The 144,179-nt window shown below is 41.7% G+C and overlaps 3 protein-coding genes and 1 non-coding gene across 5 annotated transcripts in view; 3 read left to right on the forward strand and 1 right to left on the reverse strand.

Annotated features, from left to right (window-relative positions):
* The first annotated feature begins 9,126 nt into the window (after nt 1-9,126).
* Nucleotides 9,127-68,756, forward strand: LOC124799511 (E3 SUMO-protein ligase ZBED1). Of its 2 annotated transcripts, none has more exons than XM_047262929.1 (6): nt 9,127-10,635; nt 46,686-46,817; nt 58,389-58,604; nt 58,688-58,845; nt 59,906-60,105; nt 67,197-68,756. In XM_047262929.1, the coding sequence occupies exons 1-6, from the start codon at nt 9,541-9,543 to the stop codon at nt 67,517-67,519; spliced, it is 2,124 nt and encodes a 707-aa protein (XP_047118885.1). In that variant the 5' UTR covers nt 9,127-9,540; the 3' UTR covers nt 67,520-68,756. The 2 variants fall into 2 exon arrangements, with proteins under 2 accessions (XP_047118885.1, XP_047118886.1); XM_047262930.1 differs by having other exon boundaries at nt 58,404-58,604.
* Trnat-ugu lies at nt 42,695-42,769 on the forward strand. Its single transcript has one exon. It is a non-coding gene; the product is annotated as a tRNA-Thr (tRNA).
* Nucleotides 68,757-96,331: 27,575 nt separating the features above from the next.
* Nucleotides 96,332-108,734, reverse strand: LOC124799624 (transmembrane protein 138). Its single transcript, XM_047262935.1, has 4 exons — nt 108,320-108,734; nt 108,169-108,241; nt 107,909-108,083; nt 96,332-96,529 (listed from the first exon to the last, which is right to left on the reverse strand). The coding sequence occupies exons 1-4, from the start codon at nt 108,445-108,447 to the stop codon at nt 96,429-96,431; spliced, it is 477 nt and encodes a 158-aa protein (XP_047118891.1). The 5' UTR covers nt 108,448-108,734; the 3' UTR covers nt 96,332-96,428.
* A 27,985-nt stretch (nt 108,735-136,719) lies between these two features.
* The window catches only part of LOC124799640 (60S ribosomal protein L24), a 13,477-nt gene continuing 6,017 nt past the window's right edge, over nt 136,720-144,179 (forward strand). Inside the window, exons 1-4 of the mRNA XM_047262936.1 lie at nt 136,720-136,800; nt 136,908-136,983; nt 137,802-137,887; nt 138,200-138,361. Coding sequence (XP_047118892.1) covers nt 136,796-136,800; nt 136,908-136,983; nt 137,802-137,887; nt 138,200-138,361 — 329 coding nt within the window. The 5' untranslated portion in view covers nt 136,720-136,795. The remainder of the gene's footprint in view (nt 136,801-136,907; nt 136,984-137,801; nt 137,888-138,199; nt 138,362-144,179) is intronic.

Consider the following 144,179-nt stretch of genomic DNA (forward strand, 5'->3'; position numbering starts at 1 on the left):
ACTTTCGTATTGTGCACTATTTAGACTTCATCAAACAAACATTTGATTTGTTTCTAAGGAAAACACAGACAAACATGTGATACAAATCGCTATCATCAATGGCAGCGCTCATTGCAGCGGAAAGAAATAATTAACACAGATAATGCTTACTGAGAGAGGAATTAGAGTTACAAATAATTAATCACTGATATTTATAATAGAAATGAACTCTATTTTCAAGTAATAATTAACAAATAATTACAATTTCTTAACAGACCTCAGTTTGATATGCATCCGCAACTTACAGAAGCCATCCAACAAAAGGTAAAAGCAAAGGAAGACAAACGCAGATCATAAAAGCACTTTACAATTATCATTGTCTTTGTATGATACACATTGAAATGTCCAATTGTATCATAGAATATTATATAAATAATTAATATTTATAAGTTTTCATTGTTTTTTCATATGTCGAATAGATAATGTTTATAACTGTTAGAGGCATAATTTCCTCTCATAGCCAAAAATTTATCACGTGGATGTTACAGGATCCTGACCAGATAGGATTGATGGAGGACATTGAAAAAGTGCAAAGAAGGGCAGCTCATTTCATGTTATCGCGCAATAGGGGTGAGAGTGCCACTGATATGATATGTGAGTTGGGGTGGCAGTCACTGAAACAAAGGCGGTTTTCTTTGCGGCGATATCTATTTACGAAATTTCATTCACCAACTTTCTCTTCCGAATGCGAAAATATTTTGTTGACACCCACCTACGTAGGAAGAAACGATCATCATAATAAAATAAGAGATATCAGAGCTCAAAAAGAAAGATGTAGATGTTCCTTTTTCCCATGCGCCATTCGAGAGTGGAATGCTAAGTGTGAATTGCAGAGTAACCATGTAAATGTAGATCATCTGCCTGGTCATACTCTGGATAAGACATCACACCACTACATATCCAAACTCTCATACCAATTAATGTCCACACAAACCATGCCCCAAAGCAATCCATATAAAAGGGGCAGCAGTAACATCCCAAGTATCTCAGAGACCAAAACACAGCTGCATAAACGTTAGATCACTTAGTCTATGGACTTATATCACCTGCTCTAGATACAAATAGTTAAAACTGTTGCTTTGCATCGACATGTAGTGCATAACATTACTTTTGCTTGTAAAATTATAATTAACTCAAAATGCGTGTTATGTGTAATAATAAAAAGGTTGCTTACTTTTGTTAAGCTTCTGCGGGTTGATTTTATAAACATCCTTGTTAGTAATAATAAGCAATGGAGTTTTAGGTAGATGTTAGTAGGGGTATTTTGTACCTCCCTACATTTCTCAAGTCATAAACAGCCCTCCTTATCCTAATACAACGCAATATCATAAACAACTATAACGCAATACAGTGTCAGAAACAGGGTGAGTGTCCTAAGACAGTCAAAGATTATATGACATCACAAAACTGCACAATTGTTGACCATATTTGTAGTTGGAAGGCTCTGGATTCAAATCCCGACCTGCATAAACTGCTTAAATTTCATCATAATTAAATGAAATTACACAGCACCTAAACTATGGAGTTCCAAGGCCTCAGGTTCAAGTCCTGGTATCTGTAACTTTCTTAAATTTCAGTGAATTTAAATACATATATTGTTTAAATTATTTCACATCCAACTAACTGTCCTACCATCTTTATAGTCAGATGTCTCTGTGTAATTTTGTTTAAATTATTACAACACTGACCCAACTCTATAGGCTGTAATGTTCAATCTAAAACACATTAAATTTTCATAGTTGCAGGGCAGATGTTGAGATCATATCCATCACCACAATTGAATGTGGATGATAAGATGTAAGCATGTGTTTAAAAAACTTTGATTTTGTTCATGAAATTTCAAGCACATATGACGCCCTTGATACACATCCAGTACAGGAGATAAGATTTTCCCCATTTCTTCATTATGTCTACTGAATTAACTTCAGTCAAAAGACACCTGTTTCCACAGATCAATACATGTGGTACAATGAGCAAAATTCCGTGCTATTACTTTGTGAACTGTCACACAATTTTTTGCAAACTGCACTTTCTTACTATGCATAAGCATGATAATCAATACCATCTCTGATTCAAATTACCATCACATTAATGATACAATAATGTTAGGAATAACATTCACCCAACAATTATTTGATCATTAAATATCAATGCAGCAAAACAGGAGTAGTAAATTAATAATGTTAATAAAATACCATTTAGCATTTAGTCTTTCAGTGCCACTTCACCACTACTGTAGGAACATGTGTGTATTGGAGTTCGCTAATGATATGTTTATTGCTGCCCTCACTGATGCTTTACAACAATCCAATTCTACATCACTCTGTCAGTATGGTGAAACAAGTTAGTATAACTTCCATCAAAAGGAGCGTATAGGGATGCTGCTGCCACTAATAATGATAACAGCAATAATTATAATAATGACAATAATAACAATAGTGATAGGAGCAGATAGAAAAAGAATGTATAAGTGTACAAAATAGATTTTCTGATACAGCGAGTTCCAAGAGGAGAAATTTAATGAGACTGAACAGTCTAAGAATACTGGGAAAGGAGGAAGATCTGGTTGGATAGAAGGATGTACAGGGGTAACAAGTGTGTAAAAGGACAATGGTAATCGTTATTGTTGCTTTAGCAGATATGTTATTAACAGTCTTTAGAAGCTGGAGATGTTGTTCAGTTCTCTAATATAAGACAAGATGTTATTCTAAAGTCAGGTTCCTGCTGCTAAGAAGGAATTCGAGATAGGGCTGAACAGTGGAGTGGAACAGAATGGATTTTTCTCTGATGGGAACGCATGTTTCCGTCAGGTTGTTCAGATAAGAGTGTTAAGGTCCAGGGGGGATATGATGGACAGTGTAGATTGATAAAACAGTAGAGAAGACAATCTGCACACAGCCATGATAGTTGTGCACTTGGTGAAATATCACCAAAGAGTCGAACTTCAAAGATATAATGAACACAGGCATTCATAACCAGTTCTAGGCGTCATGAGCTTTCCTGAGAAAGACTTTCCAGGATTACATCCGTGTAATCAATAAGTGGAAGTACAAGTATTTGTACAAGTTTCTTTTTGAGGTCAGTAGGGAAAGCTTCTTATATTTTTGTAGGGCATGGAGAGATAGTGATACCTTCTTGCTGACTGCTGAGTCTAACGTAGATTTTCATCTATTATTACTCCAAAACTCTTTGCTGATGAATAGAAGCTGATATTTGTCCAATTTATGGTCAAGGATGGTAGGGATTCCCGATATTTCGGGTTAACAAGCCTAGAATGACCCTTGTACCTCTTGGTATTGGACACATTGAGCTTTAATCCTATACATGGTATGCATTTTGATAGTGCACACAAGTCGGTTTTGAGATCCTCGATAACTGTCTACAGGTTTGTTGGTTTTGCACTTACAATAAGGAGGTGATCGGAATACATGTGGTACGACAAAATTGACGAAATATCTTTGATATCGAAGATATAGGATCTAATACCGAAGCCTAGGGGATGCCTGAAAACACCTGTCCCATTGTGACTTTCTCATGCCAGACATGACACACTCCTGGCGAGACATCTGGAATGAACGAAACCATTGCACTACACTTCGCAAGAAATATAGTGTCAAAGGTTTCGCTGAAGTCTTATTCATTAAGATATCATACAGCATTCAGCAGTTATTAATTATCATTGAGTACCTTGATAATATTCGTTTGCTGCACATGTCTAACTCCTATAAATTTTGAGATACATACAATATTAATTCCTACAACACATCTTAGTGTTGTAAATATTCTGAAATGCTTGTATTTGTGCTGTGATGAACTATCTGATTATTACAGAATTAAGAATGTTTGAATGTCTCCATATTCCAACAACTGGCTAACACCACCACTATACACTTTTCCTGCACTGTCCCTTTCACACTGCTGGCCACAAGCTCAGCCTGGCCGCCAGCTTCCATGGGAAAAACCGTCGATTACCTGGTTATGACTGCCTCTTAGCCAGCCGCGGTGGTCTAGCGGTTCTAGGCGCTCAGTCAGGAACCGCGCGACTGCTACGGTCGCAGGTTCGAATCCTGCCTCGGGCATGGATGTGTGTGATGTCCTTAGGTTAGTTAGGTTTAAGTAGTTCTAAGTTCTAGGGGACTGATGACCACAGATGTTAAGTCCCATAGTACTCAGAGTCATTGACTGCCTCTTTGTCACTGAGTGTGAGACCATCCTTTCCATTACTACCTGCACTGGTCTGACTCAGCTCAGCTAAGTCTTACCTTCAACATCTCATACTTTAAGGTGGCCAATTTCTCACACGATAAAAATTTAAGAACTCTGGTTCATTATGACACTTTTCCATCGAACTGTGGTACTTGACTTTCTGGGAGAACTTCTTGATAGCTGCTGTTATATCTTTGTTTTTATGAGACATTGATACTGACGATTTTTGCATGCATTATCAACCTCCTTAGCAAATCTTACATTCTTGGGCTTTTTTTCTTGCACATGTCAATAAACTCAAAAATTCTGTTTTAAGAGCTCCCTTATCATCTTATCATTACCATCTATAATCAGATCTCATTATAATTCACTATAAAACCAACAAGCCTACTATTGCGACCTACATAAAACACTGGGCATGATTTTGTGCTAGTGCCATGTGCAATTCCTGTAGCAGCATATTATTCAATGTTTGCATAACCTTTTGCTTTTTAGTATGCCCTGTATTGCTTCTTTCACATGGTTAGCGAAAACAGCCCTCTAATCAACAATCAGCATTTTAATTTTACTGTGGAACTCTCTTGCAAATGCCGGTTTCCATCAGATCACCGAAGTTAAGTGCTGTTGGGCTGAGCTAGAACTTGGATGGGTGACCATCCAGTCTGCTGAGCACTGTTGGCAAGTGGGGTGCACTCAGCCCTTGTGAGGCAAACTGAGGAGCTACTTGATTCAGAAATAGTGGCTCTGGTCTTGTAAACTGACATGCGGCTGGGAGAGCAGTGTGCTGACCACATGCCCCTCCATATCCACATCCAGTGGCACCTGTGGGATGAGGATGACACAGTGGCCGGTTGGTGCCATTGGGCCTTCCAAGGACTGTTCGGACGGAGTTTACTTTAGGGAATTTTCTCAGACCGAAAGAAAATTCGCTTGCAATCTCAATCAATACATATAATTGTGAATACTTCCATGCTCACTTTCAGATCAAATAAATCTTTGCAGACCTTTTTTACGTAGAAACACTGTTCCTTATAAAAAATCTAACAATTCCCAGTTCACTTTTGATTTTTTATTAACTGAACATCACTAACTTCGATTAACTTAATATGACTTATTTCTGAAACAGTCACTCGAGGTTCAGTTGCTTCAGTTATTTGTTTAATATTTGATACTGTTTCTGACAAAGCATCAGTTACTAAATTTTCACTTTCTTCATCATTCCTTCAGTAGTACTGAGTTTTCTGAGCGAATCTCATCTTTTATCTAATCAAGTTTTTTTCGGTTTTTTCAAGTTTGATAGCCTGCTTATCAATATTTCGATTTGTCTTGTTAGAAGTTTTAACTGACATTTCGAGTTTTTCTTCTTGATTTTTCATGGAATTTTCGACTGATTCCCAGAGTTCTCTGAGAAACCCCATCATCCTGATTTCATGGTCAGTAATATTTACCACTGTACTTTCAATAGAGAATTCACCATCACTATCAACCGGTACAGTGCCTAATAATAAAGTGCATTGACTTTCACTCAGTACACTCATTTCTAAACCATAATCATTTGAATGAATCTGATCTGTGTATTCTGTGACATCTGAAATATCTTTTATTGATAAGCTTTTCTCATGTAATTCTGTCAATTCGTTATGTGATTCTGACTAAAGTTCATCGTTGTTATCTCTCCCATGAGAACACTAACATATTTCCATGTTGCTTAATAATGTGACATTTCCTCTGTTGGCACTCATGGATCAAATCTTACTGATATTTATAATAAAAATATCTGTTGCGCATCTTCATATTTTCACGACGCAATGACTGTTCCATAAAATTTTGAGCGTGCAACCACGTAAATTTTACTTCTTCTTCTGATATTCTGACTGTATACCATCCAGCCATCTTCAGAGTGAGCCAAGTGAGTGAGGCTTCAGCACTTGCTCCATCGTTTTAAATCCACTGGCCATGCCACTGTGCATGCCACCACAGATGCACAAGGCGCCAGAGACTTTGATTGGTGGCAAAGAGGTACAGCATATGCGTAAAATTAGATCTATGGCTGCACTCTCGATATTGATACATCACTGCGAGCTGTGCCGTTGCGACGTCTTTGTGAGTTTGTTACAGAAAGTGCCCGATTCCATGATTTGCCCAAGCTCTAGTCGACATCTGTATTCATTAAATTTGTCGCCAATCGAATTTCGATTGCTTCTTTCACTACTGAGTCCCAGAAAGATGAAGTCAAGGCTAAAATTTCGATGTTATCGTACACCATAGAGTGTCCCATGTCAACAGAGTGCTCTGCCACTGCCGATTTGTTTTCTTGTAAGAGCTGGGTGTATCCACAGTGCTCTGTGCAAACAGATGTATGCACTGTAACTGTTCATTGCACATTTTTGATGTGGTTTTCACATCTTCGAAATATATTTAACTATGTTATGATGATTTGAAAATGGGCCTTGGCCTGAAACTAGTCATGGAGTGAGTAAAAAAATAAAATTTGCAACTTTGGACTCATTTTTTGTTGCTGACCCACAGCTATTTCAGCATACTGGAAGTCCGTAAACAACAATAACAACATGATTGTCCTGTCATGAAACTGTGACATCTCTCTGTCCATTGTCAAGGAATGCGAAATCTCCTTGCCCATCAGGTGGTGACTTTCGGTTTCTGTGACGGCTCCCTGTGGTGCAAAGGGTCGTCTGTCTGCCTGCCACAAAGTAAAGTAGAGTAAAGTAAAGTGCGATAGTTCTTATCAGTGATGTTACATACACAACCGCTCTCTGTTGTTGCCACCACTCAACTCTAGCAATGTAATATTTCTTAAGAATTGTCTACAGCCATCTCATATGTGACCATTCACCTTGGCCATCACCACCTGATTCTAACCAGCAATGACACCAAAGTTGCTGCCTCAAACTTATCAGCCAATACGGGACAAGGGAAATTTTCGCTACCTTATTAGGGTCTGCTTCATTCAGCCAATACTAAGCGAATCTGCTGTCTCCAGGTGGATTGTAACGCTGTAACTTCTCACCAGGATGCCTTCACCTTGTAAAAGGCCACCTAGCAGTAGGGTTTGCTACATATTGCATAATATGACTATTTGAGGGATACTCATTTGCCATAAATGTTTCAAAGCCAAACTTTGCATTTGTTTCTATAAAACATAGCTCCACTTTCCATGATAGTTAGTCGTTGTATGTCATGAGAGTGAACTTTTTTTATCTTTTCTTTGTTTTTCCTAGGTCAAGCCATTTTCATTAGCATTTTGTGAGTCTTCTGTTTTTGAAGTTGCTTATATACAATAGACACATCATAGGTTTTAGATCCACTAGCTACTGCTACCTGCTTGTAACATCTCTATTTCTTTGCTGATTTTGTCGTGTCATAAAGGTAGCCACGTGAGACTGTGGATCATAGAGCTAGAAATTGCTTTCTTGCTTTCTGAAACAGGAAGGTGGTAGTATCTATAGAAGACCTCTTCTAGCTTTCTGAAACAGGAAGGTAGTAGTCTCTATTTTTCTTGTTCAAGAATTATATATCTCTGGTGGCATCTTTTTTAAAGCCAATAATCCCATTTGGATTAAACAAGGACTTTGATTTTTTTAATGTAGTTGCTATCATATATGACATCTGTATTATCTTTATCGCCCTCAGTAATGGTAACTTCAGCCATTTCTAGTTTTTATGAAGGTTACTCAATATCTGAATACTGTTCCATTGGCATTTTTCTATTTTAAAAGCTGTATTAGTTTTGATTGATCTACCTTAGCTACTTTAGTAACTAATATTATTTCCCCAATAATTTCTTTGATTTTATTCATCTTAAGATCAAGTCAAAAATTGTATTGAAAGTCTTTAACATAGCTTGTTGCTTATTGGTCAATGCAATTTGAGTAAGACTAATTACTATATCATAGAGCATTTGTACTTTCTGAGTTTCTTTTCAACTGTTTTCCTGGATTCCCAATATATGTTAGATATATTTTTTCATGTTAAACTACATTCCTGTCACTACTGTGTATTCTGTAAAATCACTTAAGGACCATATTTACTTCCTCAATTCCAATGCCACTACAGTCATTTCGATAGAAAAGAAGCATCATATCATACCCCAAACTAACAAATCTACAGCAAATCACGTGTTTTTCGCTCATGATACTTAATGATTAGGCAAGAATAAGTTTATTAACTTACTGAGGAATAAGAAAAATCATTTGCAAAAATTTATCCCATATGAAACTCTAAGTAAAGGAAACTAGTAGTGGAAATTTTTTGAAAGAAACAAAATAAATTTACACACCTTCCGGAAACATGAACTAAAAAAATGTAGGAATAAGCTCTGCTTAACTATGCTGGTAAAAAAAGCAATGACCGTCTGCTTACCACGACAAAACGTACACAATTATATGACTACAGACCGGATTTACGAACATTTAGCGTTTTCTTGAATGATACGTAAAAAAAAGTGAAACTTTTAATAGGAGACTGACAACACACACTATTACACGTATTTACTGCATAGTCTTTACAGAACTAGCCGTTATTGCACGCCAAATAACTTATCTTTAAGTGAGCACAAAACTTGGGTGCCTCCCTGTTACGTCGCCCTTCCGTTCAGTTCCGTTGACGTCCAGTGTGACTCGACCTCTAAGCGAACTAATGATTCTAAGTGTTCTTTAGATGACCAAACGAAACAGTAACAATCATAATAATAATAACAGTCTAAACTGATGCAAAAAACTCTCTAAAAATTAGGTACGTACATTTTGGGCGTGTTTGTGGCGATAACGTCTTTTTATTTGCATATCTCTGACGCGAGTAGAGTCACATGTTCCGTTATGGAAATCTTTGCACAAACCTACGTACTACGTAGTCGATATTGATGGCGTCGGAACAGTGCGAGTATTTGCGACCAAAAACGAGGGATTGAACGTCGATATCTATTTGTCAAAAGTTGATTATATCGGAAATATCGCGGTAAATTTTGAGTGATAAACAATTTAAAGTTACAAAGTGTTTACACTTTTTGTAGTTTTTCTCGGTATCACTTCATGGTATTAACTTCAACGTATATGAAATGTGTGGCATCCATTTTGAAGTGAATTGTGCGTTTTAAGATTGCCTACACAAGCGTAGTGTAGTGTGTTGTGGAGCGACAATGTCAGTAAATTAAATACTTGGGTGTCGTTTTCTATGAAAATGATTGTGAATGTCATGCTTCGAAGTGTTAGGCGTGTGTTGTATGTAGTGTAAATATTTAAAATGGATTTCCTTTAAATATTATGAGGAAACCAAGACATGGATTCAAAAATACAAATGCAGATGATGTTAGCAAAAATGATGGAAGAAAAACACACATTTACGTATAAGAAGTTGGTTGTGCCGATGTCAATGAGGAGTATTTACTGGAAGTATTTCGGATTCCCTGCTACCGATGAGGGAGATATTTTGACAAAGGTAAAAATTGTCTGCATACTTTGCAAGACGCAAATAACATATAATCGAAACACCAGTAATTTAAGAATGCACTTGCAAAATAAACATGCCCACGAGTTGTTGGAGCTGGAGGCGTCAGCGCCGCCCCGTAGGCCAAGCATGGATCCCAAGGAAAAGCGCGCAATGAAAAAGCTAAAGTTGCCTGGACTTTCACCACATATTTACACAACGGCTGCGGACGGAACCGTGCAGATTGAGGGAGATATACAGTTTATAACGGATCCAAATATAACTCTTCAGAACATAGACGATGATTCGTCTAGTAACCAGAATGTTCGTGTTGTCCTGAAGGGTAATACGCAAGGAATGAGCAATCAAAATGTTGCCATTATTCTTCCAGAAGAAAACAATTCTAGTAGCCACATCCATAGTATGGTGGATGGTAAGACAGTGTCTGACGCAATAGCAGAATTTATCATTTTAGATTTACAGTTACCTGATGTTGTTGAAGGTCGTGGATTTCAGAGACTTATAGCAACGCTACGTTCACCATGTGAAATACCAAGTAAGACCAAGCTTGAAGAAGAAATAATACCCAAGATATATGATTCTTTCAAGGATTCTGCCATGTCAGCACTGTCAGGTATAAACAGCGAAATGTCAATGAGTATAGAGGAATGGAGCCTTGCAAGTGGAGAACTGTATATCACTGTGTCAGTTCATTACCAGCCGTCTGTTGAGCCAGTAATGGAAACAAAAGTGTTATGTTCAATACACTGTGCTGCTGATATGGACTCGAGTCAGTGGAGTATTACTTTTGATGCATTATTTCAAGAGTGGGACCTAAAGATAGATCATATTACTGCTGTTGTTATTGCCACAACAAGGGAAGAAATCCTTACAGCATTGTCGCATAAGGGCCTATCATTGGTGCCATGTCTTGTTCATAGTTTACAGGTAAGTTTATGAGTAATGAACTGTGCCATTCTTTGTCTAGCATCCACCCTGCAGAATACCTATAGGCCTATTTATTTATTTTATGTCAAATGTCATGATGTTTGAGCATTGTCACACTGAATGTGATTATTTTTCTACCTAACCTCCTTTTTCCTCTAACCAATCTTCAAGGTATCATTTCTTGTTTTGATTTATTAGGTGAATTCTAAAAATGGAAGAACATGTATGTATGTTTATGTTGTAGGAGAAGTGTTTTAATACTTTCCATTTGTTGTACCATAATGAACTTAAGAGGTTATATTCATTACGGTACAACAAATGGAAAGTTTGAAGGCATTTCTCCTACAACATTGCTTACCACAAGTCTTACTTGTGCTCTTTGTAGCTTTCAAATAAAGCAATTGGTTTAATCTCTCTCTCTCTCTCTCTCTCTCTCTCTCCTCTCTCTCCTCTCCCTCTCTCCCTCTCCCTCTCTCCCTCTCCCTCTCTCCCTCTCCCTCTCCCTCTCCCTCTCCCTCTCCCTCTCCCTCTCTCTCTCTCTCTCTCTCTCTCTCTCTCTCTCTCTCTCTCTCTCTCTCTCCCCCCCTCTCTCCCCCCTCCCCCCTCCCCCCTTCCCCCCCCCCACTGACTGTGTGTGTGTGTGTGTGTGTGTGTGTGTGTGTGTGTGTGTGTGTGTGTCGGGGGGAGGGGGGGTTTGTCAGTTATTTAATATTGTAAATATATGAGGGACTGGTGTAGCAGGGGATACAACCCGTCGGCTTTGGACAATGACGTCACAAGTCGCCAAACGAGAAGCGATTCTTCTTAGTGTTGTAGTTCCTTTCTGTAGCTGATAAGTGTTTTTTGGCTTTAAAAAAAAAATCTCACGAGATAGAATAAACAAATCCACTTTATTAAGCAATCAGTAAAAAAACGAAACTGAAACATAACAGCAAAAGCGAAAATGGTAAACTGCTCTCTGGCGACTTGTGACGTCATTGTCCAAAGCCGACGGGTTGTATCCCCTGCTACACTAGACCCATATATGAAATACAGTATCTGCGTGTGCAGTGTAAGAGGTGAATTCTGTATAAACTCTTAAGATAGATTGTTCGTATTTGACACCATCCTGTTCAGAATGTGTGTAGGTCATTCTCACAAATGACTTTCCAAGTGACAGACACTAGGGGTAGGTACACTGAAACTCTTACTGCTACATTTGAAAATGAATAGTAATGAATCTTTAAAACATTGTTATGGGCTAACTGTACTTCCTTTCTGGTGTAGATTCTGATTGTCACAAGCATCTGCAAAGGTCTCAAGAGATGAGAATTTTCTGCAGAAGAATGAAACAAATGGTAAACATTAAAATTGGGGGAGGATCATTGTGGGTGATTGCAGCTTAGTTTGTAGATCACATGATTGGTTTCACAGGTAGCATCTTCAGCCTATTACCCACAACCTACCCTCCTATAGAAAAGATACCAACCACTTACTCCACCAACTCTCCACATTTCCTGATCCTGTATCACATGGTGACTACAGCACTCTTCCTGGTCACCATGACTTCTTCTTTAAAGGCATCACCTACAAACAAATCTGGGGTATAACTATGGCACACACATGCCACCATCCTATGCCAACCTATTTATGGGCCATGTAGAGGAATCTGTCCTAACCACCCAGAATCCCAAACCCTCACCTCGTTCAGATTCATTGATGACATCTTTGCAATCTGGATTGAGGGTGAGGACACCCTATCCACATCCCTCCAGAACCCGAACATCATCTCCCCCATTTGTTTCACCTGGTTCTCCTCAACTCAACAAGCCACCATCCTCGACATGTAACTCCACCTCAAAGATGGCTACATCAGTACCTCCGTCCACATCAAACCTACCAACCACCAGCAAAAGCTCCCCGTCAACAACTGCTACCCATTCCATCCCAAAAAGATCCTAGCGACCCATGGGTGTTGCATCTGTAGTAATGAGCAGTCCTTCTTGAAATACACCAAGGATCTCGCTGCGGTCTTCAAAGACTGCACAAAGGAGCATTCCCCTTGTGACTCAGGACCACACAGGACTGGAGCAACTGAATCACATTCTCCGTCGGGTTTCGACTGTTCTCATCATGCATTTCATTGAGGAATGCCCTACCCGCTAACCTTCCCAGTCCCACAGTGATATTCTGCTGCCCACTGAACCTACACAATATCCTTGTCCATTCCTACACAACACCTTGCCTCATGGCTCATATCCCTGTAATAGACCTAAATGGAAGACCTGCCCCACACATCCTCCCACCATTGCCTACTCCAGTCCGGTTACAAACATCACCTACCCATCAAAAGCAGGACTTCCTGTGAAACCAGTCATGTGATCTATGAGCTATGCTGCAACCACTGTGCTTCATTCTATGTGGGCATGACAACCAACAAGCTGCCTGTCAGCATGAATGGCCACTGACAAACTATGCCCAAGAAACAGCTGGATCACCCACTAGCTAAGCACTCTGCCCAACACGACATTCTTCAGTTCAGTGAATGCTTCGCATCCTGTGCCATCGGGATGCTTCCCACCTACACAAGCATTACTGAATTCTGCAATACATCCTACGAACCCATAATCCTCCTGGCCTCAACCTTCATTGGTCATTGCCCTTTACACGCCTATCTTCTTCAGCACTAAACAGCCCTGTATTCAATTAATGAACCCACAGTCCTCCCTCCTTTACCACTGCCTCCCTCTACCCCCTCTCCGTTTAACCTCCAGACTGCACCTAGCTGCCTCACCCTCTCCTTACCTCGTTGCTGTATGCTCCCAGAAGCAGGACTTTACCGTACCCCATCCCTACTCTGCTATTCCTCCCCCTCCCCGCACCAGCCTCCTCCTCACCATCACCACCCAGTTGCTTCTCCCACAATGTGCTGCTGCTCGCAGTGTGGCGTTGGCAGTCAGAGAATGTTGTGTTTGTGTGTGTGGGGGGGGGGGGGGGGGGGGGGGGTGTACAGGACTGCACTGGTTTAAAACAGTGGCGCCTCATTAGGTTGACCCACAGTGTACAGTGCTGTTTTACAAATAATTTACTTAATAAAGTAAAAGGCTGCATGTACATACATATTCTGCAAGCCACTGACCAGTGCGTGGCAGAGAGTACCATGCATCGCTGCTAGTCATTTCCTTCTCTCACAACTTTGCTGCCCATATGCGAGATGTACATTGGTGGCAATAAAATCATTGTGCAGTTTGGCCAAATGCCGGTTCTCTAAATTTCTGCAGTAGTGCCTTGTGAAAGAGCATCTTCTTCCCTCCAGGGAAGCTGATTGAACCTACCAGCAATACATTTAGCAGCACACCTCTGAATGGCTTCGATTTCTTGTTTTAATCTAACCTGGTGGGGATCGCAAAAGCTTGAACAGAACTCAAGAATTGGTCATACTAGCTTTCTGTATGCCGTCTCCATTATGGATGAGCTACCCATTCCCAAAATTCTCCTGATAAAAATAAACATCAAGCATTTGCTGTCTATACTATCAACCTGTCCTGCTCATTCCGTTTCATGTTGTTTTGCAACGTTATGCCTAGATATTTAATCGCTGTGACTGGTCAAGCAGTACGCTACTAATGTTGTATTTGAACATTACTGGATTGTCTTTCCTACTCATCTGCATTGCCATCCATCACACCAACTAGAAATTCTGTCTGCAGGGTGACAATTATTGAACTATATGAAATAAATTCATCATAACTTCTGAACAGTTGGTGTTACGATGTTCAAACTGCACAATTGGCCACAGGGCCTGGTGGGAATTAGTTCACGCTGTATGGTTTGGTTTAGCGACGAAGCCCACTTTCATTTGGGTGAGTTCATCAATAAGCACAATTGAAGCATTTGGAGGACTGATAATCTGCATTTCGCAATTGGAAAGTGTCTTCACCCTCTGTGGGTGACTGTGTGGTGTGCAGTGTCCGGTCACGGAGTAATCAGTGCAATGTTCCGTGATGTCACAGTGAATACCCAATGGTCCGTGAAAGTTTTGGGAGATGATTTCATCCTCAGTATCCAAAATGAGCCTCTTTTCAACAAGATCTGGTTCACGCAAGATGGAGCTCGACCCCGTCGAAGCAGGAAAAAACTGTTTGATGTCCTGGAGGAGCATTCTGGGGACCGCATTTTGGCTCTGAGGTACCCAGAGGCCACTGGCATTGATTGGTTGCCACATTCTCTGGATGTGAACACAAGTGACTCCCTTTTATGGGGCTATATTGTACAGCAATAACCCCAAAACCATTGCTGAGCTGAAAACAGCCATTCTAGAGGTCATTGACAGCATCGATGTTCCAACCCTTCAGCAGGTCAAACAGAATTTTAATATTCGTCTGCACCACATCATCGCAAATGAGGGCAGGCATATTGAATACGTCATAATCTAAATCCATAGTGATATTTACATGTTGAATAAAGTCTATGCACACTGTAGTTTGTAACTAATCTATGTCCCCCCCCCCCCCCCCCATATGATTCAGTCATTGTCACCTTGTAAGTCATCTTGACTAGTCACTCAAAAATGACACCTTCCCATATACTACAGTGTCATAAGCAAACAGCTGTAAATTGTTGCTCACCATATCCATAAGGTCATTTATGAATATAGTGAATAAGAGCCGCCCTGTCACACTTTCTCACTTTCATGGGGCACTCCTGATGATACCAGTGTTTGTCACCTCACACACACACACACACACACACACACACACACGTAAATATTTTCTTTAACGATGTTGCAGCCATTTGACTGCAACAATTTTTATTATATTGTTATATTCGCTGTATTTCATACCAGTCTGATATATTTTGACATATAAATAAGCTAATGTACTTGAAAATGGCAAAGGCCGAACTGTGGATTTTATAATAATTAAATAAAAATTATTCAACATTAACTAGGTAAAGCAAATTGCACAAATGTTACGTGTAAAATATCGAATAAGGACGTTATCTCTATTTTTTGTGCAGGAGAACAACCACATAGTCTTCGGTATCTTCACTGCTACTGTTCTCATCATCTGATAAAGAAATTACAATATTATGAACGGATTCTTCTCTTACACTTTCTTCTATGTTTGACCTTGTAATCTCTTTCCACGCGTGGTTCACGACATTCTTCCAATTTTCTTGCGTTGTTCATGTGACAGCCTTATTTACCAGCCTTTCTGTGTCTCCCAAAGTAAAGGTTTTGTTTCGTTCCACAACATCTGCGTTTATTTGAGCCCAGATAAGTTCAATTGCGTTGTAATTGCAGTGGTACGGTGAAAGACGTATAACATTTTGGCCGTGGTTTTCTGCTACTGTATCAATAACATAATGCATTTTCTGTGGCTTGTGTCATTTCACTAATTCCAGAAGTTCCACTTTCCGCATATTGTGTTCGAAGTCTATTTTACTACCTTTCAACCAAGTGACTATTTCATCTCTCCTTGCAACAGCCGGTGGTGCCTTATTTAATTGTACAGAATGGTACGGCATATTGTGCATTACAAAAACACTACCAGAATTGACGTTTGGTAGCAAACCATCTCCTCGTGGTAGTCGACAGTTTTTTTTTTACTCAAACATCGTCATAGCCCAGACACAAAACCGTACATAGAGCCAGCATGAACTATAATTAGTCACCCTCCCTTACCAGTTCCGTCGCGCATGTCGTCTGTCCATGCAACGGAACATGCATGATGCACGTTGACCCATGTTTCGTCAATCCGTATTACCTTTTCCGGATTCATTACTAGCAACTCACGCAAAAAAAACGACATTTCCATGCTACAATGCCTCCACATTCCATTAATTCATTTTGTCCTGAAAACTTTTTCCAATGGAAGCCAATTTTTTTCAAAACAGTGGAGAGACTTGTTCTGCCTATGAACTAACCACTGTCCTACAGTGATGCCATCAACTTTTTAAGTGTCAGATACTACTTTCTCTTGTAGTACGCGTCTGTGTGTTGCCTGATAAAACGTTCGTCAAAGTTGTCCTTTTTGGTCACACGACACAATCTTTTCCTTGAGTATCCAGGTGTCACAATAACAGTTTCGCAGCCAAATTGGCAGCCTCCTTATCATTTGTGACTCTCTTCACTGTCGCTGTAGAGATGTTCAATGCTTCTGCCACTCTGTCAACCAGTTTACTCACTGATGTCAAAGGCCCACCATTGTCCCTTTCCCTATCAAAGTAAACATGCAATCTGCATATAAATTCACATGTCTGGGATTTCAGCATAGCTCCTTTCGCTAAAGCTCTCTTCTCTGCACTACAGGTAGCCATTTTCCACTTACGGCAAGAAACTCAAAGAAGTAACAGAATGCACACACATACACACAAACCTGAGCATAGCACATGACGCAACTAACTGAAAGCAGCGGTTGCCCAGCACAACCACAACGCTGGGGCGTTGCCACAGTAATGCAAACAAAAGTTCATGATCTGATTGGCCCTCGTGAATGCGCGAAACACGTGAGCCAAGGCCACATCAACTGTCAGAGCTCTTCCCTCGCCGTGTGGAGTATAGTACTTCAGAGATTTACTAACTTTAGCAATGATCGTCACTATTGCGGCATAGTGGTCACTAATTCCTATCTTTCCACAGACACTGTCAATAAGGTCAGGCCTATTTGTAGCTGTTGTTGTGGTCTTCAGTCCAGAGACTGGTTTGATTCAGTTCTTCATGCTACTCTATCCTGTGCAAGCTTCATCATCTCCCAGTACCTACTGCAACCTACATCCTTCTGAATCTGCATAGTGTATTCATCTCTTGGTCTCCCTCTATGATTTTTACCCTCCACACTGCCCTCCAATACTAAATTGGTGATCCAACCAATCCCTTCTTCTAGTCAAGTTGTGCCACAAATTTCTCTTCTCCCCAATTCTATTCAATACCTCCTCATTAGTTACGTGATGTACCCATATAATCTTCAGCATTCGTCTGTAGCACCACATTTCGAAAGCTTCTATTCTCTTCTTGTCCAAACTACTTATCGTCCATGTTTAACTTGTATACATGGCTACACTCCAAAAAAATACTTTCAGAAAAGACTTCCTGACACTTAAATCTATACTCAGTGTTAACAAATTTCTCTTCTTTAGAAATGCTTTCCTTGCCATTGCCAGTCTGCATTTTATATCCTCTCTACTTCGACCATCACCAGTTATTTTGCTCCCCACACAGCAAAACTCTTCTATTACTTTAAATGTCTCATTTCCTAATCTGATTCCCTCAGCATCACCCAACGTAATTCGACTACAGTCCATTATCCTCATTTTGATTTTGTTGTTGTTCATCTTATATCCTCCTTTAAAGACACTGTCCATTCCATTCAACTACTGTTCCAGGCCCTTTGCTGTCTCTGACAGAATTACAATATCATCGGCAAACTGCAAAGTTTTTATTTCTTCTCCATGGATTTAATTTTCTACTCCAAATTTTTCTTTTGTTTCCTTTACTGCTTGCTAAATATACTGATTGAATAACATCAGGTTGAATAACATAAGGTTACAGCCCTGTCTCACTCCCTTCCAAACTACTGCTTCCCTTTCATGCCCGTTGACTCGTATAACTACCATCTGTTTTCTGAGCAAATTGTAAACAGCCTTTTGTTTCCTGTATTTGACCCCTGCCACCTTCAGAATTTGAAAGAGCGTATTCCAGTCAGCATTGTCAAAAGCTTTCTGTAAGTCTACAAATGCTACAAACGTAGGTTTGCCTTTCCTTAATCTATCTTGTAAGATAAGTCAGAGGGTCATTATTGCCCCACGGGCTCCAACATTTCTACGGAATCCAAACTGATCTTCCCCGAGGTCAGCTTCTACCAGTTTTTCCATTCGCCCGTAAAGAATTCATGTTAGTATTTTGCAGCTGTGACTTATTAAACTGATAGTTCGGTAATTTTCACATCTGTCAACACCTGCTTTCTTGGGGATTGGAATTATTATTTTCTTCTTGGAAGTCTGAGGGTATTTCGCCTGTCCCATACATTTTGCTCACCAGATGGTAGAGTGTTGTCAGGACCGGCTCTACCAAGGCTGTCAGTAGTTATAATGGAATGTTGTCTACTCTCGGAGCTTTGTTTCGACTTAGGTCTTTCAGTGCTCTGCCAAACTCTTCACGTAGTATCATATCTCCAATTTCGTCTTCATCTACGTCCTCTTCCATTTCCATTATATTGCCCTCAAATACATCACCCTTGTATACACCCTCTATATACTCCTTCCACCTTTCTGCTTTCCCTTCTTTGCATAGAACTGGGTTACCATCTGAGCTCTTGATATTCATACAAGTGGTTCTGTTTTCTCCAAAGGTCTCCTTAATTTTCCTGTGGCAGTATCTATCTTACCACTAGTGAGATAAGCCTCTACATCCTTAAATTTGTCCTCTATCCATGCCTGCTTAGCCATTTTGCTCTTCCTGTTGATCTCATTTTTGAGACATTTGTATTCCTTTTTGACTGCTTCATTCACTGCATTTTTATATTTTCTTCTTTCATCAATTAAATTCAATATTTATTCTGTTACCCAAGGATTTCTACTAGCCCTTGTCTTTTTACCTACTTGATCCTCTGCTACCTTCACTACTTCATCCCTCAAAGCTACCCATTCTTCTTCTACTGTATTTCTTTCCCCCATTCTTGTCAATTGTTCCCTTATGCTCTCCCTGAAGCTCTGTACAACCTCTGGTTTAGTCAGCTTATGTAGGTCCCATGTTCTTAAATCCCCACCTTTTTGCAGTTTCTTCAGTTTTAATCTGCAGTTCATAACCAATAGATTGTGGTCAGAATCCACATCTGCCCCTGGAAATGTCTTACAATTAAAGCCTGGTTCCTAAATCTCTGTCTTAGCATTATATAATCTATCTGAAACCTGTTAGTATCTCCAGGCTTCTTCCATCTATACAACCTTCTTTTATGATTCTTGAACCAAGTGTTAGCTATGATTAAGTTATGCTCTGTGCAAAATTCTACCAGACGGCTTCCTCTTTCATTTCTTACCCCCAATCCATATTCACCTACTACGTTTCCTTCTCTACCTTTTCCTTCTGTCAAATTCCAGTCACCCATGACTATTAAATTGTCGTCTCCCTTCACTTCTGAATAATTTATTTTATCTCATCATACATTTCTTCAATTTCTTCGTCATCTGCAGAGCTAGTTGGCACATAAACTTGTATTACTGTAGTAGGCGTGGGCTTCGTGTCTATCTTGACCACAATAAGGTGTTCACTATGCTGTTTGTAGTTGCTTACCCGCACTCCTTCCCAACTAAGGAATCTGAATTCCACACTCCAATATGTAGTACATCAGTTTTCTTTCTCCTGAGAACAATGTCCTCCTGAGTAGTCCCCACCTGGAGATCCGAATGGGAGACTATTTTGCCTCTGGAATATTTTACCCAAGAGGACTTCATCATCATTTAAGCATACAGTAAAGCTGTATACCCTTGTGAAAAATTACGCCTGTAGTTTCCCCTTGCTTCCAGCCATGCACAGTACCAGCACAGCAAGGCCGTTTTGGTTAGTGTTACAAGGCCAGATCAGTCAGTCATCCAGACTGTTGACCCTGCAACTACTGAAAAGGGTGCTGCCCCTCTTCAGGAACTACTCATTTGTCTGGCCTCTCAGATACCCCTCAGTTGTGGTTGCACCTACGGTATGGCTATCTATATTGCTGAAGCATGTAAGCCTCACCTCCAACAACAAGGTCCATGGTATTATTGTCCATGGTTCATGGTTTGTAGCTTTGAGGTCTAAAATTCTTCCATTGCGCTTGCATTGCCCAACTATTTGTTAAAAGCACTTTTCTGAAAATTCTACCTAAAGCACTTCGCCGGACTGTCTTTCTGTACCACCTGCAGTGAATCTCTTGGCGTCTCAGTCTATATTCAGTAAATTTGCTAAGTCACCACCAGCTAATATAACGTGATATGGGTATTCCTGCACTACTGAATGCAGACTTTCCTTGATTGGCTGGTAAAAACATCTGTAATCACCTAGGCCTACTACTCGTGTCTAGATACTTCACACCAGACTCAGTTTCGACCTTGATAGTCACAATATTTTTGTCATCAGTAATGAACGTTCCTCTCTATTGTGTCTAATCTGCCGTTTCAATGTATGCTCCATGCCTCACTAAATGTTTTGGAGCGATCTACTTCAGGTTTCAGCCAGCTCTCGGTTCCGAGAGGCTAATGCTGCACATTTCATTCATTTCTATTTGGGAGTGTCATGAAATTCTGCTCCTTAAGGTAAGTTCCGGCCAGCCAGTATGTCTTGTAATACAGAAAGAAAAGTGCAACATTTAAAATTATATTATGCAGGCATCTAGTGTGGATGTATTATTGTTCATTCACTATGAGATGCCTACCAGTAGTGATTATTTCTGTGCCTGAGGCTAGACGTTTATGGCTCAGTTTTATTATAACCCTCTGAAGCAACTGGATGAAGCAGCTAGCACAACTGTCATGAATAAGTAAATTTGTTTTGGTTTCATCCATATCCCAGCGATCTGTGATAGTATTACTCTCCCATGCTACATATTCTCCAATTTACTCCCGTGAGAGCTTGGAGAAGGCTTCATAGCAATAACTCCATGTTCCAGCAGGAATTCAGAAGACAATGAAAAGTAGTGACATTCAGGAATCTGGCATTGCTTTACAAATAGTCCCATATATCTGACGTTCGAGAAACCGTGAGAGTATCTCAAATGTTTCTTTTATTTTTTCATAAATTCTGTCATGATGCCAGGAACATTTTTTTGGGGGAATGTTTGTACAATGTGGCAATTTATAACAGGACACAGCTTATTTTAGGAGTCATCTAAATCCAATCCTGTCTAGAAGCGATAATAATATTTTTTGGCTTCTGTGTCATTTACATACCAAAACAATTTCCTTCCAAATAATTCTGACAGTTCATTTCTTTTCTGTCGATGTTGAAGACAACCTTATACCAGAGGTGGTGAAAGATGGTGTAGGCACAGCAGTGACTATCCTTTATTAATTGCTTGGAATTTAATTGGATGTTTCTTTCTCAAATAATTTTTCGTAGCGGAAGTACCTATTAAACGATAAAAATATTGGGTTTAGGATAGATTAGATACTTACTATTAGTTGTGAGGTGATTTTTTATTACTGCATTTCACAAAAACATCTGTGCATCCCTAACCAGTTTACATAAATGATATATTCAGTAAATAGGCACATACTTGGCGATATTAATCATCATATCTAGGGACAAACATGTTGTGGATCAGTGTTACAAAGCAATTCAAATCAACAGAATAAATAACAATCTAAGTCTTTGGTACACAGCTGCTTTTCTTTCTTCTCTGCCACAAGAAATTTGAATTTTATACAACAAACAAATGGAAAACTTATTATTGTCACTGTTTATATCCACACGTTCTCTGATAACATTTTTTGTAATTTATCTTGCAATTAACAAATTGTTTTCAGTAGTTATCGCATATAACAAAAAGTGAATGTGATTACAATTCACAACCAATAGAATAGTCAGGTCAGTCAGTATATCATTCACTTGGTTCACTCATGAACTAAAATGTCTGTGTTTACCAAAACCTGCCTGATCATCCACGCTGACCTCCGAAGGCTTGCTCAGATGTATGTGGTATGGCGTGCTTTGGGATGATGTTCGGCCGAATATCTGGCCACCGGCTATCCATCTTACAGGATGGCCAGACATTCAGTGTCTGGTCAGAGTTATACATGTAACCTCTAGTTACAACACTCCTGAGATGAAAAATTTATTGGTGCTGGTGCAAAAAAAGTATGCTTATCAAATTTTTGCTGTGTTATCATTGGATGCAGGTATAGTTATAAGTTAGAGTTCTGTGCAATACCACTGGTTTAGGGCACTAAGCAAGAAATTTTCTCTGCATATATGTGCAAGTCAAATAATTAGATGAGTCAAAATGCCCTGACATCATGGAATACTGTTGTTTTCGGATCACCACAGGAGCAAGTGAAATGGTATATTGACTAACTTGAGTATTTTATTTGTTGCAAATTGTGATCACATTCACTTTTTGTTGTATGAGGTAACTACTGAAAATAAATTGCTAATTGCAAGATCACCACTGATCGAATCAAATATACCCAGAGTCATCATCATCGGATGTGAGTCTTGAGTTCTGCAGTACTGTACCATGAACTATTTGCAGTAACAAGGAGACAGAATAGCTGACCAGTAATTACTTTCAGGATCTGAAATCCCAATTACTGCCAACAGTAATTTTTTCCTCTAATGTTGTATGTGTGGAGATCATTATTCTTCTCGAATTGCAATGGCATACTTATGATGAATTTCATTAATATATGTATTGTGATGATGCAGTTAAAATACATAACTCCTTGGCAATGTACCTACATGACAACTGCCAATGAACACCACATTTTATTTTTTTCTGCTCGCTTTGCTTTTGTGTAATCGGTACTTCATTTCTAAGTGATGAGTTACCACTGAAAATTATTCCATGAGACATTATTGAGTGAAAATATGCTAAATATGTCAGGAGATTGGTTTGTTTGTTTCTGAGATCAGTAATTATACAAGGAGCAAAACTAGCTGAACTTGAGTGTTTGAGAAGCTCAGTAATATGCTTTTTTCCAGTTCAAGTTTTCATTGATATGAGCACTCAAAAATTTGGATCATTCTACTCACTGACTCTTGTTCATGTGCTACATAAATTGTTTGTATGACTTTTTGTACATAATTGAATAGCGTCCTTTTTTTCCAAAATTAATGGGGAATCCGTTTTCAGAAAACCACTCAATAATTCTTCAAAAAACACCATTAACAATATCTTCTGTTGCTTTCTGTTTAATAGGATTTATTATTATAACAGATCTGCTGCCCAATATTTTACAATTGGAATGAATGAGTAGACTCCCCCAGAGTAGTTTCTAGCTCAGCTTTAGTATAAGTTGGATTAAGATCTTTCATATTAATGTATTGTATTACACAACAATGACCAGTTGTATCCATGTTTACAGATTTGCTTAGAGTTTTCACTGTTGATGGCTGTGAAACAAATATTAAATAATGTGACCTCATCAAACCTCGAACTTAAGCTTTTATAAGGATGGTACTTTCTACCATAGTCATTTGTTTGAAACAACCACCACTATCTGTACTTTAGGTCTGATGTTTCCGAGACAACCATTTCACTTAACAATCTCTGTACCACTGGCATACTTCGAGATGCAGTGTGGGATATGAAATCTCCTGTTGCAGTGATGGTAATGACGTTGGTGGCATGTGTTGCACACCACCACCGTTCCCAATTTATTCAGAAGTTCAAACGTATTCCACTCAACATTGTCAAATAGTTTCTGTGATTCACAAATTACCTGAAGAGAAACAGTCTATCGTCTTTTTTCCCCAGTTGTCCCTTCTGTTATTACAGGTAAGATCAGATTTATATCTTTCCCTTTCGGAAACTGATTAATTTTTATGTAGTGCCCCTTTAGCTTTCCTTAACTCTCACCTGCACACTATTCCTGTCAGCAGTTCGCAGATGTGAAATGTGAGACAGATAATGTGATAGGTCACACATTTATCTATGTTTTCGCTTTATGTAGCAATGTAATGATAATTATTCTGTGGGAATCTGGTGACATAAGTCTTGCGTCATAAAATATATCAAATAAAAATTTTGAAAATTTACCAATGTTTTGAATATGAACTGATGGTAAGGTTATATAATTGTACCAAATTAACCAGTAACAGGCCTTCTCTTTATGGATACAGTTTTGCTGCCTTTACACGAGAAACTCTTTGCAGAGCAAATGTGTGAATATTTTTGCTGACATTGTCTTTTTATTGGAGAAGTGGATGCTTCAAGATTTTACTTTGGACAAATATTAAAGCTTTTCAGCCCCTCAGGGGGCTTAGCATTTAGTTGCTGGGTACGGGCTTGGCGACCCCGGGGTCCCTGAGCTGGGGACTGGGAAGCGCCACCAGCCCACAATACCGTAAGCTCTGAGCGTGCTTCAACGACCACCGTAAGGCGCGACGGTGGAACGTTGTACAGTACAGAGCCCGGGGATCTTGGCTTAACTGCCTGGGTCGTGAGGATGGTATAAACCTCTATAAAAAAAAACCTCAATCTCAAGGTGTGCTGCGCGCCGAGGAGACGCATGGCTGTTGAGGCAGAACAGTTGCTAGCGGGCGACCTCTGGGGAACCTGCCACCCCCCGGTTGTATTAGGCTTACCCAGGCAAGCGGGGCTCTGTCTGTTTGGACAGTCCTTCCCCTAGCTGCTCATAGGACCACCATGAAACAAAATATGAATAGTGCGCAAGCACGAGTCTCTAAAAAACGAAAGTTCAATGCTTTACAGTATGACCCCAAGTCGTTCCCCTCCCTGTCCACACCAGGGGAGGAACAGCGGTCTAAATTACCTGGTGAGACGTATTCTCCTCGATTTCTGGTTTGCAGCCGAACAGATGGGGACCCATTTCTGACCACAAAGCCTCAGTTTTTTGTGGGAAATTTAGAGGACAAGTTTGGAGAAGTTGAGGGCATGTCTAAAATGAGTTCTGGAGCAGTCACGGGCATTGCTAGCTTGTGACAAGCTCGGTGATGTTGCAGTCTCCATTACACCTCATAAGAGCCTCAATATGGTTCAGGGACTTATTTTTCATTGTGACCTGTTGTTGCAGTCTGACGACGAGCTCCGTGCAAATCTGGAACGCCGCGGTGTCCACTTTGTATGACGTGTCTTCAGGGGACCTAAAGATAGTAGGGTTGCCATCAGCGCCTTCATCTTGGCTTTCGAGGGAGACACCCTGCCCGAGAAGGTCAAGGTGATGATATATTGATGTGATGTTAAGCCTTATGTCCCTCCTCCCATGCGCTGCCTTAAGTGCTGGAGGTTTGGGCATATGTCATCGAGATGTGATGCCAACCCTACGTGTGGATGTGCCTCCCACCCCAACCTCCCGTGTTCACCGCCTCCTGTTTGTGTCAACTGCATACAGAAACAGTCACCTTGCTCGTCAGGCTGCGTGGTTTATCAAAAAGAATGGAAGATTATGGAGTATAAGACCTTGGACAGGCTCACTTACACAGAGGCTAAATGCAAGTATGACCGACTTGCTCCTGTGCGCATTTCATCGATGTTTGCTGCAGCAGCTTCGATGTCGCCATCCCTGGCGACGAGCCCCCAAGCTCAGCCGCTTTTTGTGGGCCCTCCAGCCCGACCGTCTATTCCTGCCCCCCAGATAGTTGGGGGAACACCCTCTTCCGTTGCTCCCCTGTTATCAACATCGGGAGTAACAACCCCTCCTTCTTTGGGGACTTCAGTCCCCACCTCTGAGCCAGAGAGTGCCCGACTCCTCCGGCTCCCCTCGCACGGAAGGGATCGCTTGGTGCCCTCCCTTCCATTGTTACTGCCCCTCCAGATGTCAGCCAGCGGCTGAAAAAGCCACCACCTGAGGGCCATAGGGCTTCCAGGTCTTCCTCGGTCCGTGAGACTGGGTCGGAAAAGTCCACCCAGCCTGATAACCTGAGGGACAAACAGGACCCTACCAAAAAGAAGAAAAAGCAAAAGGAGAAGGACATAGAGACCACTGCACCTGAAGATGATGTGGAGCATCTAGTTTCCCCTCAGGAGCTAGATGTTGTTCGACCCACAGCTCCTGTGGAAGTTGACCAGGCTACTTCGCAATCGGTGGCGGCGAGTGCTTCTAAGGCGTAACCTATCCCCCCCTCCCAGTTCTTTCAAGTCTTCACATTTGGATACCATTATCCTTCAATGGAATTGCCATGGTTTTTTACACCACCTTGCTGAGTTGAAACAGCTTTTGTGCTGCTTCCCTGCCACTTGTCTGGCTCTACAGGAAACCTGGTTTCCTGTTCAGCGAACCCCGTCCCTCTGTGGCTACCAGGGTTACTATAAGAACCACGTAGAATACGACAGGGTGTCTGGCGGTGCCTGTGTTTATGTTCTTGCCACTGTTCCTAGTGCCTCAGTGCCACTTCACAGGGCTCTCGAGGCTGTGGCTGTTAGAGTCTGGGCAGGAATGGAGCTTACCATCTGTTCTCTCTACCTTCCCCCGGATGAGGTTGACCCTCTTGCCAACCTAACTGCCTTGTTCACCCAGCCCCCCCCCCCCCCCACCATTCCTCCTTTTAGGGAACTTTAATGCCCACTACCCTTAATGAAGTGGGGCCCAGATCTTGGGCCAGGGTAGGAACATTGAGGCTCCCTTGGCACAGCAGGACATTTGCCTCCTTAACACTGGTGCTCCCACATATTTTAGCTTGACTCATGGCACATACTCGGCCATTGACCTCTTGCTTAGTGGCCCAGGTCTTCTTCCATACCCCAGTTGGAGGGTCCACGACGACCTCTGTGGTAGTGACCACTTTCCTATCCTGGTTTCTCTTCTTCAATCCCAACCCCCTGAGCAGCTGCCATGATGGTCTCTTCGTGGAGCTGATTGGGCAGCCTACACCTCAGCTACTATGGCCATTGCTCCGCTTCCTGGTGACATTGATTTGGCGGTGGAAGAGGTCACTATGGCCATTGTTTCTGCTGTCGAGGCAACTGTCTCCTGCTCTTCAAGTACCCTAAGGCGTAAGTCAGTCCCTTGGTGGACACCAGAGATTGCAGAAGCTATACGGGACTGCCAGCGAGCCCTGCAACGACACTGGTGTCATCCTTCCCTAGAGAATCTGGTTGCCTTTAAACAGCTGCGGGCCCAGGCTCGGCGGTTAATCCGGTGGAGCAAACAGGATTGCCGGGAACGATATGTTGCCACCATAGGTTCTCGCACCTCCCCATCTCAGGCGTGGTCTCAGGTTCGGCGCATTTTTGGCTTTCGCCCTCATGCGTCTGTCCCTTCCCTTTCTCTTCGGGGTACACTTTGTACTGACCCAATCGCCATTGCCGAACATCTGGCAGAGTACTTCGCTCATATTTCCGTGACATCAGGCTACAGCGCAGAATTCCGTGCCAATAAAGAGCAGGCTGAGCATACGCAGTTGTCGTTTCACACGATACAACGCCCCGTTTAGTGAATGAGAGTTCCAAAGTGCCCTTACAGCTTGCCCCGATACCTCTCCAGGTACAGACCGAATTCACAGCCAGTTTCTTCGCCATCTCTCAACGCACTGTCAAGATGAATTACTTGCCCTGTTTAACCACATCTGGACGGAGGGTGTTTTCCCAACTCGTTGGCAGGATAGCGTTACCGTCCCGGTGCTGAAACCTGGTGCAGATCCACTGGTGGTTGATAGCTATCGCCCTATCAGCCTTACCAACGTTATGTGCAAACTCCTGGAACGGATTGTGAGTTGGCGGCTCATGTGGATCCTCAAAGCTCAGGGCCTCCTAGCCCAGCGACAGATGGGGCTTCCGTCAGGGCCGCTCAGCGATCGACAATTTAGTCTCGCTAGAGTCGGCTATTCGTACAGCTTTTACTCAGCGAGAACATCTAGTTGCTGTTTTCTTTGATCTTCGGAAGGCGTATGATACCACCTGGTGCCATCATATCCTTGCTATGCTGCACGAATGTGGCTTACAGGAACCACTTCCGAGTTTTCTACGGAATTTTCTCTCCAATCGCTCCTTGGCACATATTTTAGCTCTGCTCATATTCAGGTGAGCGGTGTCCCGCAGGGCTCGGTTCTCAGTGTTCCCCTCTTTTTGATGGCGATTAATGGTCTTGCGGCTGCGGTGGGCTCATCGGTCTGTTCCTCTCTGTATGCCGATGACTTTTGTCTTTATTATAGTTCCCCAAGCATCTGTGTCGCTGAATGGCGGCTGCAGGGAGCTATCCATAAGGCACATTTTTGGGCATCCAACCATGGTTTTCAGTTCTCAGCCTCTAAGACCCGAGTGATGCATTTCTGTCGTCGTCGAACAGTCTACCTCTATCCAGAGCTCTACCTTGCCAATGAACTCCTTCGTATTGAGGAGACGCATCGCTTCTTTGGCATGCTGTTTGATGCTCAGCTCACTTGGACACCTCATCTTTGCGAGCTTAAACAATGGTGCTGGCGGCACCTCAACATCTTTCCCTGCCTCAGCCACACCGTTTGGGGGGCTGCACGAACAACCCTCCTACAGCTCTATAAGACCTAAGTCCAGTCCCGTCTCGACTACGGGAGCGTGGTGTTCGACTCAGCAGCACCTTCAGTGTTGCAGATCCTTGACCCGATTCTCCATTGTGGCGTCAGACTGGCGAGAGGTGCCTTCCGCACTAGTCCAGTGACTAGCCTTCTTGTAGAAGCTGGAATCCCTCCCCTACGATTCCGCCGACAACAGTTGCTTGTATCATACATCGCCCACATCCATGCCTCACCCGACCATCCAAACCACAGGCTCCTTTTTCCATCTTCTGCACTCCCCTCCCCACGATGGCGGCCTAGGTCGGGTCTCCGGATCGCGATCCGCGTTCGTTCCCTTCTCTCGTCACTCGAGTCCTTTCCCCTTCCTCCATCCTTCCGGCCCTCTCTTCTACCCCTCCTTGGTCCCTCCCTCGCTTGCGGCTTTGCTTGGATTTGTCCTGCGATTCCAAGTCCTCCATTCCACCTGCCAGTCTTCGTCAACAATTCCTGGTTCTTCTTGCCTCATTTCGCAATGCAGATGGTTCTGTGGTTGATGGACGCACTGGGTTTGCTTTCATCCATGGCGATTATGTTGAGCCGCATTCCCTGCCTTGTGGGAGCAGTGTTTTCACTGCGGAGCTGGTTACTCTTTATCGTGCACGCGCTCACCTTTCCTCCTGCCCTGGGGAGTCATTTGTCATATGCAGTGACTCCCTGAGTGAATTGCAAGCACTCGACCAGTGTTTTTCTTGGGACCCTTTGGTGCGCGGTATTCAAGATGCTGTTTTTGCTCTCGCCGAGTGTGGTCGTTCAGCAACGTTTGTGTGGACCCCGGGCCACATCGGCATTCCAGGAAATGAATGTGTCGATCGGTTGGCCAAGCAGGCCACCACTTCGCCACCCCGGGAGCTTGGTCTCGTGGAAAGAGACCTCCGGTCAGCCCTACATCGCAAGTCCGCGATGTCTGGAGCTCTGAATGGTCTGTCTTGAACACAGCCAAGTAAGCTCTGCATGGTCAAGTCATCCACGGCTGCATGGAACTCATCCTTGAGGGGCGCGCGTATGGACTCAGTTGTTCTCTGCCGTCTCCGAATTGGACATACACGGTTGACCCACAGCTATCTCTTTCGTCCTGAGAACCCCCCCAAGTATCGCTGTGATGCAGGACTGACAGTGGTCCATCTTCTGATGGACTGCCCCCTTTTAGCCCCCTTGCGGCAGTCGTTTAATTTACCAGCTGCACTTCCTTTAACTCTCGGTGACGATGCCTCTACGGCTGACTCAGTTTTACGTTTTATCCGTGCAGCTGGGTTTTATCACTCGCTCTAGTGTGGGCGCTCTTGCATGATTTCTCAGGCTACACCCACTCCAGCGACTTTTAATTGTGACATGGATACCAAAATAGTGTCTTGTATGGTAACAAGTTGTGTTGGTACCTCTATCAATGCTTTCCAGCTGGAGGTTCTTCGTTTGTAGTTGAGTGGTTGACCTTTTACCTGATCCATCAACCACTGTAGTCTGTTTTACTCTAGTCAACTATTTGCTCTGCTCCTTTAAGTGTCCTCTATTTTGTGTTACTTTAGTGTTCATTTTAGCTCTGTATCCCTTGGTGTTCCCTCCCTCTGGGTGCAGAGGTTACGCTTTTACTGTATATGCCTTTTACAAGAATGTCTGTTTGGAACTGGGGACTGATGACCTCAATGTTTAGCCCCCATCAAACCCCAAAACCAACCAACCAAAGCTTTTCAGTATTACAACAGACTTATTTGCCTTTTATTGTGGACACACAATATAGGTCTAAAATTCAAGTAATTGTAGGGCCATTCCTCGTGATAGAATGGGACAGTCACAACGTTTTTCTGTGTGATTTTAATTTTTATTGGAGACTAAATGTTTGTATATGTTGGAACTTGATGTACTGTAGTAAAAAAAAAGTATTATTTCTTTATTATAGAATAAAAAACAAAGAAGTACCTTACTTAATACAACCAAATTTATAAATAATCACATTTGTGGTGGAACAGGACTCATAAAAACAAATACTGTCATCCTTCTGAGTGTGAGGTGGAATTCCTGTGAAAGTAATTATTGTTAGTAGCATTTCTTTTTAGTGGTACATTAGGGATGCTGCTTGGGTATACAAGTCACATAAATGCAATAGCTCTAATGATTAATATAGGCCTATTAAAAATATACCAGGATTTGAACTTTAATAGTGGCAACTATTTATTTACCGAGTTTTACTGACCTTCAAAGTAGTCACCAGCATTTTGTATAACCCATTTCCTGCGATGTGGAAGTCGTAGGATATTCTTAGCAGTGCCAGTTGTGTTGACAGTTCGAGCAGTGCGGTCTATTTCCTGACAGATTTGTAGCAGTTCTGAAGCAAATGCCGTGAAGTGTTTCCTTCACTTTATAAATTAATTTGAACTCACAAGGGCTTAAGTCAGGGGAGTGCAGTAGGTGGTGTAGCACTTAGCAGCACCGTCAGTCAAACAAATCAGTAACATCTTGCACTTTACGTGCTTGAGCATTGTCCTGCAAAATGATGGTCAGGTCCTGCAGAAAGTGTCATCACTTCTGTCTCTAATCTGGTATTAGGTTGTGTTCCAAAAATGAACAACATAGATACAGAAATGATGACACTTTCTGCAGGACCTGACCATCATTTTGCAGGGCAATGCTCAAGCACTTACAGTGCAAGCTGTTACTGATTTGTTTGACTGATGGGGTTGCTAGGTGCTATACCACTTACTGCACTCCCCTGACTTAAGCCCTCATGAGTTCAACTCGATTTCTAAACTGAAGACGGGAAAAGGAGTGTTGGGAGTGATACATCTTGACCTTTGGGTGCCATACATCACCTTTTCAAGTCTGGGCAAAGATCAAATGAGTTTTTGGGTACCAGACCCCAACACGTGTTCCAGGTGTTAACATAAATGGCCCTACCGACACAAATGCTGTTGCAGAGCACTTTGCTGAGCACTATGCTTGAGCCTCTATGTCAGAGAACTACCCCTGACCCTTTTGCACCCTCAAACGGTAGTCCTATCATTCATGGCATTTGCTTCAGAACTGCTACAAATTCGTCGGGCAATAGACCACACTGCTCGAACTGTCAACAGATCAGGCACTGCTAAGCTCTTCCTACAAAAATGCTGATGACTACTTTGAAAGTCAGTAAAACTTTGAAACACATATCTACTTCCCCTCCCCTGCAGGTCCGGGGGATAGAATAGGCCCGAGGTATTCCTGCCTGTCGTAAGAGGCGACTCAGAGGAGTCTCACATGTTTCAGCCTTTGTGTGATGGTCCCCTGTAGGGTTTGGCCTCTAGTTTTCAAAATTTTCCCGAAGAGTGAGCCAATTGGGGAAGGGTGCCTTACATGGTGCATTGAATCCATCCTGCACTGAGATCTTTAGCCCACTTTCTCGTCATCGCATTGCAGTCCCGCACATTCTCCTTCTCTTGGGCGAGGACACCTTCCTGGGTACATTTTCCACCATGCCTATGCAGTGTCACTTTCCGTGCCGACGATGACCATGGACTTCTTTGTGCCTCATATCCAGCATGGTAGCAAGTCAGTTGTGATGGGGCCACCGTGTACCCGTTGGTTGTAGCCCCCTGACAACACAGGGATCATCCGCTGATGCCTGCGCCATTAACTCCCCACATACGCCAAGGAGTAGATGCCCATCACTCTAGGGCATTGGGACTCCCAGCAATGACCATCCTGCCAGATGGCCTTTGCTGTGGCTGGGTGGCGCACTAGGGGAGGGACCCTGGTCGGAGTGGGTGGCATCAGGGTGGATGACACGCCATGAAGCGTAGTACGTCATCTCTTGCTGGTGATCCGCTGCCAGCAGTCTCTTAAGCTGGCAAAGTCTAACTTCAATGCCGGAAATATGACCCCCAGTCGTTCCCCTCCCTGGCCACACCATGGGAGGAACTTCAGGCTAAAGATGGCAGTGAAGTTTATTCGCCCCAGTACCTCATATGTACAAGAGTTGATGGGGAATCTTTCATGTCCACGAAGCCTCAGTTTTTGGTGGAGCATTTGGAGGACAAGTTTGAGGAGTTGGAGGGCTTGTCCAAAATATGCCCTGGGTCAGTTCGGATAAAAACAGCATCCTCTCCCCAGTCACAGGAATTACTCTTTTGTGGCAAGTTGGGGAATGTTTCTGTTACCAACACACCCCATAAGAGCTTAAATATGGTCCAGGGTATTACATTCCACAGGGACCTCCTTTTGCAGTCTGATGACGAGCTGCGCACCAATTTAGAGCGGCGAGGTGTTCATTTAATCCAGCACGTCCATCGGGGTCCGAGGGATAACCAGGTCACCATCGGTGCCTTCATCTTGGCCTTCGAGGGTGACACATTGCCTGAGAAGGTCAAAGTGATAGTGTACCGCTGTGACGTCAAGCCAAATATCCCTCCCCCGATGCAGTACTGTAAGTGCTGGAAGTTTGGCCATATGTCTTCCTGTTGTACTTCTAGCCCCACCTGTCAAGATTGTGGATGCCCATCGCACCCCAATACTCCATGTGTCCCGCCACCTACCTGTGTCATCGGTGGAGAGCATCATTCACCTTGCTCGCCAGACTGCAGGATTTTACAGAAAAAGAGGAAAATTATGGAATATAAGACCCTGGACTGACTGACTTACACTGCGGCAAAGAGGAAATTTGAGTGCCTACATCCTGCCTACATGCTGCCGCTATGAGAACAGTTGTCACCCCATCAGTTCCTCAAATTCCTGTCACCTCTTAGAACCGGGAGACAACATCTGCCGCCTTCATGGTGGGGGATGGGGCGGGGGGGGGGGGGGGGGGGCATTTCCTTCCCTGTTGCTCCCACACCACCTACTTTGGGAGCAACCCCCCCCCCCCCCCCCCCCCCCCAACCATCGGGGATTTCAGTCCCCGCTTCTGAGCCAGAGAACTGTAAGGCTTCTTCAGCTTCTCTCGCTAGGAAGGGGTCCCTTGGGTCACTCCCTTCCCGGGTTCCTACTATTGAGAAAGATGGCACCTGCCAGTGGCTGAAGAGCCCAAAAGCAGCTGGTCATAGGGCTTCACACTCATACTCAGTCCCAGAGACTGATTCAGTGAAGTCCTCCCAGCCAGGGAAACCCAAGGAACAGCGAGAGAAATTGGAAAAGACCACCCCCAAGAACAAGAAACTTGCGGTGGCACCCACACCACCGCTACCTACAAGCTCTGTGTCTGAGGATGGGGGTGGAGAGTCCGGCGTCCGCTGAGGACCTGGATCTCGCCGGACCCTCAGACACAACGGATATAGACTGTTCGGAGGTGTAAACTGCATCATTGAATGTTCCATGCCTTCCCAGACTCACGATGATGTCATCTTCCAATGGAATTGCGCCGGTTTCTTCCACACCTGGCTGAGCTATAGCAACTGTTAAGCATTACACCTGCTTTCTGCATTGCCCTCCAGGAAAGCTGGTTCCCAGCAATGCAGACCTCTGCACTTGGCACATATTTGGCCATTGATCTCTCGGTTTTGCAGTCCTGGCCTTCTCCCATCTATCCACTGGAGAGCACATGGCGACCTGTGTGGTAATGACCACTTCCCAATCTTCCTGTCACTGCCCCGGGATCAGGTCCATGGAAGCCTGCCCAGATGGGCTTTAAACAAGGGGACTGGGAAACATTCACCTCTGATGTCACTGCTGACTCTCCCCCACATGGTAACATTGATGTGATTGTTGAGCAAGTGACCATCACAATCATTTCTGCAGCAGAAAACACGATCCCTTGCTCTTTAGGGTACCCTCGATGAAAGACAGTCCCTTGGTGGTCACCAGAAGTCGCTGAGGGCAATTAAAGAGAATTGCCAAGCTCCACAGTGGTATAAGCGGCACCCTTTCCTGGAGCACCTAACAGCCTTTAAATGGCTCGCCAGCTTATTGGAAGACGGAAAAAGGAGTGTTGGGAGAGATAAGTCTTGACCATTGGGTGCCACCTTTTCAAGTCTGGGCAAAAATCAAATGAGTTTTTGGTTACCAGACACCTAACAGATGTTCCTGGTGCTAACATAAATGGCGTGTTATCTACCGACACAAACACTATTGCAGAGCACTTTGCTGAGCACTATGCTCGAGCCTCTGTGTTGGAGAACTACCCTCCAGCCTCTCGCACCCTCAAACGGCAGATGGAAAGGAAAGTCCTCTCCTTCACTACATGCCACAGTGAATCCTATAACATGCCATTTACACAGTGGAAGCTCCTCATGCCCTTGCACATTGCCCTGACACAGCTCCTTGGCCGGATCGGATCCACAGTCAGATGATTAAACATCTCTCGTCTGACTACAAGCGACGTCTCCTTGCAATCTCAACCAGCGCTGGTGTGACAGTGTCTTTCCATTGCAATGGCGGGAGAGCACTATCGTTCCGGTGCTCAAACCTGGTAAAAACCTGCTTGATGTGGGTAGCTATTGGCCTATCAGCCTCACCAACATTGTTTGTAAGCTGTAGGAACGTATGGTGTGACGGCAGTTGGGTTGCATCCTGGAGTGACATGACCTACTGGCTCCGTGCCAGGACGGTTTCCACCTGGGTCGCTCTACCACGGATAATCTTGTGTCTGCCATTCGAACAGCCTTTTCCAGACGCCAACACCTTGTTGCCGCTTTTTTTTTTTTATCTACGCAAAGTGTATGACACCACCTGACGACATCATATCCTTGCCACATAATACAGGTGGGATCTCTGAAGCCCGCTCATGATTTTGATTCGGAATTTCCTGTTGCTCCATACTTTCCACGTGCAAGTTGGTTCCTCCCGTAGTAGTCCCCCCCTCCTCCCCCATATCCAGGAGAATGGGGATCCACAGGCCTCTGTATTGAGTGTATCACTATTTTTACTGGCCATTAACGGTTGTAGCAGCAACTCTAGGGCCGTCCATCTCACTATCTGTGTATGCAGACAACTTCTGCATTTTATACTGCTCCACCAGTTCTGGTGTTGCTGAGCGGCACTTGCAGGGAGCCATCTAGAAGGCGCAGTCATGGGCTCTAGCCCATGGCTTCCAGTTTTTGACTGCAAAGTCATGTGTTATGCCCTTCTGCTGGCGTCATACTGTTCATCCGGAACCAGAACTTTACGTTACTCATGATCCCCTCACTGCAGTGGAGGCATATCGATTCTTAGGACTGGTTTTCAGCACTCAATTGACTTGGCTTCCTCACCTTTGTCAGCTTAAGCGGAAGTGCTGGCAGCACCTCAGTGCCCTCCACTGCGTGAGCAACACCAACTGGGGTGCAGATCGCTCTACGCCGCTGCAGCTCTACAGAGCCCTTGTTCAATCCTGCCTTGACTATGGTAGTCTGATTTATGGTTTGGTGACGCCCTCAGTATTGCGTTTACTCGACCCAGTGCACCACTGTGGCGTTCGAGTAGCGATGGGAGCTTTTAGGACGAGTCTGGTGACCAATGTCCTGGTGGAGGCTGGAGTCCCTCAATTGCAGGTCAGGGATCCGCAACTGCTCTTCATGTATGTTGCACACGTTTGTAGTTCTCCCTGCGCATCTGAATTACCATCTCCTTTTCCTACCCACGGCGTTTTGTCTCCCGCATCGGCGGCCCAGGTCAGGGCTTGTAATTGCAGTTCGCGTCCGATCCCTTCTATCTGAACTGTAGTCCTTGTCTTTACCGCCTATACTCGAGGTCCATTCGCGTACAGCTCCATGATCTACACCTAGGCCGTGGCTTCTTTTGGACCTTTCACATGGCCCAAAGGACTCAGTTGACCCTGCGGCTCTCGGCTGTCACTTCCTCTCAATTCTTGACATGTACGAAACCATGAAGTGGTTTACACCAACAGCTCGATAGCTGATGGTCATATCGGCTTTGCGTATTTCCATGGAGGACATATGGAACAGAATTCCGTGCCCGATGGTTGCAGTGTTTTCACTGCCGAGCTGATGGCTGTATCTCGTGCTCTTGAGCACATCTGTTCATGCCCTGGAGAGTCGTTTCTTCTGTGTACTGACTCCTTGAACAGACTACAAGCTATCGACCAATGCTACCCTCATCATCCTTTGGTAGCGACCATTCAGGAGTCCATCTGTGCCCTCGAATGGACCGGTCATTCAGTGGTGTTTGGATGGCCCCCAGGACACGTCGGAATCCCAGGCAATGAACAGGCTGGCCAAACAGGCTACACGGAAACCACTTATGGAGATCAACATTCCAATAACTGACCTATTTTCATGTTTATGCCACCAGGTTTTTTGGATTTGGGAGACTGAATGGCATAGTCTCAGTACGCACAACAAACTGTGCGCCATTAAGGAGACTACGAATGTGTGGCAGTCCTCCATGCGGGCCTCTCCGCATTGGCCATGCTTGGGCGACCCACGGCTACAGCCTGCGCCGTGAAGACCCACCTCAGTGTCGATGCCAGCCTGCGCCGTGAAGACCCACCTCAGTGTCGATGCGGCGCCTGATTGAGAGTGGCCTATATTCTGGTGCACTGTCCCACTTTGACTGCCCCGTGACGAAATCTTTGGTTACTGGACTTGTTGCCACTAATTTTATCTGACAACACCTCATCGGCTGATGTAGTTTTACGTTTTATTTGTGAGGGTGGGTTTTATCATTTGATGTAAGTTTTAGCGCGTGTCCTTTGCCCCTCTGTGCCCTCCACCCTAGTGCTTTTAGGGTGAAGGTTTTAATGTGTTGTGGAGTGGCTGGCTTTTCCTTTCTATTCTCATGGTCAGCCAGCTGTGGTAATTTGTTTTGTTGTTTTAATCTCTTCTACCTGTTTCTTGCGTTTCTTTGTTTTTTTTGTGCCCTTTTGTCCATTTAAGTGTTTGGTGATTAAGATGATGTGACAAAGGTATAGAAATGAAAAAAAAATACATTTAAACCAATTAATTGAATAAAAATAATGATCGAAATAATATCGATAAAGATTTAAATATTAAAAAAAGAAGTTACTGCTCCTGACAAGGTTCAAACCCACAACCTCCTGCATGCAAAGCTGTAGTCCTATCCATTATACCGTGCAACCATACCGTATAATCCATATAATGCATCTTTTTAACAATATTGAGTATCATAAAATTCTGGTTTTTTTTCCGATTACTCACAAATGAGGGCCCACCAAGGTGAATGGCTGCAGCATGTGATACCTGGGATCTTAACCTACATCACCATATAGATTTTTCAAAAAGTTGATTCTACTGCTGATGAGCCCTTCTTGGAAGCGAAAAAAAATTTCAGTTTCCAATTTTGATGGCTGTATGTTCATTTTTGAGAATTGGATAGGCTTCTGCAATAGTTATGTACATATATCTCCTTGGACATTTGGTTTTCACATTATCATGCCCCCACAGGGTTCACCCCTCTTTGGTGGGTTCGTGCTTAGTTATCAAGGGTCCCCAGCCTTTGCAGCATCTTTTCCCTTCCATACTGCATGTCTATCCTGTTGCTATTTCTTTCCCCTCTCTTGGGGAACATGTCTGAGATTTTTTGTAAATGTGTTCTGCATTTTCAGTAGCCTGCCATCAGAACAGTCCCTCCACTGTTTTTTCGTTCTTTTTCTTTCTTCATTCCCCTTTTCTTATCCTTCCTCCGCTTTGGCATTTGAGGTTCATCTTTTTCTTCTTCTTCCATCTGCACTCCTGAAGATTGGCCCACATGTCTGATGAATAACAGTGACCGGGTAACATGTAATTCCCAGCCCTGCTCAGGGAGAGGTAATTGTCTTAGCTTTTACCTTCCCAAAATGCCATTGCCAGTTAGTCCTTCTGTCAGGTGTTTGAGAGGTGTGACTTGAGGTGTGAACAATCACCTAAGGCGGGTGAGCACGCCCCCCACCCCCACCCCTTCCCGCCTTTTGAGAGAGGGGCTCCCCAGTTGGAAGGCGCCCACTATCGGAGACACTGGCAATCATGGGGGATTTTCTCGCAATGGGCCAATTATGTTTTTCAAAGTCTACATCTACTAAATGTAAATTGAATGAGGCTAATGATTCAAAGACCCTCCCAGCTGCATCACAGTTCCTCGTGGTCTCACATACTGAAGACGGTCAGTCCTTTGCCACAGTAAATCCGTTTATTATTCAGAAAGATGTTGATGCAGCTGCCAGCCCTGTGAAATCTTGCTCTCGTTTATGCAGTGGCGCTTCTGATTTTTAAGCACAACAACTGCTTGCAGCTTCACTCCTTCATGGCTATCCTGTTCATGTCGAGGCCCATCAAATGCTGAATTCTTCGCATTGTTTTATTTACACTAGACTGTTCGATGGTCTGACCAAGGGAGAAATCCAAACTTACCTCTCTGATCAGGGTGTCATTGCAGTCCATCAATTGATGAAAAAGGTAGATGCATCTTTAGTGCCCAAACACACTCTTTTTCTCATGTTTGATAGAGTAGTGCTTCCATCAAGGTTCAAAGCAGTATGAAGTTATCACAGTCTGACCATACATTCTGAACCCAATGTGCTAATACCAGTCATCGTTACAACCACACTTAAATGTCCCGTCGACACACAGCCAAATGTGTAACCTGTGGTACGGATGCTCACGAGGGTGATTGTCCGCCTCCTTCTCCCTGCTGTATCAGTTGCAATGGTGTCTGTGCAGCCTCCTCCCAAGATTTTCCTTTGTATCTCGATGAGTAGGCCATCGAGGTGATCCGGGTGAAGGAAAAAGCGCCTTACCCTGTGGATCACAAGTTGTTGGCTAGTTGCAAATCCTGCCTCTTACCATCTGGTTCTTACAGTACTGTTCTCGCTTCATCTCACTCCACGAAGGACATGGCCATGCAGACGTGCTGCCTCAAATTCAGCACCCCAGTTCTAAAATCGCCCACTGTCATGGTAGCCTCCTCCTCCTCCTCCTCCTCCTCCTCCTCCTCCAGCTGTCCAGCAAGCCACCAAATTTTTGGTGTTACTATGAATGTCATCCCGTATGAGCAGCATGACTCCCCCATGAGATGGAATGCCGTCCTTGGGGAGAAAGTCAAAGTGGACCATAAAGGAATAATCCCACGAAGACTTTCTACATCCCTCCAGCCAGCAGACATCTGAATCGTCATCTGCCAACCGCAAAGACTCCAAGAAATCCAACAGGGGGAAACAGTCTCCTCCTTTGCCAACTCGGAGATCCTCTTCAATGGTGTTGCCGTGTGATACTCTCATACGGCCGACCTCCGTGTCATCGGTGCGCACCACCAGTCATTTTTCTGCTCTGAACTCGGGAGACTGATAGAGGGAGTATGTGCTGATGCCTCTGCAGATCTCATGGAGCAGGATCCTCTAGCCTCTGCACCCTGCGGCAGAGTGTCTTTGAAGGTTGGCAGTCAGCAGCCACTGAGGTGACACTTCTTCATTTAAATGATGACTAACTGAAACCCTCAGTTGCCGACAGGTGTTGTTGATATACCTCAATGTGGACAGCTGAAAATGTGTGCCCCGACTGGGACTCAAACCTAGGATCTCCTGCTTACATGGCAGACGCTCTATCCATCTGAGCCACCGAGGACACAGATGAATAGTGCGACTGTGGGGACTTATCCCTTGCACACTTCCTGTGAGACTCACATTCCCAACTGTCCACAATTCTACATATGTAATGTACATTATAGACATTTACCCATTCACTCGTTACTCGCGCACACTTTGGCGATTCCCGTAAGAGTTTGGGCAACCTGTGCGCATTCGCACAGACGAAGGTCAATGGCTGGGTACCCTTAAACTATATATATGAAGACAGTAACTGTTCTTGAAAGAACAGAATACTGTTGATGACCGTGCAGCTTTTCCCTGGAAAAGCAAATGCGCACAGGTTGCCCAAACTCTTACGGGAATCGCCAAAGCATGCGCGAGTAATGAGCGAATGGGCAAATGTCTATAATGTACATTACATATGTAGAATTGTGGACAGTTGGGAATGTGAGTCTCACAGGAAGTGTGCATCTACTAAATGTAAATTGAATGAGGCTAATGATTCAAAGACCCTCCCAGCTGCATCACAGTTCCTCGTGGTCTCACATACTGAAGACGGTCAGTCCTTTGCCACAGTAAATCCGTTTATTATTCAGAAAGATGTTGATGCAGCTGCCAGCCCTGTGAAATCTTGCTCTCGTTTATGCAGTGGCGCTTCTGATTTTTAAGCACAACAACTGCTTGCAGCTTCACTCCTTCATGGCTATCCTGTTCATGTCGAGGCCCATCAAATGCTGAATTCTTCGCATTGTTTTATTTACACTAGACTGTTCGATGGTCTGACCAAGGGAGAAATCCAAACTTACCTCTCTGATCAGGGTGTCATTGCAGTCCATCAATTGATGAAAAAGGTAGATGCATCTTTAGTGCCCAAACACACTCTTTTTCTCATGTTTGATAGAGTAGTGCTTCCATCAAGGTTCAAAGCAGTATGAAGTTATCACAGTCTGACCATACATTCTGAACCCAATGTGCTAATACCAGTCATCGTTACAACCACACTTAAATGTCCCGTCGACACACAGCCAAATGTGTAACCTGTGGTACGGATGCTCACGAGGGTGATTGTCCGCCTCCTTCTCCCTGCTGTATCAGTTGCAATGGTGTCTGTGCAGCCTCCTCCCAAGATTTTCCTTTGTATCTCGATGAGCAGGCCATCGAGGTGATCCGGGTGAAGGAAAAAGCGCCTTACCCTGTGGATCACAAGTTGTTGGCTAGTTGCAAATCCTGCCTCTTACCATCTGGTTCTTACAGTACTGTTCTCGCTTCATCTCACTCCACGAAGGACATGGCCATGCAGACGTGCTGCCTCAAATTCAGCACCCCAGTTCTAAAATCGCCCACTGTCATGGTAGCCTCCTCCTCCTCCTCCTCCTCCTCCTCCTCCTCCAGCTGTCCAGCAAGCCACCAAATTTTTGGTGTTACTATGAATGTCATCCCGTATGAGCAGCATGACTCCCCCATGAGATGGAATGCCGTCCTTGGGGAGAAAGTCAAAGTGGACCATAAAGGAATAATCCCACGAAGACTTTCTACATCCCTCCAGCCAGCAGACATCTGAATCGTCATCTGCCAACCGCAAAGACTCCAAGAAATCCAACAGGGGGAAACAGTCTCCTCCTTTGCCAACTCGGAGATCCTCTTCAATGGTGTTGCCGTGTGATACTCTCATACGGCCGACCTCCGTGTCATCGGTGCGCACCACCAGTCATTTTTCTGCTCTGAACTCGGGAGACTGATAGAGGGAGTATGTGCTGATGCCTCTGCAGATCTCATGGAGCAGGATCCTCTAGCCTCTGCACCCTGCGGCAGAGTGTCTTTGAAGGTTGGCAGTCAGCAGCCACTGAGGTGACACTTCTTCATTTAAATGATGACTAACTGAAACCCTCAGTTGCCGACAGGTGTTGTTGATATACCTCAATGTGGACAGCTGAAAATGTGTGCCCCGACCGGGACTCAAACCTAGGATCTCCTGCTTACATGGCAGACGCTCTATCCATCTGAGCCACCGAGGACACAGATGAATAGTGCGACTGTGGGGACTTATCCCTTGCACACTTCCTGTGAGACTCACATTCCCAACTGTCCACAATTCTACATATGTAATGTACATTATAGACATTTACCCATTCACTCGTTACTCGCGCACACTTTGGCGATTCCCGTAAGAGTTTGGGCAACCTGTGCGCATTCGCACAGACGAAGGTCAATGGCTGGGTACCCTTAAACTATATATATGAAGACAGTAACTGTTCTTGAAAGAACAGAATACTGTTGATGACCGTGCAGCTTTTCCCTGGAAAAGCAAATGCGCACAGGTTGCCCAAACTCTTACGGGAATCGCCAAAGCATGCGCGAGTAATGAGCGAATGGGCAAATGTCTATAACGTACATTACATATGTAGAATTGTGGACAGTTGGGAATGTGATTCTCACGGGAAGCGTGCAAGGGATAAGTCCCTGCAGTCGCACTATTCATCTGTGTCCTCGGTGGCTCAGATGGATAGAGCGTCTGCCATGTGAGCAGGAGATCCCGGGTTCGAGTCCCGGTCAGGGCACACATTTTCAGCTGTCCACATCGAGGTATATCAACAACACCTGTCAGCAGCTATGGGTTTCAGTTAGTCATCATTTATTCCAGGGAAAAGCAGCACGGTCATCAACAGTATTCTGTTCTTTTGAGAACAGTTACTGTCTTCATATACTCCTTCATTTTTTTCCTCCTCCTCCTCTCTCCTCGTCATGATTCTCCTTCAATGGGACGTTCGCGACCTTAGATCCAACAGGGAGGAATTATTGCTCCACTTGTTCTCTATCTCCAGGAAACAAAATTGTGTGCTCACGTCCGCTTTGACCTCTTGTATTTCTTTCTGGTCTGCTTTGACCTTCTCCTCAAGGATGGCATTCTATCTCATGGGAGAGTCATGCTGCCCATATGGGATGACATTCATAGTCACACCATCTCCCGACCACCCAGCTGCACGCTGTTGCAGTCTGCATTTTCCTTCCTCACTTCCCCGTTTCTCTTAGTACCATTTACATCACTCTGTCATTTGGTGTCACCAGGGAAGACTTCCTCCAGCTTATTGGGCAAGTCCCTTTTTGCTGCTCAGTGACTTTAATGGGCACCAGAGCATGTGGGGCTCTCCCAGAACCTATCGGAGGTGTCCCCTTTACTGACCATCTCAATCAACTCAACCTCATCTGCCTTAACACTGGAGCACATTCCTTGCAGACTCCATGAACACCTATTCCCATTTGGACTTCTCTTTCTGTACTGCCCCCACATATCCGTCATATCAAGTGTCTGTTCTCTCTGATACATACTCGAGCGACCATTTCCCATGTGCTGTCCATTTCCTGACTCCTACCCCACATATGTGCACACACAAATGGCATCTTTCTAAGGCTGACTGGCGGCTTTACTCTCCCTGGCAACCTTCAGCGAACAACACTTCTTGAGATGACTAGGTCGAATACCTTACCAACATTATTCTTACTGCCGCAGGACGTTCCATTCCTTGCACTTCATCTTAACCGCTCCATGTCCCGGTCCTTTAGTGCACTGAGGCATGCCATGACACAATTTGCACACGGGGACGTGCTCTCCGCATTTATAACTATCATCCTATGATGGTAAACTGCAATCGTTATAAACAGTTGCGTGCGCAGTGTCGTTGCATTCTTTGGGATAGCAAAAAAGCTAGCTGGATTTCATTTACTAGTTCTTTTAACAGTTCCACTATCTCTTCCATTGTGTGGGACAACCTCTAATGGCTCTCTGGAACCAAGGTCCATTCCCCAATTTCCAGCCTGACTGTAGCAGGTGATGTCATAGTGGACCCTGTTGCTATCTCCAACACCTTGGGCCACTATTACGCAGAGATTTCGAGCTCCAGCCATCACCCAAACTTCCTCCATCAGTAATGAGTGGAGGTGGCTCAAGCGATACCCTTTTCTTCTCAAAATGAGGGAGCTAGATCGTGCTCTCCCTTCATCCCAGTCCTCCGCACCAGGGCCGGACAGTGTTCACATTTAGATGTTGCAGCACCTTTCTCTTTTGAGCAAGCACTTTCTCCTTCATACATTCAATCACATCTGGGCATAGGGCACATTTCCCAGATGCTGGCTTGAAGCCAGTGTCATACCCATACCTAAGACTGGTAAAGACAAACACCTTCCTTATAGTTACTGCCCCATTTCTCTCACCAGCTGCATTTGCAAGGTGATGGAACGCGTGATTCGCACCCAGCTTGTATGGTGGCTCGAGTCTCGCAATTTATTAGCCACTTCACAGTGTGGATTTTGAGCACGCCGTTCTGCAGTTGACCATCTCGTCACTTTGTCAACCCATGTCATGAATGGTTTTCTGCGGAAATACCAGATTGTGACAGTGTTTTTTTGATTTGAAGAAAGCCTATGACATCTGCTGGAGGACTGGTATCCTCTGTAGTCTCTACATGTGGGGCTCCTGAGGCCACCTGCCCCATTTCCTTCAGGAATTTTTAAAAGATGAAGGTATGTGTGGGTTCTGCCCTGTTGGACACCTTTATCCAGGAAAGCGGTGTGCCTCAACGTTCTGTCCTGAGCATCGTCCTCTTTGCTATGGCTATTAACCCTATTATGGCCTGTCTCCTGCCAGCTCCCTTTTTATTAACGATTTTGCCATCTATTTCAGTTGTTCACAGACTTGTCTCCTTGAGCAGTGTCTTCAGCATTGTCACAATCATCTTTACTTATGAAGCATTGACAATGGCTTTTGCTTTCCCACAGACAAAACCATTTGTATGAATTTCTTCTCGAAAAGAAGAGCAACAAGCCCAAGATGTAAAGATTTATATCTAGGGCTTGTAGCTCTTATGTTCGTTGAAACTATGAAATTCCTGGGGCTCATGCTTTATAGGAAAGTTTCTAGGGCCTCCCACATGTCTTACCTGACTGCCTGCTGTGCCTGGTCCCTCAGTGTCCTCCGTGTCCTCAGTGGTACTTCCTGGGGAGCTGATTGTACCACCCTCCTCTATTTGTACTGGCCCTCGTCCATTTGAAACTAGACTATGGGTGTTTCATTTATGCGTCTGCATGTCCGTCCATCTTATGCCGTCTCAATGCAGTGCACCTCTGTGGCATCCATTTGGCCACTGGCACCCTTAACACTAGCCCATTTGAGAGTCTATCTGCAGAAGCTGCCAAACTATCACTGTCGTACCAACGTGAATTTCTACTCAGCAGGCTCGCACGTCGTTTGTCTGTCATGCTTGGCCACCCGTCCTGTGCCTCCTTACAGTATTGCCAACCAAATTTCATACAGTCTATAAAAGAGGAACATTTTCTCTATCAAAAGAATACAGTTTGTTAACTGTAAACAAAATTTCAAGTGTAACTTATTAGGGTTCACTTTTCATGGAATGGCCCTGTAGTCACATGTACAGGATTTATTATTAACTTGCTGCTATGTTATCAGAATATCCCTTTTACCCCAATTGTAAATGGTATACAAATATTCTCTCCCTACTCCCTTTCTTCCCTTGCAAAGACTCAGCACAATACTGGATGATCCCAAAAAGAAATGGAGCATGCAGCTGCAATTTGTGAAAAGGCACCATGGTTTCACAATGTGCTATAAAATTATAAAAAAGATTTCCTCTGAAACTCAAAAATAAACTCATACTAGTATTTTGAAATCTTGTTTGTCCATAGCTGCTTTTTGAATAAATTAAATCCAGCAAAAAGTGTGCATTACAATCAGAAAATGAAGAGGTATGTAAACCAGCCATAAAAAAAGGTTAAGAAAAATCAAAACACATAAATGGAGGAACTACTGTATGTATGTAATCTTTGCCAAAACTGTGGGATTCATTATAATTTGAGCCATTTCTTTCAGCAGCAAAAAATAAGGAAAGAGCTCTATATTTACTGTATCCCCCTTTCTGTCCCCTGTACTGTAATTTATTGGGTCTTGGGGCTTCATAGCTAATCGTATGGATACTAGCACAAATCAAGTACAAAATACGCAACACACACTACGGCTAATATTTTACCATCCATTGTGCATATGACTAGCAATTTCACTCTTCCTAACGCTTTCACACAACTCATTTCCTTTCTGTCTGTGCAAGTATATCGTAAATAGACCCACATTTCATTTGACATGTGTTTCTTACTTTATTTTGTTTTTGTGAAATGTTATGAAAAATGTTGTAGTAGCAGCTGTGTTGGATTTCAAAAGTTAGCTGTAGTAAATATAAAAAATAGTCAACGTGTTGTAAGGTCTAATGGGATGACTTGTTGCCAAGTGGAATCAAAAAACTGGAACAGATGTAGAAGAATATTTATATTGGTTTTAGAGTTATAATATCAGATTTCTATGTGTTACTGTTATTCGCATAAGTTGCCTTCGACTTACGAATATGGCGCTAGATACTATTGTGAAGCAAGAGCCTATTCTCTCCTCTCAGTATGATTTATTTCTTTCAGCTCTGTACAACTTCGTGTTTCGAGCAACCAGAAGTTGCAGCAGTCCTCAACAAATGTCGAGCTATTATTGCCTCGATTAATAGAAATGCTAATGCAGCCGCCACACTTAGGATACAAGAACAAATGATGCAGGTAATATATAACTAGCATGAACTGCGTGCCTGAATGTAATGGCATTTTAAACTAATGGACTTTGTTACTACATTGATATTGTTACCTATTTTTCCCTGTTCTACTCTCCCGACTTCAATTTTTTCCTAGAACAATACTATACGAAAAATAGTGTTAGTGATAAATATTGAAAATGGTTACCTAGACATGATGCCAAGTCAGTGAATAGTGGCACTGACCCTTTTTTGTCCCCCTCCCTTATGCACTTGTAGTTGTGAGCGGTTGTTTCATGAGATGGCTAAGTCCACACAGGATTCACAGCAGAAAAATAGGAATGTGTCACAACAAAGCACTGTTTGTAAACATTCTGTGCTGGAAAATGGGAGCACTTTGTAGTGAGCAACCTGTGGCTAACTTTCCCCCTCTTCAGAAATCTGAGATGAAAGTTTACAAATTTTTGCTGCAGGCTCATGGTGAATATGACTTTCCATACTTAACTTCATGTTATCAGTTGAAACTCTGCGGGAGAACCATCCTTCAAAATCAAAACAAAGCATTCCAGAAACTCTGACTACCAGAGTAATAAGATCATTATCAACATGATTGTCTCTATTGTAGAAAGACAGACCTATGGTGCTGGATACATATGAAAAGGCATCCAATGTCTACTGGGATGAATCATTAATTTTGGTTTATTGGCAACGCATACAGCAATGTTTAAGCCTGTTTTTAGAGATAATCACCTTCAGAATTGAGACACTTGTCATATGGGGATCCAACTTTTGCATTCCTGTGTCATAGAAGTGCACTGCCTGGAAGTGGAACCAGTGTGTGACAGTCATCTTCAGCATTGTGAAAATGCTGACTGGAGGAAAGAAATTTATTGGGGTATGAGAGAAGATGAAAACTTTTGGAACAAGATGAGGACTGTACAGTGGATGATCAAACATCTCCCAGCTGAACTACTTCTAAGCACTTGTTGCATGCAAAGCCATTTGTGGATGAGAAGTGATATGGATCAGCAGAACACCCGCACTGAGCATTCCATGTCACTTATTTTGAATGGCCTGTTGCAATTTCCACAGTGTTTCCCAGTAAATCGGAATTCACTGTTTCACCTCTTGGTAGATAGTTAATAAACAGAATGCCCTTCCTGTCATAGAACACCATGCACACTACTTTCCATGTCAGCACAGTCTGTTTGAACTTTTTCTTGACCAGACATCCATTGTGAAGCCAGTGTGTCGAGTGATGCTTGCCAATGTGTCTACTGATGCCTGATTTCTGGCATAAAGTGAATGACCTGTGTCTCGTTGTCTGTGATAATCCTGTGGGATAATTTGCTACCTTCATAGAACCACTCCTGAAATGTCCGTTCTTCTCCTAAGCGATTCATTTTCAGCTTTGGTGTCAGGGTTTTTCGGCACCCACTTGGCATACTTGAACAGCAGTTTGTAATCTTACCCTCCCACACATCACCATTAAAGTTCTCATTCTTTGCACAACTTTTGAGAATCACGAGAGGAGTAAGATTACAAAATCTTGATTATCTCGTTGTTGTTGTCAATGGCTCAAAGTCTTGTCTAGGAGTACTTTCTGGCAGCTGAAAATTTTGATTTCCTAGGTTCGTGGTGACAAAATAACTGTTGAAGAGTTGTCTGCTGCTATGGATATCTTTTTATTTTATCCAACAACGGAAAACTCCAGGGTGGAATGTAACAATATTCTGAGAAGGAAAGTTGCTACTTACCATATAGCGGAGATTTTCACACGTGAAGCTTTCAGCCAATGGCCTTTGTCAACAACAACAACAACACACACACACACACACACACACACACACACACACACACACACACACACACACACACACACTTGCCCGAGTTGTGTGGTGTTTTTTTTTTCTTTTTGTGTGTGTGTGTGTGTGTGTGTGTGTGTGTGTGTGTGTTTGACAAAGGCCATTGGCCCAACGCTATAAGTGTGAAAATCTTTTTGTTATGTCTATCTACGACTCAGCATCTCCGCTATATGGTGAGTAGCAATTTTCCTTCTCAAAATATTTTTATTTTATCCAATTATTCTAAATCACACTGACTTTACAATTTCCACATTCAAAAAAAAACATCAGTTACATTGTTGTTGACAAATTTAGCTGAATACATGCATTTCCATCACAGGCATGCCCACCACTCCTTACATTCTGCAGTACTCACAATTTCCAAAGAGTTTACAAACTTTCTCAACAGGAGAGTAATCTTTACCAAATTATATCATTATTTCATAAATAAATCCAGAAACAAATTTAATAATTAGCATTTGATTGTGCAATTAATAATGTGAATTTTAAGTACACCACAAGTTTTGTAATTTCAAATATTTGTAAAAGAAGAATAATTTTAATTGTTAGTACATATCAATTGTAACACATTAATTTTTTTTAAACACATTTTAGCGTGAAATATAATACATAGTATACAAAATCATATGAATTCTTTTAATGAAACAGCTGAGATAATTTTAACCTATGTGATATTCGAGATTATACATGGTCGGTTACCTCTTAAAAAAAAAAGTAATGTTAGAGGAGGATGATTTATTACAAGATGCTTAGTGACAGTTTATGCTACAAGGATCATGATATCAGAGGAAAATGACTGTCGAGATCATTTTCATGGAGTGACCTTTCTCAGTAATGTGCTGCCACACCAACTCTGATGAACAATGGTTGTCCATGGCCCAGCTTTGACAACCTTTGGAAAATTACCTACACCAGTGCCGTACCTTTTGGCTTGCTCCCAACTTTCAGCCCATACCTCTTCACAAGGGACAATGAATTTCGATGAGCACTATGTTTTGTGCATTAAGAAACTTTATCACACAATAAACCTTGCAGTCAATTGGAGAAAGAGTAAGACTTCCATTGTCAGCTACTAATCCAGCGTTCCTGACAACAGTAGAGGCTTGTCTGGCTGTCATATGATTGTTAGATCATAGCTCTGTGTACATTTCTGATTAAATATAGTGACATAATGTCTGGATGCCATTCATAACTGATACATTGGTAATTGGTGGCTATTGAGATTACCAGAAGCAAGTGCAACAGAGGTTTTCTTAAGAGCTTCGGTAATATGTAGTACAGTATAGTGGGGCTTACTATTAAATGAAACAGACTTCATTATTTTGACTCTGAAAGCAAACAAGCAATGGAACAACTCATAACTTCCTCCTTCTTGCCACCCCCCCCCCCACCCCCCCCCCCTAAACTTAATTGAGAAGCTATTGTGAAAAATATGGAAGCAATTCTTAGAATAATGTTGGTATGAGTGTATCCTGCACTGTTGCATACACATTGAGGCTTGTAAATATAACACAAACTGCTCTTTTTATAAGTGAAAAGTTCATTCTCTGACTTTATTAACAGTTCTTGCTTGTCATATTTCAATGATCACACATTATGGCATATGTTGTACTGGGTCACAAACCTGTTTCACCAATGCAACAGAACACAAAACACTCTGAACAAATTAACATCAAAACCTCCTGTCTGATTAAAATTGTGTGGCAGATCAGGATTCCAAACTGGGGCATGTGTCTTTCATGAGAAGGTGCTCTTCTGACAGATATCCAAGCAAAATTCAGAACCTGCCATCATAGCTTTACTTCCACCAACACTAAATCCACATAAATAAGCTGACCTGTCGACATTGTCTGACTAATAGTGGGTATAAATAGACAGTTTCGTGTTTTGTAACTTGCAGTGAGTGTCTTCAGAAACAGTAATTTAAAGTCCGTGACACCATTTAAGATTGTGTGTTAAAATTATGTGAAATGTATTTGCAGTTGTGAATACAACCAACCATCAGCTGTGTAAGGGAATGATGACAGTGAAAATTTTGTGTTGAACTGGGACTCAAAACACGCACAGAATTTTCATTGTCATCATTACCTTATACAGCTAACGACCGAGGTGGCGCAGCAGTTAGCACACTGGACACACATTCAGGAGGACAACAGTTCAAACAAGTGTCTGTAGGTTTTCTGTGATTTCCCTAAATTGCTTCAGGCAAATGCTGGGATGATTCCATTGAAAGGGCACAGTTGTTTTCCTTCCCCACTGTTCCCTATTCCAAGCTTATGCTCCAACTCTAATGACCCCATTGTCGATGGGACGTTAAACACTAATCTCCTCCTCCTCCTCCTCCTCCTCATCATCATCATCATCAGCAGCAGCAGCAGCAGGGGGGGGGGGGGGGGGGGGGGGGTAGCAAACAGCTGAGAAGAGAGTGAGATGGGAATAAGTAACAAACAGAATCCAAATTTTGTGCATGGGAAGTAGTTATCAAATGTATGGGTATTTGCTCTATGATGAGTGCAAAGGAAAAGCTGTACAGCAGCATTATTCACAAGTCTGTGAACAACTTTACAAAGAAGTATGTTAAAGATGAAAATAGGGCCCACTTAGAATGTTGCAGCAGTCGGTGGAGGCCTCATTTTGGGGCACAAATTAATAAAAATGCCATTCTGACAGAGTAATTTTGTTATGGGTTGAACTAATACACTATACTGCCAGAAAAATAAGGAATTCAGTACACATGGAAAGATGACATTGATTTTGATCCAATGACGGCTTATGTCTCCTGGCAGATGTACTGATAATGGTTTCAACATAACCTGCCAACAGATAGCATAGTAAAATAGCTACCAGAGTGAATCTATGTCTACCCTTTAATAGGGAATGTTCACTACATGAAGGCTCAGTGTGGTGCAAAGGTGTGAAGTAAACAGGCAACCATACCACAGAGACATACTCGTACTTGTCCTTCCAAGTGGCAGGATGGTCCTTTCGGAGAATTACCACACAAGTTGGATGTGCTGCATCATTTGTGCAATGATCCTGGTATCAGTGGCCATGTGAACATTTTCACACCCATAGAAAATGTTCTGGATGTCCATGCGGCACAGACACCCCCCAGGATCACCGTATTGTAAGGACAACAATGGACAGATTGTACAACTACCACAGCCCAGATAAGAAAGCATGGAAGTCCAGACATTTCAACACATACTGTTGCAAACCAGTTATTTGTAGTGGGACTACAAGCATGCACACCTCTAGCCTGTCTTCACTCACTGCACAGCATCAATATGCACGACTCAGCTGGTGCCATCAGAGGATCACTTGGAAGATGGAATGGCACACCATGGTCTTCAACTTGAAAGCAGATTCTGCCTGCATGCAGTTGACGGTCATTTGCACATACAATGTACACCTGGTGGGCACTGTCTAATAAGAGTGCATTGGTCCAAGACACGTTGGGCCCACCCCACGCCTAATAGTCTGAGATGTGATATGCTGCAACTCTCGTTCACCTTTGGTGTTTCTGGAGGGGAAGCTAACTAGTGCTCTGTATGTGCAGAATGTTGTTAGACCCGTTCTTTTTCCATTCTTGCAATAGGAAGGTGACATGTTGTTCCAACAGGATAATCCTCACCCATACGCTGCCCTTGGAACTCAATGTGTTCTGCAAGTTGTGCAGCATCTTCCCCAACACAACAATCTCCAGACTTGTCTCCAGTCAAGCACATGTAGGATATGATGGGACGAAAAGTGGTTTGTGCTACTCGTCAACCAACAGCTTTATAGGTCTGTGTGAACAGGTCAAACATGCATGGTATAACATATCCCAGGACAGTATTTGTCATCTGTATGATCAACTTTATGGCAGAGTCAGTGCCTGCATTGTCTCCTGTGGAGGCTACACCCCATACTAATATGGGTATTTTGGCATGGGTACCTGGTCCCTCAGAATTGCTTGTGCTAGTGATCTGTAAATGTAGTCATTTCATGCACTCCATACACACTGTTGCAACAATAAATCTTGAGTGAAATGGAAACGTCTAAAAGTGTGTACTTTTTTTCCCATCATTGTGGATGGAGGTACACGCAGTGGTTGGTACAAGGTGATGCTTTAGTAATTTCCATAACTGTAAGTTATTCCATACTTTTAGTGTTTTCCATACCATATAACTCCCCTTCTCCGCCCCAGCCTCCTGCTTACCCTCATCATCCACAGATAACTTCTCCCATTCAGTGCAGTTGCGGGGCGCAGTCTGGACTCAGCGGCCAGAGACAGTGGTCACAGGTGTGCTGAACTCTGCTTGTGTGAATGTTTGTGTGTTTTCTACTTTAGAAGAAGGCCTTTCGTCCAAAATCTCAAATGTATAGTGGTCTTTTTGCTGTGAAGTTTTTTCTTTTTTTCTTTTAATATAAACAGAGTAAGATCACATTTAAGTTGTTAATATTTAACATTCTTTAATCTTGTGACAGATTGCGATCATGATAGCACTGGTAAACACAGTGTTTCCAGCACTACGTAACAAGCTGCTCCTCTCCGCGCTCTTTCCAGCCAATGTCATGGAGTGTTAATGGGCTGAAGATGATATACCATGATTGAAACTAGTCACCTGATTAAAGCGATGCAAATTTCAATGGGCAATCTTTGATTGTTTTTATTTAAAAAACAGAACTTTTAATTTCGCTCACTGTTTCCAAAGAACAATGTTCGAAAAGATATTTTTTTTGTACCTGTCTTCGACTCAGCATCTCCTCTGTACGGTGAGCAGCAATCTATCCTTTTCAAAATAATGTCGTTATTGCATCCCGGATTTTCCATTTTTTGTTAAACTTTTCGGATTTTTCTGACCTCTTGTAAAGTGTTTACATAGAGAATGGGCAATTACTGTGTTCTCCAAGGTATGGTTGGCTACTCCGAAGAAAATCCATCAGGAAACAACACACAAAAGTTTGACACAAAGAAGTTACTGGAATCCAACGTAAAACAGGAATGGGAAAAGCAAACACATGGGAAGAATTCCATAGAAAGATCATACAAAAAGCAAAAGAACTAATACCACGGAGAAAGAACACTAACACCCTTGGTGGGACTCAGAGTGTGAAAAGGCACTGGAAATACATAAACAAGCTTTCCAGGACTACAGTAGCAAAAAATCCCCAGAAAGACTATGCTGTTTCCAAAAATTAAGAAAACAGGTTGCAAAACTTATTAGGCAAACGAAGCTAAAGTAGCTGAAGGAGTAACTGGATGATATAGAGGTAAACTTCTGCAACCACAACACAAGAGAATTCTGCAGGACCTTCTCAAGGAAGATCTGTGGGTACACACCTCAAAATTTGTGCTTCAGGAAACCAGATGCAAAACTAGCACTAACTAACCAAGAGAATTGTCAAGAACTGGCACGCTATTTCTCTACTCTCCTTAACTGCCCTGAACCTGTAACAAGATTTCCAGTACAGTACTGTACCTCCACCGAACCAGAATCACTCCCACCAACATGTGAAGAGATCAACAAACACGTACTTAAACTAAAACACAATAGGACATCTGGTGAAGATGGCATCGTTGGAGAAGTACTAAAGAATCTTGGACCAGGAGTTTACACAAATAATCTCTACCATCTGGCAAACAGAAAAACTTCCTGACAACAGGAAATGTGCACTTATCCATCCACTGCACAAGAAAGGAGATAGGATGAACCTGAACAACTGCAGAGGAATCTCCCTGCTACAAGTCACCTACAAAATTTTCTCAGCATGCTTACTCCAGAGAACACAATAACAGTTAGAATGCAAAATTGGTGAATACCAGGCGGGCTTTTGCCACAGTCGATCATGCACAGAACAATTCCTCAATCTGAAAACAATTTTAAAGTACAAGGCCATCAGGAATGCATCAATCATTTTACCCCTTCATAGATTTCAAGACAGCATTGATTCTGTTGACTGACAATCCTTGTTCAACTTGAACAGTTCTCGGGTATCCAACTGGGTAGCATCGTAATTTCTGCACAATATTTCGGCAATGTACATGCTGCCATCTTCAGGTGGTTTCTGATGAATGCTGTGCTGTTCCTCTCGGCAACCTATATATACTAGCCGTTACCCCCTCCACCGTTCCTCACCTGGTGTCTTTGGTGCGGCCGGCACGGCGGCTACTGGACATGGTGGGGGAAGCGGCGCCTGGGTCTGAACTGGGGTCTGCAGTCTCTCTGCTGCCACCATCGGGGCGGTCTTCGATCCCTGGGACCGCATCTTTGTCTCCATGCTGAGTGCAGGGTTCCAAGCCTGTCTAAGTTGAAAGCCACTGTCTTTATTAATTAGATCGTCCTGTAATCGGGTTTCAATGGCCTCTTTAGCAACGCAGTCCCAGAAGTAGTAGAATTGACAGAGTATTTTTGTTTTTTTTATAGCCCATAGTATGGCCAGTCTTTATACAATGGTCAGCCACGGCTGATTTAGTAGCCTGGCATAATTCGGTATGGTGCTTGTATTTGTGGCACCTCTCTTCTACAGTGTGGACTGTCTCCCCAATGTATGATTTTCTGCACTGACAGAGAATTTGATAAAGTCTGGTTTTTGAAGGCCTAGGTCATCTTTCACTGAACCCAGTAGAGTCAAGGTTTTTGCAGGGCATCGGAATACACATTTCACATTGTGTTTCCCCAGGATTCTACTCGTAGAATCCTGGGGAAACACAATGTGAAATGTGTATTCCAATCCACTGCAAAAACCTTTAGTTTACTGGGTTCAGTGAAAGATGACCTAGGCCTTCAAAAACCAGGCGTTTATCAAATTCCCTGTCAGTGCGGAAGCTCATACATTGGGGATACAGTCCGCACTGTAGAAGAGAGGTGCCGCAAACACAAGTGCCATACCGAATTACGCCAGGCCACTAAATCAGCCGTGGCTGACCATTGTATAAAGACTGGCCATACTATGGACTATGAAAAAAACAAAAATACTCTGTCAATCCTCCTACTTCTGGGACTTCATTACTATAGAGGCCATCAAAATCCGACTATAGGACGATCTAATTAATAAAGACAGCAGCCTTCAACTTAGGCTTGGAACCCTGCACTCAGCATGGAGAGAAAGATACGGTCCCAGAGATCGAGGACCACCCCAGACGGCGGCAGCAGGGAGACTGCAGATACCAGTGCAGACCCAGGCGCCGCTTCCCCCACCATGTCCAGTAGCCGCCGTGCCGGCCGCACCAAAGACACCAGGTGAGGAACGGTGGAGGGGTTAACGGCTAGTATATATAGGGCGCCGAGAGGAACAGCACAGCATTCATCAGAAACCACCTGAAGATGGAAGCATGTACGTCTGCCGAAATATTGTGGAGAAATTACAACGCTACCCGGTTGCATACCCAAGAACTGTTCAAATTGGAAATACGCTGGTAAAACTTCAGATCACAAATCCTTGTTCAACATCATAGAAAACAGGGACTCAACCTAATCAGACAGACATTAGCTGAAACGACATCAAAAGTTAAATTCGTGGGTGAAATCTCTGATCCCTTCATGATCAAAACCAGAGTGTGCGAGGGTGACGGATTATCCCACTATTATTCAACCTAGTCCTGGGCAAAGTAATGAGGGAATGGGAAAAAGAACTGAAAACTCAAGGACACTGGAAACCAACACACTGGGAAGATGCCGGGACAAAATAGAAATATCAAACCTAGCTTTCACAGACGATCTGGCCATACTATCAGACAACCGAGCAACAGCAATCAAATAAATAGAGGCGCTAAAAGAATGTGCAGAAAAAGTTGGGCTCCAAATCTCTTTCGAGAAGCCTGAATTTTTCTGCTCAAAATTAAGCATAACAAAATTAGACACAAAATATGGCAAAATAAACAGAGTTGCACACTTCAAGTATCTAGGATACTTGAACCTACAGGAGTTGAAAAGATTGCACAGAAGACTCGACTACAAAAACTTGAACGTACAGGAGGTGAAAAGATTGCACAGAAGACTCGACTACAAAAACTGAAGAGAGCATGTAGCAAGACACAGCACGTGTATAATAAAAACTGCATGTCCATTCACACAAAAGTCAGACACTACAACACAATAATCAAGCCTGAAATACTGTTTGCAAGTGAGACTCTAACACTTCATATGAAAAGTGACATGGAAAGCATACTGAAGGAAGAAAGGAAAATTGTGTGGAAATTCTTGGTCCAAAGCTGACAGAAGAGGGATACAGGTTACACCGTAGGAAAACTACAGAGATTATGTCAAACATATCAGCAGATGTCAGAGAAAGAAAGTTGAAGTTCTATGGGCACATCATTAGCCTATCACCAAAATACTCACCAAGAGAATTCTAACATACATACAAGAGGTAAAATAAACAATACCGTGAATCTCACAAGGCAAACTGGACCTAGAAGCAGCAAAAATCGACCCAATAGAAATTGAATACAGAAATGTATACAGGGACAAGATACACAAGTGGAATGTGAGGTCAGAGAATGCAGTCCCAAAGAAACAAGGGACAAAGTGGACTGAAGATAGAAAGAGATTCCATGGAGAAAATGAGAGAATCATGTAATAGCTATTGCCAGATGAGAGCAGAAGTCTGAATTTTGTCTTCATGTGTTCCTTCACAGAGGATAATTAATGAATTTTGTTACCATTCTGTTGCTGTATCACCATAAAGATGAATGACGTTAGTAGTAATGGTCTTGAAAAGTAGCTGAATTCAGTTAAATTCAACCAAACTACAGATACAGCTTGTAAATAGAATGATAAGATTCCTTAGGTGAAATTTTTTTCCAGTATTCATTGAAAGAGACTCATTACTCACATCTACTAAAAACAAAGGGGGGGGGGGGGGGTCAAGAACTAATCCACAGAACTGTTACATCACACCTCTCTTTATGTTATTTAATTATAAAACATATGCAAAATTTTAACGTTGCAACCTATCTGGTCCAGAATAACTTCCCTTGAATGTGATATGAATTCCAAAAACCTCACTCTCACAGAATCCAGCTCACTCATCACATGATATACCAAGTTCCATAGACTGTTTCTAGACTTTAGTAAAGTTATTGATTCAGGACCATACCAAAATACACTAAAAAAAATTAATATTCACTGTCTAACAAAGTTTGTAGCCAGGCTGAAAATTTGCTCACAGAGAGAATGTGGGTGAACCTACAGGGAATGCTTGCTTTTGTTTAACCTACATTCCTCTCAAGGGTACGGGATCCATATCATATTTGACTAATATGGGCCATCAGACACAAACAAATAAGGGTGATAGGCTTATTCGACGGGCAAGAGAGAATAACAGAAATGCTGAAAAATCTTCACTGGCGGATAATGTGAAAAATTATCTTTAGGAAACTATGGCAACTGGTTTTCAGGACATAAATTGTGAAAATTGTAGAGGTGTCTCTTTATAGATTGCTGTTCATTTGTTAAAGTATGGTAAGGATAATAACAGCTTGCACAAAGACAAGTAATCAGTCTTTCAAATTGCATTCTTGAATGAAACAAGTAGGAACCTGAATATGTGGTACAATAAAAGAAAGTCTCTACAAAAAACTTCATAGTGATTCACACCACATAAATGTAGATTAGAGAAGTCTATGTTTTAGCATGTGCGGGTAGTTCCTGAGGAGATGATAATTGAATTGTACATTGTTTACTGTGTGGCGTTATATGCATCCTAAGCTGTGCTGATTTCTGTTACTAATTACACATAAATGGCAGCATTCTGTGTTTCAGATTGAAGAGGGGGTGTTGGCAGCAGATTACCCAAAGGTATGGACGTCAACATATCTAATGTTGGAACAGATGTTAGTCCGAAGAAATATCCTGCCATCAGTCTTAGAGAATGTTGAAATTGCTGATAAAGAAGCTTTTATATTAAATGACCATGAATGGAAAATGTTAGAAGATCTAGTGATGATCTTGGAACCATTCAAGGTAATTGAAGCAAGTTTTCTGATTTGCTAAAACTAAAAACTCTTGTTTTGTTGGTTTCCTTTCATGGAAAAGCTTCATTTCAGGTTACAATTATGACGTTAAGTGAAGAGAAGATACCTCTCATATCACTTCTGAAGCCCCTCTTATGGCAGCTCAACAGTTCTCACCTTAAAGTTAAGGATACTGATACAGAATTTGCACAGAGCTTCAAAGCAACACTATCAGAAAGTCTTTCAGCCAGGTGAGTAGAAGCACTCTCACACACCTTACAGATACAATATCAGTTTCTTTAGTAATGGTAGGAATACTGATATACAATGATTGTTAGTTATTGAGTATGAGTAATTGTAGATAACTCTGCAGCATCCTTCAGACATTTCTTAGAGACAAATGTAAGTCAACACATATATCTTTAACTTATAGCTTTTTGATTAGAATCTGTAATGATTTATGTGTTTGCTTGAATATTAAGACATACTTGGAACACACACACATCCTGCTCTGTTGTTTTGCAGTTTCTCCAAGCTAATATTAACAGTGTCACTGATGTCCATTTGTAATCACTTCAGTTACAGCCCCCTGTTTTCCATTGATGTTTGAAACTTCTTGGTGAATGTTTTGTAAAAATTAATCAACTTTAAGGTTTAGTACTACCTGTCTTTCAACCAGGCAACTGGCTCACCCGTATCATGAAATCATACTGTGTCATGGGGCAGCATATCATTTTTCACATACTCAAGGCATTAAATGCCAGAATTAGTCTGAATCATTGGAGATGTATTGGGGTAGCTGCATTTGAATATCTGATATTTTCCCACAGTTTTAATTTTTGTCAGTAAATAATGATACTGCCATGTACAAGATGTTTGAAAAGTCCAAACCATTCTCTAAATATGATAGATGGTGCATTTCTCCTGGCTCAGTACACCAATATGCCCCAATTCTGTCATTCTGGTGTAGACTTGGGTCAGACTGTTGTAGCAGTCTTTGACATCTCTTTAATATGATATCAAATTATTATTATTGCAGCTTATTCTGATTTCACAGAATAGTGTCTTAATGTCAGAGGTGTAGTATAATCAATCTGTAAGTTTGATCCTCTCTTTTCATCCTTGTTCCTCCCATGCAGCCTAAATATCACATTATAATGATTCTGTTGTGGTATAAGTGTTTCTGTGTATAGCAGGGTAATTTCTTCAATGCTATGGACCCACGTAATCTCAAACATTATTTTTATTGCAAGGAAGGGGGGAAAATACTGATGATGATATGCCACATGTATAAATTTCTTTTTGTTATAGATACAGTGATCCTGCAGTTGATGTATTGCTTCAGACTGCCACCACCTTAGATCCACGTTTTAAGTTACTTCCGTATGCTACCGAAGAAGACAAGAGCATTATTTCAGGACCAATGAAACAAATGTTAATATCATATGTTGAAGAAGAACGTGGGTGTCCTAATGGAGAAGAATCTCCAAGCAAAAAAAGCAGGTTATCAGGTGTGTGTTTTAAATTAATAAATGTTCAGTGGTGTTTGTAAGCCCTAATGTGGAAACCAAATGCACCAGTCTTTCTCAAGATGAATAAGCAAGTATGTTTTCTTAGTCCAGTTCTTCAGTATGTTCATGCAACAGCTAAGAGACAAACCCCTGAGTTCAGATATATGTATTGAGTGTCCATGATTTCTGTAATTAATTCCTGTAGCAAAAAGAGGTAATTTCATATGTTTTCCTAGAGCAACCTGCCTTGAAACTGATAAAGTTTTCTTCAGTGATGTCATCTTCACAAATTTCAAATAACTGCACCAGTGCTTTCTTTATCAAGTCCTACACACATTTCAGGATAAAGCCATTATCAACAGTCAGATTTCCAAATGTGCAGAATTATCCATGTTTATACAGGGTGTTACAAAAAGGTACGGCCAAACTTTCAGGAAACACACAAAGAAAGAAAATATGTTATGTGGACATGTGTCCGGAAATGCTTACTTTCCATGTTAGAGTTCATTTTATTACTTCTCTTCAAATCACATTAATCATGGAATGGAAACACACAGCAACAGAACGTACCAGCGTGACTTCAAACACTTTGTTACAAGAAATGTTCAAAATGTCCTCCATTAGCCAGGATACATGCATCCACCCTCCATCGCATGGAATCCCTGATGCGCTGATGCAGCCCTGGAGAATGGCATATTGTATCACAGCCGTCCACAATTAGAGCACGAAGAGTCTCTACATTTGGTACCGGGGTTGCATAGACAAGAGCTTTCAAATGCCCCCATAAATGAAAGTCAAGAGGGTTGAGGTCAGGAGAGCATGGAGGCCATGGAATTGGTCCGCCTCTACCAATCCATCGGTCACCGAATCTGTTGTTGAGAAGCATACAAACACTTCGACTGAAATGTGCAGGAGCTCTATCGTGCATGAACCACATGTTGTGTCGTATTTGTAAAGGCACAGGTTCTAGTAGCACAGGTAGAGTATCCCTTATGAAATCATGATAATGTACTCCATTGAGCGTAGGTGGAGGAACATGGGGCCCAATCAAGACATCACCAACAATGCCTGCCTAAACGTACTGTAGAGCAATGAGTCGCATGTCAACACAAGCACCGAAGTCGACATTACCTTCCTTCAATTGGGCCAACTGGCGGTGAATCGAGGAAGTACAGTACATACTGACGAAACTAAAATGAGCTCTAACATGGAAATTAAGTGTTTCCGGACACATGTCCACATAACATCTTTTCTTTATTTGTGTGTGAGGAATGTTTCCTGAAAGTTTGGCCGTATCTTTTTGTAACACCCTGTATAGACACCCATGAAACGGGCATAACTATTTTACACAAAAACATCAGACTATATGCATTCTGTAAAAAAACGTATGCTTATTCAGTAATTAACACTTTATGGGAAATAAAATGAATTTTTTCATTCTGGCTGAGTGAGGTGGTGCAGTGGTGATACACTTGACTTTTATTCTGGAGGCTGACAGTTTGAGTCCCTGTCCAGCCATACCGATTTAGATTTTCCCATAGGTACCCTAAATCATTTAGTGCAAGTGTCAGGATGATTGCTTTGAAAAATAAATGGCCAATACCCTTTCACATCCTTCCCTCAGTCCAAGCCTGTGTTCCGTCTCAAATGACCTTATTGTCAACAAGACAATAAACTCTAATCTTTCTTGTTTTGTGTATTCTTAAGTGTACCATCCAGTTCTGTTCTGAGTCCCATAAGTGCAGAATTTTATTACAGGGTTTTACGTAACTTTCCCGTCTTTATTCCCCCATACTAAGTGAATAATTTTATTTAGGGTCATTAAGCAAAAGAATTAATTGAGAACCATTTGCACAAGTACTGTGCTAAGGTGTAATAACTGATATAATACAGAATTAACATCTGCTTTGTGTAGGCTACTGGAAAGTTTCCATTTCTATTCCATAGACAAATTTGTAAAAAAGGCGGGCCCTAGTTTTTAAATGTAGTTGCATGGGTATTACTAAAAATAAAATGGTAAGTAATGTTTACACTAATCAACTATACTTATCCTGTAAACTGAATCATTCCATACCATTTCAGTGAAAGAATCATTCAAGTGATCTATCAGACATGTAACTAAATAACTAATTACATATGTGCATACATCAGTATGTTCTATTCAGTAGCATTTCATATAACAGAGAGCAGGAATATCATGAAATTGTTCCAATCAGCTTAGAAGAACCTCAGGCAGCTTGAAAAGAGATGAAAGACGGAAAGGTAGCAGGAATTATTGAAATACAGTAGCCTGATCCTACAATGGAGACTGTTACACACATTAAATTAATACTGGCAAATGAGAAAGGCACCATATTCTTGAAAGACAGCAGAATCAATATCCTTGTTTAAGAAAAGGCTCCAGAGATTGTGAAAATACTTAAATTTCACAGATAAATTGCATGCAACAATAATATTAGGTGACTTAAAAAAATTTCTCTCACGCATGTGTGCCCCCCCCCCTCCCCCCTTTACACACACACACACACACACACACACACACACACACACACACACACACAGAGAGAGAGAGAGAAGAGAGAGAGAGAGAGAGAGAGAGAGAGAGAGTGTTAATGAAAATCAGTAGTCAGAAATCTTTATAAGGGCAAGAGGAACAAAGATTAAAGGAATTTTAACGAGGAAGGTTATCCAATATCACTTTTTTTTACCTCACAGAAATGACATAATGGCACACGGGGGCACTGTGAAGATAAGGGTAGCAGATTACCAGAAGGAAATATTTTAAGTAGTTTACACTGATGAGGCTTAGTTCTCCAAGAAATGGAAGATGACTTCCAAGGAAGACGGAATCACTTTATCATGTGTACAAGCATTATGATTATGTGATTTCAAGAAAAGAGTAAAGTAATTGCCTTTCTGTGGTAAGGATTCAATAAGAATTGAAGTCACTGTACATGGAGAGGTCTCCAGCGATGGGATTGATCTTTTGAAACCCCTGTTTGCTGGTGTAGGTTAGGGTCCTAGATATCAAACACCATAAAGTCATTCACCGTGGTGGCCCCTCGTTTATAAGTAATAAGTGTAAAAGAATTTCTCCTGATGGTCTAGTGTGTTGTTATTTACGCAGTCATTTGGAGTGGCGTGGTGTATCGTACAACGCTGATAAGCTGAAGGGGATGGGTTGAGATCCCATTGGATGCTTTTTAAATTTTTACCAAAATTATTTCCCTCGTTCTTTTTATTTGTTTAACTGGTTCAAATGTACATTTTTTTCTAACACTTTGCTACATCATTTTAATAATTGTATTACATTTCCCATTTCCTCTCATTTTGTCTTCCTATCATTCTTTTTTCATTTGGAATCTTTGTCGGTATGGTTTTAATTATTTTATTTATATATTGTAATATTTAATCATTTAGAAATACTGATGCATCAGTTAAACAACATAAGGTGAAATAATATACCAGAATTTGTATTGGTTATGCAATAATTCAAGACTTTATTTTTCATTGTGACTTGCACATTTCTTTTTGGGTAGTAATTGTCTTATAAACATTTAAAACATAAACTGTTCTTGCACCATGGACAACATCTTCATGTTTAGTAATTTGTGATTATCTTGAAGTAATTCAGATGTGATCTGGAGTTTTTTTATCATATTTTTCACCTGATGATAGAAATATACATCACTTGAATGATACAGAGGAATACATTATGGAGAAATAATTTTCACAGTGCAAATAACTTTTACAGAATTATTCACAAATATTAAGCATATAATGAGCTGTCCATCTGACTACTCTATGAATCTACAAGTAACAAAAAATTATCTTGTTCGGCGTCAGGATACATGCATCCACCCTCCATCGCATTATTTTCCTCTCCTCCACCTTCAAGTAGGTGATGATGACGTTATTCTAATGTTCAATTTCCGTGGCAACCCTCAGCCTGAATTTATTTCCGAAATCCTGCATACACCACATGTGGTAGCAATTCTCTGTAGAATGTCGAAGTATATTGTGCTGTCGCTTTTGAGCAAAAACTGTTTTGATCCCCGAAACCTAAGTGAGCGATGATACATTGATTTTGTAACTGCAACCCATCAAGTATTATGACATTGTTTGCACTAACGAATTTAGTCTCTTTTCTTTTATGGATTCTGTGTTTCATTTTAAAATTCTTTACACACTTCCCATTTGCAAAGAATGAAAAGTTTTCTGGTATGTACAGAACAGTGACAGCCATCGCAGAGACTTGCAGTGCACTCATTGTCACTTGGTCGTGAAACATCCGAGCAATCTTAAATTTTTTGCACATTTTAAATGCTGCACTTAACAAAGAACAAACACAAGAGGAAAATGAGAAACAAAAAAGGAACTGATTTGTTATAGGTAAAAGCAAAATGCGCAATGATTACGAATCCATTGGGATGGTCAAACATTTATCTAGATTTCCTTATACCTGCTCTGACAAAAATATTTATTATAGTCACAATACTATAGATGAAGATTTAACAAAAAAAAAAAAAAATTATAAATAAAATGGAATTCAAATGAAGTGATGATTAGAAACAGTAATTACAATAACATGGATGAAAGTATAAAATGAAAAAAATGGAAGAAATTAAATCAGTGTTAACACAGAAAAGGCAGGGATGCCAACAAATACTGGAATTCTTGAGAACTACAGTGTGCGTCGCATTTACTTTCTATTCACTACACCTAATTCCATCTTGTAAGAGCACTTCCTGAGGCTGGTTGTTGTTGTTGTTGTTGTTGTGGTCTTCAGTCCAGAGACTGGTTTGGTGCAGCTCTTCATGCTACCCTATCCTGTGCAAGCTTCTTCATCTTGAAGTACCTACTGCAATCTACATCCTTCTGAACCTGTTTTGTGTATTCATCTCTTGGCCTCCCTCTATGATTTTTACCCTCCATGCTGCCCCCCCCCCCCCCCCAGTACTAAATTGGTGATCCATTGATGCCTCAGAAGATGTACCAACCAATCCCTTCTTCTAGTCAAGTTGTGCCACAAATTTCTCTTCTCCCCAATTCTATTCAATACCTCCTCATTAGTTACGTGATCTACCCATCAAATCTTCAGCATTCTTCTGTAGCACCACATTTCGAATGCCTCTACTCTCTTCTTGTATAAAGTATTTATCATCCATGTTTCACTTCCATACGTGGCTATACTCCATATAAATACTTTCAGAAAGGACTTCCTGACACTTAAATCTATACTCTATGTTAACAAATTTCTCTTCTTCAGAAACGCTTTCCTTGCCATTGCCAGTCTACATTTTATACCCTTTCTACTTCTACCATCATCAGTCATTTTCCTCCCCAAATAGCAAAACTCATCTACTACTTTAAGTGTCTCATTTCCTAATCTAATTCTTTCAGCATCACCTGACTTCATTTCACTACATTCCATTATCCTTGCCTTGCTTTTGTTGATGTTCATTTTATATCCTCCTTTCAAGACACGTCCATTCTGTTCAACTACTCTTCCAGGTCCTTTGCTGCCTCTGACAGAATTACAATGTCATCGGCAAACCACAAAGTTTTTATTTCTTTTCCATGGATTTTAATTCTTACTCCAAATTTTTCTTTTGTTTCCTTTACTGCTTGCTCAATGTACAGAATGAATAACATCAGGGACAGGCTACAACCTTGTCTCACTCCCTTCCCAACCACTGCTTCCCTTTCATGCCCCTCAACTCTTATAACTGCCATCTGGTTTCTGTACAAATTGTAAACAGCCCTTTGTTTCCTGTATTTGACCCCTGCCACCTTCAGAATTTGAAAGAGAATATTCCAGTCAACATTGTCAGAAGCTTTCTCTAAGTCTACAAATGCTAGAAACATAGGTTTGCCTTTTCCTTAATCTATTTTCTAAGATAAGTCATATGGTTAGTATTGCTTCATGTGTTCCAACATTTCAACGGAATCCAAACTGGTCTTCCCCAAGGTCGGCTTCTACCAGTTTTTCCATTCGTCTGTAAAGAATTCGTGTTAGTATTTTGCAGCCGTGACTTATTAAACTGATAGTTCGGTAATTTTCACACCTGTCAACACCTGCTTTCTTTGGGATTGGAATTATTATATTCCTCTTGAAATCTGGGGGCATTTCGCCTGTCTCATATATCTTGCTTACCAGATGGTAGAGTTTTGTCAGGACTGTCTCTCCCAAGGCTGTCAGTAATTCTAATGGAATGTTGTCGACTCCCGGGGCCTTGTTATGACTCAGGTCTTTCAGTGCTCTGTCAAACTCTTCACGCAATATCATATCTCCCATTTCATCTTCATTTACATCCTCTTCCAATCGCCCTTGTATAGACCCTCTATATACTCCTTCCACCTCTCTGCTTACCCTCCTTTGCTTAGAACTGGGCTTTCATCTGAGCTCTTGATATTCATACAAGTGGTTCTCTTTTCTGAAAAGGTCTCTTATTTTCCTGTAGGCAGTATCTATCTTACCCCATTTATAAATGCTTCTACATTCTTACATTTGTCCCCTAGACATCCCTGCTTAGCCATTCTGCAAGGCCATTTACTAACCTATAATTGTATAAGATAGGATATAATTTCTGGCTGATAGTGAAAACATTACAGTAGTAAACCTGTATTACTTTGGCTTCATTTGGCCCATTATAGTGAGACTGTAAAATTAAATGATTGGTGGAAGCATTAAACATTCCAATATCGTGAACTCAACATATTACTCGATATGTTTTTGATGTATACCTTAGCAATACAGGCAGGCCCTAACTGCAGTATCATCATTTGGAATTTTTGGTTATTTAAACCGGTAGCTGCTGCTCTGTAAACAAACATGTCTTAACAATTTGTCTTTTCAGTGTCCATGTAGACTTTTACATTATTTTATAAACCCATAGCTGTATAGTATTATTAAAAAAAGGTCTATTTAAAGACTTATCACAGTTGTGAAAGTAAAATATGCTGACAGAAAAGATTGTATTAACAAATCATAATAGTTGTAGATGTTTGACAGTGTGTGTATGATTTTCGTAAGTACAGAACAGACATATTCCATTAGTAATGAAATTAATGTTTGCTAATTTGTTTAGGTATGGAGTTCCTATTGGGAGATCTTTGCACAGGTCAGTCTGGCATGCCAGCTGAGGAACGAGCAAATCTGGAATTAGTGCAATATCAGTCAGAAAGTGCAGCTGCCCTCGACCAGTGCCCACTAACGTGGTGGGCACGAGCTGCAGCAAAATGCCCAAACTTGGCACGCCTCGCTCGCAAATATAACTGTGTTCCTGCTTCATCAGTTCCACCTGGCCGAATTCCTGTGGAAAACCAAGTACTGTTTCACAAACGGAGGGCTAATCTGTCGCCAGAATTAGTTGATAAACTTCTTTTTCTCAATGGAAACCATGTGGTGTGAACAGTGGCTTCCAGTTTTTGAGTCTTTGCAGTGATTGCAAATCACTTTTATTAAAAGCTGTTCAGTTTGTGTATACTTCTGTAAAGCTGTTTAAAACAGTGCATGATGGAGTCACATATTGTGAAGACTTTTATGGTGCTGTGAACACCTTGATGCCTGTGTGTGTGTGTGTGTGTGTGTGTGTGTGTGTGTGTGTGTGTGTGTGTCCTATTTAGAACAGTAAGACATTCTGTGAAAGTCATTTACTGTTTGTTACCATTACAAGTCAACAACTGAACAGAATCCTTTTTGTGCTTAAGGTAAGAGACTGTGCAAAAACTAACTTATGTAACGTCTAGTGTTCATGTTTCATAAAATGCTGTGGGAAGGGTTAGAGTGGGTAATATTTGTACTTTGCAGTGTAAGAGTCTGTATAGAAATTTTACCTTTGCGTGGTGTTCTTTTTTTTCCAGTACTGCCTCTCTCTCTTCCCACTTTACAAAAATGTACCTGTCATGTTTTAAAACAAACTGTACTGTTAAATATGGTATGTGAAAATTTATATGTAATGACGTGAAATATAGTGTGACACTGTATTTTGTGGAGTTATGCTTTTTGAAACCCTGTTATCTGGGAAAAATTGTAACATATTGCAGATATTATGAAGATATTCTGCATATGCAGGGTAATTTATCTATGTTTCTCTCTGTCTCTTCTTCTCATTGAGTACAGTAGCTTGTCACACCATAACCCCGACAAAACCCATAGGTTCCAAAAGTACTATGTTATGTTAATGATAGAAAGACAATATCTATTCTGTCTTAGATACAAAGTTCTTGTAAACATGAAGTGTGTCATAATGTCAGCCTTTTGCTAGAATGAAGTAATTGTAAATGATACACTAGTTTTGAAATTTGCTGTTGCTAAAAAAACTACCTTGCAATTCAGCACTTATTTCCTAATGGCTGTCAATTTGTTTATTGATTATTTCTGTTTATTATTAGAAGTTCTACGAATTTCTCAAATGCTATATAAATTTTACATAGATAAGCAATTGTATTTTTATGTACAACCATTAAAAGAATAATGTTTGTTGGATGCCACTCACTGAAGCTGTATGATAAATATAATGTATATATGAAATTCTAATTTTATGTAACTTAAAACTTTTGTATACAGATGTACCAGGAATTACCAGTATTTTATAGATCTCTTCTACAAACAAGTCACTCTGAATAAATCAGTAGAAATATTCAAAGATTATTTTGAACTACAGTGTGTGTAAGTATTAGCCCCATACGTAATATACCAAAGTAAGTCCATGCAGTGAATGGTTTCAGTCTTGTACTGAAGGTGCTGCTCTTCATCAGACCAGTTTGCCTACACGTGAAAATGATCTATTCAAAACAGTATACCAGATACATTATGTGATCAAAAGTACCCGGACACTTGGCTGAAAATGACTTACAAGTTCGTGGCGCCCTCCATTGGTAATGCTGGAATTCTATATGGTGTTGGCCCACCCTTAGCCTTGATGACAGCTTCCACTCTCACTGGCATATGTTGAATCAGCTGCTGAGAGATTTCTTGGAGAATTGCAGCCCATTCTTCACGGAGTGCTGCACTGAGAAGAGGTATCAATGTCGGTCGGTGAGGACTGGCACGAAGTCGGCATTCCAAAATATCCCAAAGGTGTTCTATAGGATTCAGGTCAGGACTCTCTGCAGGCGAGTCCATTACAGAGATGTTATTGCCATGTAACCACTACACCACAGGCTCTGCATTAGGAACAGGTGTTCGATTGTGTTGAAAAATGCAATTGTCATCCACGAATTGCTCTTCAACAGTGGGAACCAAGGAGGTACTTAAAACATCAATGTAGGCCTGTGCTGTGATAGTGCCACGCAAAACAATGAGGAGTGCAAGCCCCCTCCATGAAAACCACGACACACCATAACACCACCGCCTCCAAACTTCAGAGAAGGAAGCAGGGACCAGAACTTGTGGCTGTTGCTGGCGGCTCCGTGTCATCCCCTCGTGTGGCGTATCCTGTGTGTCTCTGTAGCAGTGCTCAACTGCAAATGACACTGCTACAAAATCTGCAGTTATTTATACCAAGTAGCAGCCATTGTGGCACTCTTGGCCGTGTAATTGGAAACATGACCGAAATACCGATGTTGGAGACACCACCTGACCTGTGCCACATTTTACTGCTGCATTGGAAAGTTAATGCAAAGTGAGACCAGCCCGTCCCACAAGTTTCACATGCTTGCTGTCTTCATCCAAATGGCGAGACACTGTACTCACTGGCGGCTAATCCAGTGTTCTGTTGCACCTTCTGACAAAATTTACTCCTAATCTGTTAATGGTAGTACACTTCATTGATTTCAATAACTGCTGATGGTGAAATGGAGGGGAAACATGTAACACATCGCATTCCGTAAATCCTTTAATGAAGGTAAGCTTTAGGGATGTGGAAGAAGTCAAATTTGTACATTAGTATGCAGAATCAGTCTTTGCAGGCTACTTTTGTACAGTATACTACCAACAAATTATGACTGCTGCTAGCCTACTCACATTGTTAACTATGGAAATTACTTTTATCCTTTCTGTGAGTTTTCTGCACCATGTGGCATGTATCCCATGCAAGTTTTCGTTTCCTCGTATCCTGCCAGTGTCGTGCATCACTCAGGTCACTCCATCATTCTATTGTCGCCGTGTCATGGAAGTCTCCAGTGCCAAATTTTAGAAGGCCATGTTATTGTAGCACTTCATTTCATATTTTGTCTCTTCTTGTTAGTTCACAACTCCATTTCCTTTGCCTTTAATATCTTCTCGTTGACTCTGGAGACTTCCCACAGTTCAGCACCATACACAACAGTGGCTCACAACTATAATTTTGTACATCCTCCTTTTCATATTTTTTGTTGTCATTTTATTCCAGATAATGGAGTGTAACTGGTTAATTGCCAACTTTCCATTTCCTATTCTGTACTTTATTTTCTCATTGCTTCCACCTTTATGTAAAATGATCGTCCCTAAATATTTATGTCATCAACAACACGTTACTATAGGTCCGTCATTCATAATAAGAACCCTTCCTATACATCTCACAACAAAGTGTTCGGTCTTTGTAAAGTTAATGTTCATGCTCCACTACTCATCCTTACTTACTTTTAGATTGCTAATTGTAGGAGAGACCAATAAGGGTACTCTTTCATTTAAGTTTGAATACTTTGGGTTTTCCAAATTCTTGACTGATGTCTGCAAGGAACCTGCCACTATAGTGCCAAGGATATACAACTACATTCTGAACCCTAAGATATATATTTATGTAGTTTTTACCAACCACTATTACCATTTAGGGAGTAAATGTATTGGCATGGTGCAAGAATCCCAAGGTCGCTGAAGAGGTTCCTTGATGAAATTCAGTGAGTATAAATATGCAAAATACACTAACATTCCATCCAAAGGTCAAAGCAGTGAAGAGAGATTTCTAAGTGAAAGGCAAATGTGAGCTTTTTGGTTAACATGCTCACATTTGCTGATACCACGTCAGTTTACATCCACGTAGAAATTGAGGAATATCGCAGAATGAGTTACATTTTGTGGATGCCCATTGATCTTAATTTCTGCTACTGTAAGTCATTTTCTTTGTTTCAAATAGCGTAATATAAGGCTTTGTAAGATTTAGGGTTAAGTTGTTTACTGTAAACATGTTCCATTATCCTCCTGATTGTACCTTTTATTTTTGCATCACCAACCATCAGTTTTTGAAGAGTCCGGTCCATCACAGTCTTTGGTAATAAGAACAGGTGTAGGCCAAGTACCAAACCATGTTCCACTGTATTTGTTTCCCCACTCTGCACTTGTATTCTCATGATATTTGTCATTGTGGCCCTTTCTTATCTCTTGCTAAGATATGATTTCATATTTGCAAAGGAGATGCGTGTTAACTCCATAACATTTTACTTTTCGTATTAGAAGTTTGTTGTGGTTCACGCTGTTGAATGCAAACAGAATGGTTTTTCTAGTTTTGTTCTACCAGATGTGAGTTTGTGGGGTTGTCAGGGCTCTCTCTACAAAGCACCCTGGACTGATGGCAAACTGAGTAGTTGTGGGAAGGTTTTTGTCCAAAAAATGGCTCAAAATATTCTATTATAGGCTATTACCATCATTTTATTTAGGCTGTCTTGGCAAAATTGTTTGTTAAAGTAGTTGTACAAACAAACCATCTCAATACTGAAATCCAATCAGTTATGAAGTTTCGAAAGGTAAGTGGACATAGTGATGTTGAAAGTCACTTCCAGTAGTGTCAAACATACGGGTCAGTTGTAGTGAGCAAAGGAAACACAAGGTACAGGTCTTGAGCATTCAAGGAAGGTCATTCACATTGGCACACAACTGCATCTGCACAAATGACTAAAAGTATTGGGTTAGGAATTTTTTTATTGTTCCCCTTATGGCCACACACTGTTGTGCAGCGATTGGAGTCTCTTCTGTCTGAAAGCCAGGTTTATGTTTAAACATTTTGAGGAGAGTAAAATGAAATTTGCAAAATTGGCTAATATCTCATGAGGCGGAATGTGAAAAGTTCAAAATAGTCTTTGGAATGACAAATTGAAAAATAAATTATATCTGTAGATTTTTTTTTAACCATTAATTTTTATCCTACTGTCATAGTATTATTCCTGATGGGTCCTTAATTCTGAAATGCTCTTCATATTTTACCTAGAAGAAAGGTGAGCTAGTCCAGCAAGTTATGCAGTAGAATTTCTGTGAAGTTTGGCAGGTAGGAGAGAGATACTGGTGGAAGTAAAGCTGTGGAAATTGGTCACGAGTCATGCTTGGGTAGCTCAGTTAATAGAGCACTTACCTGCAAAAGTCCCAGGTTTTAGTCCTAGTCCAGCACTCAGTTTTAATCTGCCAGGAAGGTTTTTGCCATTTGTGTCAGAAGCATCAATACAAAGAAACACAAAAGATGAACAGAATACACAACACAAGTTACTTAAAGTGAACATGTCTGGGCATATGAACATGGAAGAGTACACCACTGATGGCCAAAGTGGGCACCTGCTTCCTTAGTGCAGGATATGGGACAGAGCTGTCAGCAGAGCAGGTGGCTCACGATTTGCACTTCTCTGTAGTCACAGTTGGTAGTGATGACTGGAAATCCCCCGTTTTGGAGATTACATCTTGATCTTCCAACTCCAGAGGGTAGGTAACTGAGAGTAGGCTTTGTCATCAATTTTTTTAGTGGCCATGAGGGAGATTTTCAGATAGTGGAGGCCAATTAGAATTGTTTACATCTTGTACTCTCTACGTTTCTATTCTTGCTTTGGATGCAACTGTTAGCAAGATTTTGCTGCTTTTCATCAAGCTTTTTCTGGACTGCAATTGCTGGACAGTTACTACATAAACATGTAACAAGTGCCTAGGCTTTGTTACCAGGTCTTTTATTCCACATTGGCAGCAGATTCATGAGTGATGTTGGGGAAAGTAATACTTGTCAGATGATTTACCTTGGTAAGCAGTGTATGTCACAGACATCTATAATAACATTATGTGTCAGAGACAGACTATGGCTCCAGCTGCCAGGGACTGGTCGTGTGTGTTGCATTTGCATGGGTGTGTGTCTGTTGTTTAATTTTGACAAAGGCCTTGTTGTGATTGGCAAGCTTTCAGAGCCATTGACTCCTTCTTCAGGCAGAAGAGTTGAGGGGAATGAAGAAGGGTGAAGGAGAAGGACTGGAGAGGTCTAGGAAAAGGATCAGGGACTGTGGTCATGTGTGTGTGAGTTGCATTTGTGTGGGTGTGTGTGTGTTGTTTAATTTTGACAAAGGCCTTGTTGGCCGAAAGCCAACTGTGTGACAGTCTTTTTGTTGTACCTTTCTGCGACTCGGCATCTCTGCTATATGGTGAGTAGCAACCGTCCTTTTCATCATATTATAACCTCATAGGTCTCATTCAGTCACTTGCTGAATTCATTGGCGAAGGCAGATGTGCTAGACACAGTGGACTCGCATTCGGGAGGACGACGGTTCAATCCTATCGTCCAGCCATCCTGATTTAGGTTTTCCGTGATTTCCCTGAATCGCTCCAGGCAAATGCCGGGATGGTTCATTCGAAAGGGCAAGGCCGACTTCCTTTCCTAATCCAATGAGACCGATGACCTCGCTGTCTGGTCTCCTCCCCCAAAATAACCCAACCCCAACTACCCCTTAACGGCTGAGAGAGCCAATCAGATGTGCTAAACAGGGTATGCATATTCTGCCACGGATTTACAGGCTGTAGGTTCATGGCTGAGAGCTGTACGTGCAATTGATTGTCTTCCTATAGATGTTATTCCTGGCTTCTAATTTGAGCCTTGTGTTAGGGAAGTTGTTTGTATGTCAAAGTGTGATATGGTGTACCATCTAACTAGGAACCCCATGAGTGAGGTCACAAGTTCAGTCTTTATTAAGATTCATTTGAAAGTGTTGTTTTAACAATTATGACAGTAAAAATATTAACTGCTAATGTCTCATCATGTGCATCAGGAGGGTGATAGAAAATTAGTGTCCGGTAGGTGCAGAGATCAACCTCTGGGATATATGTTATTTAACTGAATTGATAAACAATCTGCTCACCAAGTAGCAGCAGAACACACGCATAAAAGACAGTTGTGATTGGCAAGTCTCCCCTGACCCGCAGTTCTGGGTGACTTTCCCAAAATCTGCCCCTTTTTCCTAGACCTCTGCAGTCCTTTTCCTTCACCCTTCTTCCTTCCCCTTCAACCCTCCCGCCAGAAGTAGTAGCCTCTGGTTCCGAAAGCTTGCCAATCACAACAGTCTTTTATGTGTATGTTCTGCCGCCGCTGCATGAGCAGATTTTTTTATATATCCAATTAAATAATTTATATCTAAAAACAAAGATGATGTAACTTACCAAACGAAAGCATTGGTATGTTGATAGACACACAAAATTCAAGCTTTCGCAACCCATGTTTGCTTCATCAGGAAAGAGGGAAGGAGAGGGAAAGACGAAAGGATGTGGGTTTTAAGGGAGAGGGTAAGGAGTCACTCCAATCCCGGGAGCGGAAAGACTTACCTTAGGGGGAAAAAAGGACAGGTATACACTCGCGTGCGCACACACACATATCCATCTGCACATATACAGACCCCAATAATTGATTTTCTTCTAGAATTTATATGTTGAACATCCTAAAATGAGCATCATTGACCTTCAAGAAATGTTCAAAACAAAGCATTAACTTGCACCATGAACACCAAACGAAAACTGGCATGCCACAGTGATCTCAAAGGCTTGCACCATCAAGATTGAAGGTGAACTCCTTGAGACAATCAGCTAGGTATCCACTTTTGAAGAACACAGGTGTAAGGGGGAGAACTGATGGAATGTGATGGCATGCAACTGACTGTCATGGGGCTTATCATGAAACTGGCTATCCTTTAAGATGTAGCTGCAGGTAGTGCGATAATATGTGTTATAGGCACAGAAGAAAAGAAACATCAAGAGGCTGCATTTGTCTAGTGGTTCCAGGTGGTGTGAACTGAAGCATCAAACACTTTTCAGGAGGATAGTTTATTCTAAAGGAGTATGATTTTTATATGCAGACCTGGAGTTAAGAAAAATCAAGTTATTTTGACCAGCTATTGGCCAAAAGCAGTGCTCATACCATAGTTGTAGTTCTCTTACGCCCGTTTTCCCACTATTGCTTGCTGTGACAGAAATATGCCCTACTGCCCTTGCAAGGTCATGCACACAAGAAAGAAGCATAGGGGGCAGAGCACCTCAAACTTCTCTCAGTACAATAAATAACTTTGCAGCCTATTTACCATCCTGTTTGGCAGTTGGCATAATTGTATACAAATGCAAAAAGGCACCAGTGTTACTTGGTCTTGATACAACTCCCTTAGTGCCCCTAATTTCCAGGGTTCCTTTCATATGGATTTCCTCTTAAAATCCCGATTGGTCAGAGATGAAAACAAATTCCTTATTGAATGATGGGATAAGTGTTTATCTCATCTACAAATTTTAGGCTGATTCATCATCGTCAAGTTGACGCTTTGCTGTTCTTTTGTCTTCCGATTCAGTACACAGTTTTGAAGTTAGGCAACCATCCACTGCTTGCCTTGAAGTCACTGTAATCTATGTTGCACTCAATTTGATGTGTGTAACATAGTGGGTTACTATCATGCACATCCTGTAAACTGCATCAAGCAATCTTAAAATGTGGAGTCCACAGCTCTTGATCTAGTGGTTAGCATTACTGGCTCTGGATTGGGGGGTCCCAGGTTCGACTCCCGGCTGGGTCAGGGATTTTCTCTGCCCAGTAACTGGGTATTTGTGTTGTCATCATCATTCAGGAAAATGGCGAGACTAGACAGTGAGAAGATTGGGAATTTGTACGGCACCGATAAACGTGCCATTGAGCACCCCAAAACTCAAAATCATCTTCATGCAGAAACAGCAGAGTTTGTAACAAGTCCTGCCTTTAATATCTGATCATACTGCTGCAGACTTACTGGAAATCTGTACATAATTGTTTTTTAATTATGTTGTGGATGATCTTCCGTGCACCCTGTCGAATAAGGATGCTGGCTTGACACCTGTTTCTGTATTACTTTCACTTGTTAAGCACGTATCATCATTGTACTCCTCATGTAAATTGTCTGCATCTCGAGCGTATACAACACTACACATTTCACTAACTCATCTTTCAGAAGTGCAAATATTTCATCGGCCTCTTCTTTCTCACTCTGCAAAATTCCTTGGGTTCCTTTCTGATGAAATGTCAACTTTGGCAACTGCTGTTGTAGATATAATGTAATGTTTGCTTTGTTTATCATTGCCATTGCTCTGCTTTGTAGCGCCACCACTAGCACTGTTTCGAGCTACATGTTGACTAAACAGTTCAACTATGCTGCATAGCCTTATGCTGTGCACACCATTCGATATGTCCAGCCCCACCCCCGTTGCCATGTCAGCCAATATTGTGGTTGCATGGTAGATAACGCATGGGGCATCGAGTGCCATAAACATCATTTGCCTTTTGCGACCTTGCACTCAAGGGGTCCCTTGTAAGTGTACTCTTTGCTATGACAGATTGAGTTTACAACATGACTGCTGTAAGTGGCTGGTCATTAGAATAAATCTTAAAAAAAAGACCACTATGCTTCCTTGTGGTAACCTATTTTTCAGGCATCTCTCAAAAATCTACGTAAGAACCTTCTGTTGTTTAATAATTCTTCAACATGTTTGAGGAAACTGTAATCCTTGGTGTGCCCTTAGATCTTTCTTTTATCAGTATGCACTGAATGACAGTATCATAAGCAGCTGTTAGGTATGTGAAAGCTACACATGATGTATGTCTCTCCAACCCATTCTGTACATCACACTGACTGCTGCACAGGTAGTGTTGGGTGTTTCACCAGAAGACCAGTTTGCTGTGGCTGTTGGTGGGCACATGGTGTCAGGATCAAGGATCTGCTGTGGCCAGCAGTCAGCTTGTGGCTGTCAATGTGATGTACTATATTAGACTAAGAATTAGAGATGTACATTTGTTTCCTGGTCTAAAATATGCTTCACGAATTGACACTGGCTCTGTCCTGTGCTGCAAGCAGTGTAATTACATTCATTCAAATGGATTTATATAAAAGATGTTAATGTATGTTAGTTATTTATCTGGTTTCAGAATGGTGATATCACATGTTATTTTCTTCATATTTTTGGGATGTGACATGTTACAAGAAAGAATTATGAACTGATGTGCACCCTGTGCTTTGATAGATAAATTAGTATCCTCCAGAGTTGTGTTGAGCCAGGGTACTCAGTGTGTGCAAGAAGCAGCTGGGTCTTACTTCCCGAATTAAAGAAAGAGCTGCAAAGCATATGCTTTTACAAACAATGAGACACCTAAAAAAGATATATTTCAATATTTATTTCCTGACTGAATTCCTTGACATCGGCTGTATTACATATTGATCGTCTACCCAATAGTGTCGTATGAAAATTTGTGTCAGGCTGGGATTCAAACCCAGTCTGGCACAAATTTTCAAATGGCGCTATTGAGTAGAAGGTCTATGCCTTATACAGCTAATGTCAAGGAAATCAGTTAGCAAACAAATTTTGAAATATTACGTACAGCAATGGATCGTCAGCAGTGTCTGTTCTTTCAGATATGCATGTAAATATAAAAATTATGCAAGCAAAAAGTACAAGTTAACTGGACTATATTGTGGCTTTCCTGGAATCAAAGCGGTCAATAGTGCATTTTTGAAAATATCCAGTTATTGATTTTGAAACTAGCTTTTAAGTGGTCTGTGTCACATTTCTTTCTGAAAGTGCCTCTAATTTGAAAAGATCAGTTTAGAATTTATACAAGGTCTGTTCAAAAAATTCTGGAACTTATTCCACAAAATTTTTCTATGCTGACCTTTTACTTATTGTGCATGATCTCATTCGAAGTACTGTCCTCCACAATTGATACATCACTCCGAACGCTGTTTTCACTTCTGGCAGCAGTCTTGTTACATCTCTTGTCAGATCACAAGAAGCGCCATCTGCGAATTTTCTTTTATCTTGTCTATCATTGCAAATCATCCTTTCAAGAGGGTTTTCCACTTTGGAAATAAAAAAAAAAAAAAAAGGTCTGCAGGGGCCAGGTCACCAGTTGCAATTCTCTTAAGGAAACCTCATTCTCATTTGTGTGCTCTAAAAGCTCTTCAGAGATTAAAAGACATAGGTCTTTCTGGTCATGAGCCATGTGATGAACTTGGTGGCAACATGATGCATTCCAAGATGCTGTCACAGGATTTCACGACATGATCCAACTGAAATGTTACATTCTTCTGCAATCTCTCGGTCAGTCAGTCTTCAATTTCGTTGTTGTTCCTGACACAGCGTCATTGGTAGACATTGAAGGGCATCCTGAATGAAGGTCATCTTTGAACTTCTGTCTGGACATTTTTTAACCATGTGAACCATTCAAAACATCGAGTACGGCTTAAGCACTCACCACTGTCTTCCGCCGGGCATCTCCGGCTCCGTTTTTGTTAACAATTTTGTCATCTATTGCTGTTGTCCATGGACCTGTCTCACTGAGCAGCATCTTCAGCAATGTCTTGATCATCTTTATTCCTGGAACATCGACAATGGCTTTCGCTTTTCCGCTGACAAAACCATCTGTACGTATTTATGGTGGCGTAAATCTTTACATCTTGAGCCTGTTGCCCTTCCGTTCATTGAAACTACGAAATTCCTGGGGCTCATGCTCAATAGGAAACTCTCTTGGTCCTCACATGTGTCTTGCCTGGCAGCCCACTGTACTCAATGGTACTTGCTGGGGTGCTGATCGAACCTCCCTCCTCTGTTTGTACCAGTCTCTTGTCTGTTCGAAACTTGACTATGGGTGCTTTGTTTATGCATCTGCACGTCCATCCCTCTTACACTGTCTCAACACTATCCACCATCGTGGCATCCATTTGACCAAGGATGCCTTTTACACTAGCCCGGTTGAGAGTCCGTATGCTGAAACTGCTGAACTACCATTGTGATTTTCTCCTCAGCTGTATGCATGCTGTTTATCTGCCATTTGTGTCCACCTATCCTGTGCCTCCTTCTTCAATGATTCCTTTTATCGCCATTAAGGGGAATGTCCCTCTTCTCTGTTACCCCCTCGAGTCCGCTTTCAGCACTTGCTACGGCGGCTTAACTTCACACTACCTTCAATTTTCCTGGTGGGTGTGAACCCTTCACCACCTTGGCTTCGTGAAGTGGCACATATTAACCTTGGCCTTCATTAGCTTCATAAGGACACTACTCCAGCCTCGGTCTATCACTTTCAGTTTCACGACCTTCACATGGAACTTCACGATAGTACCTTTGTATATGCTGATGGCTCTTGGACTGACCGAGGGGTCGGGTGTGCCTTCGTCATTGGCACCCGTGTCTTTCGATATCAGGTTCCAGCAAACTGCTCAGTATTTACATCCGAGCTCTTCACCCTGTATCAGGCCACGGAGTACATCCAGCGACACTGCCTTTTCAATAGTGTCCTCTGCTCAGACTCACTCAGCGCCCTTCAAAGTCTGTGTGTGCTGTACACCGCCTATCCCTTACTACAGAAGGTCCAGGAAAACTGTTACTTGCTGACTCTTGGTGGAGCCAGTGTGATGCTTCCGTGGGTTTCTGGTCATGTTGGTCTGCCAGTAAACAAGGTCGCAGTCCTCATACCTCAGCCTGCGAGTTCGTATGTTCCCTTTGATGATCTCTGTGTTACCATCTGTCAGGAGGTGGTATCCCTTTGGCATCACCAATGGACCTCCCATCACGGGAATAAGCTCAGTATTATTAAGCCTCTCCCATGGGCTTGGACGAGCTCCGCTCGGCCTTCCCAATGGGAGGAGGTCATTTTAACTAGGCTGCATATTGCGCACTGCCTTTTTAGCCATTGTCATTTCCTAAGTGGTGCTATCCCATCACTCTGTACACATTGTGCCCAAGTTTTAACTGTCTGCCACTTCCTGATGGAATTCCTATTTTTTAACCGTTTATGTTTCTTCTTGAGTTTGTCATCTGAGTTACCAGCTGTTTTAGCAAATGACGCATGGGATGTTGACCGCATTTTACTTTTTATCCAACAAAGCAATCTGGCGAAGGCCATTTAATTTTTAGTATTGGACCTCTGTTTCAGTATGGTGTCTTTCTTAGCCCTTTTTCCATGCGCCTGATTTTAGCTGTTTTCTATTATGTCAACAGGGACTGACATATAGTCATCTTTTAACTCCTCTCTGTCTTCATGTTCTATAGTTTTGACTTGAGTGCTTATGACCCCAGTTATTTTTTGCGCCCTAAAGCAAAACAAAACCAAACCAACTGTAGGTTTCCTGCATCATTTGACATGTCTCTGTAAAGGTTTTCATGTGTCTCACACAAAATTTAGTGCAGATGGTTGCCCCTCTAACTCTGCCATCTCGAAATTTGCAAACTGTGTGATACAGTGTTCTACTCAATACAGCGCTGAACAGTAACTAACAGACATACGACAATGAAACTTCCGACAGTTATGCATCAAACACAGACGAGTGCAGGGATGCCAACCGCATTCCAGTCCAACACACCATTGGCACGAAATTATGAATGTTCCGGAATTTTTTTGAACTTACCTCATACAAGTTTGGGTTATTAATTTTTTCTTAAATGTTTTTCTCCATTTTTGCTATTTGTCACAATTGTATGCCAGCCATGTGGCTATCATCTTCAGCTACTTTCTACTTTACTTACACTTCACATATTTAATACAATTGGCCTCAGCACCCAGAGACAGATGAATGTGTTTGTGTGAATGTGTGTGTGTATGTGGTCTAATTCAGAATTAAGCCTTTCGGCCAAAAGCTTACTTGTTTCACAGTCTTTTTGTTGTACCTGTCTGTTACTCAACATCTCCACCATATGGTGAGCAGCAATCTAGCCTTTTCATAATATTTTCATTATTCTAGCCTGGATTATCCTTTGTTTGATATATTACATTAAGAGATTCTAGATGGTTGCCTAAAACAGTTTTCATAGCAGCAGTGGTCATAGGTATAACTTGTCGCCACAAGGCCTCCTACAGTAGGACAAACACAAAAATCACTGCCTCTGGCCAGTGAGATCATATGTATAGCGGTCTTTTGTTGTATCTGTCTGCATTGCAATGTGTCCTCTACATCTACATGATTACTCTGCTATTCACAATAAAGTGCCTGGCAGAGGGATTCAATTAACCACCTTCAAGCTGTCTCTCTGCCGTTCCATTCTCAAACAGCGCCTGGGAAAAACGAGCACTTAAATTTTTCTGTGCGAGCCCTGATTTCTCTTATTTTATTGTGATGATCATTTCTCCCTATGTAGGTGGGTGCCCTCAGAGTGTTTTCACAATCAGAGGAGAAAACTGGTGATTGAAATTTCATGAGAAGATCCCGTCGCAACTACAAACGCCTTTGTTTTAATGACTCAATTCACGTATCATGTCTGTGGCACTACCTCCCCTGCTTCGCTATAACACAAAATGAGCTGCCCTTCTTTGTACTTTTTCGATGTCGTCCGTCAGTCCCATCTGATGCGTATCCCAAACGCACAGCAATACTCCAGAATAGGGCAGACAAGCGTGGTGTAAGCAGTCTCTTTAGTAGATCTGTTGCACCCTCTAAGTGTTCTGCCAATGAATCACAGTCCTTGGTTTTGCTCTACCCACAACATTATCTATGTGATCGTTCCAATTTAGGGTATTTATAATTGTAATCCCTAAGTATTTAGTTGAATTTACAGCCTTCAGATTTGTGTAACTTATCGCATAATCGAAACTTAGCGGATTTCTTTTAGTACTCATGTGAATAACTTCACACTTTTCTTTATTCAGGGCCAACTGCCACTTTTCACACCATACAGATATCTTATCTAAATCATTTTGCAATTTGTTTTGGTCATCTGATGACTTTACAAGATGGTAAATGACAGCATCATCTGCACTCTATACAGTGAGCCACTGGGGTTTGGCATGCCATGCAAAACAGTCAGTGCTGAACCAAATTAGAATCCAACATGGCAGATGCATTTACTTCTTTTTTTATACAAATGGGGTAAGCAGCCATCCCACTTTACAACTGCAGAGCATCAAATACATCACAGAAGAATGACACACAAGATCATACACGATGATAGACCAGAAGTCTTTCTGCTGGCAACTCGAAAGTCAATAGATTGCATAAATATGCTGTACGTTTATCTAAAAGATTTTATATTGTAAACATTACACTCTATGTACTTTTTTTCAATGTATCAAAAAGCTGTATGATAAATAAATAAATATGCCTCTGGTTGATCTTTTTGGCAACACGTCCACGAGAATGACACCATCAGTATCCCAAAAGACTGTCATAATGACTTTGTTTGCAGAGGGAGCTGCCCTTTTGTGTCCAGTTCAAAGTGATACACAAAGGTTCTGTCACACGCAACAAACCATGACAGAATGGCTTCTGCATTGACCTCACACTGCTCCAACATTTCAAATGAAATGATTTTTCTTTGAATCGTGCAGTCTGTTATGAACTTTTGTGGGACCCACATTGAGCACACCTTTAAATACCCAAGTGCACCATTGCACACGCACTTGCAGGACTCACCAATTGCTGTAGAGTTGTGATACACAGGTCTGCATGATTCATCATGTCAGGAGCAGTGGCTGTGACAGGACATCCCAAACGTGACTGATCAGGGAGTTCAGTTTCTGCACTTCCTGACAATTTAACTGTATTTACTCATTGTACAACAGTACTATCAACTGCATCATTACCAGACATGGTCACAAACATTTAAGGTTGTTCACTATGGTTCCTTTTTCTGCAACCAAGAATTCAGCACATTGCCTGTACCAAGTGTCTTGCGTAGAAGCCATTTTCTTGATACACTACAGCCTTGTCATCTGTTGGAATTGCTCAGAATCTTCATCCATTGATGGCTGTAAAACAATTGGGGCATTATTTACTGAATGACCCTTGTAGTTTATAAACAGGCTGTTCAACATAATTTATGGTTCAAACTTTTCTCCAGCACACATGAAATTGTCATCAAATATTTCTTGGTGAGACTGATCACCAAATGTCAAGATGTCACCATAGCACTCCAAGCCACAAAACATTTAAACTTGGGCAAATTCTGGTCAGTGACACAACAGTGTGACTGGGCCCATTAGCACCATCCAGCCAATCCCAAGAAAATCCTGAAATTGTCAAAGCAATCCTTAAATAGAACTGAAATAATTCTTTAGAAATAAGTCACACTATTGTGAAATATAATGGATTTGATCAGAAACAAGACCTTCCTTGATATGAAGGGGCAGGAGAATAGAACATCTGAACAGCATTGTGGTCTTGATACACAACAAAAATGAATGTGCACATTGGAATCTCATTTGTCTACCATGAAGCTTACCTACCTTCCACAAATAACAACATACTTCCTCCAAACAAAGATTATTGTGTATTTGCTGTCTTCGTGCACACGCCATGTTTTGTTTCTGTGTCAGCAGAGCTATCTCTTGTTGCGTTTGTGTCTTGAAAATGACATAATGTTCACCATTAAACTATTGGCAGATGTTAAGGAAGTTACTCAGCCGCATTCCCATACGTTATTTCAAACAATGGAAAGTCCAGGTAGGAATATCAACAATGCACGAAAAGATGGACTGCTACTTGCCATAAAGAAGACACATCAAGTTGCAGACAGACACAATTAAAAGACACTCACATACAGCTTTTGGCCACAGCCTTCATCAGTAAAACACACACACACAGTATTGGTTTGTGTATTTTAGGGAGCATGTATAAGGTAGGTGTGTAGGGTATCAGAGGTGAGGAGGGACATGGATTCAGGGGAGATGCTCTGGGAAGGGCCTACGGCATTAAGCAGGGGTTGAAGTTTGTGTTGGACTTCTGGGATGGGATCGCTCTGGCAGAGTTTATAGGCAGAGGAGTTGGATAATTGGCAGAGGCCTTCTGCCAGGTAGTCACTGTGATTCTTAACAGCAGTGGTAGAAACTTTGTCTGTAGGTAGGATGATTATAGATCAGGATTTGTTTTGAGGTTGTGTACGGCTATTCTTTCTTCTATGGGTTCGTGTTCTGAGGAAGGGATCTGGGGAAGGAGGGTGAGGCTAAATTTGAGGTAAGGAATTCCTGGAAGCGTGACCAGCGGGTGGTAGTTTGGGGGGGGGGGGGGATCATGGTTGGATGGTGGTATGAACTGGAAGACGCAGGGTTCAGTGTTGGAGTTAGGGTGGTTTTAGTTGGAGGGATTGGTGGTAAAGAAGTGCTTCCATTGCAGGGATCAAGAGAAGGAGAGTAGTTCTTTAATAAGTCCAGTGTTGTTAAATTTCTTCATATTAGAGAGAGTCAAATGAACACCTGCCATAATGGGACTATGGAATGGTTCCATTCAAATGTAATCACCGCACATGTAAAGACATTTATCCCACTGGGAGATGAGATGATCAGTTCCTGTTTCACAGAATGTGGTTGGCCTCTGACTGCACCCACACTTGCACTTCCTCGTCCGACAGAAACTGACAGCCACACACATCTTTCTTTACATCGCCACCATTTTGAGCCCGAGGACAAACAGCAAAGCCAATAGTGGAAACACTCCACATCTCCCCCACTAAAGGAATCCAAAGCTGTTCGCACAAGTTCTAGTAAGGTCATGATGACTTACTTTGACATAAAGGGCCCTCAGCTCATTGAATTTCTTGAGCGTAGAACCATAATCAGCGTTCAGCAATATGAAGACACTTGCAGAAATTGTGCTGTAAAGCCAAATGCCAATGGATGCTGTCGAACGGAATCATCCTGTTGCACAACAATGCCCTTCCCCACACTGCCAATCAGAGGAAGGCTGTGCTATGCTTCAGCGATTTGGTTTAGGAAAACTGAAACATTCTCTGTACACTCTAGATCTTTCACTACGTGATCATCACATCTTTGGCGACCTGAGGAAAGATGTGAGTGGACGTCAGTTTCGATCAGATGAGGAAGTGCTAGAGTGGGTGCGGTTGTGGATCCATCAGTGGCCGACCGCATTCCAAGAAACAGGAATTACCAGTCTTGTCTCACAGTGGGGTGAATGTTTTAACGAATGTGCTGATTACTTTCAGATGGAATCACTGCATGGTCCCACTGTGGTGGATGTTTGGTTTTCATTTGACTGCCCCTTATGGTTTCCTTTGTTATAGCTATAGTTGTTTGTTCAACTTCTGTGACCGCCCTTTTAGTGATACTCATTACTCAACTACATCACCACAGTGTCTACAGCTTCAGTGTTTTTGTATCCAACTTATTTGTATGTTGATTCTCTTAAAGATCGATCTACTCTTCAACTTTACTATACTGTGATCTGAGTCTATACCTCCTCGTGAACGGGCCTTCAATTCCAGTACCTGATTTCAGAATATCTGGTCCACCACAATGTAATCCAGCTTGTATCTTTCTGTGTCACCTGGCCTTTTACAATTATAATTCCACCTCTCATGATTTTCAAGTAGTATATTTTATATTACCAACTGAATTTTACTGCAGAACTCAAGAAGTCTTTCTCCTCCCCTTCCTTCCCATACAAGATCATTCCATTCTCCCACGATTATTAGATTTTCATTTCGTTTTGCATATTCAATGACCTGTTTTATTCCCTCATATACTCACTTTGTCACATCATTACCTGCCTGTGATGTGAACATGTAAACCTGAACTATATAAGATGGCATACATTACTCCAGTCCACCACTCTGTGTTGTCTTTATTTCAATTCTCATGAAAATAATCCTATTGCTGAACTGTTCACAGTAATTCAATCTTTGTCCTGCCTTCTTATTCATAACACATCCTACTCCCATTTTACCATTTTCTGCTGTACTGATGTTACCTCATATACATCTGACCATATATTATCATCTTCTTTCCATTTCAATTCACTGACCCCTACTACATCTAGATTCAGTCTTTGCATTTCCCTTTTCAGATTCGCCAGTTTTCACACTATATTCAGACTTCTGACATTCCTCACACGAACTCACAGAATGCCACTCCTCATTGGTTTTCCAAATTTTTACCTCATGATCACCTCCCCCCAAGGCAGTCAACTTTTGAAGATCCAAATGAAAATGAGAGACAGTAATGTCGAATCTTTTACCAACAGAGAGATGACTGTGACACTGTTTAAATCACAGGCTATGTTTCCTGTGGTTTTGTATCTTATGTCATTAACCTGGTGGTTTCCTTTGCCTTCTGTATCCTATCATCATTGATCATTGCCAATTCTTCTGGATTTAAGGGCAGTTTCCCTCCCCAAGGGCAAGAGGGTGCCTTGAATCCTATCCTTTCCTCTGTTCTTTTTTTTTTAGTAGAATGAGTGAGTGTCCTTAAATTGGGGTCTTTGGCTGCCATACCTGATGATTTTTTATTCAAGATCCAAGCAATGGCTGTGACTGAACCATGGAACCAAGACTTTTGATATTGGTAGTCACAGATGCTAACCCTAGTACATGTGTGCCCTTCATTACTGGAATATTCAGTTCCATCTCAATTGTTTCAAAATATCATTCCAACCTTCATTTATTTTGATGCCTCCATAGTGGCGTTTAATTTATTTGTTGCTGTAGTTCATCTGATGGCTAAATGTAAAAGCTGGTAGTAGCAGGAATAATCAAAAAGTGTGATTGTACTTGATAACTACAAGAGAACTGAAATGTAACTGAATGTTAAAAAAGTAAATTTAAATGATCACCTCAACACATCTCTCTGGACTTCATAGGGTACCAAGAACAAGCAACATATTGTTGCTGTTCTTCTTCTTTTCAACTCTAAATGAGGAAGGTAAAAGGTTAATTATTTTATCCCCTCACTCTCTTTATACTGAAACCAGCAATGATGTGTGTAGTTAATACATACTGTATTTTATTGTACCAAATTCCTAACCACATACAGTGGAACTTCAATTTTATGTTCTCTGATTTTACGTTTTTCTAAGATTCTATGCCATACATTTATAGCCCCTGTGAGAAACCCATAAGATCAGTTCTAGAAATTCCCCGATTCTGCATTCTTACTCAATGTCTCGCTTGAGTTCATCCTGTTTTCTTCCTATTGACATTTGAGTGACTGAACGAGTTATAAGTGGCACGAAAGATGGACGGTTGACACCGTGGGTGGTGGTGGATTTAAGGGAATATTTTAGGCCGTTGCAGAGAGGGGAGACACGAGAGAGAAAATGCTGACATAATCCACAATCTATGTTGCCAACTCAACTTGCAACATTTAGCTTCACCGTGCAATTATAATACAACTATTACTAGGCTGTGGCAGCAATGGAAAAACAGGACAGTTGATGCAAAGTTTTCTGGATTGAATCAAAATGTGGCAAAGGGGCCCAGCAGCTGCCACCTTTTCTTGAGTCACTTATAATTGAGTCTGCTCCTTTTGATGTATTTTTGACATAATGTGCCCAGCAACATTATCAATCTACATCTACATCTACATGACTACTCTGCAATTCACATTTAAGTGCTTGGCAGAGGGTTCATCGAATCACAATCATACTATCTCTCTACCATTCCACTCCCGAACACCTAAACCTTTCTGTTCAAGCTCTGATTTCTCTTATTTTATTTTGATGATCATTCCTACCTATGTAGGTTGGGCTCAACAAAATATTTTCGCATTCGGAAGAGAAAGTTGTTGACTGAAATTTCGTGAATAGATCTTGCCGTGACAAAAAACGTCTTTGCTTTAATGACTTCCATCCCAACTCGTGTATCATATCTGCCCCAATCTCTCCCTTATTACGTGATAATACAAAACGAGCTGCCCTTTTTTGCACCCTTTCGATGTCCTCCATCAATCCCACCTGGTAAGGATCCCACACCGCGCAGCAAAATTCTAACAGAGGACGAACGAGTGTAGTGTAAGCTGTCTCTTTAGTGGACTTGTTGCATCTTCTAAGTGTCCTGCCAATGAAACGCAACCTTTGGCTCGCCTTCCCCACAATATTATCTATGTGGTCTTTCCAACTGAAGTTGTTCGTAATTTTAACACCCAGGTAGTTATTTGAATTGACAACCTTGAGAATTGTACTATTTATCGAGTAATCGAATTCCAACGGATTTCTTTTGGAACTCATGTGGATCACCTCACACTTTTCGTTATTTAGCATCAACTGCCACCTGTCACACCATACAGCAATCTTTTCTAAATCGCTTTGCAACTGATACTGGTCTTCGGATGACATTACTAAACGGTAAATTACAGCATCATCTGCGAACAACCTAAGAGAACTGCTCAGATTGTCACACAGGTCATTTATATAGATCAGTAACAGCAGAGGTCCCAGGACGCTTCCCTGTGGAACACCTGGTATCACTTCAGCTTTACTCGATGATTTGCCATCTATTACTACGAACTGCGACCTTCCTGACAGGAAATCACGAATCCAGTTGCATAACTGAGATGATACCCCATAGGCCCGCAGCTTGATTAGAAGTCACTTGTGAGGAACGGTGTCAAAAGCTTTCCGGAAATCTAGAAATACAGAATCAACTTGAGATCCCCTGTCGATAGTGGCCATTACTTCGTGCGAATAAAGAGATAGCTGCGTTGCACAAGAACGATGTTTTATGAAACCATGCTGATTATGTATCAATAGATCGTTCCCTTCGAGGTGATTTATAATGTTTGAATACAGTAAATGCTCCAAAACCCTACTGCAAACCGACGTCAATGATATAGGTCTGTAGTTCAATGGATTACTCCTACTACCCTTCTTAAAAACTGGTGCGACCTGCGCAATTTTCCAATCTGTAGGTACAGATCTATTGGTGAGCGAGCGGTTGTATATGATTGCTAAGTAAGGAGCTATTGTATCAGCGTAATCTGAAAGGAACCTAATCGGTATACAATCTGGACCTGAAGACTTGCCCGTATCAAGTGGTTTGAGTTGCTTCGCAACCCCTATGGTATCTACTTCTAAGAAACTCATGCTAGCAGCTGTTCGTGTTTCAAATTCTGGAATATTCCATTCATCTTCCTTGGTGAAGGAATTTCGGAAAACTGCGTTCAATAACTCCGCTTTAGTGGCATAGTCGTCGGTAACAGTACCATCGGCACTGCGCAGCGAAGGTATTGACTGCATCTTGCCGCTTGTGTACTTCACATATGACCAGAATCTCTTCAGATTTTCTACCAAATTTTGAGACAATGTTTCGTTGTGGAACCTATTAAAGGCATCTCGCATTGAAGTCTGTGCCAAATTTTGCGTGTCTGTAAATTTTAGCCAATCTTCGGGATTTCGCGTTCTTCTGAACTTCGAATGCTTTTTCCGTTTAAATTCAAACACTGAGTCTCGAAGGATATGCTAGATCAGAATCACGGAAATGTCAGCCATTTCCAGCTAATGAGCTCTTATTGGCTGGCGACTTGTGCCCAGAGCAGCCACCACACCACACTAACACAAATAAAGTGAAAAACATACTTTTGAAATTACCATATCTGAGCGCTGACAGTTTGTGTAATTTATAGTCTTTGGTATAATAATTTACATGAGCCGTTCTGCATGAGAAATATGTTTTTAACTATGCATGAGATTCCTGCCCCCCCTCCCCTCCCACACACACACACACACACACACACACACACACACACACACATTTCAAACTTTTACATCATATAATAGACCTATTAGGAAAAAATGTGGGTTTTGCCACTAGTGATACCGTAGGGCACGTAACTAAAAAGATTATTTTGCAAAAACAGACATAATGTCTTATGGGATAACAGCAATCAGTGATTTTATAAAGTTACTTTAAATCCGTCTTGATTGCAAATTTTTTTTTATTATTCATATGACCGGTTTCGGTTCATTCAGAACCATCTTCAGATCTGATATTTAAGTTACAGGAGTAACCCGTCCAATTCAGCAACTTTCACATGCTGAATGAACCGAAACCGGTCATATGAATAATAAAAAAAAATTTGCAATCAAGACGGATTTAAAGTAACTTTATAAAAAGATTATCACTTTTGCTGATGATGTACGAGGTAATTGAGCCATTTCCCAACTCACTACTGCCACAAATTACACCTTAAAACATACTGTTTTGAGGGCTCTTTCATTTTATGTTCACCTCAAAAATAGCAAAAATTTGTAGCCTACATACTGGAATAAACTGAAAACTGTGAAATATGGTGAAAACTATCGGATTACAACATCTCACATATTTGTAAAATCTTGGATATTTGTTTTCCACCTGCAGTTAGTAGCTGTATAGCATGGTGACATCATGCTAATGCACTAGCTTCTAGCATATAGAATGACAAAACAGCAAACTCACTTGGCGACTTGTTCCAAAATACAGCTGATGTGATCATTGTACTACAAATGGAGCAACTCCAGCTTCCACTTAGGTTTAATTTATATAGTTACACCTCGTACGTCCTTCATCATCATTAAGTTTACTTACAGTAATTCTGCTCAGAGCCTGTTGGCAGAATCTGGAATGTATTGTCTCTCTCCCAACTACAGCCAATGTAGGCTACCCCATTTGCTATGTGTGGCACCACAATTAACACGACATGTTCAGTGAACAGTTGTGCGATGGCTTGTTCATCTTTGTTGCAGTCCTCAATGGTATTTAATGTGTTTTGATGGCACATAGATTGTTTAAAATTTAATAGATTGCTGGGACAGAGAAACACTGAAATCACAGCAGGCTTAACCCTTCACTATGCAGATTTGCATATCTGCAAAGTGGAATTACATGAAATTTTCTCAGGTTCTTTGCTAGTTTAAAATTGAAGTCCCCTTTGCACAACTGCAATGCTGCCTATCCAAAACTGTGTGCAAGAATTTGCCACTAGTCTGCACCACTGTTGACTTACATTCGTCATGTGCACAGAAACTTCAGTTTGGCATGAAGTGCTGTCCTAAAGAGTCTGTACACATGGTGAAAACGAAAATAATGTATATATATTTGTGATTCATTAACAATGGTAAACATATCTTCATGTTCATGCATATTTCTAATAATTAACAAGTAAGTAATAAGTAATATTATTCTGTTTGCACATCTCCAAAGGTGTGTGATATGGTTGTAGTGTTGTTTCAACTCTTACATTATACACATTCCAATTACATGGTTTTTTGTTTCAGTTTCCTGTACACTTGTTGACAAACATCACTGGGATGGACTCCATTGTGTATTGGGATAATGAAAAAAGGATAATGAAGGAATTCGGTACTGTGGTACAATTCAACACAATAGAATACCTAACTTCAAGTTCACTGATGAAAAAGAACTCAAAAAGGAATCACGCAGTTATTCAGAGGAATTCACAATAAATTTTGAGTCAGTTGACATTTCTACTGTTTTGTACAAGGACAACAACGTCAGTTTCCTCTCGACTTTTCTTGGAGAACTTCCAAAATCAGAAGTGAGAAGATCTGATAGGAAGAAAAAGGAGCACGTAATGGTGCCTTGTCCAGCAGTTGTCTCCGTGTACAGTTCTCACATGGGGTATTTTGGTTTGCTTGACAGCAATATAGGAAGACACCACATCAAGATAAGATCAAAGAAATGGTATCTCTGTCTACTTTTTCACCTGCTTGATACAATGGTAATAAATTCATAGATACTGTACCGAAGAATGCTTCTTGAAACAGGATCAACAGACATGCCCATGAACCAAAAGAGGTTTAGCAATGAGTTAGCCCTAACTCTATGCCAGGTAGGCTGGGAGCCAAGAAAGTGTGGAAGACCAAGCAGCTTGGACCAAGTAGAGAACAAGAGAATAAAAGTCACGGGATCTTCACTACCACCAAAAGATGTATGATTGGATCCAGTAAACCACTGGCCAATTTGGAATGAGAAAATAACATCACGCAAAAATCCAGAGTGCAACGGCTACATATTTGTTTCATGTGAAAAATGTAAAGTAAATTTGTGCTTGAATAACACAAATAACTGTTTCACCTCATTTCACAAAAATGAAATTGCTTATACATATTTTATTAAAACACATTTAAATTTTTTCTCTATTGTTGTAATTTTGATAGTTTTATTTCAACATTTTATTTTATTAGAAAAATACAAAATAAATATTTGTTTGAATAAGAAAAATAACTGTTTCACCTCATTTCATGGATGCAAAGTCTCTTAGTTGCATGCACATATACTCTAACTCAAGATATCATTGCAGTTTTTTCACAATTTTAGTTAATTCTATTGTTTTTAAATGTTTCAGCTTTTTACTGTTGAGTTAACTTTATCACTTAGTTCGATTGTAAATGCGCTGCTTTGCATATCTGCAAAGTGTCAAAGAATAAAATTTATCACTTAAATCAACTACTTATGTGTGGCTTTGCATTTGTGCAAGGTGTCAAAAAATCAACTTTTCTCAAAAACTGTAAGTGGAAGATTTTTTAAAATATTTTTCCGATGTTCTGTAGCCCATCCTAAATGCATATCAAATTATTGTTACTGAGGAAAAAAAATTGTGTAACGAAGGGTTAACTTTGTTTCATATTCATTGGTAATAATTATTATGGCATGTGAAGGAAAACTTTTATGTATATATGTGCTTTCACTAAACCTACTGTGTTTACACTACAGCAGGTGACAAGTTCGAAGTGCAAACGGTGCTCATTGGTAATGCTGCAGAATGCTCCACTTCAACCACTCGACACAATGAACAAGAAAAAGTTGACAAGCAATACACTAGACATCACTGTGCTTGCATCACCATAGTATGCTGCACTGGCTACAGAAAGAAAACGCACACCCCCACATGTTAAGTTTCTGATGCCTTTCACATGCTCATCAATTCTTGATTTTTTTCTGGGTGAGCACAAGGGAAAGATCTCCCTAAAACATGTGTTTTGAAGTATAATTTGAGGCTGGAGCATGTCGGAAAACAGCTTGATTACCTTGTAGCAATATCAATTTTTTGATGAGTTCTTACTTGCTGTTACTCATACAGATCTGTAATTTTTTAAGGAACGATTAAATTCTTATCATAAAATTATTGAATAATGTTGTGTTGTACATTAAATTTCCATTACTTGCACAGATTTTATATAATTTATTGGAGAAGATTATGATTTTTAATCATATATAAGAGTTACACATGTTTCTGCTTGTATTTTGTGGCTTTTAATGTTTTCATTGCTTTTGCATTTTCCTCATTTTTGCGTTTTTTAAGTCAGGGCCACTTGAAAATGTAAAATAAGGGTCACACTGTATATGGAATTTGTTACTTTTTCTGTTACATGAAAACGTAATTCCATACAAAGACACCCTAATTTACTTTCTCAAAATATCAGAAGACTCTTTTCTCGACTGTTTAAAGTACCAGTACTGAATTTCTCATCAAATCTTCACAACTGTTTCAAGAGTGTTCATGTTTCACTCATCACTGGCTGGGCTTCCAACATCGATCACAGTTATAATTTTACTACTGTTGTAACTAGCAGTTTTGCTAACATACAATAAAATAATTCATCTTACATGCTAATTTTAAAGATATGCCTCTTTTCCTCATGAGCCAAATACATAATCTTCCAGAGTTGTCTCTTTCAGTGTCTTTGTCCCTCATGCCATGCAACTTCTTGGAATCCATGATAGTATAGCAAATAGCTAGTTTATTCCAAAGTACTTTCTTCAAAATGTGCATTACAATCCTCCTTTTGAAATAATTTGTGGAATACATAATGAGAGGCCAAACAGTCATTTTTTATGTTTGCATTAAAAGACATCAGAATCGCTGACCGCTACTTACCTTGAGGAAGCTAAAATTTAAGTCCTGATGACTCACAAGTAGAAAAAACTTTCCTAGCTTTTGGAACGTTTATGGCTGTTCATCAGGCAGGAAAATGGGATTGGTTGGAAGGGAGAAGTAGGCCTCTCACACCCTAGGTTGACAGGGATCAAGCTGTTGAAAATCAATAGAGGAAAGAAAGACAAAGTGGTGGTCTAGCAACTTGCTGCTCATGCTGTATCCTTGCTACATGGAGTTTCTACTATCTGTTCTGTCAAAGTTGACAGTAAAACTTCTTATGCCAGTCCTCCAATTCCAACCTCTGCTTTCTTACATCCCATTGGATTTTGCTCTTGCATTCCCTATCTTCCATGGCTCCTCCAATGATCCAGTCTTCTAGGCTCTTAGGGCACTTTCAGATTATTTTCCCCTTTTGCATATTGATCCTATAAAAGTTATACTTATTACTCATGAACGTATCTGTTGATAGGAGTGGCTGTTTGTCATTAAAACAACTGCTACTCCTTATATACACTCCTGGAAATGGAAAAAAGAACACATTGACACCAGTGTGTCAGACCCACCATACTTGCTCCGGACACTGCGAGAGGGCTGTACAAGCAATGATCACACGCACGGCACAGCGGACACACCAGGAACCGCGGTGTTGGCCGTCGAATGGCGCTAGCTGCGCAGCATTTGTGCACCGCCGCCGTCAGTGTCAGCCAGTTTGCCGTGGCATACGGAGCTCCATCGCAGTCTTTAACACTGGTAGCATGCCGCGACAGCGTGGACGTGAACCGTATGTGCAGTTGACGGACTTTGAGCGAGGGCGTATAGTGGGCATGCGGGAGGCCGGGTGGACGTACCGCCGAATTGCTCAACACGTGGGGCGTGAGGTCTCCACAATACATCGATGTTGTCGCCAGTGGTCGGCGGAAGGTGCACGTGCCCGTCGACCTGGGACCGGACCGCAGCGACGCACGGATGCACGCCAAGACCGTAGGATCCTACGCAGTGCCGTACGGGACCGCACCGCCACTTCCCAGCAAATTAGGGACACTGTTGCTCCTGGGGTATCGGCGAGGACCATTCGCAACCGTCTCCATGAAGCTGGGCTACGGTCCCGCACACCGTTAGGCCGTCTTCCGCTCACGCCCCAACATCGTGCAGCCCGCCTCCAGTGGTGTCGCGACAGGCATGAATGGAGGGACGAATGGAGACGTGTCGTCTTCAGCGATGAGAGTCGCTTCTGCCTTGGTGCCAATGATGGTCGTATGCGTGTTTGGCGCCGTGCAGGTGAGCGCCACAATCAGGACTGCATACGACCGAGGCACACAGGGCCAACACCCGGCATCATGGTGTGGGGAGCGATCTCCTACACTGGCCGTACACCACTGGTGATCGTCGAGGGGACACTGAATAGTGCACGGTACATCCAAACCGTCATCGAACCCATCGTTCTACCATTCCTAGACCGGCAAGGGAACTTGCTGTTCCAACAGGACAATGCACGTCCGCATGTATCCCGTGCCACCCAACGTGCTCTAGAAGGTGTAAGTCAACTACCCTGGCCAGCAAGATCTCCGGATCTGTCCCCCATTGAGCATGTTTGGGACTGGATGAAGCGTCGTCTCACGCGGTCTGCACGTCCAGCACGAACGCTGGTCCAACTGAGGCGCCAGGTGGAAATGGCATGGCAAGCCCTTCCACAGGACTACATCCAGCATCTCTACGATCATCTCCATGGGAGAATAGCAACCTGCATTGCTGCGAAAGGTAGATATACACTGTACTTGTGCCGACATTGTGCATGCTCTGTTGCCTGTGTCTATGTGCCTGTGGTTCTGTCAGTGTGATCATGTGATGTATCTGACCCCAGGAATGTGTCAATAAAGTTTCCCCTTCCTGGGACAATGAATTCACGGTGTTCTTATTTCAATTTCCAGGAGTGTATGTGGTTACTTTTTGAGATTATTTATTAGTCCTATACCCAGAGAAGATGTCCTAATAACTGGCATAATAGGAAGTACCCTCTACCATGCAACACTACTGATGAAGATGTTGGCAATTAAATTGCTTAAAGTCATCACCACTACCTTCAACCACATCATCTTCACTTCTCAGAGTAGGCTGCACAGCCAGTTCCAAGAACCATCTTGTCCTCGAACATCGAACACTTCACTGTCCAGCTGGCCCTTTGGCTTGTAGTTCATGATCATTCTATCTCTGCTGATGTAATTTTCTTCCTGTCTTTCTTCAAGAGTACTGGTGTACGACTTTCATACAGCATACTGTACTGCCACTGTTTTATAATGTTTAGTTTTCTTTCTGGCTTTATACTTCAGAGTTCTATGAATTTTTTAGGTAAATGTTGCATTTTTGTATGCCAATAATAGTGAAAGAAACTTGACAACTGCAACATAATGACAATTATTTGGTTGCTTAATGGAATGTGGGAGTATCTTCATATTAATCCAAAAAATACACTTTCTCAATTCACAGTAACATTCAAAATTTATTATCATTGAAGGCTTACAACAACTCCACTGAACATCTTATGTTAATAACTGTAACAAGCATCTTAAGAATTTCTCACTGTTTCTCATATAGTGAAACATCGAAATCTTCATAAAAACGTGGGTCACTTAATCGTAATACTGTTCTCTTGTAGAAGTAATAGTAAAATACAGCCACTGGAAAAAAAATTGAGGAATTATTTTTAAAAAGGTAAATATACATAAAATTATTATAACATTAATATATATATGGTCTAATTGAACAATCAGGATGAATAAGGTGAATGGGAAGGCGTATTTGTGGTAATGTATATACTAAAACAAACACACACACACACACACACACACACACACACACACACACACACAAAAGTGTGGGGTGAGTGTGTGTTTTAGTATACACACTACTAAAACTACAATGTACTCTATACTCGATATAATGCAAACAATAAAGTTAAACACATAAGCCTAGACAGTCAGCATAACAGATAAAACAGTTAGGTAGAGCACAGATTGAACAGGTAACAGAAACATAAACGAACAAATGAACACAAAATTGCAGGCCTTCAGAGATATACGTTTTTTTATGAATGAAAAATTCAGAATTGCTGAGAGAACGAAGATTAAGATTTAACATTCCACCATCAACAAGATCATACAAAACAGGGCATAAACTCCAATTGTACTCAGAAGACAGGAAAATTGGCTGTGCCTTTCTCACAGGAATCATCTCTGCATTTGTTTTAATCAGTTTAGGGAGCCACAGGATACCTAAAGCTAGATCGCCAGATAACTGAACCCCATTCATCTCAAATGAGAGCCGAGTGACTTAACCACTATGTCACCTCACTCAATGTGTGCAATGCACCAATTCAAATCTCTGAGTATCGGAACAGCACCAAAAATGGTGTGGAAATGTCTGTTTAACCGATGGACTCGCATTTTTCTTCGAAGATGTCAAGTTGTCTCGGAAAGCTTGATTACAAAGAACAGCATGAAACTACACACATTCTGACAACATGCACACAAGATACCTCCCTTTAAGAACTTCACCATCTTTTAAGAGGCTATCTTATCTTTTGAGCTGTTCTTTCAGTCCATAAAACTTAAACTATAAAGGTGACATTAACACAATTCTGTTTCATTGAAATAGTTGTGTAGCAGCAATTACTGCCTGCTAAAATAATTAAAACTTCCATTCCTCTGTTAATGGAAATTTCAAAATCACTGTGGGCAGTGCCTGGTAGCAGTATCTTGAACAATTATATTAAAATTCCTTACTAAAAGGCTACCAGTACAGACTCATTAACAACAACTTGGTGTAGATTTCCTTTAAATTTTTGTGCTGTTCTTTTATTTGCATGTAATTTAACATGCAGCAAGAGATTCTGAATAGCTTTCTGGGAGGAGTCAGTTACTCTGACATTTCTTTATCACTACAAAGTACCTCTCACAAAAATCACCTCAGCATACAATACCTGTGCAAAATATAACTACAGAATATTTCCTCATTGCAAAATAACTGTGACACATGCCTTCTCAACTAGTGGGCTACAGTTGAGATGGCTTAAGAAGATATCTGACAGCTCATAGCACTGTTCCCAGCTTTCAGCTGTGAAGCCCTAATGGCAAAAGAAGTAGCTGTCTTCACTCCTGTGACAACAGGGAGGCATAGCCATATAAACATTTACAAAATCACATTACGCTGGTTGAGTTAGGCCAACAAAGCTGCCACACCCAGCCCATTGTAACTGCCAGGGATCAACTCATGCAGATTCAACTATAGCTGCAAATCTTATGCATACATATTGGCTCCATTTCATGTAGTTTAATAGAATCCTAGGGAGGTCAACAACAGAACTACTCTTAGCTAAGTTTAAAATTATGCTAGAACATCTTTGTAGAGGAAAAAAGAAAAAAAAATCTAATAGCTGCTGATTTTAATATTGATTACACATGTGGCAGTAGCTATGCTTCAACATTCATGGATTTCGCAAATAAACTTGGTTCCAAATTGAATTTCTTTGAATCTACCAGAGACAATGGCCAGATCACTTTGCATTGTTCATTGAGCTGCCACAGACAGTAACTAACATTTCAAGTGTAAAAACACATATGAAAATGAACTTGGTCAAAGAAAACTTGCTGGTATTTAGTAATAAGCCAAAAGAGAAAAAAATGGCCTTTTGATCATTGTTTACTCAAGTGACGAAAACTTTGAAAAATTCCTATATAGTTTTCTTGGTGTCTTTGATGAAACATTTCCACATAGACTCTGCAGCAATAAAGTGACAAATGAATTTAAGTGGATTAACCTAAGGCATAAGAATTTCCAGTGTAAGGAAAAGGCAACTGCACAAAAAATTAAAATGTAATAAAGATTCTGATTTCACTGAATATGTTAGACTCTATAAAATCAAACAAAGGAAAATTCAGGATGGAATGTAACAATATTAGAGATATGTAAAAGAGATGTCAAGACAGCAAAATAACTGGCAAATAACAGGCTAATTTTAAACCATGAAAATAAGACAAAGGCTGAGTGTTCAGTCATTAAATCTTAGATTTAATTAGGTGTTAAAGCCTGTAATCAGGAAATTCCAAAAATTAACACTGAAGAAAAAAGAAAACACTATTTTAAGACCAACTCAAATACCAGGGTGCTTTAATGAATTCTTTACAAATGCAGCAAAGTCTGATGTAAATGTAACAGATTATCACAACAAAGTAAATCCCTTTGGTCTAAATGAAAACTCTGAACACCTTACAAAATTTTTAAAAGTTTCTATGAAGAATGTAGAAAATTCAATACTAGCATTAAAAAATAAAAACTCTGCTGGTTGGAATGGAACACCCATCAAAGTTATTAAAGCAGTACACAACAAAATTGCAAACCCACTAGCTCAAATAGTATCCGTTTTCTGAAGAGGGCTGTTGCCCAGAGGTACAGAAATATGCCAAAGTCAAACTACTCTTCAAAAAGGGATCAACAGTCATCATGGGAAATCATCATCCTATCTCAATTCTCCCACTCTATCTAAAATATTTGAAAAAGTTGCCGTTAGCCAAATCCAAACGTTCACTGCAAAATTTTCTACACTCCTGGAAATTGAAATAAGAACACCGTGAATTCATTGTCCCAGGAAGGGGAAACTTTATTGACACATTCCTGGGGTCAGATACATCACATGATCACACTGACAGAACCACAGGCACATAGACACAGGCAACAGAGCATGCACAATGTCGGCACTAGTACAGTGTACATCCACCTTTCGCAGCAATGCAGGCTGCTATTCTCCCATGGAGACGATCGTAGAGATGCTGGATGTAGTCCTGTGGAACGGCTTGCCATGCCATTTCCACCTGGCGCCTCAGTTGGACCAGCGTTCGTGCTGGACGTGCAGACCGCGTGAGACGACGCTTCATCCAGTCCCAAACATGCTCAATGGGGACAGATCCGGAGATCTTGCTGGCCAGGGTAGTTGACTTACACCTTCTAGAGCACGTTGGGTGGCACAGGATACATGCGGACGTGCATTGTCCTGTTGGAACAGCAAGTTCCCTTGCCGGTCTAGGAATGGTAGAACGATGGGTTCGATGACGGTTTGGATGTACCGTGCACTATTCAGTGTCCCCTCGACGATCACCAGTGGTCTACGGCCAGTGTAGGAGATCGCTCCCCACACCATGATGCCGGGTGTTGGCCCTGTGTGCCTCGGTCTATGCAGTCCTGATTGTGGCGCTCACCTGCACGGCGCCAAACACGCATACGACCATCATTGGCACCAAGGCAGAAGCGACTCTCATCGCTGAAGACGACACGTCTCCATTCGTCCCTCCATTCACGCCTGTCGCGACACCACTGGAGGCGGGCTGCACGATGTTGGGGCGTGAGCGGAAGACGGCCTAACGGTGTGCGGGACCGTAGCCCAGCTTCATGGAGACGGTTGCGAATGGTCCTCGCCGATACCCCAGGAGCAACAGTGTCCCTAATTTGCTGGGAAGTGGCGGTGCGGTCCCCTACGGCACTGCGTAGGATCCTACGGTCTTGGTGTGCATCCGTGCGTCGCTGCGGTCCGGTCCCAGGTCGACGGGCACGTGCACCTTCCGCCGACCACTGGCGACAACATCGATGTACTGTGGAGACCTCACGCCCCACGTGTTGAGCAATTCGGCGGTACGTCCACCCGGCCTCCCGCATGCCCACTATACGCCCTCGCTCAAAGTCCGTCAACTGCACATACGGTTCACGTCCACGCTGTCGCGGCATGCTACCAGTGTTAAAGACTGCGATGGAGCTCCGTATGCCACGGCAAACTGGCTGACACTGACGGCGGCGGTGCACAAATGCTGCGCAGCTAGCGCCATTCGACGGCCAACACCGCGGTTCCTGGTGTGTCCGCTGTGCCGTGCGTGTGATCATTGCTTGTACAGCCCTCTCGCAGTGTCCGGAGCAAGTATGGTGGGTCTGACACACCGGTGTCAATGTGTTCTTTTTTCCATTTCCAGAAGTGTATATTCTAAACATCAATTTAGTCTTCAACAAGGGAAAAAACACCATAGATGCAGTGAACAGTTTCATTGAGAAAATTAATACACCACTAGACAGGAGCAGTGAGGTCACAGGAATTTTCTGCAATCTCACATAGGCGTTTGAGTCTGTAAATCATGCATTGCTTATTTACAAACTTGAAAAGTATGGCATTAGGGGCAGTACCGTACAATGGTTTAAATCCTACTCATCAAACAGAAAGCAAAGAGTTAGAATCTCTTTAAATAGGACAAATTATAATTCTGAATGAAAAAAAATATCTCAGGGTGGTCAACAAGGCTCCATGCTAGACCCAATCCTATTTCTCTTCTACATAAATGACTTTGCATTAAATATCAGGTCCCCATCTGTTTGCAGATGACACTTCTGTCTGAGTTGAAAATCAAAATTCAGAAAAATTGCTAAAACTGTGTTCAGTACCCCAAGTACCTTAGAAACTTGGTCTCAGCTAAATGCATTGAATCTAAACATATCTAAGAATCACATGATGCAATTCAAAACCAAACAGTTGCAAACCAATGGTATGCTAATCTACATCATGAGATGAATGAACCACAATTCCACTACTGTTATTGTCAATATGATCTTGTACAATGTACTTCATATGATCAAAGGACGATAAAAATAAATCAACATACGCACCACGAAGATGTAGAGTTATTTTGTTACATGTTCCACAGATCATTTCTCGCGATGGATCATAATGATGTGGAATGAGTCATTTTGCATTCACATCACAAATTAATTTGTACATGTGGTTACATTCTGAACATTTTAAAGTTTTTTATTTTATTTTTTCAAAAACAAAGAAAAGATATATAGATGTGAGTTGGTAACTCCTACCCAACACATTTTACACATTACAGTAATAGAAATTATTCTATGGAATAGAAGGAGTTACCAAGGAGAACCTTTCTCACTTTGTATTGAAATTTTACTATGCAGGTTTTACATAACTTCTCCTTTTGAACTATGATGTACATAATTACAATTACAGGAGGAAAAATTACATTCATTACTCCACATTACAAAGAAAGGCAACACTTGGAGATGGAGAATGCTAAAATAAACATACTGTTTCACATTCACGGTAATCTGAAAGAGCAGGCCTGTGTCATAATACAAAATGCCATAGAACATCCGTCCTGAACTGCACTATCCACACACTGTGTCGGGAAATACTGCATTAGGCCATCAGTGCCCTCCATGCCTTGAATCACTTGAAACAGAGGCAAAATTGTGCCATGTTGGACCACACTACCCACCTTCAGTCAGCTACTATCCCATATATGCGTTGTTTAACTCCACTGAAGAGGTGCTGCTTTATATTCCACAGTGGGCAATAGTCTTTCATGAGTTACCTGAAGGTGTTCCAATTTCTGTTTCCATATTTTTTTGCATTCCATAACCATACAATGTACTCAACATAGTGTTTTCCATAATGGTATTAGTAAATGTGGTTTATTTGTCTGGTTTCATGACTGAAGAGTCTATCCACATTTGTTTCATTCTGGTGATGTTACATGTTCTGTGAGCAGTGATCTATCTGTATTCTTTCACCTTCCATACACAATCTTTGTCAAATATACCATCACATTTTTCAAAAGTGGAATTGAATTTAAAGTGTCATAATGAAGTAGGTACTAGAAATCATAATTATTAGCTTATAGCATTTGCATGGTAAATCCTTGCTTGCTGTTCTCCCAGTAAAAATTATCTAAATATGCTGACCAAAGCATTATTTACCATGCTTTTTCTTGGTTTTATTGTGGTCTTCAGTGCGACGACTGGTTTGATGCAGCTTGCTCTCCATGCAACTCCACCATGTGGAACCTCTTCATCTCCAAGTAACTACCACAACCTACATCTTTCTGAATCTGCTAACTGTTTTCATCTCTTGGTCTCCCTCTACGATTTTTACCTCCAACACTTCCCTCCAGAACTAAATAGGTGATCCCTTGATGTCTCACAATGTGTCCTGTCAACCGATCTCTTCTTCTAGTAAGGTTGTGTCACAAACTTCTTTTCTCCCCAATTCTATTCAGTACTCCTCATTAGTTATGTGATGTACCCATCTAATCTTCAGCATTCCTCCATAGCACCACATTTCAAAAGTTTCTATTCTCTTCTCTCTTAAGTGTTTATCGCCCGTGTTTCACTTTCATACATGGCATCACTCCAAACAAACACTTTCAGAAATGACTACCTGAGACTTAAATCTATTTTCAAAGTTAACAAATTTCTCTCCTTCAGAAATGCTTTTCTTGCCATTGCCAGTCTATATTTTATACCCTCTCTACTTCAACCATCACCAGTTATTTTGCTGCCCAAATAGCAAAACTCATCTACTACTTTAAATGCCTCATTCCCTAATCTAATTCCCTCAGCATCAGCTGATTTAATTCAACTACATTCCATTATTCTCGTTTTACTTTTGTTGATGACCATCTTACACCCTTCTCTCAAGACACTGTCCACTCCATTCAACTGCTCTTCCATGTCCTTTGCTGGCTCTGACAGGATTACAATGTGACTGGCAAACCTGGGTTTAATTCCTACTCCAAATTTTTCTTTTGTTTCTTTTACTACTTGACCAATATACAGATTGAATGACAATGAGGATGGGCTACAATACTGTCTCACCCCCTTCTCAATCACTGCTTCCCTTTCAACCCCCTTGACTCTTATAACTGCCATGTGGTTTCTGTATTTTCACACCTGTCAGCAACTGCTTTCTTTGTAATTGGATTTATATTCTTCTTGAAGTCTGAGGTTATTTCACCTGCTTCACACATCTTGCACATCAGATGGAAGAGTTTTGTCATGGCTGGTTTTCCCAAGGCTATCAGTAGTTCTAACAGAATGTTGTCTACTCCATGGGCCTTGTTTCGACTTAAGTCTTTCAGTGCTCTGTCCAACTCTTCACGCAGTATCATACCTCCCATCTCACCTTCATCTATGTCCTGTTCCATTTCCATAATGTTGCCCTCAAGTACATCTCCCTTGTATAGACCCTTCCGCCTTTCTGCTTTCCCTTCTTTGCTTAGGACTGGTTTTCCATCTGAACTCTTGGAATTTATACAGGTGGTTCTCTTTTCTGCAAAGGCCTCTTTAATTTTCCTGTAGGCGACATATATCTTCCCCCTACAGATATAAGCTTCTAAACCCTTATATCTGTTCTCTAGCCATTCCGGCTTAGCCATTTTGCAATTCCTGTCAATCTCACTCACTTTTTTTTATTTTTGTATTCCCTTTCACCTGCTTCATTTATTGTATTTTTATATTTTCTCCTTTCATCAATTACATTCAGTATCTCTTGTCTTACCCAAGGATTTCTGCTAGCCCTCCTCTTTACCTACTCAATCTTATGCTACCTTCATTCTTTTATCTCTCAAAGCTACACATTCTTCTTCTACTGAATTCCTTTCCCCTGTTCTTCTCAATTGTTCCCTCAAGCTCTCTACAGCCTCTGGTTCTTTCACTTTATCCAGGTATCATCTCCTTATATTCCTACCTTTTTGCAATTTCTTCAGTTTAAATTTACAGTTCATAACCAATAAATTGTGGCCAGAGTCCACATCTGCCCCTGGAAATGTCCTGAAATTTAAAATCTGGTTTCCAAATCTCTTTTTACCATTATATAATCGACCTGAAACCTTCTGGTGTCTCCAGGTCTCTTCCATGTATGCAACATTTTTTCACAATTCTCAGAGCAAAACATGCAAACTGAGTCCCTGGGAGAGTAAAGATACATGGTCTTTCCAGATTAAGACGTGATCAACAAACATATCTAAAAGTGTTCTATATTTTTCCCTTCCCAACTCATTTCTGCCCAGTACCAGTTCGAGTTTTTCTTGGTATTATGCTTTATTCACTAAATCTGTTTAACAAATCCTTTTACTTTTTATCTGACCATTGTGGCAATAAAAGCCATTACTACCACATTTATATATAAACCAACAAACAGTTCCAGAAAAAGAATAAGTATTTAATGAATGTGCACTGCATTCTTCTTTTAAAAACCTCAACCTTTATTCATGAGTGGTAATAGGCATTAAGTTGAAAATTACTGATCCGTCTCACTCCTCTCGGCATTTTCTAAAGTAATTGAGAAACTAATGAAACAACAAATCACCTGGTACTTAAGCAACCACATTCAATGAGTAATAAGCAGATGGCTTTCAAACAGGTAGGAGTACAGATACAGCAATAATGGATTAAACAGATTAAATAGAAATTTGGATAGGAACAATAGTGTTGTAGGAGTTAATTCATATCTTCCTAAAGCTTTTGATACAATTAGTAATGAAATTCTTTTAGATAGGCTGGAAGCAATGGGAGTAATAGGGACGAAAAACAAGAGATTTCAATAATATTTGCAAAATACATCACAGGTTATGGAAATCGCATCAGTCCATTCTAATCATAAAATTAGATTAGTATCTGATGCAAAGAAAGTCGAGATGGATGCACCACATGGCAGTGTATTAGGCCTCCTCTTGTTTGTTATGTATGTAAATGATAAAACCTCTCAGAAACTGCAGCCAAGATCATTTTTGCAAATGACATTAGTGTAATAGTGAGAAATGTCAAGGAATCTCTGCCCACAACTGATCGAGTCCTCAAGTCCTTGCATTCACAGTTCAATGCCAACAGGCTAACCCATAATGCGAAGAAAACAAATTATATTCAATTTGGAACTAAAAACGAAACTCCTCCCGAACAGGTCATGAAGGCCCAATGGTACTGACCAGCCACCATGTCATCCTCAGCTCATAGGCGTCACTGGATGCGGATATGGAGGGGCATGTGGTCAGCACACCGCTGTCCCTGCCGTATGTCACTTTCTGAGACCGGAGCCGCTACTTGTCGATCAAGTAGCTCTTCAGTTTGCCTCACAAGGGCTGAGTGCACCCCGATTGCCAACAGCGCTCGGCAGACTGGATCGTCACCCATCCAAGTACTAGCCCAGCCCGACAGCACTTAACTTCGGTGATCTGATGGGAACCAGTGTTACCACTGCAGCAAAGCCGTTGGCATTCAATTTGGAAAGAGGAACCAAAACCGAGATCTCGAACTGGTACTGGGCAGAAATGAGTTGGGAAGGGAAAAATATAGAACACTTTTAGATATGTTTGTTGATCACGTCTTAATCTGGAAAGACCATGTATCTTTACTCTCCCAGGGACTCAGTTTGCATGTTTTGCTCTGAGAACCATTTCTAAAGTTTTCTCCTCAGATAATGCTAGAAGGGCTTATTTTGGTTACTTCAATTCCCTTGTAGCTTATGGAATATTTTTTGGGGAGAAAATTAATAGATGATTGAATGAAATTTTTACATTAGATAAAAGGGCCATTCAAATGTTGTCACATAACTCTGCTAGGGCTCACTTGCAAGCTCCTATTTAAGAAGTTCTGTCTGCTTACAGCACCCTCATTGTACTTATACAAATGTGTGTTGATGACAAATAAGAATAACTCATACTCAAAGATATATGAGCCATGTCACCTTTATCATGCACTGCCAATTTACATGAACAGGTTGGAGACGGAAACAGCTTCTAGAGCACAGTTAAAATCATTGCTTGTTGAGAAGTGTTACTCCAATGTAAGTAAATACATTAGCTTACAGGAATACTTGGCCCTCATTAACTGTGGAGTTCTTTTTATTCTGTTAACTGATGTACCATCTATGATGTGCTTATCTTTGCAAAAGAATGTTTCTGCTGTTAGTTTTCTGTTCCAGAAGTGGTGCAACACACCTTCTCAGACAAGGGGTCTAGTGCTGCATTAGTTATGATGGATATAGCGCCAGCAGGTTTTTGTGTGCTATACTTTTCAGCAATGTGATATGTATTCATGTATTTTTAGGTTTCGAGAAGTGTTTTGTATCAAAATTTCATGTTCTAGTTGTACCAATAGTTTACTTGTTGCACATGTTGTACTTCTCAGCAACGTTATGTAATGTGTTCATGTGGTTTCGTTTTTTTTCCATCATCTAGAACAAATAAATAAATAAATTACTGTCAGGTATTTATTGTAGTACTGGACCAAAACCGGCCGTCTATCTACATTCCAATATTTGCATTCTCATGTAGCCTAAATTCAACTAGGAATTCCTACATATGAAGACTCATCAACTGTTTGTTCAAAATGTGATTAATACTCTTTCAAAGTAACTTATGTGGTTAAGTCCAAAATACAGACTATCACTTGGAGGAGTGCAAATGACTGACAAAGCTATACCAGGTCCATTGATGAGGCAAGTACTGGAAGTGGTGTTCAATGGAATTTCCATTTATGCCTAGGGCATATTACTTGACTTCCATCTATGTACATGTACATCTCTCTCTTCCTATAACTGGCTCTAGAGTGATATGAGTAACTGATGTTCCTCATCTTCGTTCATTTTCAGTGATTTTATGGTAAAGCTCTGACGAATATAACATGTCAACAGATAGTGGATTTAACCTTACACATTCTTATGTTCATATTAAATTTATTATTATTTTTCTAATACTGCAAGGAAAACGAATCCAGTACCACAAAAATGTTTTATGTTATACTTTCTGAGACGCATGAGAATCATCCCATTTTTTGGGTCTATGGAACGAGAACGAAAACTAAATCTACTCTAATCTAAACTGTTACATCACTCTTACAGAGGCTTGTGTACCTTCCAGAACAAGAAAACTAATTTGCAACTCATGTATGTGTAATTCAATTGTGGAACTTAAAACTTCTCTCTACAAGAATTGTTTTTGTCACAGTACTCCAATACATATGTTATTCTAGCATAAATAGAGGGGTCTTCAGTTTCTCTATATTATCAACACCCTGAGACGAGAGTGCTGTACAGGATGACAGTTTCTCATGTTTGCGTAAGATACTGATCGAATTTTCGTTCTGCAGCCTAACACTGCGAGCGTATACGGGCATAATTAGTTCAAAACGATAACTATGATATAAGATAATGAAAAGTGCCATTTAAAGGTACTCACAAATTCGCTGACACACATAAAGCGCCAGTATGCAGTTGGGGAACTGAAGACTCCACATATGCTGCCAGCGAAACCTGACGACTAAAATATGGTATGATACCGTAAGTGTAACGTAAGTAGCGCATATAAAAACTGTAGCACGAAACTGGCGGAATAAGGATCCCAGAAAGCCAGCCTGCAAATCAAGAAGTAAAGGCCGACATTAAAATTAATTCCGTTTTATGAAGCGTAATTTCTGGTGTCAATAAAAAGCGATCTACCTGGAAGACAAATGTGGAAAACAGACTCAAGAAGAATGTAATAGCGCCAAATACTAGAAGAACGTCCTGGATTCTGCATCATACACAAAAACCTTAAGTGTCAAACACTTTATAGAAAATGTAAAATAGTATCTAATTACACATGTCTTACATGAACAATATCAACAAGGTTACTGCATCATTGTACGCAAAGTCTGAAAAGGTATTGATACAAAGATCTATCGCTAGAAGGAAGAGTTGTATAAACACCATAAAACCATAGCGACTTAAAGTTATCATCTCAGTACTGAATTTCTATTTGCAATAACTGTAGCATATTAATAGTTCTGAAAATAAAAATCAATAGAGAACATTGCAATTCTCTTCCAATTTCATGCATTTCGCTGCCGCTGCAGTTCATGGCAGCCACGACGCGTTGCCATGACAACACTTGTGTAAGCGAATATGCAAAGACAAAATCAAACGTTCACAGTCGAAATCATCTCAAAGTATTGAAGACACAAGTGGACAACTTTTCAGGAGGTAAAAAGTATAGATCTTGAAAAACTAACAACAACGCTCATGTAAAACAAGCACTGAAGAGAACCGACATACTCCAAAATAGAAGCCAGTATATCCAACAATTTGACCAAAGTGGTTGGCCCTTTGTTGCTAATATCAGATAAATGTGTGAGAGTGGCCCACACGCAACGAGCAATCTTCCTGCATAGAAATCTGTATGCAGGGAGGATAGACACAGTCTGCAAAGCTTCTAAGGGTGCTGAGAAATAACTTTTAAAAAATATTTCGTACGTTGCACCGTTTCCCAGTTGGTCAATCAGGCCGTCGCGCGCGCAAATTCAAATTCTTGCACGCGCTAAAACGTGCTAATGGTCAGATATTTGTGGGTTCGCCAAGCGATAAGAGTGTTTACATAACAAAACTGTTGCATCCTTGAGCCTCCGGTTCTAGATATACCCTTGTCCGGTTAGTGGCTGACGCTTCAGATCTTATTTATGGAAATACACAGTACAATCAGATACAAATTTTAGATATTCACATACACCTTTACCTTTAACCCAAATAAATACAGATTCATTTTGATTAATTTTTCTTTTACTACGTGTGTATAAAACAAGTGGAGAGGTTGAGTCATAAGCTGATTTATCAAAATCTTTACTACTAATTTCAAACATATGATAGGTACGATAGGCAATTACATCTCTATCATTAAAACTTTCAAGACCAGGCACACTAGAAACGCCGCTACCACCTCTTACTACGGCAACGGTGAACCATCCATTTCCATGTGAGAAAGTATCGTTTATATCCAAGCTGAAATTAAGGGAACATCCAAGAAATACACAGGGTCCATCGACGAGGGCGTGAGCAGCGACACTCTTCACTGGAATGCGATTCTTCTTGTCTCCTGATGTTGTTGTAGTTCAATGTTTTCTATGGTTTTGTAGACTGTTGTGCGGGTGCGACGATACCTCCTGTAGGGCATGTTGGCGGAGTTCAATGCACTGGTTAGTGGCTGACGCTGCAAATCTTTATTTATGGAAATACACAGTACAATCAGATACAAAACGCACTGGTTGAGAAGCTCATTGCCAGTTAAGATGTGCCTTTTCCGGAAGTGAAAAATTTAAGCTATGTGAACAAAAGCTACGTTTGTCTAGTTTAAGGAAACCGTATAATTAACACAGTACATCGCCTCTGGCAGACTGCTTGAATTTTCGCGAGCGACGACCTGATTGGCTAGCTGCACTGCTAAATAAGTTGGAAACGGTGCAACGTATCTAATTTTTTTTCTTAATAATTATTTCTCAGTACAACCTCCCCAGAAATACCTTTACAAGTTTTCAGACTGTTTGTGAACACCCTGTTGACGTCTATGCATGCAATAAATCGTGCGACAATTTCAATCTACTGCTGACCTGCCATCTGTCTAGGAAAAAACTTTCAGCGGCAAGAGGATGATACTCTCTCGCAAAGGATATTTCAATGCAGGACACTAAAGGTCAATTCACACATGACAGAACGAAACATCAAAACATTTCATAACGCTTAAATAGTAACTCATCCAGGCCGTTAGGAAAGGGACGTCATGAGCAAGCTCGTGGGCGAGTGGCTAGCGCTGCTGCCTCTGGATTACGGCGTCATGGGTTCAATATCCTGCCTGGTTGGGGACTAGGTGTTTGTATTACCCTCATCGTCTCATCATCATTCGTAAAAGTGGCGAGACTGGACTGAGTAAAGATCAGGAATTTGTGCACGCGCTGATAATCTCACAATTGAGTGCACCACAAACCAAGCATCATCGTCAAAGTTTTCTCGGAAAGAAATTTTTGATGCTTTTGCACATTGTAGTAGTTTTTTAACTTCGGAAGCTGTACTATTTACGCTCGATCGCTCATGTTACAGTAGTTACAAATGTTACCGAAATCTTTCTTTACAAAATACACAGAATTCTCTGTATAAGTCGCTCTTTATTTTTTCGGTAAATTGCCATCAACGGATTTAAATGATCAGGCCATGCAGGCTTTCACAGCCAGTTCAAATTGTTCAAATGGTCTGAGCACTAAGGGACTTAACATCGGAGGTCATCAGTCCCCTAGGCTTAGAATTACTTAAATCTAACCAAGCTAAGGACATCACACACATCCATGCCCGAGGCAGTATTTGAACCTGCGACCGTAGCAGCAGCGCGGGTCCGGACTGAAGCGCCTAGAACCGCTCGGCCACAACGGCCGGCTCACAGCCAGTATTCACGTCCTTGGTCCTCTACATTGTCTGATACTTACATCTGATGATGGCACTCTGCCGAAACGCATTGTTTTAAGGGGCAGTCAAATGAAAACGAGACAGATGGATAAAAATTAGTCAACTGTTTATTATGTAAGGGCATTCCAGCTAAACTTGTGCAGTATACACCCATATGTTGCAAAGGCTTTATGGACTATAGGGCAAGAGTTTCGCTGGGAAGCCCTTACAGATCCTCCATATATTCCCAACCTCTCTTCACGCAATATCCAAATTTTTGGTGCCCTGAAGAAAGACCTATGTGGCCATCGAGTTGTTTCGAAAGAAGTGCTCACCTAGGTACAATAATGGTTCCGTAGGCAACTGCAGACATTTTACCATGAAGGCAGTGGCCGTCTTGCCTCACAGTGGAGTAAATGTATTAAGAGTTACAGTAAGTACTTCTGAAATAATGAACAGCTTACTTATTTTTTTCCCTCTGTCTTATTTTCTTTTGACCGCCGGTTATAGAACAAACGAAACGTGCAACTAAATAAAATAAATAGACAAAATCGTGTCTAAATGCCTCATGGTTTCAGACCTTTACAAAGACTTCCTGTCTTCCATTATCTTTTTACAAAATTTTAATCACATTGTCGCACATTTCTGAATCGATTTCCTCAATGATGCGCTTAATTTGGTCATTTAAAGCACTGTCAAACGATTCACCTGAGGTGTACAACTGCAGCAGCACCCCAAGCATACGTGTTTGGAATTGCCACTTGGTGTACGTCGTCGATTAAGTACAGGCAGGATATGCACGTCGCGAAAAGTCGCATCGGAATGTTAAATCGTTATTCATTCCTACGAAAGAAATCTAAGATGTCAATGTTACTATTTGTGACGATTTAGCAACGATTACCTTAAGGGGCGTATAAATGGTCATTTCGTCGAAAATTTTCAATTTTTTGTTTTTATGCAGAAATATTATTTGGAATTTGCTGATTAATTTGGTGTGCGATTTATTAAATTTGTTTTACTGGAAGTATTTTTAATAGAATTTAATCTAATTAGTTGAAAAGGACGTTTTTAGGATTTCGTAAATCATTGGTCAGCTAAAACCTTATATCTCAAGAACCATAAGGTCTAGAAGGCTGTGGTTTGATTTAATTTGTAGTGGAAACTTTGCTGAATAAGGTGGCAGGACTTACATGACAGTTGCGAGTCTTGTTTGCGTTGTGCATGCGATATTGTTGGTGTAACGTTTGTGAGTACTTCATTCTTTTTGCTTTTGTGCTAGTGTACTCTTGATGCTGTGACCTAATTATGACATTTGACAATGACAAGAGCAAAAGGAGTTTTCAAGAAAGTAAAAAATCGAGGAAATCGGTGCTAGAGAACTTATTCTCGTGTACCAGAGGTTACAAGTTCAGTCCATACAGGTACAGCTCCACCCACTGCTACACCCTCAAGTTCCTCTTCCAACAAGAAACTTGCGAAATGTGGTGAAATGTATTAAAATAAGAGAAATGTGAATGATAAAGACATCAACATCATTAGAGATTTCAGTATTCTCAGTTCCGTGAATTTACAAGTTTTAGTATATGTGGAGGAAAAATAAATGCCACCTCAAAGCGATATGGGTTTGTTTGTAGCTTGACAGTTTCATGTGAAAATTGTAAACTTCAGAAGCAATTTTTTACTTCAAAAAAGAGCAAATATAACGAATTATTTGAGCCGAACATAAGTTATTTTTATGGACTGAGGTGCATTGGAAAAGGACCTACTGCTGGGAAAGTATTATGTGGTATATTGAATCTACCACGCCCCACTACAAGCATATTAAAACACAGAGACATTTTACTAGACAAAGTGCAAAAAGTAGCAGAGGAATCAATGAAAACCGCAACACAGGAGGCAGTTGAGGAAAATAGAGACAGTGAGACACCTACAGACATAACAGTTGCATTTGATGATATTTGCCAGAAGAGGGGCCTCCAGTCTCTAAACTCCTGTGCACCTGTCAAAAGTATTGACACAGGTAAGGTCCTAGATGTAGAAATTTTATGCAAACATTGTCATGGATGCAATATTGTCAAATGTAGACAAAAAAGGCAGCACGAACGAAAGTGCACCAAGAATTATACAGGCTCTAGTGGAAGGATGGAAAGTAGTACATCAGCTGTAAACAAAATCGAGGGGTTCGCTATGTGCAGTTCATTGGAGATGGTGACTGTAGCTCATTCAAATCTTTTGTTGATAGCAGACCTTACGGCAACAAGACACCAGAAAAGTTGGAGTGAGTGGACAACATACAGAAAAGAATGGGCACACGGCTTTGACAGAGGAAACATGAGTTGTTGAAGACGCCACTGTCTGATGCCAACACTATTCGGGGTCATCTACTGGTCAAAACCACCAATCAGCTATCGAAGTACTATGGTCAAGCCACGAGAAGCAATCAGAATAACCAAAATGGTATGAAAAAGGCTGTGTGGCAACCTTTTCCATAAAATATCAACAGATGACAATCCGATCCACAAGTTTTGCTCAGCTGAGTGGTGTAAGTATAAAAAAGCTGAAGCAGCTGGAACGATACGTTTACCCACAAGAAATCTTTACCTGAGGCTATCATGTTGGCTATAAAGCCAGTTTATAGAGATATGGCAAATCCAGATCTATTGAAGAAATGTCCAACAAGGAAAACACAAAATGTGAATGAGTCATTCAGCAATGTAGTGTGGACAAGAGGACCTAAAAATGTATTTGTGGGGTACTATACATTGAAGATTGGTGTGTTTAATGCTGTTATCACATTTAATGATGGTAATTCTGGTAGACTAAAAGTCCTAGAGGAATTTGGAGTGAAGACTGGCTGGCATACACAAGACATACTAGAGGAACTGGACAAGCAGCGAGTCAAGAATACTGAGCTACTAGTCCAAAAAGTGTCCAAGGAGGCAAGATCTTTGAACAGGAGGAAGAGGATGGATTCTGCCAGTGTAGATGAAGATAAAGACTACAGTGCTGGTGCATTCTAGCTGTTGATTCTATTGAAAAGTGACTTTTATTTAAAAATAGTTTTCAATTGTAATTTCTGAAAAATAAATTTTTCTAAGACAAATGACCCGTTTTCTCAGTAACTGTAAAAGATAGACTCTTCATTTTTTTACAGTTAATTTTTAATACCCTTATTGTACTATACCTCTAGAATGTTAGAGATAACTTGCAAATTTCCGGTAAAATGCACAAAAATGTATAGAAAATTGTAATAAAAAAGTAGATCAGAGAAAAATTTCTTAAAAAAAGTAGATCAGAGAAAAATTTCTATCTTAACTTACGTAATATATATTTTAATCAAACTAGAGGGGTAAGTACTCAAAGCATGTATAAGTAACCAACAAATGTTTCATAATGTTGCATGAAGTAGTTCCTGAGAAAATAGGTCATGGAGTTAGCAAATTTAACATTAGCGGGATAGGCCATTCATACTCTCCTTAACTAATATTGCAAAACTCTTCGTTCAGCGCACAGCCCTATGCAGCAGGACTAGTTTCCGTTGTATGCATCTTTCCATGTACCAGGCAATAAAAGGTATACAGTTCGTATTTACTGTCTCAATCATTCGACCATGAGCATCCTCACCTACATCTACATACTTACTCCGTAAGCCACCGCATGGTGGCCTATGCAGCAGGACTAGTTTCCGTTGTATGCATCTTTCCATGTACCAGGCAATAAAAGGTATACAGTTCGTATTTACTGTCTCAATCATTCGACCATGAGCATCCTCACCTACATCTACATACTTACTCCGTAAGCCACCGCATGGTGGATGGTGGGGGGTACCTTGCACTAGTACTACTACTACTATTACTACTACTACGTTTCCTTTCCTGTTCCACTCGCAATTAGAACGAGCGAGGCAAAAACTGTTTATAAGCGTCCATTTCTCTTATCTTCATTGTCTATAAGTGAAATACCGTATACATTGGTAGCAGCAGAATCGCTCTGCAGTCAGCCTGAAATGCCGGTTTTCCAAATTTTCTGAGTAGTGCCTCATGAAGAGAATGTCTTTTACCTTCCATACATTCCCATTTGATTTCACGAAGCATCTCTGTAATACTTGTTTGCTGATCAGACCTATCAGTCAAAAATCTAGCAGCATACCTCAGAATTGCTTCGATGTTTTCCTTTAATATGACCGTGTTGGAAACCCACACACTGTAACAGTACTCAAGAATGAGTCACACTACTGTTCTATATGTGGTCTTCTTCACAGATGAGCTACATTTCCTAAAATTATCCCAATAAACCGAAATCGACCAAACATCATCTCTACTGAAGTCCTTATATGATCGTTTTATTTCATATTGATCTGCAATATTATACATACATATTTAATCGACATGACTGTGCCAAGAGAACACCACTAATGCTGTATTTGTACGTTACAGGATTGTTTTTTTTATTCGTCTGCATTAATTTACATTCTTCTATATTTAGAACAAGCTGCCATTCGTCACACCTACTACAAATTTCTTCCTAGTCATCTCGTATCCTCCTAATGTTACTTAAAGATGACATCTTCCAGTACATCACAGCGTCATCAGCAAACAGAATCAAATTGCGGTTCACTCTGTCTGTCAGACAACTTATGTATATGGAAAATAGGAGCAGGCCTATCCTGTCACACACTACCCTGGGGCACTCCCGGCGATGCCAGTATCTCTCATGAACACTCGCTGAACACTCAAGAACTCTTCAAGCCACTAATACATCTGGCTGCCCAATCGGTATGCTTAGACCTTTCTTAACAGTCTGCAGCATATATAACGCTTTCCAGAGATCTGGCAATATGGGATCTAACTGTTGACCTCCTTCCATGGTTTGCAGGATGTCATGTGAGAAAATGGCAAGCTGAGTTTTACATGAGTGATGTTTTATAAACCCATACCGATCTGGGGATGGAAACTTTTCTGTACAAAGGAAATTTATTATATTCGAACTGAGAATACATTCAAGAATTCTGCAGCAAACCGATGTTATGAACATTGGTCTGTAATTATATTGGTCAGTTCTTTACCCTTGTTATACTCATATATGGACATCATTTATACTTTTTTCTAGTTGCTTAGGACTTTGCATTGGGCAAGAGATTCATGATAAATGCAAGCTAAATAAGGAGCCAACGCCATAGAGTACACTTTGTAAAACCGAGTTGGGATTCCATCTGGACCTGGCTACTTACTGGTTTCCACTTTTTCAGTTTCTTATCTATGTTATGGATGCTAATATGTCCTCCATATGGGAGTCTGTGCGGCCGTCAAATGACAATATGTTTGTGTGATCCTGCTGCATGAAGTATTTCTTAAAAGCGAAGTTCAAAACTTCCGATGTTTTTCGGTTTTCTTCTATTGCCACTCCAGATTGGTTGATGAGTGAGTAGATGGAAGCCTTCGATCCACTTAGCAGTTTTGCGTAGGACTGTAATTTTCTTGGGTACTCGGCAAGATCGTTCGACAAGATATGATGGTGGACGTTGTATACTTCACAAATCAATCTTCTTACAGATGTACGAATTTTTGCTACCTTTTGCCTGTCGTTATCTGCGCGTATTTTTGACCCTGAGTGCGACAATCTCTGCTTCATCAGCATTTTTCGAGTTTTGTTATTAAGCCATGGTGGGTCTTTTGCATTCTTAATCCATTTACTCAGCACATACTTAGCCTGGGTCTTCTCTACGTTGACAACTGCACAACAAACATCAACACCAACTACACAGTATCCTGCGTCCTTCATTTCATCTCATACATGACGACAATGAACCAACTTGCAACTACTAGCTGAACTACTAGTACAAAACAGTGACTTATGTTCAGTTCAGTGTACCACAACAACAGGAAGAATCTTTCTTTTTTGTGATATGTAGTGTGCCTTTTTTTCGTACAGTAGTCTCGACATTGGCCCCCATATATCTGGACAATGTGCACTGACTACTAGTCTTCTGTGTGACTTTGTTAATGAATGCATTGCATCCGCATACCAACAAGACGTCATTCAACAATTGTCACAAACAGACACAATGGAATGTTGTGATTCTTCAGTTTCTCCCAGCATATTTCTTGCTCGAACAGTCCATGGGTGTACTCCCGGTCCTTAGTGTCCAACGGGCACAATATTTCGGTGATCAGACATATCGCCATCGTCAGGTGCGCTGACGAAATGAGCACACGAGGGCGGGCGGTCGTCTTAAATCCCCTCCCCTCACGAGGCGTTCTCTCCACGGTCTGCGCCCGCGTGTCAGTGGTCGGTGAGAAGCTGGCGTCGGCGTCTGTGGTGGCGTCGGAAATTGCCTCGTCCACTGTAGTCGCCCGTTCGTTTCCTTTGCTGAGCGTCTTTTTAATTATACTCAATGCTGTTCCCATGCCCTACTGAGGTTGTAGCCGCAATCTCGGTTGATGAGTCCATTCCTGGTACGAATTTCGATAACCTCTCTAACGACACTGTCCCAGTATTTAGATGTCTGTACCAGGAACCTGGTATTTTGGTAGTCCATTTCGTGATTTTCGGACAAACAGTGCTCTGCGACCGCCGACTTGTTGGGATACCCAAGTCGAGTGTACCTCTGATGTTCTCGGCAACAATCTTCAAAGGCGCTCACTGTCTGTCCATTATGAGTCTTCCCACATTGACATGGAATCTGGTACATCCGGCCTTCCGCAAACCGAGATCGTCTTTGACACATCCCAATAATGCTCGCATTTTATTTGGTGGGCAAAAGACAGTTCTTACTCGATGTTTCCTCAATAATCGACCTATTTTCCCCGATAGTGCGCCAGTATATGGTACATAGGCAGTCGCTATCTCTTTCTCCGTGACTTCTTCTGTCTCCACACGTTGTACTGTAGAGGTGGGGTGGAAAGCGCGTCTGATCTGCCATTCCGAGTACCCGTTTTTCCGAAATACAGTTTTGAGGTGTTCCACCTCTTGGGGCAGACTCTCTGCGTCAGAGATGGTGCGCACCCTGTGCACCCGTGTTTTTAGCACCCCATTCCTCTGTGCAGGGTGGTGGCAGCTATCCGCTAGCAAATACAGGTCGGAGTGCGTTTTCTTCCTGTATACCCCATGGCCCACGGTGCCATTTGCTCTTGTTTTGATCATGACGTCCAGGAATGGTAATCTTCCTTCTGCTTTAGTCTCCATAGTGAATTTGACGTTCGGATGTATGGAGTTCAGGTGTGTAAGGAAGTCTAGAAGCTTGTTCCTTCCATGGGGCCAGATGACGAATGTGTCATCCACATAACGTAGAAAACAAGTAGGTTTCCATATATTGGGCAGACAGTGCGCACCATCGAAATCGTTGCTAAGAACATCAGAGGCACACTCGACTTGGATATCCCAACAAGTCAGTGGTCACAGAGCACTGTTTGTCCGAAAATCACGAAATGGACTATCATCATACCGGGGTCCTGGCACAGACATCTAAATACTGGGATAGCATCGTTAGAGAGGCTGTCGAAATTCGTACCAGGGACGAAATCATCAACCGAGATTGCGGCTACAATCTCAGCTGGGCATGGGAACCAGCATTGAGTCTAATTAAAAAGACGCTCAGCAAAGGAAATGAACGGGCGACTAGGGTGGACGAGGCAATTACACCGACGCCACCACAGACGACGACGACGCCAGCGTCTCACCGACCGCTGACGCGCGGGCGCGGACCGTGGAGAGAACTCCTCGTGAGGGGAGGGGATTTAAGACGACCGCCCGCCCTCAGGAGCTCAGTTCGTCAGCGCACCTGACGATTGCGACATGTCTGATCGCCGAAATATTGTGCCCATTGGACACTATGGACTGGGAGTACACCTGTGGACCGTTCGAGCAAGAAATACGCCAGAAGAAGCTGAAGAATCACATCATATACCTCTATGGGGAGGAGATGTATCACAACATGAAGAAATTGGACAAGCTGCGCCGCCGAAGGAGCCGTTTGCTGAGTGCTCTTGCTTTTCTGAAGAGGTGTCGTGCCGATCAGGTTGTGCCAAACTTTGCTAAGATCATGCATCACATCCATTCTGCAGCAGCTAATAGAATTATGAAGCGTGCTAGCCTCGCTGTGGTTCGTGAGAGGGTACACTTCACCAGATGCAGCCTTGAGTACAACTTCCAGGAACTACTTAAACTACATCTACAACTAGCCAATCATTTTAATTCCGGGATTTGGGACTGGATTGATGGTGCTACCTGGGAGACCGACGATTCTCGGCACCTCATATATCTAAATTCTCTCGTCTCTCTGACAAACCATCGCTAGAGGTTCCACGCAAGATAGTCATCAATCTCACTGACATTGAGCTGATTGGGGATGCAGTTTCTGTTCTGGAGAAGGGACTTAATTTTGCTCCCACACCTAGGTTCCCGCCGGTAGCGGACATTGTCAGTGCAGTTGAACAAGTTCTTGCGTGACTACCACCTGAAGCACCTGAAGAAGTACGCCAGGAAACCTGCCGTGCTCTGATGAGAACTAAACCGATCAAGTCCAATGTTACCAGCAGGGAGAGGGCAGCCATTCGAGACCTGAGACAGAGCACTGAGATTGTTGTCTTACCAGCTGACAAAGGCAATGCTACGGTTGTTCTTTCTTGTAAGGACTATATTGAGAAGATGCAGAGCCTGCTAAATGACAAATCTTACAGGAAGATCAACGCTGACCCGACAAAGAAGGTGGAGATCAAGACTAGAGCTCAAGGACACAGATTTAACAGAGGGTGTCGCCAAGAAATTGACACCTCAAGGACTTGTACCACCAAGACTTTATGGACTCCCTAAAGTCCACAAAGAAGGGATGCCGCTACATCCAATTGTCAGCAACATTAGGGCGCCTACATATTTGCTGGCCAAATACCTGGCAGAATTACTAAGCCCTTATGTGGGTAAATGCCATGGAAGGAACAAGCTCCTAGAGCTCCTTACACACCTGAACTCCATACATCCGAACGTCAAATTCACTATGGAGACTAAAGCAGAAGGAAGATTACCATTCCTGGACGTCATGGTCAAAAGAAGAGCAGATGGCACCCTGGGCCACGGGGTATACAGGAAGAAAACGCACACTGACCTGTATTTGCTAGCGGATAGCTGCCTCCCACCCTGCACAGAGGAATGGGGCGCTAAAACCACTGGTGCACAAGGCGCGCACCATCTCTGACGCAGAGAGTCTGCCCCAAGAGGTGGAACACCTCAAAACTGTATTTCGAAAAAACGGGTACTCGGAATGGCAGATCAGACGCGCTCTCCGCCCCACCTCTACAGTACAACGTGTGGAGACGGAAGAGGTCACGGAGAAAGAAACAGCCACTACCTATATACCGTATACTGGCGCACTATCGGCGAAAATAGGACGAATATTGAGGAAACACAGAGTAGGAACTGTCTTTTGCGCACCAAATAAAATGCGAGCATTAGTGGGAAGTGTCAAAGACGATCTCGGTTTGCGGAAGGCTGGCATATACCAGATTCCATGTCAATGTGGGAAGACTTATATTGGACAGACAGTGCACACTATCAAAGATAGTTGCCGAGAACATCAGGGGCACACTGTTTGTCCGAAAATCACGAAATGGACTACCAACATACCAGGGTCCTGGCACAGACACCTAAATACTGGGACAGTGTCGTTAGACAGGCTATTGAAATTCGTACCAGGGATGGACTCATCAACCGAGATTGTGGTTACAACCTCAGCAGGGCATGGGAACCAGCAGTGAGTCTAATTAAAAAGACGCTCAGCAAAGGAAACGAACGGGCGACTAGGGCGGACACGGCAATTACACCGACGTCACCACAGACGACGACGCCACTGTCACTATCACTGTCACTTAACCATACAAGTCTGCCCTGACTCGTGAAGGGGGCAGGCTAAGCGTATACTGCTATTCCTGCATAAACCTATTTTTTGTGGAGTGGCTTCCTCATGGTCCGAATTGGCCTGAGGTTTTCTGGAGAGTGTTGTCCTTGCTCTGTCACGAGATATTACTCTCATAACAATGCGTGGTTGGCCTGTGAAGAATAGGCCCAAGTCCCTAATGAGTCTACTGTCGGAACGATCGGCCCACTCATAGAAGATCCGCGCCGATTGTTTAAATCGGTCGCGGAGGAAGGGAATGCCTGTTTGCTGGTGTAGTCGAATGGAGCCCCGGCAGGCGCAGAGCGAGCTTGAGCGCCCTGTTCTGCACCCTCTGCAGCTTGTTGATGTGTGTGTCGGCTGCATTGCCCCACACCGCAGCCGCATATTCCAGCACTGGACGAACCAGTGCCGTGGTGGGGAGGCAAGGCAGATGACGGGTTGAGCAGAGGGTACAGAACGCGTAGGCGCCCTATTGCTCTGCCCCTAACGTCCTTGATGTGGGCTTTCCACGTCAGCTTCTGGTCTAGGGTGACTCCCAGGTAGTGGCCAGTCTTGCTCCACGGGACGGGGCTTCCCATGTCGGTGACTGGCGGAAGATCGGGTGGCAGTGGTCTTCGTGTGAACACCACTGCCTGACTCTTCGCCACATTCTGTTTCAAGCGCCACTTAGTCGACCACGCACCAAGGGCCTCACATCCACGCTGGAGCAGGCGGCGCATCCTGACCGCCTTCATACACCACAGAAATAGCGCCGTGTCGGCAGCGTATAGTGCCAACTTCACTGGCGCCACGCGCGGAGCGTGAATAGGGAGTAGAGCAGTGGCCGAGAACGGACCCCTGCGGCACACCAGCACAGATGGGTCGATGCGTGGACGTCCCCTCCAGCTGGACGTGGAAAGTCCTGTCGGCCAGATACGATCGGAGTAGGACCCCGTGAGACGTCGGGACCCCGTGCACAAAAAGTTTGTGCACCAGGCCGTCGTGCCACACGGAGTCGAATGCCCTGGAGACGTCGAGGAACACCGCCCCAAGGTATTCCCGAGTTTCCAGGGCGCGCATGGCCTCTTCCACCAGTCGCATCAGCTGATGGACTGTGGAGTGTCCCCTCTGGAAGCCGAACTGCCCGTCCAGTATCACTCCTTCTGCTGTCACCTGGCGAAGCAGGCGCTTGGCGTAGAGGTGCTCGAACACTTTGGAGAGTGCTGGTAGCAGGCTGATGGGTCTGCAGTTGGCGGCCTCATGCACCTCCTTGTTCGCTTTGGGGATGGCCACCAGGTCTGAGTGTTTCCACACAGAGGGGTAGACACCCGATCGAAGGACCTGGCTAAAGATACCCGCCAGCAGCGGATGAGCCCCTGCCGGCAGATTCCTCAGCAGGTGGTTGGAGATCCCATCAGCACCTCCAACCTTCCTAGTGTTGAGCGCCTTCAGATGTGCGGCCACTTCCGCCTCGGAGATGGTGTCGATTACGTCTCCATCGTCCCTTGCCTCCAGGAACAGCCGGAGTTGCTCGGCTACCCACTGGATGTGGTCTTCATCCAGATTGTCGTCTACCGGGGTGAATGACGACTCGAATTGGTCCGCCAGGGCATCTGCTTTTTCATCTGGGCTGCAGACGACGTCTTGCCCGACCAGTATCGGTGGTATGCGCTGTCGTCGGTGCAGGAACGACTTCACCATGCACCAGGTGCTGCCGTCCTCTGAGTTCAGGGAGGCGACGAAGTCCGACCGCATGCTGTTCCTGTGGGCCTCAGCCGCAGCTTTGATGTCTCTACACATGCAGTTTAGGCGCCGCTTCGTCGCGCGTTAGCGGCTGAGCTGCCACTCACGGAACAGTATATTCTTCTTCCTGATAGCATCCCGGATGGGAGGCAGTAGGTTGCGGGAGAAGTCCCTGGGCCCCTGCGGTTGGGGACGGGTGGCTGTGTCGGCTGCTTGCAGCAGCTGGCGGGAGAAGACCTGCAGAACGGCGTCCGCGCCCATTGCATCTGGATCGGGTGCATCCGCGATCGATTCCAGGACTGTCTCCTGGAACCGCTCGCTGTCCATGCGCCGGTATGCCTGTCGGCGTGGTGGCAGTGTGGCTCTGGCGACATCTATGGCGAAGACCACTGGCAGGTGGTCTGACGACAGCGCACACCATGTGGAGGTGGTCGTGTGGTGCCCGATGCCTTTTATGACTGCAACATCGAGCACGTCCGGCCATCCCCTGGCCGGGTAGATTGTGTGCTCCTGTGGGCCCAGGATCAGGTCGCCATTCCTCTGGGAAGCGCGGGAAAGTCGACAGCCATTGACATTCGTGAGACGGGACTTTCATTCCAGGTGCTTTGCATTGAAGTCACCTGCAATGAACACCCTCCCCCCAAATGCCAGCAGCACTTCGGCGTTCGCCTCCTGGAGGTGTCTGTGGGGTGGCCTGTATACTGCCACGAACGTGATCTGCCCAGCTGTCGTGGTGACCGTCACCCCAGTGGTTTCCAGGGTGGCCAGGTCCGGGAGCTGCACCTGGTGGTGCCTGAGTGATGCACGGACGTAGATGGCGGTGCCCCCACCGGCTGTTGGCCTGTCATTGCAGTAGCAATCATAGTTAGCTACACACACATGGACCCCAGGTTTAAGGTGAGTTTCGCAGACCAGGCAGAGGTCAATGGCCACATCCTGCATGAACTGGCGAAACTCACCTTGTTGGGGGAACAGGCTGTTTGCGGTGAAGCTGCAAACTGTCAGTCCATGGATGAGTGGCTTATCCATGGTGCGGCCTTGTGGTGACAGTAGCAGCCTGGAGGGCCTCCGTGATTGCCATGACTACCACGGGCAGTTGTTGGAGTAGGGCAGAGAAGGAACCCAGAAGAGCTCCCAGGACTGTGGCTCCTGGTCCTGTTGATGGTGCAGGTGCAGCCGCAGCTGCAGGTGCGGGGGCGGCGGGGCGCGGCGTCGCCATCACGTCAATCAGCTGGCCCATGTGCCCAGAAGCCTGAGGCGTGGGAGTGTTGAGTGGATGGGCAGTGCATCGTCCGCTCTTGTGGTGGTCGGCCTGGGAGTCAGCCGATGGGGCCGACGAGCCAGGGGTGGTGGCTGGTGTGGTCTCGTTCGAGTCCTGTTGCGGAAGTGGCGGGTAGGCCACTTGTCGTCCCATGGTGGCGTCAGCGGACTCCCCCTTAGCGGCGGAGGCGAAGCTGGTGCCAGGTTGCACCTTCCTGGCAGTTGCTGTCCGTCCTTTCAGACGTGGGCGGCGTCGGAATGCAGAGCAGCCTCTGTAGTTCGCCACATGTTGCTCGCTACAGTTGCAGCACTTTGGCACCTCCTCTCTCTTCTTGGTGCAGTCCCAACTCTGATGGGAGTCGTCGCACTTGACGCAGTGGGTCAGCATGGAGCAGTAGCGCGCCACGTGGTCGAGGCCCTGGCAGGAGAAGCACTGGGCGCTCCTCCCCTTGGCCTTGAGTGGCTCCACTTCCACCCAAATCCGGGCCACCATCTGCAACTGAAAGATTTTCCTGTTTTCGAAGTTGTCTGGGAGGACAACTAGGAAAAGAGGCATATCTCACCTCGACCTGGGCGACTTCATGATGGTCACAGAGCTGGCCATGTAGCCCAGCCCCGCCAGTACGTCTTTGAGGTGCGAAGTCTCCATTCATAGTGGGAGGTGGTGGAAGACCAACTTCAGCTGCTTCACGGGCTCCGCATTATGCGTAAAGCAGTGTAGCTTGTCGTTCTCGATGATCTTCATGGCTGCTCGGTAGTCATCCATGGTGCCGGTTGAAACCCGGTATAGGTCTCGCCCGAGACATTTGACCTTGGCAGCGGATGCGACTGTCTGAAATTTATCAAGGAACGACCTGTAAGTGTCCTTCCATGAGACAGGTATCGGTGGTGGGGCGGGTGCCCGCCTCTTAGGTGGCTCAGTGGCCTCAATGGCCTCTGGCTCGTCGACATCAATGAATGAGTTTGTCGTCGGAAGCTGCTGCACTGTTTCGAGCCGTTTGGCTCGAGTAATGTGCCGCCACTTCGGGACGGTGAACCCGTTGTCTGGCTCCTGGTCTGCCTCAGTTGGGGCAGAGTCGTCTGCCATCTTCTGTTTCTGGCTCCTCCTGCAAACAGATTGAGAAAATGTGGAGGAGTCGTCCTCCTCCATGGCTGCAGGCCTCTTATGCATGGTTTCTGCCTCCAGCAAATCGCCAAGGTTGGCCTCTACTATGTCCTCCATCCTGTTGTTGTCGGCGTCAACCGGCAGAGCAGTGACATCTTCTTTTGTCACGCCTGGCGGGACAGTGTCCGGTGCTGCAATGGCCTCTTGATCGGGAGAGACCGATGGGGCAACCAGAGGTGCAACAGTTTCTCGCGTAACTGTGACCGGTGGCGCAACACCTGTCGGGGCCGCCCCTGGCAGGGCAGTATCGTCTTCTGTCGACACGCCAGGCGGGGCTCCCGGCGATACTCTCACCCCTTCTCTGGCCACGCATCCTATGGACAGGAGTACTGCTGGAACTTGCGCTCAGCTCGTTCGTCAGCAGCGCGCTGCGGGTAGTCCTGTTGCGTATGTAAACGCGTCAGGACTTTGTACACTTGCTCTGCTGAAAGCGGGCAAGTAGCCGCAGAGGAAGAATCCAGGCCGTTGTCCGTCGTCGTTTGCCGCGTCGTCGTACGTGGGGGGCCGGATGGAGCCGCTGGCGGGGCTGACTCGGTCGCACGAGCCCGTCCCGCTGGGCAGCGGTCCGCCACACCCTGCGCCTGAGTAGCGTGGTCCTGCTCGCACGGCATCGCTCACTCGAGTGACGACGACGCCAGCATCTCACTGACCGCTGACGTGCGGGCGCGGACCGCGGAGAGAACGCCTCGTGAGGGGAGGGGATTTAAGACGACTGCCTGCCCTCAGGAGCTCAGTTCGTCACCTGACGATAGCGACATGTCTGATCGCCGAGTAATTGTGCCCATTGTACACTATGGACCGGGACTACACCCGTGGACTGTTCGAGCAATTGAATGTTTTTCGATTTTACCATGTCTACTGCACTGAGTACAGTTCCGCCATACCCATTTGCATCATCATGCAAAGCTCAGCTGGTCAGGCCATACAAAAAACATTTCTGTGGAATTCAATTTGTGTCACGTCCAGTGAGCTTGTCTGTCGTTGTGGTCTCACATGCGTAACAAAATTTCAGTTATAGTTCGTTTCTCCTCAGCTCACAAACTAGCACCCTTCCACCCAGAACAACTGCCTATGTTGTTTGCTATCGCCAAATGTGTTCTGTATAACCATGGAATTTTCAACGATAGCTCCAAGTTCATCACATTACTGAACCATCTGGGCATTATTAGTGACATTGTTCTGTCTCGTCCTGCTATCAACAAATGTGGCAGGGTTAAGAAAGTCTTACTCCTGCGGCTAGCCAGGATGTCAGAACAGCATTTCTACCATTTTGGCAAACAAGCTTCTACCTGTGGTACAACATCGATAATACATTAATCACTTGGACAACAAGATCAGCTCTGCCTCAGCCAGGGACCAAATCATGACACATAGCAACAGCCAGCAAAGCCGAACTGAGCATGTACAGATACCACTGCATATGACATCATCGTACTCAGTGGAGCACTTTCAGATGTGAGTGATTCTGTGGTCAGAGTGGTTCTACACTTCTTTTCCAGGGAGTTGACTGACTACCAGGCCAATTGGTCGGCATACAACACAGTATTATCGACAGTGCCTGAATCAGTAAGTCAGTTCAAAGAGGATGTTTAGGACACGCCTCTGACTGTCTTCTTTTCTATTGAGGAGTTCCTTGAAAAATTAAGCTGATTCTTTTTGTATTGTTGATTTCATTTACTGAAACTTATGGTTTGACTTTTTTCAGGTTCATAAACATTTTATTTTTATCGGTTATTACTTTTATGTTGTTATTTCATGCACTGACACATTCCATGATCTTAGAGATGTGCTCCTTAATTTGGTCCTACGGAACTTGACGTGTAAATAAAATAAATATATCAACATACTCTTAGTGCACACTGATGACAAACTAGTAGAAGCACAACTACAAGACACGCAATTTCGTTAACTCCTATGCAACACCACAACCAGTTTGGGCGCGGAATGCTGCGCAGTTCCTGGCTTATCAACACAACTATTGTGTGATGTTTCACAGAGTCGTCTTTAATCACTCATACATCTCAGCAGGAGGAGAGTCATCTTCGATAAAATAACTCAGCTGTCTCATCCAGAGATCCATCCAACAATGAGAATTGTCACAGACCACTACGTGTGGCCAAATGTCAAAAGGGGCTGTAGAACTTGATCTCAAGCATCTGCTGACAACCAATAATGTAAGATATCTGACGTCATGGCAGAAAACACAGTGAAGGCATTTATCAATTTAAAGATTTCCCGTTTTCCCTGCCCCACCTCCATAACGATTTATCAAGGTGGACGACTTGAATTAGCACTTTTCACCAAACTCTTTCACTTGTGCTGTGTCCAGCGCTTCAGAACCATGGCATACCACCCTCAAAGTAATGTCTTTGTGGAGCGATTGCACCACACTCTCAAAGAAGTCCTCTTGTGCCACAGAGAGGCTGGACAGAGATCCTACAGTGGGTACTTTTAAGTGTGCATTCTGCATATAAGGAAGACCTGAGCGGAAATCCTTTATATTGCTCCACTAACTCTACTGGTGGACTTCACAGAGTCATCTAAACCATTAATGATGAACAACTTCCGACGCTTGTCAACAAGGTGAAGCAGCATATCGACCTTATCAAGATAGCACCCCTTCATGCACATGGTTCACGAAAACTCTTTGTCCATCACGCTTTAAGCACCGCAATTACATAATATTGAAAGATGGCACTGTCTTTGGCCTTGCCACCACCATACACAGGGCCACACAAAGTGATTAGGCAGAGCATTAACATGTTTCACAACTTACTTCAGGGAAAACAACGGCTGTTACTGTCAACAGACTCAAGCCTGTGTGAGTCCTACCAGATACGTCCAACGTGACTGACAATAGTAATGCCCACACAGACAACAGTACTCATAACGCTTCAGATGACAACATATTTGTAGTGTGAGTAGACATGCAACGATTTCAACTTGAAAAGAAGTCAGTAGAACTCGTTGATGACCGTCTCATTGTGGAAGAACAACACAGGGAATGGCTGGCTGATGAAGGACACTTCCCAGCATATCCTGTAACAACTACAGACTTATGCAGGTTGTCGACTCAGACACTATTACTTCTCAGTTTTTGGTAGACAGAATCCTCACTGGCACAGCTGCCAAGGAACAACTACATCTCCTGATGATACATAATGGCTCCTACTGAGTAGTTGCTCTTCCAAACATCATTCCATACAAGCAATCCAATTGCGTCTTTACCTGTTGTTACTTGTATTTCAGGTACTTGGGCTAAACACAGCTCTGTTTAAAAAGAAAAGCTCGATTTAGCCATGGGGTCAAGCTGCGCAAATCTGCTTTTATGCCTCACAACTAATTCGCTGCAAATAGTAAACTGTAGCTGTGATCCTGCAGTCGAATAGTCTATACTTTCGCTAGAGTTGCGAGTTCATAAAATACAAAATACAAGTTAAATGAATAATTTAATAAATGTTGCTCTATTCTAACGTCTGTAGTTGATGTAGATGACACAGAATTATGTTGAATAATGCTTATTCAAGAAAGGACATCTCAAATAAATGGAAAGTCGTCCTATGATATTCCGTTAAAACACGGCAGAAGGTACTCTTCGGAGTAAAGTTACATTGATAGCGTTATGAGAATGGTGGTAAAATCCCCAAACTAAATTGTAATCAAAGATACACAAAAATAAGTCCATATCATAATCATAATACCAGCTCAAAACATTTCAGAGTTCAGCATGATTATTTGCAATTTGTCATATGTGATACGAAGAATAGTAGCTCATACTGTGTCTGTCTTCAGTTTTGTAACACAAGCAGAAAATGTTAGAGTCATACTCTGGAGCACATTCAAACCTTTCAAAATATGAATCCCTCCAGAAGTTAAAATATGGTATTCACCATCCACAATGAAACACCTCAACTATTGAATACCACTCGTTAATACATGCAGATCTACCTCCTTCCAGAACTCATGTAAAAGTGTCTAGAATCGCTCTGTTGAGCTCTTCATCCAGACAAGTGTTTCTCTCCACTTGACTACTGTTGAATTCCACTACTGTATGCTTTTCCATTGGCTGAAGGCTGTCCTCACCAAAATTACATTGTTCTTACGTTCTACAGACATCATCTGACTCAGCTTAACCTCTTCCTGGTCTTCACTAATATATTACTACAATATTTAAATAAAGAAATGTATAAACATTCTGTCACACTTAAACCATTCAAAATAAGTATAAATAAAGGTTTGTCCATAAATAAACAGCTAGTGTTCTTGCACAAGTGCGCTCACAATGAATGACAACAGATTGGATGCTAAGTATAGTTTAAACAATTATTTAGGCCCGCTTGTCAGAAGTCTCTTTTGGCACTCTTTTACAAAGGTGGTGTCTGATAACATATCAGATTGACTAACTTCTTAAATTAACATGCTCTTGTATTATCAATCATAATTAATATTTAAATAAAGATATGTGCAAAATAGTAAACTGTTCATTAAATAAATAAACAATTGTGACAAAAGTTATATATTGTTGCTGTGTTCATTAACTGTGTAAATGGGGAGAATATGATGTTCTCACAAACATTTGCATAATGAAAAGTTATAAGAAACGTAATAAATCAAGAAATAAAATAGATACAGATATATACCTTTCAGAGATCATAGCTATAGTGCAGTGCTATCACATGAGATATTGAATGTTGAAACTGCAAAAAGTATTGAAAAGATGTTAATTCAGAGGTTCATTATAGAAACCTTTATTCACTGTGAAACATTAACTTCTGCAGTTTTAAAGATATTGAAAATATCGTTGTGTCACTGGACATCTCTCATTTTTCTGAGATCACAAATGTATTTAAATTTGCTTTAATACTTGATTGTAAATTATTTTGGATAATCTAAGAGCTATAAGAAGCCATCTTCCAGCTTCTCTGGGACTCAGCCATTTTTGGTGCAGCTTCTGCACAAACGCTGTGTGAGCAACCACTGTCCAAATTCCAGACTTTGGGGTTTTCCCCTTTCTGGAGACACTTTTCACCTTTGTACCTGGACTTACTTGTACTGGTCACCTAGTCGGAATTCCTGCAGTGCGCTCTGAGCCCTGAGCCCACTAGCGGTTAGACTTACAACAATTTCACCTTCCCTCATACCACCTCCAGGAAGTAAAATTGCTCAACTACACATGTGTAACATTACAAGCTCCAGCAATTGCAAATGGAGCAGGATATATCTGTAGCGATGACATCATCATCTTCATCACTTAATCCCCCACCAACACCAATACCAATCAGCAATCTCGTTATGGACGACAACATCAACTGTGTCCTCACTTCGTGCAATATCATCTCTACTGACCAGCAGCAGTTATACTTCACTCCATCCAATCGATGCACTGAAGAGTGGTCCAGCTACGCCCTGCTTAATAAGTGAGCCACAACACAGCTGTTCATGCATGCCTGTGTGGAGAAGAGGCCAACAACAACATCGTTTGACATATCCCACTGCTCCACACTCCACACTAAGCATTCTTGTGCACTATCATTTACACTATGAGAACAACCGACTCTAATTGTATCTGGTGGGCTGCTTAAATACCCATGTGCAACAGCCTGATTGTCTATCTTCAATGCTAATAGCAGCCGAATTCAAACACATAATGCAGAAAAATGTGGCAGGGGACTTAAATTTATAATATGTATAGAAAGGGAATTATGTACCTGTGTATACCTTTAGATTTAGGTAACAACGATAATCTCGCATGGCTAAAGGCTGTGGTGCATGTCTTTCAATTGGAAATCATTTCGCCGATTTGTGTCTCCCTAGTCAGTTATCCAGGTGGGAAAAGGTGACTTACAGCTGAACGTGAAATCTGAAACTCGTTTCTTTTCTGGTGAATCTCCATCATCATTGAGAGATGTTTTGTACGTTGAAAACAGAGACAGAATTCTGTGATCCAACCAATATTCAGTCCTGTGACCTTTCACTCGTCAGGCACAAGCAAGACCACCAGGCCCAACTCAAATTCTGCTCAAAGCTTCGCTGCTGTCTGGTGATGCGATAGCTGTATTTATATGGTAGTTCTGTCATTTTCACAGCAGCGGTCGAATTTAACTCATCATATTTCAACCAGCTTCCATGAAATAGTCGTAAATGGAATCAATCTATCAGTCAGAAGCAGATCAAAATCCCTTCAGTAGTTTCTGAGATCAGCCTGTACATACAGAAAGAAGCGAACAGGGAACTTCAGTAAAGAGAGGGAGAGAGAGGGAAAGAGAGAGAATGAGAGAGAGATATGCAAATACCAGCCAAATCCAAAAGTCAACTAATGTTAAGAGCATCCTGCTTAATAACAAAATAAAATACATAGAGAAACAGTAATATTTTAAAATGTGCTTAATTTTAACTGATGTTGCTCAGTTCAGCCATGAGTTTTGTAAAGTTGGCCACTTACCTCAGGTGTAGATTGGTAAGTAGTGTGACCATTATGAAGTTAGAGGATGTGAGAGGGAGAATGTTTTATTATTTGTTTTCCAGTACTGACAACTCACGAGCATGTGCGACTCATATCTGTCAGCTACTATAGGATAATCTTTGACGCAGATGTAACAAGGATTAGTGAATTTGTATTACAGAGATGGTCTTCTACAAATTGTGGTACTTATTTGTAGCAAGGGACATTAAACTAATTGAGGCTGTTGTAGTACAATGAAGTTAGTAGAATCGTTTATCAAACTTTTGTGATGGTGTCTCATAATCAGTAGTGTATTTAAATGTTACAATTATTAATCAGAGTCATGCACATGCATAGTAAAATCAATAACACTTCGCCACACAGCTATAGTGACACAGCTATTAGGTAGCTGACATCAGCAAAAATCTGAAACTGATGGCTGTAAGATGCAAAATAATTTCAATTGTACAATAATGAGAATACTGTCTCACTTGATAGTCACAGACACCACATTTAGAAAACGCAGCAAGAATTGCTCGCAATTGAATAGGTGCAAATGTGGACGAGATAGCCAAAACAGTAAATCACAAGGCACATTAATTAAACTATTTTACACTCAAATTTATTTTGTAATATTACAAGATAAAGATGCAGATTCATGACCAAACATAATTGCTTTTACTCAGCCATTTGTGTATAAAGGATACAGGAGAAGAAGGTGCTCCACATCATTTTGTCATTTCCACTTTTAGCTGATTGGGCTGTATTACTACTATTTTGTTCTGAGCTCTATGCTTTATTGACCTTTACCACATCTTCATTTGTTTATTCTTTTATTTAAAATAAAATTTATCCAAACATTGTGAAATGTACTTTACCAATTTTGTAAACATATCTAAAACAATCCTAAAATATATTTGAATTGTTATGTTTGTTTATTTGCTGTTTTCGTTTCTTTCAGTAATTGTTCATTTGAAATATCTTATTCGATTCTTCAGTTCTGAATGCAAACGTTAACCATTATAGTTACTCAGGACCTATCAACCCTCTTTTTGAAGACCTAAATAACTCGCAAGCGCATATTTCCCAATTTTCCACATAACAGGAGAGCCTTTTACTTTATAAGAGTACTTTCGCTGATAGGACCTGAATTTGAATCGCCATCACATAAAATCTCATTAACATTACAGGCTTACCTACAGAGCAGAGCGTGAGGGGAACGTCAAGGACAGGGATGCACTGACTGTGCGAACAGCCTGCCACCACCTCAGCTTCATCAGCCACTGTTTAAGTTTCGGTGCTCCTTAGCTTTTGTCGCATTATAAGTATTTTGTGGGGATTCGTGGCTTGACTGTCTTTGTTGAAATAAATAATGGCTGTTGTACCATCAAAAATAGTGACTAAGAGGAAGATAAATGAAGAGAATAGAAGTTTGCAAGGAATATGAGAAAAATTTTCTTTTATAAGCAGACACAAAGATACTGCGATTTGCTTAAAATGGTGGGAAATTGTTCTGGAAATGAAGAGATACAATTTATTTCGCCACTACACAAGTAAGCATGGTTAATTTACAGTAGTTTTTCCTTTTGATTCAAATGAAAGAAAAGAAAAAATTGCTCATGTAAAATCAACAACAAGACGATGTTAGTAGCAGGCAGGCAAAATGAGGCTGTCACAAAAAGCATCATATGAAGTACAGGGTGTGACAGAACCAACTACACAGTTTCTATCGATTACTGCTGGGGCTGTAGCGGGTTTAGGCAGTTGCACGTGGTCTGCCTTTGTTGAGTCGTTGATCCCTATTCACTAGGCAACATGGTCTGGACTGTTGTACATCGTGGTTTTGTTGTTCTCGTTTACCATGAAAACAACAGATCTGTGATCGCTACACGACGAGATTTTCAGCGACAGTTCAACATTCGACGCAACAATAGTGTTCCTAATGCGACACAATTCGGTCCTGGGTTTTGCTGTTAGAGGAAGCTGGTAGCACACTAAGAATAGATATACATGGCCGATGCAGATCCATCAGAACGCCAGAAAATGTGCAGCAGGTGAGAACAGCAGTTCAACAATCGTTGCAACGTTCTTCTCGACGATATGCTGTCGCATTGGGGATTTCAGACCGCAGTTTGAGAAGGATTCTGCAATGCGATTTTAAGTTCCATCCTATTTAAATAACATTTACAACTTTCTTGTCCGACATTGCACAAAAATTCAAGACACTAAATTTGGAATTGCAAGCATCAAATAAGATATTGGGCAAATACCAAATAAAATATTTGCATTTGAAGCCAAACTACACTTGCATGTAAACGAACTTGAAGCAAAAGACTTGTTTAGTTTTCTGACCGCTGCTATGGAAAAATCAGACGTAACTATGACTGAAAATACCCACCAAGACATGGCATACTACTTGAAAGAATATTTGGAAGAAATAAAAAAATATAGATGTTACAAATATTCAAGGCTGTTTCATTCTCATAAAGAATCTTTGGCATGTTGAACATGATGATCTCAAATCATTCTGCCAAGTTGTGTTTCAAAACACTTATTTGTTAACTGACTTCAACACAGCACACAGCTTAAAGCTCTGTTTGCAAAACATCATGAAATGCCAGGGTACAATGAACTTGGGAAATGTATGCCTAGCAATTACAAAAATTTATGAGACTGTGCACAGCTTATTTGAACTCTATTCCCTTCAACTTACTTTTGCGAAGATCTGTTTTCAAAAATGAAGTACTTGAAAAATAAATATCATACTTGGCTTTCCAGTCATGTAGAACACGCAATGAGGATTGCTTGCAGTCCAAACGACGCAAGTATGTACAAGATAGACGAAAATGTAGAACATCAGAAGTCACATTAACTAACAATTTTATTATTACACTTAAATTCATTTTGGAATTAGAACAAATAAAAATTCAGATCCAAACACAAACCCATAGCTTTCTTACATAGCCTTTGGCTTGTGAAGGAGATCGGAAATGAAGGGAAACGTTGGCTTTTTCTCATTTCGAAAGTTTGAAATTAATGGCACTAGAATAAAGTTTATGCGGTCATTTGAATAACGTCACAGAATTTTTCAATGATACAACTGTCTGATCTTGCAAGAAATTTTTCTGAAATCAATTTCAGGAACAAAATACACTTATCTCAGATACTGTTTTGAAACTGACTCAAAAAAGTCAAATTTCTAATATGTCTCCTCCTTTCCCGCACTCTTCATATGCACCTTTCAAGTGGCATGAACATTATAGAACTACGCAAGTCAGGCGAACTCATTTTTCACTTAGATAACGTGGGCTGGACTCAGTTAGACTGGCGCACAGTATTCATTCTTTTACTTTATTGAAAACTGGTAAGAAGCACTTTATATTATTTTCCACACTCACAAACATGATAGCAGTTATACTGTGAAATTTTGTGGATGGCGAATGCCTTCATTGGCACTTGTTACCGCAAGGATTATTCTAGTCAGTGCCAGCAATAGACTCTGATGAATACTTATTCAAAACGAAATCGCCAGCTATCGACTGCCATGAATACATCCCTCATTGTTGACAATCTAGCATATGGCGGTTTAAAACTCTTATTCCCTGTATTACATGATTTTAGTATCATAAATATGGTTGATCATTAAAAAACAAGAGTCAGGTGCAGTGAACAGTTGCGTATTGTTAGTATTTACTCTTCATCACTCTCGAAAATATAATAATATTTGTTACAGGTGAGTTAATGTTTAATACCTTTTGAGAAAGGCTAACTGATTTATATATGAATCTAATAGAGAATAAATACTTACCATTTGTATCTGCTGTATCTGCTTTCTTTGTCAAATCAAATATACTCTGGAAGATTTGTAGTAGGTGTGTGAAAAGTTGGTATATCACCTTAAAGTGAAGCTCGATACTGGGGTAGATAGATTTGTCATTGTGAGGTGAGGGGATGTGATAGAAGGAATGTTTTCTCGTTTGTCTTCCAGTGCTGATAAACACTGGCATGTGTTCATCGTGTCAGTGACCTGCTATTGTGTAAATTTCAAATGGAAGTAACATGAATTCTTGAATGCATGTTATAGGGATGGTCAGTTTTAAAAGTGATACATATTTTTAGCAAGGAAGATGAAATAAAATTGAGGCTGTTGTAATATAATGTAATGAGTAGAGGAAAAATGGCATTCAAAACATTTAGTAAACATTTGTGATTGTGTCTCACATTGTAAATGCATTTAAATGTAAGTACAATTCCAATTATTAATCATCAGCTCACAAAGAAAACACAAGGACACTCAGGCACTTAGGGTCGATGAGGGAGGCAGCAATCACAACTGAGAACAGTCAACACAAAGTGCTCTGAATGGGCATGAATTTTAAAGATTAGTACTTGGAGGTCAGCAACAACTCTATAGCTAGTCTACTGGGGCTCATAACACATTAATTTATGTAAGCTATTTATTAATAATGAGATCAGTACACCTGCGACGCGAGATGCCGACCCACAATGTCAATATTGGCTCTCGAGCAAAAAAGTTTGGCGACTACCGGCGTAGACTGTTGACTGTCACCGCGAATTTCGTGCGCTCATCGGTCACGCTGTTCTGCGTGAATGCCAGACTTAGCATGCCAAACTACAATTCTTGTTTATCTGGTAAGAACAGCGATACTTGTACGTTCGTTCACTGCTTGACTGTTGCTGTGTACTCCTTACATTCTTCATTCATCGAATTACTTTTTTCTCTCATTAATCGTTGCGCCGACCCTCTATTATCCTGCGTGTTTAACTCTACCTGTAGTTCTCCTATTTGCTTGTGTAATTCTTCTTGCATACAAGCAGTTGCATTTCCATTTGACTTCGCTTCGAATCTTGACAAGATGATACCGTACTGCTTCGTATAGCCTTTTTTCCGTTCGTGTTCCTTTTCTGTTTCGTGGGTCACCCAATTTCTAGCCATCTGGCATGTAATCGGTCGCCTTAGTGCGCTGCAATAACTTTATTACATCTCTAAACAAGTTACAATAGTCAAAGCTGAACAAACAAGGATAATCTCCGCTTCAAAGAGATAGCGTAACAAAAAAACCGGTCTCTGTTCCAAAACATACAAAAATCACTTTGTAGGTTACCTTCCTGGTGGCGATTGCTACACTAGGCAATAGTGACATAACACGCTCCGAAATTTGTTGCTTCTCCGGTCATACACACAGCTTACGACCATTCTCCTCACTGTGTTTTAGAGGCTTGCCGTTTTCCAGCGCTTCAGTAGCGAAAGTTTCGCCACTCATTTGTCTTGAAATCTAGGGACATGAAGTAGCGTAGAACACAACTGTGTAGTGTAGTATCTTTAACAACAACGGAAGGTGTTTGGATCTGCCATTTAGTGTTCCGTTTCCTGTGAGAGAAGATGAAGTAAGTACAGCATGAGAATTTCTTGATTGTTGTTTCTGGTATCATCTCTTGTGTTGTGCTGTTAGATTTGTAAATAATGAAATGTAACAAAATTATTTCGTTAACAGGATCGGACTGTGTGCCTACAGTGGGTATAAAATATACCCTGGCCATGGGAAAACCATGGTCAAGACAGACGGAAAGGTAAGAGTTATTTTTTAAGTTAGTGTTGAGTTCTGTGTTCCGTGATGTTTGTAAAAGCTTAATAGCAGGCGTCTGTAAAGGGCTCGATTGGTAAATTCTGTTTGTTCAAACAGTGGTTAATGTTCTATAGTTGTAATTGCGTTTGCGAGTGTGCTTGTGCTATTTGTAATAACTTTCATTGTTCGTGGTAAACTTTGGGGAAAAAAGCACATTCAACATACTTATGGAAATAATGATAGGCGGATGTTGAAACGCCATGCAAAGCTGTGTCATAACGTGTCGATGTACGTGTTCCCCAGTAATTGTTACAAGCTTCGCAATGTGTGCATATTTATTTGATCAGATTTGCGGAACTTAATTTCGGTCGTAAAACTGGATTGGTAATGTTCACTGCTGGAATGGAGATGTTTCAAGCTGACTCACTCTGTAAAGTGTTAAAATAGTTATCTCTTCAGATTGTGCAATATGCGAATCATTTCACTCACTTGTGAATTTGATCACTTCTAGGTTGTATTTTATCAAATGTTCATCATATTCAAGATTTCATTTGTTGTAGATATTTACGTGTAGTTGATTGTTTGGAAATGAATGGGATAGGTTGTTTGTTCGGCTGTGGCGCACCTATTGGGGTGTTAATCCACGATTCCTCAGAGGCACGTAGTGGGCGCTGCCGTTGTAGATGATTGTAAATACCCCTGGATACAAAATAATCGTCGCACTGTAAGCTTTAATTTTTTTTATGCATGTGGGTTGTAAGCTGCCTTGATTTTGTTTTATCTTCTGCTTACTTATTAACTAAGTGTATTTACTTGTTACAGACTTTTACTTTTCTTAATGCGAAATGTGAATCTTCACATTTGATGAAAAGGAATCCCAGGAAGGTGACATGGACGGTGTTATACAGGTAACATTTCTGTAGTTATGTCGCAGCGTGTAGCATTAGATATATCAGTTAATTTACTTAATTGCAGTATAAACATTTCCTTTACATCAAACAGTAAAACTTTTAAAATGTATTTTAATAATAGGTTACTTTTTGTGGCTGAATTACTCATTTCAGCAACTACATTCACAACTTATTTCTTTCAATGATGTTTCTAATAATCTGTCAATCCACTGAGTCCAGATGAAAATTTAATAACTGAGTACTGTCATAAAATTACATACTATCCTCAGACTTCCTGTTGCTCGTATTACACTCTGTGTACCTTTTTAGGCGGAAGCACAAGAAAGGTCAGGAAGAGGAACAGACCAAAAAGCGAACCCGTCGCACCCAGAAATTTCACAGAGCTATTGTTGGTGCATCTCTTACTGACATCATGGCAAAAAGGAATATGAAGCCTGAAATTAGGAAAGCACAGCGAGAGCAGGCTATCAGGTAACAGTCCAGTTTGGGTGAAAATGTCAATATATTGCTGTTTTGTAGTTTCCTCCTGTAAATGTTTTGAGTGATAGGCAACCTTTGTGTATTTCTGTTTTTGTGCATTGGGCTGTGGTCCCTTTCCTTCACATTTCTACAAACATTGTGAGCTTCAAATTAGATTGAAAGGAAATGGATTCAGTTGAAAAAGGTATCAAATGTTATTCAGAATGGTGATTGTTACAAACTTGTATGTAGCTTTACATACGGATGTCTAGATACAGCATTTGTGCTAGTGTTTTTGCAAGCAATTAGTGTTAAAGAGTAATGAAAGTTGACACCGCACACACAAAGTTTGCCACTAGAATACCATTGTGTTGTCAACACTGTAAAGAAAATATATATCTGGGGCCATGACAGTTGCATGCTCAACCCAAGGGATCGTGAAAGTAACAATTAAATTTCCTAAACTAAGATTGTGTGATTAAGATATCCCTTGATTTTTTGTTATGTACATATCTAGGATACTACTGGTGCTGTGCTGCTGTGGCCATTTAAGTTCATGTAGCACTAAAGAACATACGTGGTTGTTTCAGCTTTAGTGTACCCAGTTTCATCAATGTTAATATTGACGCTGTTTGTTATATGTATACAAGTGCACTCTCTGTGTTTTTATGTTTGAAATGGAGAACACACACAATTTCAATAAAAGTTAGTATATTTACCTGCTGGCATAATCCGTATCACTTCAGGCAGGGGTGTTACCTTTATAGTCTTGGATGTTGTTGAATTTAGCATATGTTAAAATTCTGGAGTATGTGTGAGAGATTTTTCCCCCCCCTCCAAAAAAAATTCCTGCCCCAAGATACAGGTCCCCAAAGAGGACTCTGCGAACACTATTTTGAAGATGCGAATTTCGGAAAAAATTTTTACAGTGCTGTATCTCTATCAGCTTTATATAATTCGTTGGTTTTTTATTTGAAAGATGATTGCTTTGTAATTACAATGGTATCCTCTGTTTGGACATATCTGTCAAAGTTCTTGTACTGTCGCCTTCTGAACTTAATTTGCAATTTACAGTTTTCCCAAAAATGCCAATCCAGGAAAGGTAGATTTTTTTTCCTGTTGATCAGTACCGTGTATTACTGTTTCTCTGTAAAGGAGAGCTTCCAGTTTTAGGAAAGGTTTTGTTTAAAAAAAAATTTAGCTTTCAGGGTAATGTATGTCTTCAATGAAGCTGTTTCTTACTAATTTCCTTTTCACTCGCCATTATTTCTTACACTTTGTTGTAGTTTGTCAGTTTCTTCATTGTGATTGTTCATTGCAGGTTTCTTGTATTACAGTTGCTCAGTGCTAATTTGTTCACTGAAGTTTTTAAGAAATCTGAGGACTTTCAATGAGGTTTGTTTGTTTGTTTTTTTTTTTTTTTTGTGAAAAGAACTATTTGAAATGTCTTCTGACTGGGGCCACAGGAGAGTGAAGTGTGCTGGCTATTTGCATATCCAGAAAAGAGTGATATATGACAGCCAAAAAAACAAGACTTTGTTCAGGGTGGGAATAAGTTTTCTCATTTGAAGACTCTATTTCAAAGTGATGATACTTCCAGTGATGACTTTTTGTGTTCTAAATGTTTTGACAGAATAATAATGACACTATCTGAACAAGGTGAAGCCTCCCATGATGCAGATTTTGCATCAGTAGAGGAAGAATTGAATACCCTGAATCAGTCAACTACAGACGTAGGTATTACTCCTTTGACGAAACCGTTGTCAGTGAAGTCAAGTCATAAGCTCTACGCATCAAGAAAGCACAGAGAAATTACTAAAGCTATGGATGAATACATTACAGCAAAACTGACCACACCCTTAAAAGTAGAAATTCCATCTTCAGAAAAAAATGAACCAAAACACTCGTCCACCTCATGTAAGGAATTTGTCACACATATCATTTCAGCTGTTGAATATTATACATCCTGCAGTGAATAGGTGCAAGTTTTAACTATTCTTCAAAGAAAACAAATTTAGAGGCATCTTTAAAGAAATCAAATTTGAACCATGTTCCATCAGTATCAAAGTACATGATAGACAAATCAAGAAACTTGAGGTCTGTAAAAGGAATCCTTGTAAGACCAGATCCCTATTATGGTCACCCTGTAGAAGCAGCTCAAGTTCAAATAGTGCAGTCATTTTATCTGGGACTGTTCTCACCAGTGTGCCAACAAAAAAAACACTGTTAACAATTGAAGGTCAAAAAGTTGTGGGAGTGGAGAGGTAGATGACTTGCAGTATTAAAGAAACATAACTTCACATATTGGAAGATCAAAATTTTATGCACTATGACCTAAGTAGGTAGTTCTACATCCACGTAGATATGTCTGTCTGTTTGTACTGCATGAATTTTGAACTTCGTGTGGTAACTTTGAAGAACTTACTGGAGCACGTGACATGACATCTTGGTTGTACGTGTGAAGTCATTAGTAATCTGTGACGTAAAGTGAGACACTTCTTTGCTTCAAGAATGTGGTGACTGCTCTGGAAAGGGAGGACTGTCTTCACATACACTTGGCCTGGAAGATAAAGCAGATAACTCTGCAGAAATTACATGGGAGGAAAATAAACTAATTAGGAAGACTGTTGCCTTTGACAGTTTTGTTGATGAACTTTTTAAGTGGTCAGTGAAAGCAGTAACACACCAGCATCTGAAGAAATTGCAGCAAAAACACGTTGCAGAAGTGAAAGTGTGTGTACAGGCTGTGTTTAGTGCTTCATTGTGATTTTGCTGAGAACTGGTCTGCAAGTCTCCCACAAGAAGTATCATTGGAGTAAATACCAGGTTTCAATTTTTACAGTGACAAGTGTTGTAATTATAAGTGATGACACATGGCATGACTCAGCACCTGCTTTGCTAACAATGCACAAAATTCAACTGCAAACAGGGGCAGACAAGATCATTATTTCTGATGGTGCTCCTAGCCATTTTAAAAATCATTACCAGCTGTTGAGTAAGTCGATTGTGCCAACTGACTGGGTATACTGTGCTATACGAGAAGAGTCCTTGTGATTGTGTAGGCGGCCTGCTGAAGCACCATACTACAAAACATAATCTTTCTAGACCAAATACAGCTGTGATTCAGAATGCTGAAAATTTTGCGAGAGTCGTTAAATCTCACCCATCCACAGCCCTCATTTTCTGTCCAAAGAGGAAATCGAAGAATTCCGTGACCAGAAGAAAGAAGACTGGTCCAAACAAATACTCCAGTGAAAGGAATTCAGAACACACATTTTTGGACTCAGTGATGGGCGAACTCATGTTGCACACACTTTAAAGAGCAGGAAAGAAGAAATTTCATTAATTTGGCCAAAACCTCAGAAACAGCAGATTCAAATTCTTAGAAGGGGATGTTTCTGGCATGTTTGTATGACTGCGTCTGGTGGATTGCAGAGATTATAGACACCAGTCAAGAGTTATACGAAATTTTAGTGAACTTAATGCTACCGTAAGTCCAAATGGAGGATTTCCTTGTAATCATAAAGCAGTTATCTTCCAAATTGAAAGACCATCAAAATATCTAGAACTGTTCCAGAGACACAGCATTTTAAAATTATTTCCAAGATTCGTATCTTTAAAATGGTATGTGCAGTGTCGTCTTTGGAGGGCTGCATCTCTGAACAAATTTTTTGGAGAAAACAAAAAATACATGTTCCTTACTTGGTCTTTCATTTTAACATATGTTTAATTCAACAACATCCAAGACTGTGAAGGTAAGACTTTTCCTAGCCTGCCTGAATTGATATGGACCATGCCTGCTGAAATTGCGTATCCTGACTTCCATTAGAATGAATCATACCAAACTACACATTGGAATAGATCTTTAACCCTACAGTGCATAAATTTGAACAATTCTTTCCTTAATATTGAGGAGAAACAAAAGAAGACAGGATTGAAGATTTTAATCAGTACGGTATATGATTTTTGTACTTAAAATACTCCTGCACTTTCATTTGCCTTAGTGACATCATCGCACACACAGTTGTTCATGCGCTTAAGTTTTACATTCCCAAGCATTGTAAACAAAGTAACACAACACACACAAACAAATGTCATACTAAATAATGTAAATCCACCCGATGATGGAGGTTTAAACCTTTGAAACTCGTCATGGATTTAAATAAAACAAAGTTTGTTGGGTTGCAATTAAGAAATTACCTTGTTATTATGATAGGCAATTGAAAAGTGTTTAATTGGAACAAAGGAATACTCCATACTTCCTGCATGAGAATCCCTTTCAAGTCGGCATTACCGTCATTGTTGGTTTTTTGTACTGGCCAGTAATCAGTTTTGTCCACTAACAACTATTGTCGTGGAGTTTTTATTGCCGAAGTATTAAATGAAATCTCGGATATTTAAACTCTGAATTGTTGACCTTCGTTATTCTAGTTGTGCTCACTGATGGCTGTAATGCCTCTGAATAAAAACAAGGAGTTAAAAACTTGTCATGGCAAGCATGTGATAAAAATGCCTACACCATTTTCTGGGTTGTATTGCTGTATTCTCACCTTATTAGCTTGCCTGCTGGAACTTGACACCACCTATGTTCATATTGTAAGTCCTTATCAGTTTGAACAAGGAATGCTCAGATGTTTCTTTATTTTCTTATTGTTATGAGAAACATCTAAAACGGGTCAAATGATGAAATTCCACATCCAACAGTATTAAAAACTCATTCCTCACTGTATCCCTTTTTTCTGCCCTTTAGTTCACCGTTTGAAAGTTACAGTTTGTAATTCTGTTGTGGCGTACTGATCAGAGGGAATGGACACCCGATTCCATGTATACCAACAGTGGTAGTTATGTACAGTAATTGTAGTAGTATTGTTCACGGTTTGTGTGACAGTATTGCTACTTGCTCTTAAGTTTGGTGCATTGTAAGCATGCCCAAATTTGTTTTCTTCTCGCCCTTGTGTTTATTTCAAAGTTGTAAGTGTATTCAGACACACCAAACATTCAAAAGTTTGAAGTCGTCCGTGTCTGTGAGACTATATAGCATGTACTGCTTGAAATTTCAGACTTCGATGGGATGTACCTGCAGAAAGAAATTTCTACATTGGTACGAATATAAATTTCCCTTTGAGATATCTTGTAGGATGGCACACTTTATACAGCTTTTATGTCTTGGCTCTCATTTGGGAAATGCAGCTATTACAAAAGGGAACTGATCACCTGACTATTTCAGAACAATTAAAAGGGCATTGACAGTTGGAACCCCAGCAATTGACTAAAGTAGTATCTCAATGTTGCTTATACCAGCAACCATACGAAATACGTATGTGCCAACATATTTATTCAGATGGCAGTATATTTGTTGGCCTTGAGGACAAACATGAAAATTATAGAAAAAACATTTTTCGGCAGCCACGTGGGCCAGTTCATCAGTAAAATAGCTGGAGGTGAGTAGGACTTTGCAAGGATGTAATGCTCTCAGAAAGCACCTAAGCATCTTTAAATGTACATACACTGAGCCAGTATTCTTTTTCTTCAAAATACCTTCACTGTCATAGCATCCACAGTGAGTCACATGTACTGGGCTTGAACCTGTGGTCTTCTGTCAAAAACACCCTAGAACCCTGTATCTGTGTCTAATTTTGTCCAATTTGTGGAAAAGTGTGTTTCAAAAAATCCTTATCCACATCACTGCCATCAAATTAATATTTCACTCAAGAGTATTTGTGAACTCAATTCTGTGAGTTGTTTCCTCAGTCTTTGTCCCTAAGATGCGCATTATCCATTTTTGGTAGTGTGCAGGTACCATTTGTATAGAAACAAAATAAGAAAGCAA

Source organism: Schistocerca piceifrons, chromosome 1 (genome assembly GCF_021461385.2).
Source record: "Schistocerca piceifrons isolate TAMUIC-IGC-003096 chromosome 1, iqSchPice1.1, whole genome shotgun sequence".
NCBI classification, from domain to species: domain Eukaryota; kingdom Metazoa; phylum Arthropoda; class Insecta; order Orthoptera; family Acrididae; genus Schistocerca; species Schistocerca piceifrons.

Bases quoted from the DNA above. Each gene is read 5' to 3' on its own strand.
- LOC124799624 (XM_047262935.1), bottom strand. From the start codon at position 108,447: ATGATAACTTTAAGTCGCTATGGTTTTATGGTGTTTATACAACTCTTC. The intron at 108,242-108,319 runs GTAAGACATGTG...TGTATGATGCAG, and splicing joins ACCTTGTTGATATTGTTCAT to AATCCAGGACGTTCTTCTAG. The intron at 108,084-108,168 runs GTAGATCGCTTT...CTTGATTTGCAG, and splicing joins TTTCCACATTTGTCTTCCAG to GCTGGCTTTCTGGGATCCTT.
- LOC124799511 (XM_047262929.1), top strand. From the start codon at position 9,541: ATGGATTCAAAAATACAAATGCAGATGATGTTAGCAAAAATGATGGAA. The intron at 58,605-58,687 runs GTAATTGAAGCA...GCTTCATTTCAG, and splicing joins TGATCTTGGAACCATTCAAG to GTTACAATTATGACGTTAAG. The intron at 60,106-67,196 runs GTGTGTGTTTTA...TAATTTGTTTAG, and splicing joins CAAAAAAAGCAGGTTATCAG to GTATGGAGTTCCTATTGGGA.